The 144,179-nt window shown below is 42.0% G+C and overlaps 2 protein-coding genes and 1 pseudogene across 4 annotated transcripts; 2 read left to right on the top strand and 1 right to left on the bottom strand.

The window, feature by feature from the left end:
- The first annotated feature begins 12,951 nt into the window (after positions 1-12,951).
- Positions 12,952-56,212, top strand: LOC106560365 (desmoplakin). Of its 3 annotated transcripts, none has more exons than XM_014123215.2 (24): positions 12,952-13,332; positions 14,849-14,942; positions 16,481-16,614; positions 19,174-19,315; positions 20,625-20,750; positions 20,905-20,964; positions 21,608-21,775; positions 22,260-22,364; positions 24,186-24,407; positions 25,054-25,209; positions 26,731-26,885; positions 32,440-32,566; positions 32,788-32,974; positions 37,171-37,478; positions 37,606-37,784; positions 37,997-38,135; positions 38,366-38,559; positions 38,860-39,022; positions 39,112-39,195; positions 39,304-39,411; positions 39,718-39,816; positions 48,275-50,101; positions 51,222-51,419; positions 51,558-56,212. In XM_014123215.2, the coding sequence occupies exons 1-24, from the start codon at positions 13,142-13,144 to the stop codon at positions 54,801-54,803; spliced, it is 8,412 nt and encodes a 2,803-aa protein (XP_013978690.2). In that variant the 5' UTR covers positions 12,952-13,141; the 3' UTR covers positions 54,804-56,212. The 3 variants fall into 3 exon arrangements, with proteins under 3 accessions (XP_013978690.2, XP_013978691.2, XP_013978692.2); XM_014123216.2 differs by having other exon boundaries at positions 48,275-48,772; XM_014123217.2 differs by lacking the exon at positions 48,275-50,101.
- Positions 56,213-64,476: 8,264 nt separating this feature from the next.
- Positions 64,477-65,711, top strand: LOC123724537 (TBC1 domain family member 7-like; annotated as a pseudogene).
- Positions 65,712-66,290: 579 nt separating this feature from the next.
- LOC106560364 (phosphatase and actin regulator 1) lies at positions 66,291-85,709 on the bottom strand. The gene is made up of 13 exons (XM_014123214.2): positions 85,025-85,709; positions 80,006-80,170; positions 75,983-76,063; positions 75,652-75,777; positions 75,194-75,379; positions 74,283-74,556; positions 70,997-71,139; positions 70,082-70,238; positions 69,130-69,185; positions 68,953-69,014; positions 68,502-68,642; positions 68,125-68,201; positions 66,291-68,011 (listed from the first exon to the last, which is right to left on the bottom strand). Exons 1-13 carry the CDS (start codon positions 85,278-85,280, stop codon positions 67,996-67,998), a joined length of 1,740 nt encoding a protein of 579 aa, XP_013978689.1. The 5' UTR covers positions 85,281-85,709; the 3' UTR covers positions 66,291-67,995.
- Positions 85,710-144,179: the final 58,470 nt, after the last annotated feature.

Below are 144,179 nucleotides of genomic sequence, written 5' to 3' on the forward strand. Positions count from 1 at the left end.
AATTACAGTTATTTATTTGATATGCTTTGTGAATAAAGATACCAACAGACTGATTCATCTCTCTTGTGAAGTTTTAACTTGCCTTTTGCCTTTTAAAACAGGTTTGACAAAACTGTTGAAAAACTATTGTACTATCTCATAAAATACATACACTATATATACAAAAGTATGTGGACACTGCTTCAAATTAGTGGATTCGACTATTTCAGCCACACCCGTTGCTGATAAGTGTATAAAATAGAACACACAGCCATGCAATCTCCATAGACAAACATTGGCAGTAGAATGGCCTTACTGAAGAGCTCAGTGACTTTCAACGTGGCACCGATATAGCATGCCACCTTTCCAACAAGTCAGTTCGTCAAATTTCTTCCCTGCTAGAGCTGCCCCGGTCAACTGTAAGTGCTGTTATTGTGAAGTGGAAACGTCTAGGACAGGGGTAATCAAGTACTATTTCAGAAGGTCTGGTCACACACATTTCCTAGGTGTAACGTCTGCTTCCAACTCACACCCTCAAACACGTAGATCCCCTGAACACTGCTCACTTTCCAGCCCACTTTCCAGCTCACTCTCCAGATCCCAATCACCTGAATTCTAATCACCTGTTCACACACCTGTATGTCATTACCACACACTATTTAGTTCAAGTCTTTGCGCCCCATTACTGTGAGGTATTGTTTGGTTTGTGACAAACAGCTTTCAGAGTGCTATTTGTGCTGTGATTCACGCCTCCTGTGTATGATAGTTTGTGCCTCCCTCACTAACGATGCCTATCCCCTGCCTGTACTTTAGCCTATTGGATTTCCTGATATCTACCTATTGCCTGATCTCCCGGACTACATAACTAGCCTTCTCCCTGCCTGTACTATTGCCCTTCTGCCTGCCCCTGGACCCAGCTACCTGCCTCCTCCTGTGGTCCTTTACAATAAACACCTGCTGTGCCCTGCACTTGAAACCAGCTCTCTGTCTCCCCTCGTGTTCATTACACTAGGTGGCAAAGGTCTGGATGGATAATGTTATTTATCTGCGTAGTAACAAACACCCACCTCGCAACCCATGCAAACCAAGACTGTTCACACCCCTCTTGTAGGCGGAGAGCAAATTTTGCAGTTTTAAAGTTAATTTCCCGCAATTCTACGCAGTATTCCATGTCTTATATGTGTTTATATGATACCAGGGGTTGAAGCCCGAGTAAAATAAATAATAATAATAATTCTTTTTTGGGACCCACGGTCCGTATTGACCCTGTTCTGGGTCTGGGTGCGGTCTGCAGTCCTTCAATTGAGTATGGGGGGTCTAGGAGCAACAACGTGGTAGGCCACACAAGCTCACAGAACGGGACCACAGAGTGCTGAAGCGCGTAAGGTGTAAAACTCATCTGTGCTCAGTTGCAACACTCGCTGCTGAGTTCCAAACTGCCTCTGGAAACAACGTCAGCACAATAACTGTTAGTCGGGAGCTTCATGAAATGGGCAATGCCAAGCGTTGACTGGAGTGGTGTACAGCTCGCTGTCATTGGACTCTGGAGCAGTGGAAATGCGTTCTCTGGAGTGATGAATCACGCTTCACCATCTGGAAGTCCGACAGACAAATCTGGGTTTGGCGGATGCCAGGAGAACTCTACCTTCCCCAATGCATAGTGCCAACTGTAAAGTTTGGTGGAGGAGGAATAATGGTCTGGGGCTGTTTTTCATGGTTCGGGCTAGGCCCCTTAGTTCCAGTGAAGGTATATCTTAACGTTACAGCATAGAGTGACATTCTGTGCTTCCAACTTTGTGGCAACAGTTTGGGGAAGGCCCTTCCCTGTTCCAGCATGACAATGCCCCTGTGCACAAAGCGAGATCCATACAGAAATGGTTTGTCTAGATCGGTGTGGAAGAACTTGACTAGCCTGCACAGAGCCCTGACCTCAACCCCATCGAACACCTTTGAGATGAATTGTAACGCTGTCTGCGAGCCAGGCCAAATCGCCCAACATCAGTACACGACCTCACTATGGCTCTTGTGGCTGAATGGAAGCAAGTCCTCACAGCAATGTTCCAACATCTAGTGCAAAGCCTTCCCAGAAGAGTAGAGGCTGTTATAGCAGCAAAGAGGGGAACAGCTCCATACTTTTGGTCATGTAGTGTGCTTGTAATAAAAAAAAGAAGCTAAATTAGTGGGCGGAGCCACATCGGTTAGTGGGCGGAGCCACATCGGTTCTTACAGCAGGTAAAAGTGATGTCAGTGGCCTAGTTGGGCTCAGATGTCAGGTGACAGATATCTGATCCTGTTTTTCTTCTCCCCCTCTCCCCCTCCATCCACCCCCTTCCCCTGCTCTGTCTCACCCCCTGGGTGAGTATCCATGTCACACGGCTCACACAGGTACTCTATTGTCAGGCATTGCTCTCCCTCCGTCCCTCTCACCGCTTCCCATCACTGTGCCCCTGGTGACCTAACAAAGCGTTGCCTATCCACAGGATCATTTTCTAAATAAAACAAACCCCGCTGAAGGGAATCAGATAATCACAAAATGTCCCCTCAAGTATTGTGATTTGTGTTTATTTGTCATGCCAAGCGTCATTTGACTGAGACAACAAAGATGTGTTTGAGCTGCAAACAGAGAGTGACTGTGTCAGCCTCCCAGGTGTGACAGTGACAATCACCAATTTGGCCTCCTTCCCACACACTCACTATCTGAAAACATTGAAAGACAAGCTTCATCATCACAACCTACACTGGACAAAAATATAAACTCAACAAGTAAAGTGTTGGTCCCATGTTTCATGAGCTGAAATAAAAGATCCCAGAAATGTTCCATACGCACAAAAATCTTATTTCACTCAAATTATGTGCACAAATTTGCTTACATCCCTGTTAGTGAGCATTTCTACTTTGCCAAAAGAATCCATCCACCAGACATGTGTGGCATATCAAGAAGCTGATTAAAAAGCATGATCATTATACAGGTGCACCTTGTGCTGGGGACATTAAAAGGCCACTCTAAAATGTGCAGTTTTGTTACACTACACAATGCCACAGATGTCTCAAGTTTTGAGGGAGCATGCATTTTGCATCCTGACTTCAAGAATGTCCACCAGAGCTGTTGCCAGATAATTTAATGTTATTTTCTCTACCATAAACTGCCTCCAATGTCATTTTAGACAATTTGGCAGTACGTCCAACCGGCCTCACACCCGCAGACCACGTGTATGGCGTCGTGTGGGTGAGTGGTTTTCTGAAGTCAACATTGTGAACAGAGCACCCCATGGTGGCGGGGAGTTTATGGTATAGGCAGGCATAAGCTACGGACAATGAATACAATTGCATTTTGTAATTTGAATGCACAGAAATACCGTGCCGAAATCCTGAGGCCCATTGTGAGGCCCATTTTCTTTTAAGGTATCTGTGACGAACAGATTTATATCTGTATTTCCAGTCATGTGAAATCCATAGATTAGGGCCAAATTAATTAATTTCAATTGACTGTTTTGAACTGTAACTCAGTAAAGTCTTTGAAATTGTTGAGTTTATATTTTTGTTCAGTACATAATGTCCGCTGGGATAAAGAACTACCTCATCATCATCTTACTGTAGACTCAGATTCTTCCATAGAGATCTTAGCTACTTAATCTGAGAGAACAATTGTGTGTAAAGCAGAGGTGTGGACTCGAGTCACATGACTTGGACTCAAGTCAGACTCGAGTCACAAATATGATGACTTGCAACTTGACTTTGACTTTAACACCAATGACTCGTGACTTGACTTGGACTTGAGCCTTATGACTCGACCTGACTTGATACCCTCCCCAAGCCCAAATATTAAAAATGATGCTACTAAAAACAGTCAGCATCGCATCAACTCTTCATTTAATGGATTACAGTTTGAATCTGACAGCAGCCAATGAAATTGTGCCAGCTGAGAAAAAGTTGTGTGTGGCAGTGCAGAGGAACGTCGGGTGAATTCTGATGGAGCCCTTGGAAAGATGATACCCAAAATTATTATTTTCGGATATGAAGACGACGCTGTATCAACAAAAACCGGATTGCAACTTGCAAAACATGCGGGAAGAAAATTACTGACGGAGGCACAACAATTTCTAACTTTGTTCGACATTTGAAGATGCACAAAGAACGGTAAGTCGTGGCTAATATAGCCAACAGCTATATATTTTATTACCTTACTAGTGTATCATGTAGGCTAACGTAACGTTAAATCAATGAGCCTCCACACAGTCAGTCAGTGTGGGAATGTGATCATTGCACCCAAGATTGAGCTACAACTGGCTAGGAAGTTGGTAGTCTAAATCCTGCCTGATGTTACAGCTGTTCCTAAAACCATACGTTAGCCTACTGTAACCACACAGAGAGAGAGAGAGAGAGAGAGAGATAGAGAGAGAGAGTGTGTGTGTGTGTGTGTGTGTGTGTGTGTGTGTGTGTGTGTGTGTGTGTGTGTGTGTGTGTGTGTGTGTGTGTGTGTGTGTGTGTGTGTGTTAAGATTGAGCGATTGTGTACAGTCGTGGCCAAAAGTTTTCAGTGACACAAATATTAATTTTCACAAAGTCTGCTGCCTCAGTTTGTATGACGCCAATTTGCATGTACTCCAGAATGTTATGAAGAGTGATCAGATGAATTGCAATTAATTGCAAAGTCCCTCTTTGCCATGCAAATGAACTTAATCCCCAAAAAACATTTCCACTGCATTTCAGCCCTGCCACAAAAGGACCTGCTGACATCATGTCAGTGATTCTCTCGTTAACACAGGTGTGAGTGTTGACGAGGACAAGGCTGGAGATCCCTCTGTCATGCTGATTGAGTTTGAATAACAGACTGGAAGCTTCAACAGGAGGGTGGTGCTTGGAATCATTGTTCTTCCTCTGTCAACCATGGTTACCTGCAAGGAAACACGTACTGTCATCATTGCTTTGCACAAGGGCTTCACAGGCAAGGATATTACTGCCAGTAAGACTGCACCTAAATCAACCATTTATCAGATCATCAAGAACTTCAAGGGATCCCAAGAAAGTCCAGCAAGCACCGGGACCATCTCCTAAAGTTGATTCAGCTGCGGGATCGGGGAACCACCAGTACAGAGCTTGCTCAGGAATGGCAGCAGGCAGGTGTGAGTCCATCTGCACACACAGTGAGGCGAAGACTTTTGGAGGATGGCCTGGTGTCAAGAAGGGCAGCAAAGAAGCCACTTCTCTCCAGGAAAAACATCAGGGACAGACTGATAATCTGCAAAAGGTACAGGGATTGGACTGCTAAGGACTGGGGTAAAGTCATTTTCTCTGATGAATCCCCTTTCCGATTGTTTGGGGCATCTGGAAAAAAGCTTGTCTGGTGAAGACAAGGTGAGCGCTACCATCAGTCCTGTGTCAACAGTAAAGCATCCTGAGACCATTCATGTGTGGGGTTGCTTCTCAGGCAAGGGAGTGGGCTCACTCACAAGAATGGTACCAACACATCCTCCGAGAGCAACTTCTCCCAACCATCCAGGAACAGTTTGGTGACGAACAATGCCTTTTCCAGCATGATGGACCACCTTGCCATAAGGCAAAAGTGATAACTAAGTGGCTCGGGGAACAAAACATCGATATTTTGGGACCATGGCCAGGAAACTCCCCAGACCTTAATCCCATTGAGAATTTGTGGTCAATCCTCAAGAGGCGGGTGGACAAAAAAAAGACGAAAAAAAGACGAAACACGAATTCTGACAAACTCCAAGCATTGATTATGCAAGAATGGGCTGCCATCAGTCAGGATGTGGCCCAGAAGTTAATTGACAGCATGCCAGGGAAGATTGCAGAGGTCTTGAAAAAGAAGGGTCAACACCGCAAATATTTACTCTTCGGATCAACGTCATGTAATTGTCAATAAAAGCCTTTGACACTTATGAAATGCTTGTAATTATACTTCAGTATTCCATAGTAACATCTGACAAAAATGTCTAAAGACACTGAAGCAGCAAACTTTGTGTAAATTAATATTTGTGTCATTCTCAAAACCTTTGGCCACAACTGTACAAGCCTACATGGAAATATAACATTTATTTGGAAGGTAATAAATATATAGATATTTTTAAAAGCATTCATGATTTGCGTAAATGTAATATACTATCTATTACTCTTGTTAAAAATATGAAATGGTATAACATTTGGTGAAGAGCACATTATGACTTGTTTAGGACTCGAAACTCAAAGTTTAGGAGTTGAGACTTGACTTGATACTTGATGGGCTTAACTTGAGACTTGACTCAGACTTGCCTGTCTTGTCTTGGGACTTGACTTGGGACTTGAGTGCTAAGACTTAAGACTTACTTATGAATTGTAAAACAATGGCTTGGTCCCACCTCTGGTGTAAAGATCTCTCTTTCTTTCCTTTGTGAGAGAAGGACAAGCTGTGACCCGGTTCAAACACATAAGAGTGAGACCAAAGCTAACCGCTCTATGTTTGGCATGTTACTGATTTCCTGTAAGAGCCTTGAAGCCTGAATACCATTGTATCAGACAGACTGACACACCACTCATTACCCATATTCCTCATCATTATTGACACTCCTGTTATGTCTTTTACTGGCAGAGCAACTTTTCCTGTGTACATACAAACCCACGTACTCACACCTACCTCCACCTACTGTTGAAGTCTGAAGTTTACATACACCTTAGCCAAATACATTTAAACTCAGTTTTTCACAATTCCTGACATTTAATCCAAGTAAAAATGTGCTGTCTTAGGTCAGTTAGGATCACCACTTTATTTTAAGAATGTAAAATGGCAGAATAATAGTAGAGAGAATGATTTATTTCAGCTTTTATTTCTTTCATCACATTCCCAGTGGGTCAGAAGTTTACATACACTCAATTAGTATTTGGTAGCATTGCCTTTAAATTGTTTAACTTGGGTCAAACTTTTCAGGTAGCCTTCCACCAGCTTCCCACAATAAGTTGGGTGAATTTTGGCCCATTCCTCCTGACAGAGCTGGTGTAACTGAGTCAGGTTTGTAGGCCTCCTTTCTCGCACACGCTTTTTCAGTTCTGCCCACAAATTGTCTATAGGCTTGAGGTCAGGGCTTTGTGATGGCCACTCCAATACCTTGACTTTGTTGTCCTTAAGCCAATTTGCCACAACTTTGGAAGTATGCTTGGGGTCATTGTCCATTTGGAAGACCCATTTGCGACCAAGCTTTAACTTCCTGACTGATGTCTTGAGATGTTACTTCAATAAATCCATAATTTTCCTTTCTCATGATGCCATCTATTTTGTGAAGTGCACCAGTCCCTCCTGCAGCAAAGCACCCCCACAACATGATGCTGCCACCCCCGTGCTTCACGGTTGGGATGGTATTCTTCGGCTTGCAAGCCTCCCCCTTTTTCCTCCAAACATATTGATGGTCGTTATTGCCAAACAGTTCTATTTTTATTTCATCAGACCAGAGGACATTTCCCCAAAAAGTATGATATTTGTCCCCATGTGCAGTTGCAAACTGTAGTCTGTCTTTTTTCTGGCGGTTTTGGAGCAGTGGCTTCTTCCTTGCTAAGCGGCCTTTCAGGTTATGTCGATATAAGACTCGTTTTACTGTGGATATAGATACTTTTGTACCTGTTTCCTCCAGCATCTTCACAAGGTCCTTTGCTGTTGTTCTGGGATTGATTTGCACCTTTCACACCAAAGTATGTTCATCTCTAGGAGACAGAACACGTCTCCTTCCTGAGCGGTATGACGGCTGCGTGGTCCCATGGTGTTTATACTTGCGTACTATTGTTTGTACAGATGAACGTGGTACCATCAGGCGTTTGGAAATTGCTCCCAAGGATGAACCAGACTTGTGGAGAGGCACTGAGTTTGAAGGTAGGCCTTGAAATACATCCACAGGTACACCTCCAATTGACTCAAATTATGTAAATTAGCCTATCAGAAGCTTCAAAAGCCATGACATAATTTTCTGGAATTTTCCAAGCTGTTTAAAGGCACAGTCAACTTAGTGTATGGAAACTTCTGACCCACTGGAATTGTGAATGATAAGTGAAATAATCTGTCTGTAAACAATTGTTGGAAAAATTACTTGTGTCATGCACAAAGTAGATGTCCTAACCGACTTGCCAAAGCTATAGTTTGTTAACAAGAAATTTGTGGAGTGGTTGAAAAAAAGGAGTTTTAATGACTCCGACCTAAGTGTATGTAAACTTTTGACTTCAACTGTACCTGTACAAACACAGGCAATGATTGAAAAGAAAACATATAAGGTGACAGGAAATTGGCAGAGTTGTGACAGTTTGTTGACAGTTCAAAGACGGGGGTGGGGAGAGTCAAAGGGGCAATTGAAGGGGTTTCTACTCAGTGTTCTTCAGAAGAAAGTGTCTGATCACGCCTCCCAGAGTCAGCACAGAGAGGGGCAGAAAGAGAGGGAGAGTGTGATAAGGGGTTGGACGAAAGACAGGTAGAGAGAGAGAGTTAGGACAGGTGGAGAGATAGAGAGAGAGAGACAGTGGAAGTAATGTAGCGAGGTAGGACAGAGAGAGAGTGGGAATTGGCAGGCACTCTGTTCTCGATACCAGGGCTGGGTGTGGTGTGATAGGGGTTGGGTTTTGTGGTTTTTGGTGGAGTTTTAGGTGTGTCTGTGCTTCAACAGAGCCTCCCAGGGCTCACTCATCTCAGCTCACCTGATGAGGCACGATGAGACAGGTGTATGTGTTGGTGGTTGCCCCTCTATTGTGAGACTAGGGCGTAACCCCTAAGGCGTGGTCTTTTGGAAGTGTGATGAACGACCGGTTTTATCACACTACCATGGGAACAACTTCGAGAGATTTATATCAAAGAGTGTCACTATAAAAATGCTAATCACACAGTTTTTCTGGTCAACCCACATACACAAGGAGACTTATTAGATGCTCATTACAAGCCCTCATGTCTCATCCTGTCTGACGTCTGGAGATGAGTGAAGTGTGATGTGATGTGTGAACTGAGAGCCTATCCAATGCCACACCTGATTCAGCCCAAGTATACACACACTACAATCACACACACACACACACACACACACACACACACACACACACACACACACACACACACACACACACACACACACACACACACACACACACACACACACACACACACACACACACACACACATTGTCATTCAATTGGGATGCTGATGGTGATTCTTCTTTGTCCTGTCTCTCTGATTCTTACATCCATTCTCGTAAAGATGTCTCCATGTACAACTGGGTCAGACATCTGTGTTTACTGTATACAAATGCATTTTAGACCTTGTAAAATGTACATCCTATATAACCTACCTGAGCCACGCACACGTGAACATGTACATGTCTGCTATGCATCATCATAAAAGTGTCAAAGAAACATTTAAGCCCATGGAAGATTGTATTTTTATTAAAGACAAGAACACTGATGTGTTCCAACACACACTGATCTGTTTGCTTGTTTTCTATCGTGGTAGAATGAAGACCAGCTGTGGAATGTTGGTTTGGCAGAATGTGTGTGTGTGTGTGTGTGTGTGTGTGTGTGTGTGTGTGTGTGTGTGTGTGTGTGTGTGTGTGTGTGTGTGTGTGTGTGTGTGTGTGTGTGTCAGTGTGTGTGTGTGTGTTCATCTGTGTGCACACACAGGCAGGGACGTGTTTCAGAGAACAGAAATGCGCCAACAGGCATATAGCCTAGTGATTATAAGGGTGGGACTACATTGGTCTTCTATCTGAGAAAAACTCCAACTCCGAGTTTATTACTTTCATGAATCAATCCACCCATACTGCTGCTATTAAAAGTCTGAACATGTTGGGGGATGGAAGGGAGGAATGGGGTTGATAGAGAAGGGGTGGTTTGTAGGTTTGTCACGCTGCATTTCCATGACAACAAACTTAGGTGTACTAACCCTGGTCTCTGGCTTGGAGCAATAGGCCTAGCTCACACACCAAGGAGCAACATTCTGCACTTACATGTTTGAGCTAACAGAAAATACACAGTCTTTCAATAAATCAATCATGCACACACAAACACCCACTGTACCCTGACAGTCAATCATCACACACACACACACACACACACACACACACACACACACACACACACACACACACACACACACACACACACACACACACACACACACACACACTGTACCCTGACAGTCAATCATCATAAACACACACAGACTCTCTCACACACACACAAACACTGTCCCTTGACAGTCAATCATCACGCACGCACACACACAGAAAGAGCTGTGAGATTCCTCAGAGCCTGCTGAAATCGTAGGGGTAGAGTTGTTCTGGTTAATACAGTTTATAGGCCAAGTACAAACATAAAATCAAATCCCCCTTATTTATTTTTTATTTCCTTTAGACTTTTTCCCCTTACCCTACCATCCCTAACCTGACTGGACAACAATACTTCTACTGCTATTTACAGCTATTTTTGCTCACAGTTATGGTACCTGTAGTTAAATAATTATACATATAAATTCAGCAAAAAAAGAAACGCCCCTTTTTCAGGACCCTGTCGTTCAAAGATAATTCGTAAAAATCCAAATAACTTCACAGATCTTTATTTGAAAGGGTTTAAACACTGTTTCCCATGCTTGTTCAATGAACCATAAACAATTAATGAATGGTCGTTAAGACACTGACAGCTTACAGACGGTAGGCAATTAAGGTCACAGTTATGAAATCTTAGGACACTAAAGAGGCCTTTCTACTGACTCTGAAAAACACCAAAAGAAAGGTGCCCAGGGTCCCTGCTCATCTGCGTGAACGTGCCTTAGGCATGCTGCAAGGAGGCATGAGGACTGCAGATGTGGCCAGGGCAATAAATTGTAATGTCCGTACTGTGAGACGCCTAAGACAGCGCTACAGGGAGACAGGATGGACAGCTGATCGTCCTCGCAGTGGTAGACCACATGTAACAACACCTGCACAGGATGAGTACATCCGAAAATCACACCTGCGGGACAGGTACAGGATGGCAACAACAACTGCCCGAGTTACACCAGGAAAGCACAATCCCTCCATCAGTGCTCAGACTGTCCGCAATAGGCTGAGAGAGGCTGGACTGAGGGCTTGTAGGCCTGTTGTAAGGCAGGTCCTCACCAGACATCACCGGCAACAACGTCGCCTATGGGCACAAACCCACCGTTTCTGGACCAGACAGGACTGGCAAAAAGTGCTCTTCACTGACGAGTCGCGGTTTTGTCTCACCAGGGGTGATGGTCGGATTCGCGTTTATTGTCGATGAGCATTACACCGAGGCCTGTACTCTGGAGCAGGATCGATTTGGAGGTGGAGGGTCCGTCATGGTCTGGGGCGGTGTGTCACAGCATCATCGGACTGAGCTTGTTGTCATTGCAGGCAATCTCAACGCTGTGCGTTACAGGGAAGACATCCTCCTCCCTCATATGGTACCCTTCCTGCAGGCTCATCCTGACATGACCCTCCAGCATGACAATGCCACCAGCCATTCTGCTCGTTCTGTGCGTGTTCTGCCATGGCCAGCGAAGAGCCCGGATCTCAATCCCATTGAGCATGTCTGGGACCTGTTGGATCGGAGGGTGAGGGCTAAGACCATTCCCCCCAGAAGTGTCTGGGAACTTGTAGGTGCTTAAGTGGAAGAGTGGGGTAACATCTCACAGCAAGAACTGGCAAATCTGGTGCAGTCCATGAGGAGGAGATGCACTGCAGTACTTAATGCAGCTGGTGGCCACACCAGATACTGACTGTTTGTTCAGGGATACATTATTCAATTTCTGTTAGTCACATGTCTGTGGAACTTGTTCAGTTTATGTCTCAGTTGTTGAATCTTGTTATGTTCATACAAATATTTACACGTTAAGTTTGCTGAAAATAAATGCAGTTGACAGTGAGAGGACGTTTCTTTTTTTGCTGAGTTTATATTATACATTTCTTCAAGTGCTGGATTTTCACCCACAGCGGCCAATCCACCATTAATTCTGATCTTAACACCAACCCTCCGATGCCCAATGCTGTTCAGCCAAGGATGTTCAGTCTGTACAGAGTGTAAGATAGGCTATACCCTATGCTAAACAAGGTATTACTGCAACATTATCCTCCGAGCTGGAAACATTTGAGAGCAAGACACATTACTGTAAACCTTTTAGAAGAGCTCGTGCCTAGTGTTGAAGACCGATTGTCTTCATATTATCTTAATATTATCTTTAAAGACTACTGTAAGATGATAAGATGGATAAGATGGATAAGATGGAAATGATTATAATAACTCTTTATACAATGTGCTGAGCAGGGCCAGCTCCAGGCATAAGCTTCATAAGCTGAGGCTTAGGGCCCCCAAAAGGCTAGAGCCAGCCCTGGTGCTGACTGACACCAGTATGCTTCACTGGCAGTGGCATTATGCAATCCAAATTGTTTTTCCTGTGGACCGCATCCACTGTCTTGGATGAGGGATAGAATTTGTATATTGTTAGTGTGTAAAAATGTGTTGCTGTGAAAAGTATTGAAAAAAATATTGCAATGAATGCTATTGCAATTAATGCTGTAATAAATGCTATTGTAATTAATGCTGTGATGAATATCTCATAAGAGATTAACTGTCACAATTGTGTGCAACATACAGCACTTTTTAAGATGTTTATTAGCTTATCCAGGGGGCCTTTGCTGTTCAGACTCTTGCTGCATTCGGTCTGTCAATAGTGATCTAGGGGAAAGGAACAGTAAACATTTCAGTGTCGAGACTTCTTAAACTTGAGTGACACACTGAGACGCTGATAATAATAATTAGGCTGGTCACAAGAAACACAATAATAGCGTACCCTCTCACAGAGCACGACACACACACACACACACACACACACACACACACACACACACACACACACACACATTCTTCCCAAGTCTAGAAAGATGAGGGTGTGGGAACATGGAAAGAAAAAAGAATAATGGTAGGTGTGGTCTGTCGTGTTTAAACAAAACAGATTCTCTTCCGTGTTGTCGATCCAGTCTGCGCTCCTCGGCAGAAAGGTGCGAGGGGAGAGAATTAAAGCGTCTCCACCAACCGCTTCGCTTCGCAGCATCTCCGCTCAAAGCTACCGCGCTGCAGCCAGGATTTTTAAGTCTTCGTCCCACATTTTTTTTCCTCTTCCACGGAGTTTCATAACTTTTTGCATCCAAAGATGAGTTTACACACGTCCCAGAGAAACCGCAAATCCGGTTCTAGGCCCGACCTGAGTGGGGGAACTCAACTCTATGACCGGAGTGAAGTGCACGGTGGTAATGGATACGGACAGGAGTACATGGACGGCGCAGGATACAATACATACAGCTACTCAAAGACTTCAATGGGAGGTGGTGGAGGAGTACAGGGGTATGACGGTTTTTATTTATTCTAAAGGCCATTCATTGTGTTGTATTACACAACTGTTGTTCTCACTTGACCGAATACCTCGTTTAGTAGGCTAAATTCCTGCAGAGAGAAAATGCATTGTCCAAAGTGTTTAAATCTCCAATTGAAATCATCAAACACATATTTGATTTACATCTAGTTCATTAATAACTTGAAATCAAGATAATGGAATTATTGAGGGAAATGTATATATAGTTGTCTGTCTATTGACTGGGAGGAATATTTGTATTACCACAAAGCCTAGTAATACACACAGTAATTTTGTTCTGTGTGCAGTCCCATTTCATAATTTATTACCCTGCATTGAGAGGTATTTGTTTTGATGAACGAAGCAGACCGCCTGACTGCTAAAAACATGACACTAAATGCAAATAAAACGCAATAACGTTATTATTGCAGCCTACATTAGTTAACATGTCACGACATGCATATTATGACCACTGAGAACGTATTTGCATGCATCCAAATAGATATGTGGAGTTGTTTTCATTGCCTGGCTACCTAAACGCCTAGCTCTGGCCAAACGCTATGCCACGCCCACCGACGTTAGTTTATGTATGTAGTAAACATAGAACTGAAACTATCTGTCTTTGTGCCTCTCTGTCGACAAGCTGCTGGGAGACTTCAGCTTTAATTATAACTTGCATAGCAAACTGTGAGGCGTTCTTTAGACACCAGCTCTAACACGCTTTTACTCCATTCCTGAGACCTATGTAGGAATCTTAAACATTCTATAGAGTCTATACTAGTATAGAGGTCATAGTTGATGATTACAGTATGAATACCTGTAGAAAGGCTATTCATATGACAACAAACAAAGACCAACAGATCCTCTGGGAGCATGTAAAACCACGTGAAGTTTCAGTCGCTCTTTAGCAGTTACATTCTCTTTATATGTGAAGTGTTTAGTGTCTGCCACTCTGTGTTGTTGTGTTTGTAGGCTAAGGAAAAGCATGTCACTACTCTTGAAAACCACTTCCCAGGAAAAGCATGTCACTACTCTTGAAAACCACTTCCCAGGAAAAGCATGTCACTACTCTTGAAAACCACTTCCCAGGAAAAGCATGTCACTACTCTTGAAAACCACTTCCCAGGAAAAGCATGTCACTACTCTTGAAAACCACTTCCCAGGAAAAGCATGTCACTCTTGATTCATGTTTCCCCTTTGCCCATCCCTGCACATAGTCTATTCAATTAAGCCACATCGGAAGCATCCTTAGATAACTAAATACTTGCTAGTTGCTGCAATAAGACCACAATTCATAACAGGAAACCTCTGGGATCATTGACGTAAATCATTGATCAATGTTAAACATTTATTTAATGAAGAAGTCACATTAAGGTCAGAAGAAGGGCCAGTTGTTTATAGGGTTGTTGACGGTGATGAGGATGATGATTAGAATGTGCTATAGTGATGTTTATAGTAGGTTGATGATGATGATGATAATGGTGATGATGTCTTCCATGTCTCCTACAGCCAATCCACCGCCAGTGCCCTCCAACAGAAGGCCTACATCCTGCAGGGCCAATGTCAGGAGTACCTGAGGAAGGCAGAACACTGCCTACAGGCTGTAAGTCACTACCTATCATAGAGATATAGAATACGTGTTCTAGTCTGAGTCACTGCCTACCATAGAGATATAGAATACGTGTTCTAGTCTGAGTCACTGCCTACCCTAGAGATATAGAATACGTGTTCTAGTCTGAGTCACTGCCTACCATAGAGATATAGAATACGTGTTCTAGTCTGAGTCACTACCTACCATAGAGATATAGAATAAGTATTCTAGTCTGAGTCACTGCCTACCATAGAGATATAGAATACGTGTTCTAGTCTGAGTCACTGCCTACCATAGAGATATAGAATACGTGTTCTAGTCTGAGTCACTGCCTACCATAGAGATATAGAATACGTGTTCTAGTCTGAGTCACTGCCTACCATAGAGATATAGAATACGTGTTCTAGTCTGAGTCACTACCTACCATAGAGATATAGAATACGTGTTCTAGTCTGAGTCACTGCCTACCATAGAGATATAGAATACGTGTTCTAGTCTGAGTCACTGCCTACCATAGAGATATAGAATAAGTGTTCCATTCTGTGAGTCACTTCATGTCCTGTCTGCTTTGAGATGCCTGCTTTGGTCCTGTTTTAGTCTAAATACAGTTAGTCTGACAAGTACATGCAATCAGACAGTCTGACTAAGGTATGTACCGTACCTGACTGAGGTATGAAAGCTGAGATAGTACTGTACTAATCCTACAACCAATCACCCTTGACTTGCTTTAGTGGATTTGTTGTGTGTAAGTACAAGTAGTAGGAACATGAGGTTTCTTAAAAGTCAGATATAATGTGAGATGATCCATAACAGGTCATTATTATCTTTGGTAGACACTCACACGACGAATCCTCACACCTGGCATGTGAAATATGCTCTGTCAGATGCGACTCCAACCTTTCACTTTATGTTCTCAAATGAGCTTAAAACAGCTTTAGATATTTTTCTGTCAAACCAGGTTATCAGAATCATGTCTTTGTTTAAGTCCTCATAACCAGTGAGATTATATGTCTCCTCTGTCCCTGTTATGTTTGACATGTTCATGCAGGTATGGCTGACTCAACGCATGTGTGTGAGCACGAGCATGAGTGCATGCGCAAGCTTTTGATTAAATCTGCTTGGAATGAAAGTGTGTTTTTGATTATGAATGGAATGAAAGAAGGCAGTGTCAGCTTTTGTCAGGAACACAGTCTGCAGCAAACCCAGGGATTAACTTTAACCACACACCCAGGGAAAGTGCTAATTTGGCCGTGACCTGTCACATTATAGTACACTACTTATAGTACATTATAGTACACTACTTATAGTACATTATAGTACACTACTACACTCTGATAGAAGTAATAGAAGCTGTCTGGACAGAAAGGTGATTTATACATTATGGTCCTGTCGTTAACTGGGTTTGAACTGAAGGACTCACCTGACTGAACATAGTCGTCTACCGTATTCTCATTTGAGAAACCTAGAACAACAAGTCAAAGCTAGACTGAACATAACGTACAAATCCATAATGTGGATCTCTTCCTGACATTTCCCTGTTGATCCTACAGGGTGGCGACTCTGGGCGTTCCACAGTCGAGGCAGAGCGCTTCATGGCCATGGCCAAAGAGACTATAGAGCAGCTGAAGGCATGTGCTCGGGACCTGAGCCACATGGGCCAATCCAACGACAACGTGTTCCGAAGGTCAGTAGTCTCATGGTACCAAACCTCAACACCATATTCTTGTTTGAAACCTAAAAAGGCTGGAGTCAAGGTTAAGAGGTAAAATATACAGAGAAATGATCACTACTACAGCTTTTTATTTGTACAGATTATTCTCATTTCGGCCGATTTAGATTTAGGAAATCAATTTATTTTCTACATGTTTTGATGTTAGTACTTCTCAGTATTTGGTATTTAGACTTACCTTATCCAGGTGTGCAACGAGCTCTTTGGAAGTGGCTCCCTTATGCACACTGAATTAATCTAATTCAACCGCCAAAGAACCTTATGTTCTCAAATGAGCTTAAAACAGCTTTAGATATTTTTCTGTCAAACCAGGTTCATGAGTCCTCATAACCAGTGAGATTATATGTCTCCCACTTATTGGCCAACAGAAATAGGGTTTTCAGTACATTTATCTAAAGCAATCCCTTTCAATACAGTGTACCTTTTTTAATTTGAATTCCCGACAGATGTTCCCCAGCAAGAAAACCAAATAATGTCACTCAAATGGAAGGGGGAACTAACAGAGTCACTGACTACAACCAAAATGAAACAGGTGGGGTTTTAGCAGGGGTTCTGAATGAACACCCGCAAACTTTATTAAAACTCATATCAAAGTTAAAGACAGGAAGCAAACCAAAGAGTGGAGCAAAACAAAAACAGGGAAGATCAGATAAAGGATTGTCCTTCTAGAAATCAAATAGGGAGCTCCAACTCAAGACAACTGGAGTATTGGGCCAGCCACTCTGTAATATCACCCGGGCCAGCACAGGTGAAACACCTACCCACTAACGAGATGACAAACCAGCACAGGTGTAACATATACTGACTAACGAGGTGACACCAATCGGTGCGCCCCACATGCTAACGTCCAACCTCAAACTATAAATGGGAATACCAAAGCCTGTAACAAGACTCGCTAGAATATATGAAGAGAATTGGTTCTGAGTATTAGGATCAATGAAGAAAACCATCAAAATATGCATATTCGTCTCTGTTTAGTATATTTAAAAATACTCTGATCTTATAAATTATTAAGGGTCAGGAAAGTATTAATGAATTTACCTACTTCTTAAAAAAAAAACAGGTTTGGATAGCCTTTACGCACAATATATTGGGGAATCAAAAATGCAGAGGTTTGATTCATCCTGAAAGTTGCCATATTCAGTTGTTCAATTCATGAGTATTGGAAGGGGAGAAAAGTGTACAAAGTTTGTTGAACAATAGTCATATAAATCTCCCTTAATCACTGATCATGGAACTGTGATGACAAAGGTTCACTCGTTGTGAACCGTGCTCCAGGCTACAGGTTTAAACTTGCGTTCCATATTGATACCAAATTATTTCACAACAGTGTTTACAGAGGAACCAAATAAAGGTAGGCTAAATCAAACAATGTGGCCTAATGGAATGATACAGAATGTAGTGACTGAAGGGAACTAGCTGAAGGGAACTAACCCTAAATAAAGTTATAAGGCCATACAATTTAAATTCTGCTTAACGGCACAGCATGCCATACTTCACTGTGGGAAAGTGGTATAAATACCTGTTATGTTGATATGCTTTTCAGTTTGCAGTCTTATGACTGATTTCACATTTGTCTCCAGTGATCATAAGATAAAATAGATCTAAAACAATAGGCATTTATATTTACCATCCCCTTATGATCCAAATGGATTACTCATGTACCTAGCTCTTATCAATACAGTGAGCTCCAAAAGTATTGGGACAGTGACCAATTTTTTGTTGTTTTGGTCAATGTTGTTGTCCTTCCAATAGAACACCAGCTCTTTTGAAATGATACAACAACTATGAGTTTAAAGTGCAGAATCTCAGCTTTAATTTTAGGGTATGTTCATCCATATCGGGTGAACCGTTTAGAAATTACAGCACTTTTTGTACATAGTTCCCCCGCATTTTAGGGGACCAAAAGTTTTGGGACAAATTCACTTATGTCTATTGAGGTAGTAAAAAGTTAAGTATTTGGTCCCATATTCATAGCACGCAATGACTACATCAAGCTTGTGACTCCACAAATTATTTGGATTCATTTGCTATTTGTTTTGCTTGCGTTTCAGATAATTCTGTGCCGAATAGAAATTCATGCTAAATAATGTATTGTATCATTTTGGAGTCACTTTTATTGTTAATAAGAATAGTATATGTTTGTAAACACTTCTACATTAATGTGAATGCTACCATTGTTAGGGATAATCCTGAATGAATCGTGAATAATGAGGAAGTTACAGACGCACAAATATCATACCCCCAAGGCATGCTAACCTCTCACCCTTACAATAACAGGGGAGGTTTGGTGGGGTATAATATTTGTGCGTCTAACTTTCTCACTCATCATTATCAGCACTCCTACTTTGAGAATCTTTGTGGATAAGGGCCCAGTTCTGTGTTAATATCTTAGAAATCCCTTACCGACTTTCCCTTCGTCCTCCAAACGGTTAGGGTTATGTATAGGCGTTGTTTATCTCTCTCTCTCTCTCTGTCTCTCTCTGTCTCTGTCTCTCCCCCCTCCCTCCATAGTATTGAGCTGTTTAGGGACCAGTTAAAGGGAGTCCACATGGCCGTATACGGGACCATGCAGAGGCGGAGCAGGGGGAGTGGTGCATGGGAGGAAGCTGGGAGGAGCTTCAACGAGGCCATTGCCTGGATTGGACAGCAGAAGGTACAGAAAACCACACCCTACCCAGAGATACAGGACAGATGTGTAATGCTGTGTAGGAAGGCATATGCTATAGGATTGCATAATATTATTGCTGCCACCTGTACATATTCAAAATATATCATGATAACTGCATGTAGTTGTGAGTCAAAAGTGGTGTGGACAACTTCTTGCAAAACATTCCCAGTGCAGTCAAACAGTGATATTTAGAATATTTAGGTCATCATTGTGAGACACTTGACCCTTTCACCGTTTTGATCCTGAATGGCTGGGGTATGTAGGAGAGGCCAGTGTAGATAACACACTGACAATGACATTCTAATCTAGATCTGAATACACAGGAAATCCCACACCGCACTCACACACAAATACACGCATACACACACACACTGAGTAATTAAAATAACCATAGCCCTTCTCTGACAATTCCCACTAAGACATACTGTACTGTTATCACAACCGCCTGTGACGTACGTCATCCCTGCCTGCTGAACTATTGCACACCTTCCTCTGCCAGCTCCCGCAACACTCTGGAGAATGATGACTGGAGAATGAACAGAGAGGATAGAGCAGCTGGTGGGGAAGGTTATGACTGCAGCTTTGCCACTTATGTATTTACAGAAAATATCCAAATGTCATGTTAGAGGTTACCTGTTTAGAAATGTATGTCAATTGTTGTGCCAAGTTGAAAGCATTCTTCTTATTTGCACATGCAGTAATTAGAGTTTTTTTAAGTTGTAAAGAATGCTTTTGAGTCCATCTGCCACTGTCAGACATAAATCTCAATTAGGAGGGGTGGAGACCAGAGACACAGAAGGACAAAAACATTCTCACACACACCCACACTTGTATGCAACCACACTCCCCACAAACCGAAGTGAAAGTGAGACTATGTTATTGTGGTCTTCAGTGGATCAAACTCCCTGTCTGCTGGTGAACTCCTGACATACTGTTCTTCCTTGGTTGTTTTTTTGTGTGTATTACAGCTTTACAGGGGTTACCATTCAACGCCATACCTCATGTTTCTCTATCACCACCTAGTGGCAATATGCAGCATTGTCTTCACAATAGTAAAATCAAATCAAAGTTTGTTGGTCACGTACATAGTTTAGCAGGTGTTATAGCAGTGCAAAGAAATGCTTATGTTACAAATAAACATTGGGTCAAAACTGGGTATTCATGGACAGGTTGGTTGCTGTTGTGTGTATTCAATATGTCTCGCCTCTGTGCGTTGGTTGAGATGTGTTAATGTTGTGTGTGAGAAAGGGTTGATATGTGGTTATTACATGGTTGTGATATCTTTATGTTCCAGCGTCTCATAGAGACCTCTCCCTGGGGAGACGACTCTGCAGCCATCGAGCAGCAGCTGATCAGCCACAACAAGTTTCACAGCTCCATACAGAGAAGTGCAGAGGTGGACAAAGCCAAGGATGAACTGGTGTGTAGGAATATATATATATATATATATATATATATACAAACAAACAAACATATCGCAAACACAGTTACTTTCACACTCTCACACATTCTATTTCTGTGTGTGCGATTCTGAGTTTGTGTGATTCTAGCTCCGTGTGTGTCTTTCCCTACAGTTCAAGAAAGGAGACAAGGCCAACCAGCACGCTCTGGATCAGGAATGGGACACGCTGCAGGTGTGAGAGGGCTCTGGGGAAAACTCTCTCACACCCTGCATTACTTTATATTATGGTTGTTGTACCATATCTTATCTCTCTGTATGTTTGTGTTGTATTTAACATGTTGTTGTCCATCTGTCTGTCAGTTAGTCATGTCACAACCAGAGGTGTAGTGCTGCCAGAACGTGGAGGAGCGGCGTTCATTAACTGTTTTACATTTGAGAATGCACTGAGCTGGTAAAACTTTTGGGAAAATTCATTCAAATATATACCAATAACATTCCATGAAAAACGATGTATAGCAGCCTAGAGGTAGATGGTGGTTTCTTCCCTGACTTCTCTCTGGCAGTGGAGAGAATGATGCAGAACTATAAGTTACGTGTGTACCGCTAAGGCCCGTCGGAGGTTTGACCACTTAGGTTAATCAGAACGTGTGTCTGCCTTGATGTTCATAAAACTCCATGGATCCCCCTCGTGCGCAGTGGAACCCAGAATGATATGTGACCACTTGGTTATGGCAACACCGTTCTGCTGAGGACACCCAAACCAGAGTGGCCACCGCAAAGCCCCCAAGAATAGCACTACACCACTGGTAACAATGGATGTTTAACTTTATTGATTGTACCTAGCTATAGATGTCTCACCATGTTTTGTGTGTCAGAAAATGTCTCATGGCCGTAGCAACCAGCTGAGAGAGCTGCAGCAAATCATTGAGGAGATCAGCAGAGAAATCATGTGGGTGAATGAGAGAGAGGAGGAGGAGCTGGTGTTCGACTGGGGGGAGAAAAACATCGACCTCTACATTCCCAAGAAGCAGGAGAGCTACTCGGTAAGGACTGGGTCAAGGGTTAAAGGTCAAGGGTCAGAGGGGAAGTGTCACAGTGGGAGGGGGGAAAGGCTATTTGATTATTCCCATAGAGGCCATATAGGATGTCTGGTACCAAATGGCACCCAATTACCTATTTAGTGCACTACTTTTCACCAGGACTCTGGTCAATGTAGGGAATAGGGTGCCATTTGCGGTGCATACTAGCTGTAATAATTCCTGATTGTTACCAATCATTCCTGATGATTGGTAATGTTTGGTAATCTCTAGTCCCGTGACTGACTCATCTAGTTTATTGTGTATCTGCATGTCATTATGTCTTGTTCATCTGTTTTGCATGCTGTTCCCTAGAGAACTATAATGCCAAACCACTGGGAGTTGTGCAATGAAACCACAGATCATTCTTACAGTCCCAATGGGTCCCCAGGTCCTAACACTGTTTCTGTCTCTCCAGTTCTGCCCTAACTGTGTTGTTGTTCTCTGACAGAAACTGATGAGTACCCTGGAGGAGAAGGAGAAAGACCTGAATAAACTGAAGTTGAAAGTGGACAGCCTTCTGAAGAATCATCACCCTGCCTCTGACAAGATCGAGGTGAGAAGAATATCTATTTGATTATTAGCTGTTACAGTCGCAACATCTCCTCTTCCTGTGGCCCATGATATCTAGCAATATCTACTGTAGCTATATACACTGAACACAATTTTAAACGCAACATAAAACTCTTTCTAAGATTTTACTTAGTAATAGTTCATATAAGGAAATCAGTCAATTGAAATACATTTATTAGGCCCTAATCTATGGATTTCACATGACTGGGAATACAGATATGCACATGTTGGTCACAGATACCTTAATATAAAGGTAGGGACGTGGATCATAAAACCAGTCAGTATTTGGTGTGACCACCACTTGCCTCATGCAGTGCAATACATTGGCTTCACATAGAATTGATCAGGCTGTTGATTGTGGCCTGTGGAATGTTGTCCCACTCCTCTTCAATGGCTCTGTGAAGTTGCTGGATATTGGCAGGAACTGGAACACGCTATCATACACGTCGATCCAGAGCATCCTAAACATGCTCAATGGGAGATATATCTGGTGAGTATGCAGGCCATGGAAGAACTGGGACATTTTCAGCTTTCAGTAATTGTGTACAGATCTTTCGACATGGGGCCGTGCATCATCATGCTGCAACATGAAGTGATGGCGGTGGATGAATGGCACGACAATGGGCCTCAGGATCTCGTCACGGTATCTCTGTGCATTCAAATTGCCATCAATAGAATGCAATTGTGTTCATTGTCCATAGTTTATGCCTGCCCATACCATAACCCCACCGCTACCATGGGGCACTCTGTTCTCAACGTTGACATCAACCAACTGCTTGCCATCTGCCCGGTACAGTTGAAACCAGGATTCATCTGTGAAGAGCACACTTCTCCAGCATGCCAGTGGCCATCGAAGGTGAGAATTTGCCACTGAAGTCGGTTACGACGCCGAACTGCAGTCAGGTTAAGACCCTGGTGTGGACGACGAGCATGCAGATGAGCTTCCCTGAGACGGTTTCTGACAGTTTGTGCAGAAATTCTTCGGTTGTGCAAACCCACAGTTTCATCAGCTGTCCGAGTGGCTGGTCTCAGATGATCCCTCAGGTGAAGAAGCCAGATGTGGAGGTCCTGGGCTGGCGTGGTTACTTGTGGTTTTGAGGCCGGTTGGACGTACTGCCAAATTCTGTAAAACAACGTTGGAGGCTGCTTATGGTAGAGAAATTAACATTCCGTTCTCTGGCAACAGCTCTGGTGGACATTCCTGCAGTCAGCATGCCAATTGCACCCTCCCACAAATGTATTTACCTTTATTTAACTAGGCAAGTCAATTAAGAACAAATTCTTATTTTCAATGACGGCCTAGGAACAGTGGGTTAACTGCCTTGTTCAGGGGCAGAACGACAGATTTGTACCTTGTCAGCTCGGGGATTTGATCTTGCAACCTTTCGGTTACTAGTCCAAGGCTCTAACCACTAGGCTACACTGCCACCATCTGTGGCATTATATGTGACAAAACTGCACATTTTAGAGTGGCCTTTTATTGTCCCCAGCACAAGGTGCACCTGTGTAACGATCATGCTGCTTAATCAGCTTCTTGATATGCCACACCTTTCAGGTGCATGGATTATCTCGGTGAAGGGGAGATGCTAACTAACAGGGATGTAAACACATTTCTGCACAAAATGAGAGAAATAAGCTTTTTTGTGCATATGGGAAATTTCTGGGATCTTTTATTTCAGCTCATGACACATTACACCAACACTTTACATGATGGGAATATATTTTGGTTCAGTGTCATTTGTGATGGTTATCTTGATTCATTCATCATTTAACCCCTCTATCCTACTGTTTTTATTTCTTCCAGGCCTACATGGACACTCTGCAGACCCAGTGGAGCTGGCTCCTCCAGATCACCAAGTGTATTCATGTCCACCTGAAGGAGAATGCTGCATACAGCCAGTTCTTCAAGGAGGCCAATGAGACGTACAGCAAGCTGCAGAAGGAGCATGAGAACATCCGTAGGAAGTTCACCAGCGACAGGAACACACCTCTGGAAAACCTGCTGGAACTACTCAACAGCCTGGAGGTAAGACATGTATATCAGCACCATGGATGCTGTTCACCAAGGCACAAGTTGAGACCCAAATGCAGATACAGGAGGCAGATGGTTGGAGTTTTACAATGTTTATTAATCCAAAGGGGTAGGCAAGAGAATGGTCGTGGACAGGCAAAAAAGTTAGAAACAGATCCGAGTCCAGGAGGTACAAAGCGGCAGACAGGCTCGTGGTCAAGGCAGGCAGAATAGTCAGGCAGGCGGGTACAGTGTCCAGAAACAGGCAGGGTTCAAAACCGGGAGGACTAGAAAAAGGAGAATGCAAAAAGCAGGAGAATGGGAAAAACTCTGGTTGACTTGGAAACATACTAGACAAACTGGCACAGAGAGACAGGAAACACAGGGATAAATACACTGCGGAAAATAAGCGACAAACGGAGGAGGTGGAGACAATCACAAGGACAGGTGAAACAGATCAGTGCGTGACAGTTCAAGGCTATATCTCAAACAACAAATTCCCAATATAGTGCACTGCGTTTGACTGTAGTCACTCCAATGGAAAAAAACTGTGCACTACATAGGGAATAGGCAGTGATTTGTGAAGATACCAAAGTTCAATTGCTCCCTTGTCCTCTGAAATGGATATTAACCTCTGACCCCTAACCTCTGTGTCCAACAGATGGAGAAAGAGTGGATCTTGGAGAATAAGAGGCAGGTGCAGCACCTGGTCAACATGTCCAAAAGCATCGTGAGGCTGAGGCCACGTAACCCTGAGGAAGAGAAGAGCAGCAGTCCTGTTATGGTACAGGCCCTGTGTGACTTCAAACAGGACCAGGTCAGAGATGTATTTATTTAACCTTTATTTTATCATGGAGTCATACTGAGACCAAGGTCATTTACAGATGAGCCCTGAATTACATAAATTACAGAAAATACACACATCAATATAAATAGAAAATGCAAGCAGAAAGAACAACATGGTCATTAAAAACAAGCGCATTCGTCAGTAATAAGGTCCTAAATCAGCCTACTGAATTGTCCTAGAGGCACCAAAACATAAAATGTAAGAACATTTTGAAGATTGTTCCACCAATAAGGTGCAAGAAAGGTAAATCAGCTTTTAGTTAACTCAGTAGAGACCAAAGGAATTCCCAGAGTTAACCATTCCTGAGACTGGGTGTGGTAACTCATATGTCTAAAGTTTAGTTATGATGTTAGGTACAGTGGGACTTTTTGTAAAAGGGCTTTATAAATGAAAACATAGCAATGTATCAACCTACAAGACATCGAAGAGGGCCAACCAACTTTCTGGTAGAGAATGCAGTGATGAGTACTAAAATTGTCACCCGTAATAAGCGCAGTGCGCTATGATAAACTGCATCTAACGGCTTTAATGAGGTGGCATTTGCGTTCATATAGATGATGTCGCCATAGTCTAGGACCGACAGAAACGTTGACTGAATAATCTGCTTTCTACTATTTAGCGAGAGGCAGGACCTATTTCTGTAGAAGAAGCCCATTTTTTAAAATTACTCATCATTATGCTTTGTAAAAGACAGCTTTTCATTTATCAAGATGCCCAGATATTTGTAAGCAGGGACACAATCAATATGCACACCATCCAAAATACATGTGCGTAAATCATCAGCTTTACTTTTATGCGCGCTAGAGAACGACATATACCTAAGTTTTACCGGCATTCAATACTAATTTCAGGTCAATAAAGTGTTTCTGTAATACAATGAATGCAGACTTTCTTCAGATAGAGCCTGGTCAACCGTGGGGACAATAGCCTACACAATAGTATCATCGGCATACAAGTGCCGGTTACAATTTTTTACAGACAAGTTGAGATTGTTAATGTAAAAAGTACAGGACCCAGAATTGACCCCTGCGGGATACCTTTCGTAATATCCAGGAAACCTGATTCAACACCATCAGTAGATACAGTTTTATCTGTCAAGTCATTTTTCAACTAGTTACATGCAGCCTGGTCTAGGCCAATTGAGGAACGCCTCTGAATTAGAGGTGAGTGATCAACAGTATTGAAAGCCTTTGAAAGGTCAATGAAGAGGGCAGCACAATGTTGCCGTTTATCCATACAGTTAACCACATCATTTATAACTAGGGTTGCAGCAGAGATAGTGCTATGACCTGGTGTAAAACCCAACAGATGTACATTTAGAATACATTTGAAATATCATAAAGATCTTAGCTGAGAATTAATCAAGGATTATATTTTAGCTAGGCAAGAAAGTAGAAATAGGGCAATTTTTTATTATTTAGGTCACAAATAAGGGTCTCCTCTTCTCTTGTACACATTCTTGCCTAACATTGTATGTATTGTGCTCTACAGAAGGTAATTCTGAAGGGCAACGAGGGCATCCTGAAAGACAACTCCCAGCGTAGTAAGTGGCAGGTAACAGGACCAGGAGGACTGGACATGCTGGTGCCTTCTGTCTGTCTGCTGGTGCCACCACCCAATTCCCTGGGCATCAACCTGGCCAACAAGTAAGAACACTCGCATACACACACAGTACCAGTCAAAAATTCCACAAATGTACTTAACAAGGCACACCTCTTAATTGAAATGCATTCAAATCAAAATTGTATTTGTCACATACAAGGTTAGCAGATGTTAATGCGAGTGTAGCAAAATGCTCGTGCTTCTGGTTCCGACAGTGCAGTAATATGTAACAATTCCCCAACAACTACCTAATACATACAAATCTAAAAGGGGAATGAGAATATGTACTGTGGCAGACCAGGGGGTTTGGTCAAGACGTTTATACAGATCAGACACTGACAGAGTAGGATTAGCTCGGTTTCAAGGGTGTTTATTTAAATAATACATCTAAAAGGATAGGTCTCCCCCCTGAGACCCTCTCTGGGATACCGTCTTCTGGGCGCCGGGTCTTGCTGTATCCTGTCGGGATCAAAACTACACTCACTCCTGTTACCTCTGTAACCGTCCCCAACTATACAGGAGTCCTTTCTTCCCCCACTCTCCCTGTGCGCTGCCCTTCTGGCAGCTTTATGGGCCTTGCACAGCTGGTGAGCAATCAGCCCTTGATTACTCACCAACTCCCAATCAGCCCCAATTAGTCCTGGCCAGAGAACCCATCGAGACCTGGCACGTCCAGCAGATGGAGCCATCGCCTCGTGATGTATACACCGTCTGTCACCAGGCCTCGACGAGTCTCCCCGTTGGCTGACCTGCTGTACGCCACAGTACATATAAATATATGGATGAGCGATGGCCGAGCAGCATAGACAAGGTGCAATAGATGGTATAAAATACAGTGTATACATATGATATGAGTAATGTAAGATATGTAAACATTGTTAAAGTGGCATTATTTAAAGTGGCGTTTTTTAAAGTAACTAGTGATCCATTTGTTAAAGTGGCCAGTGATTGGGTCTCCATGTAAGCAGCAGCCTCTCTGAGTTAGTGATTGCTGTTTAGTAGTCTGATGGCCTTGAGATAGAAGCTGTTCTTCAGTCACTCAGTCCCAGCTTTGATGCACCTGTACTGACCTCGCTTCTGGATGGTAGCGATGTGAACAGACAGTGGCTCGGGTGGTTGTTGTCTTTTATCTTTTTTTGCCTTCCTGTGACATCGGGTGTTGTAGGTGTCAGGTAGTTTGCCCCCGGTGATGCGTTGTGCAGATCGCACCACCCTCTGGAAAGCTTTGCGGTTGAGGGCGGAGCAGTTGCCGTACCAGGCTGTGATACAGCCCGACAGGATGCTCTTGATTGTGGATCTGTAAAAGTTAGTCAGGGTTTTGGGTGACAAGCCAAATTATGCTCTGTTGCACCTTCTTCACCACACTGTCTGTGGGTGGACCATTTCAGTTTGTCATTGACGTGTACGCTGAGGAACTTTAAAACTTGCTCCCTCTGCTGTTTCCTGAAGTCCACGATAATCTCCTTTGTTTTGTTGACATTGAGTGAGAGGTTGTTTTCCTGACATCACACTCCGAGTGCCCTCACCTCCTCCCTGTAGGCTGTCTCGTCGTTGTTGGTAATCAAGCCCACTACTGTTGTGTTGTCTGTGATGATTGAGTTTGAGGCGTGTATGGTGACGAAGTCGTGGGTGAACAGGGAGTACAGGAGGGGGCTGAGCACACACCCTTGTGGGGCCCCAGTGTTGAGGGTCAGCAAGGTGGAGATGTTGTTTCCTACCTTCACCACCTGGGGCGGCCCGTCAGAAAGTCCAGGACCCAATTACACAGGGCAGGGTTGAGGCCCAGGGCCTCCAGCTTGATGATGAGCTTGGAGGGTACTATAGTGTTGAATGCTGAGCTGTAGTTAATGAACAGCATTCTTACATAGGTATTCCTCTTGTCCAGATGGGTTAAGGCAATTTGATGGTGATTGCATCATCTGTGGACCTGTTAGGGCGGTAAGAAAATTGAAGTGGGTCTAGGGTGGTCAGTAAGGTGGAGGTGATATGATCCTTGACGTAGTCTCTCAAAGCACTTCATGATGACAGAAGTGAGTGCTACGGGGTGGTAGTCATTTAGTTCAGTTAACTTTGCCTTCTTGGGTGAAGGAACAATGGTGGCCATCTTGAAGCATGTGGGGACAGCAGACTGGGATAGGGAGCGATTGAATATTTCCGTAAACACACCAGCCAGCTGGTCTGCGCATGCTCTGAGGATGCGGCTAGGGATGCCGTCTGGTGGATCCTTGCGAGGGTTAACACGTTTAAATGTTTGCTCACATCGGCCATGGAGAAGGAGGGGGGGGGGGCGCAGTTCTTGTTAGTGGGTCATGACGGTAGCACTGTATTATCCTCAAAGCGGGCAAAGAAGGTGTTTAGTTTGTCTGGAAGCGTGACGTCGGTGTCTGTGACGTGGCTGATTTTCTTTTTGCAGTCCGTGATTTCCTGTAGACCCTGCCACGTACATCTTGTGTCTGAGCTGTTGAATTGCGACTCCACTTTGTCCCTGTACCGGCATTTCAATTGTTTGATTGCTTTGTGGAGGGGATAACTACACTGTTTATATTCAGCCATATTCCCAGACTACTTTCCATGATTAAATGCGGTGGTTCGTGTTTTCAGTTTCACGCGAATGCCGCCATCCATCCATGGTTTCTGGTTAGGGTAGGTTTTAATAGTCACGGTGTGTACAACATCTCCAATTCACTTCCTTATAAATTCACTCAGAGTCTGGTCAATGTTATTCTCTGAGGCTGACCGGAACATATCCCAGTCTGTGTGATCAAAACAATCTTGAAACGTGGATTCTGATCGGTCAGACCAGTGTTGAATGGTTCTAGTCACTGGTACATCCTGTTTGAGTTTCTGCCTATAAGACGGTAGGAGCAAGATGGCGTTGTGGTCGGATTTGCCGAAGGGAGGGCGGGGGAGGTCTTTGTATGCATCGTGGAAGTTAGAGTAGCTGTGGTCGAGTGTACTACCCCCGCGCGTAGTGCAATCAATATGCTGATAGAATTTAGGTAGCCTTGTTCTCAAATTTGCTTTGTTAAATTCCCCAGCTACAATAAATGCAGCCTCTGGATATATGGTTAACATAGAGTACAGTGAAGTTACTTGAGGGCCATCTTGGTGTCTGCTTGAGGGGGAATGTACACAGCTGTGATGAATACTGACGAGAATTCTCTTGGAAGGTAATATGGCCAGCATTTGATTGTGAGGAATTCTAGGTCGGGTGAGCAGAAGGTCTTGAGTTCCTGTATGTTGTTATGATTACACCATGAGTCGTTAATCATGACGTATACACCCCCGACCTTCCTCTTCCCAGAGAGGTGTTTATCTCTGTCAGCGCGATGCATAGAGAAGCCCGGTGGCTGAACCGATTCTGACAACATATCCCAAGACAACCATGTTTCCATGAAACAGAGAATGTTACAATCTTTGTCTCTCTGGAAGGCAACTCTTGCTTGAATATTGTCTACCTTGCTGTCAAGAGACTGGACATTGGCGAGGAGTATACTCGGGAGTGGTGAGCGATATGCACTTCTATGGAGCCTGACCAGGAGGCCGCTCCGTCAACCCTTTCTGCGGCGCTGTTGTCTTGGGTCGGCTTCTGGGATTAGATCCATTGTCCTGGGTGGTGGTCCAAACAGAGGATCCGCTTTGGGAAAGTTGTATTCCTGGTTGTAATGTTGGTAAGCTGACGTTGCTCTTATATCCAATAGTTCTTCCCGGCTGTATGTAATAAGACTTAAGATTTCCTGGGGTAACAATGTAAGAAATAATACATAAAAAATGAAATACTGCATAGTTTAACCTCTCTAGGGTATGTGGGACGAAATTGTCCCACCTACTCAACAGCCAGTGGAATCCCGTGGCGCAATATTCAAATACCTTAGAAATGCTATTACTTCAATTTGTCAAACATATGACTATTTTACACCATTTTAAAGACAAGACTCTCGTTAATCTAACCACACTGTCCGATTTCAAAAAGGCTTTACAACGAAAGCAAAACATTAGATTATGTCAGCAGAGTACCCAGCCAGAAATAATCAGACACCCATTTTTCAAGCTAGCATATAATGTCACAAAAACCAAAACCACAGCTAAATGCAGCACTAACCTTTGATGATCTTCATCAGATGACAATCCTAGGACATTATGTTATACAATACATGCATGTTTTGTTCAATCAAGTTCATATTTATATCAAAAACCAGTTTTTTACATTAGCATGTGACGTTCAGAACGAGCATACCCACCGCAAACTTCCGGTGAATTTACAAAATTACTCACGATAAACGTTCACAAAAAACATAACAATTATTTAAAGAATTATAGATACAGAACTCCTTTATGCAATCGCGGTGTCCGATTTTAAAATAGCTTTTCGGCAAAAGCACATTTTGCAATATTCTGAGTAGATAGCTCGCCATCACGGGCTAGCTATTTTGACACCCACCAAGTTTGGCACTCACCAAACTCAGATTTACTATAAGAAAAATGTGATTACCTTTGCTGTTCTTCGTCAGAATGCACTCCCAGGACTTCTACTTCATCCACAAATGTTGTTTTGGTTCAAAATAATCCATAGTTATGTTCAAATATCCTCTGTTTTGTTCTTGCGTTCAAGACACTATCCGAAGGGTGACGCGCGGACGCGTATCGTGACAAAACATTTCTAAATATTCCATTACCGTACTTCGAAGCATGTCAACCTCTGTTTAAAATAATTTTTTATGCGATTTTTCTCGTAAAAAAGCAATAATATTCCGACCGGGAAACCCTGTTTTCGTTCAAAGACTCAAAGTTGAAAATGGCCTCTTCACGTGCACGCGCGCGCCTGTCTCATTGTTCTCAGATCGACCACTTACCAAATGCGCTACTGTTTTTCAGCCATGGGCTGCAAAGTCATCATTCAACATTCTGGCGCCCTCTGAGAGCCTATGGGAGCTGTAGGAAGTGTCACGTTACAGCAGAGATCCTCAGTTTTCAATAAAGAGAGTGTAGAAGGCCAAGAAATGGTCAGAGAGGGCACTTCCTGTACAGAATCTTCTCAGGTTTTTGCCTGCCATATGAGTTCTGTTATACTCACAGATACCATTCAAACAGTTTTAGAAACTTTAGGGTGTTTTCTATCCAAATAAAACAATTATATGCATATTCTAGTTTCTGGGCAGTAGTAATAACCAGATTAAATTGGGTACGTTTTTTATCCGGATGTGAAAATACTGCCCCCTACCCTAGAGAGGTTAACGACTCGAAGCGAGGTGACCATAACTGTCGGCGCCATCTTAACTTCATTCCAGGTGACTACCCCATGAAGCTGGTTGAGAGAATGCCAAGAGTGTGCAAAGCTGTCATCAAGGCAAAGGGTGGCTACTTTGAAGAATCTAAAATATATAATTTGTTTAACACTTTTGGTTAATACATGATTCAATATGTGTTATTTCATAGTTTTGATGTCTTCACTATTATTCTACATTGTTGAAAATAGTAAAAATAAAGAAAAACCCTGATTAGGTCTGTCCAAACTTTTGACTGGTACTGTACATGTATGCACGCACGCACGCACGCACACACAGACTAAATCCTTGTCCGTGTTGTGTGGTCCATCAGGAATGAACAGTACTATGAGGCCATCCTGTCTGTGTGGAACCAGCTCTACATCAACATCAAAAGTCTCATCTCATGGCAGTACTGTGTCCAGGACATCGCACGCATCAACTCCCTCACCATCACCATGGTAAGAACCTATCACCACCGTAACCATATCACGTCATCAATGTCACTACAGTTTCACTTACAAGGTCCACAACTGACTCAAATGTCAGTTTGACTTTATGGTGCAGCTGAGTCCATTATTACTACGATTACAAATGACCTGACTACAAAAAACTACATTCACTAAAACGAGGACACAAAAACAATGTCTGAATTTTTCTTAATATGTGTGTGTCCTCTCAGCTGTCCCATATGCGTCCTGAGGAGTACCGCAGCATCCTGAAGGGTCTGGAGACCCACTACTCAGAGTTCATACACTGTTGCCATGGCTCTGAGATGTTCAAGGACGAGGACAAGAGGAGCATCGAGAGCCAGTACACTGGAGCCCAGGCTCACTACGACCAACTGGTGGTCCAGCTACCTGCTTACAGTGAGTAGATATACAGTAGCGAGTCAGTACACTGGACCCCAGGCCTACTACGACCAACTGGTGGTCCAGCTACCTGCTTACAGTGAGTTGATATACAGTAGAGATATAGTAGATATACAGTATAAGGTCCATTAGAAGGATTACTTTATCCTATCCCAGGTATTCCTTAAAGAGGTGGGGTTTCAGGTGTCTCCGGAAGGTGGTGATTGACTCCGCTGTCCTGGCGTCGTGAGGGAGCTTGTTCCACCATTGGGGTGCAAGAGCAGCGAACAGTTTTGACTGGGCTGAGCGGGAACTGTGCTTCCGCAGAGGTTGGGGGGCCAGCAGGCCAGAGGTGGATGAACGCAGTGCCCTTGTTTGGGTGTAGGGACTGATCAGAGCCTGAAGGTATGGAGGTGCCGTTCCCCTCACAGCTCCGTAGGCAAGCACCATGGTCTTGTAGCAGATGCGAGCTTCAACTGGAAGCCAGTGGAGTGTGCGGAGGAGCGGGGTGACGTGAGAGAACTTGGGAAGATTGAACACCAGACGGCCTGCGGCATTCTGGATGAGTTGTAGGGGTTTAATGGCACAGGCAGGGAGCCCAGCCAACAGCGAGTTGCAGTAATCCAGACGGGAGATGACAAGTGCCTGGCTTAGGACCTACGCCGCTTCCTGTGTGAGGCAGGGTTGTACTCTGCGAATGTTGTAGAGCATGAACCTACAGGATCGGGTCACCGCTTTGATGTTAGCGGAGAACGACAGGGTGTTGTCCAGGGTCACGCCAAGGCTCTTAGCACTCTGGGAGGAGGACACAATGGAGTTGTCAACCGTGATGGCGAGATCATGGAACGGGCAGTCCTTCCCCGGGAGGAAGAGCAGCTCCGTCTTGCCGAGGTTCAGCTTGAGGTGGTGATCCGTCATCCACACTGATATGTCTGCCAGACATGCAGCGATGCGATTCGCCACCTGGTTATCAGAAGGGGGAAAGGAGAAGATTAATTGTGTGTCGTCTGCGTAGCAATGATAGGAGAGACCATGTGAGGATATGACAGAGCCAAGTGACTTGGTGTATAGTGAGAACAGGAGAGGGCCTAGAACTGAGCCCTGGGGGACACCAGTGGTGAGAGCACGTGGTGCGGAGACAGATTCTCGCCACGCCACCTGGTAGGAGCGACCTGTCAGGTAGGACGCAATCCAAGAGTGAGCCGCGCCGGAGATGCCCAACTCGGAGAGGGTGGAGGGGAGGATCTGATGGTTCACAGTATCAAAGGCAGCAGATATGTCTGGAAGGATGAGAGCAGAGGAGAGAGAGTTAGCTTTAGCAGTGCGGAGAGCCTCCGTGACACAGAGAAGAGCAGTCTCAGTTGAATGACCAGTCTTGAAACCTGACTGATTTGGATCAAGAAGGTCTTTCTGAGAGAGATAGCAAGAGAGCTGGCCAAGGACGGCACGCTCAAGAGTTTTGGAGAGAAAAGAAAGAAGGGATACTGGTCTGTAGTTGTTGACATCGGAGGGATCGAGTGTAGGTTTTTTGAGAAGGGGTGCAACTCTCGCTCTCTTGAAGACGGAAGGGACGTAGCCAGCGGTCTACCAGTTGGCTAGCTAGCAGTGGCTGCGTTGTTGACTTTGTTAGAAAATGTTGCTGGCTAGCTAACCTCGATAGTTTCTCTGTACTACACCTTTATCTTTGATACAAAGACAACTATGTAGCTAGCTAACATCACAAATCGTTCCATTGTAATGTATTACGTTTCTACAGTACTGCTAGTTGGTAAAGTAAGCTAGCTAGCAGTGGCTGTGGTGTTGACTTTGTTTGGAAAACGGCGTCGCTGCGAACGAATATAGCTGGCTAGCTAACCTCGATAGTTTTTCTAAACTACACCTTTATCTTTGATACGAAGACAGCAAAGACAACTATGTAGCTAGCTAACGTTACACTAATCAAATTGTTCCATTGTAATGTAATGAAATGTAATATTACCTGCGGAGCAAAGTACAGCACGACTATTTTAATGTTAATTTATCTACCATAAGCCACCTCCAATGTCGTTTTAGATAATTTGGCTGTACCTCCAACTGGCCTCACAACCACACACCACGTGTATGGTGTCGTGTGGGCAAGCGGTTTGCCGATGTCAACGCTGTAAACAGAGTGCAGATATACTATATAAGAGAGACCGTGAGAGTTGATATACAGTATCAGGTCCATTACAGTGAGTAGATATATAGTAGAGATATAGTAGATATACAGTATCAGGTCCATTAGTGAATAGATATATAGTAGATATACAGTATTGGGTCCATTAGTGAATAGATATACAGTAGAGAGATAGTAAATATACAGTCAGGTCCATTACAGTGAGTAGATATATAGTAGAGTACAGATATAGTAGATACAGTGTGTATGTGATATATATATATATATATATATATATATATAAGTACATGTAGATATAATGTATATATATAAAAGTATATATATATATATATATAGTATATATATATATATATATATATATATATATATATATATATATATATATTATAGTAGAGACAGTGAGAGTAGATATACAGTATCAGGTCCATTACAGAGAATACATATATAGTAGATATACAGTATCAGGTCCATTACAGTGAGTAGATACTGTAGATACAGTAGATATATAGTAGAGTACAGATATAGTAGAGATATAGTACATACAGTAGAGCGATAGTAGATATATAGGAGAGACAGTGAGAGTAGATATGGTAGATACATAGTTACAGTAGAGATACAGTATAACGATAGTATAGATACAGTTGAAGTCGGAAGTTTACATACACTTAGGTTGGAGTCATTTAAAACTTGTTTTTCAACCATTCCACAAATTTCTTGTTAACAAACTATAGTTTTGGCAAGTCGGTTAGGACATCTACTTTGTGCATGACACAAGTAATTTTTCCAACAATCGTTTACAGACACATTATTTCACTTATAATTCACTGTATCACAATTCCAGTGGGTCAGAAGTTTACATACACTAAGTTGACTGTGCCTTTAAACAGCTTGGGAAATTCCATAAAATGATGTCATGGCTTTAGAAGCTTCTGATAGGCTAATTTACATAATTTGAGTCAATTGGAGGTAACTGGATGTATAATGTGGATGTATTTCAAGGCCTACCTTCAAACTCAGTGCCTCTTTGCTTGCCATCATGGGAAAATCAAAAGAAATCAGCCAAGACCTCAGAAAAACAATTGTAGACCTCCACAAGTCTGGTTCATCCTTGGGAGCAATTTCCAAATGCCTGAAGGTACCACGTTCATCTGTACAAACAATAGTAGGAGGGAAAAGGGGGAGGCTTGCAGGCCGAAGAACACCATCCCAACCGTGAAGCACGGGGGTGGCAGCATCATGTGTTGGGGGTGCTTTGCTGCAGGAGGGACTGGTGCACTTCTCAAAATAGATGGCATCATGAGGAAGATAAATTATGTGGATATATTGAAGCAACATCTTAAGACATCAGTCAGGAAGTTAAAGCTTGGTCACAAATGTGCCTTCCAAATGGACATTGATCCCAAGCACACTTCCAAAGTTGTGGCAAAATGGCTTAAGGACAACAAAGCCCTGACCTCAATCCTATAGAAAATTGGTGGGCAGAACTGAAAAAGCGCGTGCGAGCAAGGAGGCCTACAAACCTGACTCAGTTACACCAGCTCTGTTAGGAGGAATGGGCCAAAATTCACCCAACTTACTGTGGGAAGCTTGTGGAAGGCTATCTGAAATGTTTGACCCAAGTTAAATAATGTAAAGGCAATGCTACCAAATACTAATTGAGTGTATGCAAACTACTGACCCACTGGGAAGGTGATGAAAGAAATAAAAGCTGAAATAAATAATTCTCTCTACTATTATTCTGACATTTCAAATTCTTAAAATGTTGGTGATTTTAACTGACCTAAAACAGGGATTTTTTTACTAGGATTAAATGTCAGGAATTGTGAAAAACTGAGTTTAAATGTATTTGGCTAAGGTGTATGTAAACTTCCGACTTCAACTGTATATAGTTGAGATACAGTATCAAGTCCATTACAGTGAGTAGAGCATCTTTCTCACTGTAGGGGACAGTATGCTCCTCTATTCTGCTGTGTCTCTGCACCTATGTACTCTGAGTGCATGTCAATAATCTGTTGTACCTTTACCATACAGCATATGACCTCTAACTCTATGTCCCTAGCTGCACAACAGACCGCCAACGAAGGGAGGATCAAGGCAGAGGAGGAGGCTAGGATACTGGTGGTCAATCAAGAGGAGGCAAAGAAGATAGAGGAGACCAAGATAGTGGAGGTTAAGCAACAGGATGTGAAAAAGGGGGTGGTTAAGAAGGTGAAGAAGAAAGTGGTGGTGACGTCACACAGCCTGACGGAGCTGCACACGCTCAGACAGCGCCTGGAGGAGGCGGAGGCGGGGCTTACCCAGCACATCCATATCTGTCTGGGAGAGGACGGAGCGCACGACTGTGGCCTGAGGATTAGCCAACTAGAGGTACACACACACACACATGGACGCACGCACACACGGATACAATATACTGTACAATCCTAGGAGTACTACTGTGTATGTAGGGTTAGGTTTGGGCATGTGTCTATTTGTGTGTGTGTTTTTTCCCCAGTCTGTACAGAGGGATGTGAACTCTATCCGTGAGGAGTACCAGCGTCTGAATGAGCATGTTCTGAAGGAACTAGAGGGCATGACTGACTCTGACAAGGCCACGTTCTTACGCAGCCAACTCAGCCTCATCAACGAGAGACTGGGCAGTCTGGACGGGTGCTCCGCCGCCTACCTACAGAGGTAAACATTATGCTGTGTGAGCATACACACAGCCTGAAAGGGTTCTCTGCAGAATACCCATATAACTACTCCATACACAGACAAACTCATCCATACACACACTCATTGCTCAAATTGAACTAATTTGTTCTGACGAATCCTCTCTCTCATTCTTTGCATCTCTTTCCCCGTCTCTTTCTCTTCTCGGTCCTACCTCCCTTTCCCACTCCAAGGCTGCGGGCTCTAAGGGCCCTCCTGGAGAGTGAGTCCAGGGCTGAGGACATCATTAAGGTCCACGAGGCCAGACTGACAGAGAAGGAGACCACATCCCTAGATCCTGCAGAGGTGGAGGACTACAGGTCCACTCTGAAGGTAACAGTTACTGTTTGAAACACAAGCCCCAACATTTTGGGAATGGGAGTGTCTGTCACAGCAATGATTAAGCTGTGTGTGGTGCTCCTAGGCTAAATGTTCCGTTGTGTGTAAATGCTTTGAAGTCAGTGAGTTTTGTGGTTATTACTATTCCCGGTATGTACTCTGTAAAGGCCAGTTAGCTTTGTGATTCAAATCTCAGATGTTCTGTTGTGTGTGTGTGTGTGTAGAGTATGAGGGCAGAGCTGGAGGGGAAGAGGGACATCCTGGTCTCCATGGAGACTGAGCTCGGGAAGGCGGTCCACTGGAACGGCCAGGTGGGCGGAACCTTCCACAGGTGTGACGTGGACCTGTCCAGATACAGTGAACAAGTCACCCAGCTGTCTGACCGCTGGAGACGCCTCCAGAGCCAGATAGACTTCAGGTATACAGACCTCTCTATATCTTATCTATGCACACCTTTTTGGTTCCATATCTCACTCAGACATTTATCTCAGTCTCTAGCTGTATCTGTTTTGTTGTCCCTCTGACTTCTGTATATAGAGTCCTGTTCTCCATACATATTCACCTTGTGATGTGCTGTACCTCCTTCCTTTACTTTGTGATGACTTCAAACATTTACTATTGATGACCATTTTTTTTTTTTTTATATATATATATATATATATATATATATATACCCAAAAATATTTTTTACCTGCATCTCTTGCTTTTCCTCTCTCAGACTGAGGGACCTAGAGGGGTACCAGGGGCGACTCCAGCAGTACACCACCACTAGCTCAGTCCTCAGTGAGTGGATCGGTACTACGCGTCAGAAACAGGACGCCCTGCAGGCCACCAAGATAGACAGCATCACAGCCCTAGACGAACACCTCAACCAGCAGAAGGTCAGTCAGTCGGTCAGTCAGACAAACAAACAGTATAATTGTTCAGGGCAATATAATCAACATATGGAGGTTTTTGTGTATTTGTCTAGGCTCTGAACTCTGAGATCAAGGTGAAGAGAGAGAGTGTTGAGAGTGTTCTGAGAGACACTGACGCCTGTGTGAACTCCATCAAGGTAAGGGCTTTCACATCGGCCCATGTATTACTATACCCGTCATAGTATAGTAATGTACTGCTTTTCCTGCATTCTATTCCTGTGAATTGAAGATATATTTGTTTTCAGGATTATGAGCTGGAGTTGGCTTCATACAGTGCTGGTCTAGAGACTCTACTGAACATCCCTATGAAGAGGACCATGCCACAGTCTCCTTCTACTCAGCTCACAGAGGAGGTAACAATCATAGCTCCACCAAGTCACTCAAACATATACTGTTTACTTATACAGGTACATACACTACATGTACATCTCTGTTACTGAGTGCCTTCAGTGTCAAGGTGAATCTAGCCTCATACATACAAACTCTGCTTTACCCCGGGTTAGAAACCCAGTAAACAGGTAGACCTGCGTCCCTAGTCCGGTGTATTCGGTGCCCAGTATGTTGTTACAACTGAGTTGATTGTGTGGTTAGGTAACTTTGTGTTACTGAGTAGTTGGTATGTTTCTGTTATTAACTGTGTGCTGTATGCCCTCTCCCAGGCTACTCTACTGCAGACCCGTTACATCGAGCTGCTCACTCTGTCTGGCGACTACTACAAATACCTGGGAGAACTACACAAGAACATGGAAGAGCTCAAGGTACTGAGAGGAACCACACTGACTGCCTGTAGAATCAATCTGTTCAGCTGTTTTTACAACGATGAGCTTTTAGACCTTCTGCATTATAATTTCAAGTTTATTTTCCATGATTTAATGAATACATTTGAAATCTTATTCAGCCTTATAACTGGTAAATCTAACATTGCATTATTATTATATTAAATCTAAAATATTAGTTATGTACTAAGGCATCTAAAGTGCTATTATTTTGGTTGTATATGCTCCTTAATATTTTGCTGTGCAACCTGCATGTAATAATAATGTTGTAATAATAGAAAACGGATCGTTTTTAGCCCAAACAGTTCCAAAGATTAATTCATTTACCCAAGTATACCTCCCCACCCGAAAACATGCAGAAAGTGTAAAAAGATTTAACGGAGGCCATTACCACTTCAGGAATAATTACTTTTTTAGCCCTTGCTAATGAATTGAAGTTGAAATTATTATTACATTCTAAAATATGTGAGAATGTGGACATCACCTGACTAAATAGATTGGATGCATGGCGATTTTTCTGTAGACTATGTGGCCGACGCAGGCACACATAATAAAACCATGAATAGCGGTAACATTAATCTCACCATTTGAATCTCACCATTGCTGTTTTTATCATGAGAAAGTGACCAAAAAACAGGTCATTTTTTTAATGGAAGGATTTGTATGGAAAGCCAAGTTGAAGCCAACATTAGGTTGTCGTCCTCATAATAACCACACCTGGTTTTACCGCAACGGAGTACTGCAACACCCTTCAATTGAAGCGGCGGGAAACAAACGAAAGTGGCCACATCTCACAAAAACGAATCAAAAATAAAATTACAGATAATTATAAGGGAACAGGAGAATTTATAAATTGGCTACAATAATTACAATAACTTTTCAAGCACCAAATTGAGGAAATGTCAGTTTTTCAAGGTAATCCTATTCTAGTACTTGAATTTCGGAACTCTAAATTCAAGTTCAAGTAGGCTACTTCAAGCCTCTTGTGTTGTTTACAATTGCAGGTCAAAATGTATTTTTCATGTCATTTCATTACCAGATCATATTGTCAATAAGCCCACTAGGCTATGTAATTTGTTGTCATTATATCCAGAATACTTAATAGGAATAGCTTTGGGGTTGCACAATAGTCTATCCTACACAATTGTGCACAGTAAACTCAGAGGCACAAAAACATATGAAAACATGAACTCAGTACCTTGATGCTTTCTCTGTTAAATCAAAGGAGACCCTGCTGTAAATCAAACAGACAACAACATATGATCAACATCAATTCACTAGGGATATTAGATCAAATGTGGATCCAGGCACAACTGTCTTTCCTGGCGTAACAAATTAGACAACAAAATATTCAAACACTTTTTTTCCAGCACTTGCCTGCACTATCAAAACAGCTGTTCGTCACTTGACAGACACCAAATGTGCATCCAACAAGTATTATGCATAATTATTGAAGAACCACATTCATAACATTATTGATTTAGGTGTTAAGTATCAAGGCAAGGCGACTCTTTCGGTTAGAAGAATTTGATTTTGCAATGCATACATTATTTTAGAAGCCCATGAAAAATGTTTTCACCCTGTAACATAAGGACACAAAATGTTATGGAGTTACACTGCATTTCTGAGATCTCTATACAAAAAAACATAAGAATCCTGGATCTAGCTGTCTTACAAGGTTCAAGTTCAATGTCTAATTTAACTGATTAATACTTAATATATTACGTACAGCTGAAGTCGGAAGTTTACATACACCTTAGCCAAATACATTTAAACTCAGTTTTTCACAATTCCTGACCTTTTTAATCCTAGTAAAAATTCCCTGTCTTATGTCAGTTAGGATCACCACTTTATTTTAAGAATGTGAAATGTCAGAATAATAGTAGAGAATGATTGATTTATTTCAGCTTTTATTTCTTTCATCACATTCCCAGTGGGTCAGAAGTTTACATACATTCAATTAGTATTTGGTAGCATTGCCTTTAAATTGTTTAACTTGGGTCAAATGTTTCAGATAGCCTTCTGCAAGCTTCCCACAATAAGTGGGAACAATGGCCCATTCCTCCTGACAGAGCTGGTATAACTGAGTCAGGTTTGTCGGCCCCTTTGCTCACACACGCTTTTTTCAGTTCTGCTCACAAATTTTCTATAGGCTTGAGGTCAGGGCTTTGTGATGGCCACTCCAATACCTTGACTTTGTTGTCCTTAAGCCATTTTGCCACAACTTTGGAAGTATGCTTTGGGTCATTTTACACTGCTGCTACTCTCTGTTGTTATCATCCATGCAAAATCACTTTAATAACTCTACCTACATGTACATATTACCTCAACTAACCGGTGCCCCTGCACATTGACTGTACCGGTACCCCCCCTGTATATAGTCTCACTATTGTTATTTTACTGCTGCTCTTTAATAATTTGTTACTTTTATTTCTTATTCTTATCCCAAAAAATGTAAACTGCATTGTTGGTTAGGGGCTTGTAAGTAAGCATTTACCTGTTGTATTCTGCACATGTGACTAATACAATTTTATTTGATTTAATAGGCTCTAGTGGGAACCAATTTGGAAAGATTTTGGGGTGGGAAAGGGCATACTTAGTCAGTTGCACAACTGAATGCATTCAACTGAAATGTGTCTTCCGCATTTAACCCAACCCCTCTTAATCAGAGCTGCGGGCAGCTGCCTTAATCGAAATGTTCAAAGATACTGAACAAAATATAAACGCAACATGCAACAACGTCAAAGATTTTACTGAGTTACAGTTCATATCAGAAAATCAGTCAATTGAAATAAATAAATTAGGCCCTAATCTATGGATTTCACATGACTGGGAATACAGATATGCATCTGTTGGTCACAGATACCTTTAAAAAAAGGTAGGGGCGTGGATCAGAAAACCAGTCAGTATCTGGTGTGACCACCATTTTCCCCGTGCTTCACGGTTGGGATGGTGTTCTTCGGCTTGCAAGCGTCTCCCTTTTCCCTCCAAACATAACGATGGTCATTATGGCCAAACAGTTCTATTTTTGTTTTATCAGACCAGAGGACTTTTCTCCAAAAAGTGATCTTTGTCCCCATGTGCTTTGCTGGGGAGGCAGGTAGCCTAGTGGTTAGAGCGTTGGACTAGTAACAGGAAGGTTGCAAGATCAAATCCCCGAGCTGACAAGGTAAAAACCTGTCGTTCTGCCCCTGAACAAGGCCATGAACCCACTGTTCCTAGGCCATCATTGAAAATGAGAATTTGTTATTAACTGACTTGCCTAGTTAAAGGTTAAAAAATACATGTGCAGTTGCAAACTGTAGTCCAGCTTTTTTATGGCGGTTTTGGAGCAGTGGCTTCTTCCTTGTGGAGCGGCCTTTCAGGTTATGTCGATAGAGGACTCGTTTTACTGTGGATATAGATACTTTTGTACCTGTTTCCTCCAGCATCTTCACAAGGTCCTTTGCTGTTGCCTGGGATTGATTTGCACTTTTCGCATCAAAGTACGTTCATCTCTAGGAGACAGAACGCGTCTCCTTCCTGAGCGGTATGACTGCTGCGGGGTCCCATGGTGTTTATACTTTCGTACTATTGTTTGTACAGATGAACGTGGTACCTTCAAACGTTTGGAAATTGCTCCCAAGGATGAACCAGACTTGTTGAGGTCTACAATTGTTTTTCTGAGGTCTTGGTTGATTTTCCCATGATGTCAAGCAAAGAGGCACTGAGTTTGTAGGTAGGCCTTGAAATACCTCCAATTGACTCAAATGATGTCAATTAGCCTATCAGAATCTTCTAAAGCCATGACATAATTTTCTGGAATTTTCCAAGCTGTTTAAAGGCACAGTCAACTTAGTGTATATAAACTTCTGACCCACTGGAATTGTGATACAGTGCATTATAAGTGAAATAATCTGTCTGTAAACAATTGTTGGAAAAATTACTTGTGTCATGCACAAAGTAGATGTCCTAACCGACTTTCCAAAACTATAGTTTGTTAACAAGAAATTTGTGGAGTGGTTGAAAAACGAGTTTTAATGACTCCAGCTCAAGTGTATGTAAACTTCCGACTTCAACTTTAACGACAACTTACACTGCCATAAATGCAAGGACAGAAAAGTAAATGTTTTATGTCACATGATTTTGGACAAATCCGTCAAGACACCAACCATGATAAAGGTTTAAATTAACTCGTATGTTTTCTTGAATATAGCTATGATCCCCCCCATATATCTTAATATAATGACAGAAATGTTTTTTGCATGTTATTATCAATAACTTAACAGCTGTAACAAGTTGTTCAGTGTAGGAAATCCTCACTGATACCCTAGTTTTATAGAAAGACCAAAGTACACAAAAAAATACACATTTCTTATATTTGTCCCAGACCTCAGACTTAGAACATCCAATTTTGTTATTTTCAGATAAAAAAAATGTTATTTAGAGAGCTAAAACCTGAAAAAAATTGAGAGAATCCTAAACCTGGAAAAACAAAACCAAGAAAATGGATGGCATGGATAAGAGCATTTGGCCAGTAACCAAAAGGTTGCTGGTTTGAATCCCCAAACCGACTAGGTGAAAACTCTGTCAATGTGCCCTTGAGCAAAGTCCTTAACCCTAATTGTTCCTTTGTCGCTCTGGATAAGAGCGTCTAATAAATGACTAAAATGTAAATTTGTGACAAAATGGAATTAGGCAAAAAATAACACAGATTTTTTAGGCCCTAACTACAGTGCATTTGGAAAGTATTCAGGCCCCTTGACCTTTTCCACATTTTCTTACGTTACAGCCTTGTTTTAAAATTGATTACATCGTTTTTTCCCCCTCATCAATCTACATACAATACTCCATGATGACAAAACAAAAAACGCTTTTTATTTTTTTGCTAATTTATATATTTTTTAATATCACATTTACATAAGTATTCAGACCCTTTACTCAGTACTTTGTTGAAGCACCTTTGGCAGCGATTACAGCTTCGAGTCTTCTTGGGTATGATGCTACAAGCTTGGCACACCTGTATTTGGGGAGTTTCTCCCATTCTTCTCTACAGATCCTCTCAAGCTCTGTCAGGTTGAATGGGGAGCGTCGCTGTTTTCAGGTCTCTCCAAAGATGCTAGATCGGATTCAGGTTCTGGCTGGGCCAATCAAGGACATTCAGAGACTTGTCCCAAAGCCACTTCTGTGCTGTTTTGGCTGTGTGCTTAGGGTCATTGTTCTGTTGGAAAGTGAACCTTCGCCCCAGTCTCAGGTCCTGAGCGCTCTTGAGCAGGTTTTCATCAATGATCTCTCTTTACTTTGCTCCGTTCATCTTTCCCTCGATCCTGACTAGTCTCTCAGTCTCTGCCGCTGAAAACATCCAAACAGCAAGATGCTGCCACCACCATGCTTCACTGTAGGGATGGTGCTAGGTTTCCTCCAGACGTGATGCTTGGCATTCAGGCCAAATATTTCAATCTTGGTTTCAACGAGACCAGAGAATCTTGTTCCTCATGGTCTGAGAGTCCTTTAGGTGCCTTTTGGCAAACTCCAAGCGGGCTGTCATGTACATTTTACTGAAGAGTGGCTTCTGTCTGGCCACTTAACCATAAAGGCCTGATTGATGGAGTGCTGCAGAGATGGTTGTCCTTCTGGAAGGTTATCCCATCTCCACAGAGGATTTCTGGAGCTCTGTCAGAGTGACCATCAGGTTCTTAGTCATCTCCCTGACCAAGGCCCTTCTTCCCCGATTGCTGAGTTTGGCCGGGCAGACAGCTCTATGAAGAGTCTTGGTGGTTCCAAACTCCTTCCATTTAAGAATGATGGAGGCCACTGTGTTCTTGGGTACCTTCAATGCTGCAGACATTTTTTGGTACCCTTCCCCAGATCTGTACCTCAACACAATCCTGTCTCGGAGCTCTACGGACAATTCCTTCGACCTCATGGCTTGGTTTTTGCTCTGACATGCACTATCAACTGTGGGACCGTATATAGACAGGTGTGTACCTTTCCAAATCATGTCCAATCAATTGAATTTACCACAGGTGGACTCTAATCAAGTTGTAGAACCATCTGAAGGATGATCAATGGAAACAGAATACACCTGAGCTTAATTTGAGTGTCATAACAAAGGGTCAGAATACTTATGTAAATAAGGTATTTCTGTTTTTCATTATGGGGTGTTGTGCGTAGATTGATGAAGAAAAAGGATTTTAGAATAAGGCTGTAACGTTACAAAATGTGGGAAAAGGGTCTGAATACTTTCTGAATGCACTATATGTAGAAAGCTTAATATTCCACAAATGACTTTGTAATTTTAATGACTGGTATTTCTATCAACTTTTTTGCTTTTCATAATAAACAAATACATTTACAGGGTTACCTATTCGTTTCTCAATCGATTAGAAAAATCCTAGTTTCTGATGCTCCTACATTTAATTGTGTGCTCCAAACTTATTTAAGTTGGGAATAGGGCTGTTATGGTGATCGTATTACCTCCACACCAGCGGTCACAAGCCATGTGACTGTTTAGTCGCGGTAGTTAGGCTTCTCCAAGCTCTGATGCTGCTGATGGTCATTAGTAGCCTACCAAACTTGCTAACTGCCTGGTACTCAGCACTCTATTGTCCCTCTAATCACTCTGACATCAATGCTAATGTATTTGAAAATCGAATCAAAAACTTCATGAGAGCCTATGAGCTCATGTTGCGCAACATTTCTATAGGTTATGAAATTGCATGAAAAATACAGAGTGATGGCCTCTATTAAAAAGAGGATGATCCCATCAGCTTTCAATAGGCTAGGCCTACTATATTTATTTCTCAACTTTCCTAATATTAAGCACATTGCTTCTCTTTACAACAGGAGTATAGCCTACCTGGCTGGCATGAAAATGAACCACGGGAAAAGTGTCCTCCATTCACTATTTAAGTGCATAGATTACATTTATTTTTTTCCCCTTTCCCTGATTCGAGACAGGTGCATGATAATGGTCCATTCTAAATCAAAATAAATTTCACACATATACTAAATAATATATGTAAAGACAAGAATAAATCCAGAAAAGGCTGATATTGTCGCCCATCAGATGATCACTTGTGAATGATATATTATCACTTGTGAATAATGCCCAGCTTGTGTGCAGTAAGGCCAGAAATGCATACCTTTTTTTTGTGCTACTATTTCAAATCATAGTCACACACCTCATGTAGCCTAGCCCATAGGCCTATATGGTTTGTATCACAACTAAAGTGGCCAAATAATTTCTATAAATTAAGTACATTAAATTGGCTTTACAACAGGTGTAGAGCCTAACTTGCATACATACGCAGAGCCTGAGTTTGAAGTTTGATCATTTTCCCCATGAAAATGCATCTTTATAATAAAAGCATTACATGCATAATCACATTTGTGGTCACATTTGAAAATTGTGTTTTCCCAGTAATGGAACATTTGCACTTACTGTATGCTGTAGGAGCATTGCTGCGCTTATAATGTGAAGAAATAGCCTAATAGTTTATCAACATTTTAAGCTAAAAGTTCTGACCTGTTGCGTCAGCCTCACTGCATAAAAAAGTTTTTTTTTTATGCTAGTGGTTGTATTAATTTGGAATCTACCTCATCCCACAACTGTCCCAGACTATGTTTGGAATATTTATTTCTCGCACAGAATAGGTCAACTTTCGTACTATGGGGGATAGTAGATTGACATAGGCTAGTGCTTTTGCTGTTCGTTAGGCTTACTCATCTTGTTGGTTGACGAAAAGTAAATGTGGACAGTTCGTCCAATATCTTTAATATGCACCTCTGAATTGAATAAGGACGCTCACAGTTGCATCCCCGATGTGTCTGTCTTCACTTATAGCCTGTGAGAAAGACCCGATCACGTGACGGGTAGCCATGTGAGTGAGAGGTGCTTCGAGCATACAGCCGGGAGAAGGGAATTATAATTATTATATTCATCCCAAGGGCACAACGGCCACTGGCCGCAAAAGGCATGGATTCTTTTAGGGTTACACAAAGGGGATGCCACCGGGAAATTCTAGGCATTATCAAGTGCTTGTCAAATTGTGAATGGGAGACTGATGAAGTGTGTACAGCCTGCAAAAAAACAAAGCAGAGCTCATGCCTTTCATGCAACTTTTTTCAAATCATCATTAGAGTTGCATCATGCAGCCTTAGAATGTATTAAAATTGAAAAATATTTAGCCCAATGTTTGGATCACAACTACAGTTACATAAATAACTCTAAATTAAGCGTGTATGATGTGCTTATGTTAATTTATCAGTCAATTACTGTGAGACTGGCAGTTACAGTATTTGCTTGACAATCACCAGCTGACTAAATTTCATGACCGCCACAGCCCTATTTTGGAGCACCAGTGCTACCAATGATTATTTTTTTTAATTTAGAGCCCTGCATGTACTTCCTCCACTTTACCTTACACCTGGACCCGAATCCTTCCTTCTCCTCCTCTAGATGCGTAACACCAGGATCGACCTGTTGGAGGAGGAGCTACGGCTCCTCAAAGAGGATATCAGGTACCGCAACACTAAGAACAGTTCTCTGGAGGAGGCGTTAGCTCGCTACCGGCTGGAGCTGTCCCAGTCGCAGGAGCAGCTCCACTCTGTGGAGGAGGTGAAGAGGAGCAAGGCCCTGCAGTGCAGCGTCACCCAGGACTCCCTTGCTTCCACACACAGCCAACTGAAGGAGCTGCAGGAGCAGGTGGCCCGCCTCACCTCCATCATCGAGGAGGAGAAGAGGAAGAGGATGCTGGCGGAGGAGCGCTACAGGGAGCAGCAGGAGGAGCACGAGCAGGTGCTGAGGAGGAGGCAGAAGGAGCTGGAGGAGGCCAACTGGGCAAAGATGGAGGTGGAGAAGAGTGTGGGGGACCGGGATAGGGAGGCGGAGAGGCTACGGAGGCAGCTGGAGGAGGAGGTGCGACGCTGCAAGGACCTGGAGCAGGAGCTGTCTAAGGTAAGGAGCCAGTGCAGTGTGGAGATCAGTAAACTAAAGCTCAGCTACGAGTCCCAGATCACCTTCTGCAGGACAGACATCCAGCACCTGTCTGCCCAGAGGGAGGAGGTGGACCAGGGCATCAGACTGCAGTGTGATAAGCTAGAGGCCGAGAGGAGAGACCAGGAGGACCAGCTCAGGAGGCTAAAGGTGTGTCTGAGCCAGGCCGAAGAGCAGAGGAGGAGGGCCGAGGAGGAGGCGCATGCTCAGAAATCTGTGGTCACAGAGGAGGTGCGGAGGAGGAGGGAGCTGGAGGCTCAGGTGGAGATGTTAGTTAGGGAGAGAGGGGAGGACAGTAATCAGTATAGAGAGGAGGTGTCAGAGCTCACAAAGGCCCTGAAGGAGAGGAGCGGCCAGCAGGTTCTCCTCACACACAGCCTGGAGGAGGAGCAGAGGAGGAGGAGAGCCCTGGAGGAGGAGAGGATCAGGCTTGAGCTGCTCCTGGGGGAGATTCAGGCCAAGCAGGCCTCCTACTCCCAGGCTGTCACCCGGGTGAGAGAGTTGGAGGAAGAGCAGGTTAGCATCAGTACAGAGTTTAAGAAGGAGAATGGTGAGAAGAATAAGGCAGAGCAGAGTGTAACCAGGTTACAGGGACAGGTCAGGGAGCTGCAGGCCACGGCTGATAGGCTAGAGGGGGAGGCAGAGGCCCTGAGGAGAACCAACCAGGAGGAGGTGACCAAGAGGAGGCACGTGGAGACAGAGCTCCAGAAAACCACCCTCACCATGCGGGAGTACACCAGCACCATCGCCACCCTACGCCGGAGCCAGGAGGAGGCCCAAACCACAGGGAGGAGGGGAGAGGAGGAGCACAGGAAGCTCCAAGTGGAGCTGGAGAGTAGGTTGAAGGAGTTCAAGGCCTCCACTGAGCGCCTGACGTCCCTGAGCTCGGAGCTGAAGTCTCTCCAACAGCAGCTCCTCCAAGAGCAGGCTAAAGTCCGTGAGGCAAACATGCGCAATGAAACACTCTACAAGACCATTGAGGAAAAGAGCCTGGCACTCAACGAGAACTCTGTAGAACGGGAGAGACTCCAGACCCTGACCCAGACACTGACCAAGGAGCGACTGCGGCTCGAGGAGGAGCTGAGGGGAGTGAAGCACGAGAGAGAGGAGTTGCTGAGAACCAGGCAGGGGGCTGATGATGAGCTGGTGTCCCAGAACACTGCTCTGGAGCTGCAGCTAAAGAGCAGCTTGAGAAGCAGCGTGGAGACCCAGATCCTCGTGGCAGAGCTCTCTTCAGAGAGGGAGAAACTCAGGATGGAGATAGATCAAGTCCAGAGGCAGGCCATGGAGGTACTTGTCTTGGACCTTTTAGAGGTTCATGTCGGACTGTTCTGTGTTTCTCTAAATCAAACTATACTCCTTCAGTAAGTCTTAGTGGAATAGGCTTTAGGCTGGCTGTGGACAATGCTTTCTCTTGCATGCTGAAATACCTCCTGTTGATACCTTTAATTGTTCTTTGTTTAGTTTTTTGCTCTAATTAGATTGTGAAACACATACAAGTTATTCTTCTATGATGGAATTTGCAATCGTTAGATAAAAATAAAAAAATCATGCAAATGCAATCTCTGCTTCCCCTTCTGCCTTCTCTCACAAAATTGCTGTCCCACCCACAACTATACTCTTAGAAAAAAGGTGTTATCTAGAACCTAAAATAGTTATTCGGCCCCCTTTGAAGAACCGTTTTTGATTCCATGTTGAACCTTTTTGGGTTCCATGTAGGACCCTTTTCACAGTCGGTTCTACATGGTACCCAAAAGAGTTATACGTGGAACCAAAAAGAGTTCTTCCTGAAACAAAAAGGGGTTTTCCTATGGGGACAGCCAAAGAACCCTTTTTTTTCTAAGAGTGTAGACGCTTCTTCTGTGATTGACTAATCAGCATGCTTTTTTTGCCATTGCTTGTTTTGTCTACAATGATCCACAGTGTCTACATCATCACTGGTCCTGTGGTGTCATCCTCAAGTCCTTGTCTAGTCTAGATATCAGTCCTAGTCTACTGTGTCTGCCTATTTCCTTTGTACATTCTAGAAACCTACAATGTACAAATGTGCCGTTAATTGCACTCACTCTTAATTGAATGTGAATTGTGTTGATGTATCCATGTTGAGGTTTAACTGGTAATCTCTTTACTCTTATCATTTTAATTGACAAATGATAAATGCTCATTGTTTATGTGTGGGTAAGTTATTGGAGCTGTGTTGTGTTTCTTCAATAACAAAGCATGCTGTCACATGTCATTCTTATTGTAAATGTCAAATCAAAATATTTTGACATTTTTAAACAAAATACTTAATTATTATTCTCAAACAAATTACTCAACTAATATTTTGCCCCTTTCTGTCTGTCTATATCTCCTCTCTCCCTCCCCATCTTTATCCCTCAACTCCTCTTCCCCATCTCTCCCCATCCAGACCTCCTCTCTGATCCAGTCTACCAAGACCCAGTACAGTGAGATGGTGGTGGAGAGAGATGCTCTTCTGCTAAAGCTGAAACAGACAGACCAGGACAGGGCCAGGTCCCAGAAGCTGGAGGAAGAACTAAACCGCATCAAACTCTCTCTGGAGTCCGAGTTACGCCTCAAACTACGTCTGCAGGAGGAGAACGAGAAGGTGTGTATTGTTGTTTTCACTTTGCCGTCTAGAAGCAACTTTAATGTATATATTTATTTTTAATTTGTCAAGTAAAATTCATTCATCCATCCATCCATTCCTTCCTTTATCCATTCCTTCATACATTCATCCATTCAGGTCAAGAATGACTTCCTGTACTGGAAGGGCCAGTACGAGTCCAAGGAGGGTGCGGTGAGGCAGTTCGACTCCGTGAAGGCGAAACTGGAGCGGGAGAGGAGCTCTCTTGAGACTGAGATTGAGCGGCTGATGAGAGAGCTGAGGGAGGGGGAGGACAGGTATAAGAGCAGGCTGCTGATCACGCAGACCCAGCTCTCTGAATTGACCTCTGTCAGAGACACCCTGGAGGCAGATTTGAGGAAACTCAGGAAGCAGCATGACGCCTGCGCCAAACACACCCAGACGGACGAGAACGGGAAGAAAGACCTGGACCCCGCCACACTGGTTTTCGACGGTGTCCGTAAGACAGTGACAGCCAAGCAGCTGCTAGACTGCGGGGTCATCGACAAGTCAACCTATGGCCAGTTGTTGAAGGGTCAGAAGACGGTCCGTGAGGTATCTGTGGACATCAAACTGAATCTGAAAGGGACCGGCATCATCGCTGGTGTTGCTGGAGACGGTCAGGATAAAATGACTCTCACAGAGGCCAAGAGAGCCAACATCCTCTCTAAAGACAGCGCCACCTTGCTGCTGGAGGCCCAAGCTGCCACAGGCCACATAGTGGATCCCAGAGCCAACGAGAAGATGTCGGTGGAGGAGGCAATTAAGAGAGGAGTGGTGGATGAGGAGGATAGAGAGAGGTTGCTGGCTGCAGAGGCTGCCTGTCTGGGGTACCGCGACCCCAATACTACCAAGCCCCTGTCAGCAGGCCAGGCTATGAGAAAGGGCCTGATCAATAGAGACACAGCTCTACGGATGCTGCAAGCCCAGGAGTCTGTTGGGGGCATCATAGACCCGGTCCTCAGTGTCTTCCTCCCTAAAGATGCAGCCATGGACCGGGACCTGATTGACGAGGACCTGTACAGGGCCTTAAACCAACGACCTGAGTGTTACCTGGACCCAGACACCCAGATGGGAATCAGCTACGTCTCCCTAAAGAGGAGATGCAAGTCCGAACCCACCACTGGTCTCCTGCTCCTCCCTGCCCCAGAGAAGCCCATTACGGTGAAGGGTCTCAGGGGAGAGGTGTCTATCAAGGATCTGATGGATGCTAACCTCTTGGAGAAATCGGACATGGACCAACTGAAGGATGGAAAACTGACCAGCCAGGACATCGAGGACCGGTTGAGGTCGTACCTCCAAGGCTCCACCTGCATCGCAGGGGTTTATGACGAGGCCAACCACAAGACCCTATCCATTTACCAGGCCATGAAGGAAGGGTTACTGAGGCCCGGCACAACCCTGGAGCTCCTCGAAGCCCAGGCTGCCTCGGGATTCATGATCGATCCCATCAACAACCTCTGTCTGACCGTGGCCGATGCCTACAAGAGCGGCCTCGCTGGGCCCGAGTTCAAAGACAAACTCCTGTCTGCAGAGAGGGCCGTCACCGGGTACAAAGTCCCAGGCACGGACAAGATCATCTCCTTGTTCCAAGCCATAGAGAAGGGGCTGATGGAGAAGGGACATGGGATCCGTCTACTAGAGGCTCAGATTGCCAGTGGTGGCATCATCGACCCCAGGCACAGCCACCGCATCGAGGTGGAGACTGCCTATAAGAAGGGCTACTTCGGCAAGGAGATGAACCAGATCCTGACAGACGAAGCAGACGTCTCCAAGGGCTTTTTCGATCCCAACAACCAGGACAACCTGACTTATCTCCAGCTAAAGAAACGCTGCATCATAGACCAGAAGACTGGCCTGGTTCTCCTGCCCATCAAGGACAAGAAGAAGGAGCCTCCACAGACAACGACACAGAAGAATACTCTGAGGAAGAGGAGGGTGGTGATCGTAGACCCAGACACCAATAAGGAGATGAGTGTGAAGGAAGCATACGACAAGGGGCTCATCGACTACGAGACCTTCCTGGAGCTGTCGCAGCAGGAGTGTGAGTGGGAGGAGATTACGATCACAGCCCAGGATGGATCCTCGCGATTGGTCATCATCGACAGGAAGACTGAGATCCAGTATGACATCAGAGAGCTGCTAGAGAAGAAGGTGATTGACCAATCAGTGTACGACCAGTACCGATCCCAGAAAATCACTCTCGCACAGTTTGCTAAAATCATCACCAGCAAGACCAACTCCACCAGATCCTCCTCCTCCTCAACATCCTCATCCAAAACCAGAGCATCAGCAACATCAGCATCCTCCCTGTCTTCACCAACCACCACCTCTCAGCGGATCACTTCCAACAAGGCTGAGAAGACGAGCTCCATCCTTGGTGGCTCCACCACTGGTAGCTCCACCATAAATGGTTCCAGCATTGGCAGCTCCTCTGGTGGCTCCCTTGGCAGTTCCATCACCTCCAGAACCACCACCATCAGCTCCTCTACCCAGCCCGATGGCCATCCCTCCCACAGCTCCCTGAAGAACAGCGCCAGCATCTCGGTCTCCCTGGCTGGCCCTGCTGAAGCTGTGGTCTTGGATGGGGAGCGAAGCCCTGTGGGCGCCATCTTTGACATGGAGGCCCTAGAGAAGATTTCCATCTCTGAGGCCCACAAACGTGGCCTGGTGGACAGCATCTCTGCCCAGAGACTACTGGAGGCCCAGGCTTGCACAGGAGGCATTGTAAACCCTTCCGATGGCAGGCGCCTGTCCATCCAGGAGGCCTCCCGCCAGGGGATCATCGAGAATGACATGGCTACCAGGCTGAAGCCTGCCCAGAAGGCCTACATTGGGTTTGAAGACATCAAGTGTAAACGCAAGATGTCCGCCGCCGAGGCCATGAGGGAGAAGTGGCTTCCCTATGAGGCGGGCCACCGCTTCCTGGAGTTCCAGTTTGTCACTGGAGGCCTGTATGACCCGGAGCTAGGCCACAGGAGAACCATCGAGGAAGCTCTCAAAGTGGGCTGGCTGGACGGGAGGGCAGCCCAGAAGCTCCAGGACATGAGGCACCACGCCAAGAACCTAACCTGTCCCAAGACAAAGCTGAAGATCTCTTATAAAGAAGCGTTGGATAACTGCTTGTTGGAGGAGAATACGGGAGTCAAGATGCTCCAGGCTGCCTCCACCTCCTCCAGAGGGATCAGTAGTCCGTACAACTTCTCTTCGGCTCCCGGGTCCACCTCGGGCTCCAGGACCGGGTCGAGGACGGGCTCGCGGAGAGGCAGCGTGGACCTGGGGTCGCCTAGCTCCTCCAGCCGATACAGCGTCATAAGCAGCTCCACATACAGCCGCACCTCCTTCAGTTCTAGCTCCATTTCATAGGGGAAAGAGGGAAAACGATTAATTAATTAATTAATTAACTTAGTTGTCTTACTCTTTGCATACTTTTAGTTTTTGTTTTTACATATTACCTTTTGCTTTACTTATGTAAGGAAAACCTGCTTATTGGTCAGTTAGAAATGTGCCTGTCCTAGATAGAGGTACCATCACATGTTGTTTGTTCTGTTTAAAGTGGTAAAAGATGGATAAGAATGGAAAAACACATTTGTAGGTGTTTGAATTGAAGTAAAATTTTAAGTAAAACTTTATGTATACTGAGCAAAAATATGAAACGCAACATGGAACAATTTCAAAGATTTTACTGAGTTACAGTGTATATACAAGGAAATCAGTCAATTTAAATAAATAAATTAGGTCCTAATCTATGGATTTCACATGACTGGGCAAGGGTGCAGCCATGGGTGGGCCTTGGAGGTCATAGGCCCACCCACTTGGCAGCCAGGCGCACCCACTGGGGAGCCAGGCCCTGCCAATCACAATGAGTTTTTAGTCCTCAGCAACCCCCCACACACACCCCCCTCAGACAATCCCGTAGGTCAAGAAGCCGAATGTGGAGGTCTTGGGCTGGCGTAGTTACACGTGGTCTGCGCTTGTGAAGCCGGTTGTACGTACTGCCAAATTCTCTAAAAACGACATTGGATGTAGCTTATTGTAGAGAAATTAACATTAAATTCTCTGGCAACAGCTCTGGCGGACATTTCTGCAGTCAGCATGCCAATTGCACGCTCCTTCAAAACTTGAGACATCTGTGGCATTGTGTTGTGTAACAAAACTGCACATTTTAAAGTGGCCTTTTATGGTCCCCAGCACAAGGTGCACCTGTGTAATGATCATGCTGTTTAATCAGCTTCTTGACATGCCACACCTGTCAGGTAGATGGATTATCTTGGCAAAGGAGAAATGCTCACTAACAGGGATGTAAACAAATGTGTGCACAAAATTTGAGAGAAACAAGCTTTTTGTGCGCAAGGAACAGTTCTGGGATTTTTTATTTTGTCTCATGAAATATGGGACCAACACTTTACATGTTACGTTTATATTTTTGTTCAGTGTAAATTGGCTTTGTTCTCTCAGACAGCATGATACGACCACTTCGTTGTCAGACATGTTTCCAAACTCCATAGTACTACAGTTTAAATTTGATTCATTTTGGTGACAATAATTAAAAAATGTAATGAATGTATAAAAGGTTGGATGTGTGTTTGTGTTTTGGAGAAGATTAATAGGTGTTATGTTTACTTTGAATTTGGAAGTACAGTAGTGTTTTTTGCATGGGATGTGAGGTGTCATAACATTGCTTAGTGTTTATACTGTTAGTGTAATATGGGGCTGTCTTCTTTTAACACATGGTAACAATTTTTCTATTTCTTAAAATAAAATGTTACATCATTGCACTTGTCTGTGTGAAATAGCCTATAAGGTTGTGATGATTTTGGTACGAATACATGAAAATACCACACTAAGCCGAAGATATGAGCATCATGACATGTATTCATAGTCATAAATATTGTGTGAAATAAATACAGAAATCGTTAATGATCGTTTAGAGTAGTGTCTAACTCATTCCATGGAGGGCCGAGTGTCTGCGGATTTTCGCTCCTCCCTTGTACTTGATTAATGAATTAAGGTCACTGATTAGTAAGGAACTCCCCTCATCTGGTTGTCTTAATTCAAAGGAAAGAACAAAAACCAGCAGACATTAGGCCTTCCATGGAATGAGTTTGACACCCCTGGTTTAGACTGTGCCAGATGGCTCTCACATAAAACCTAAATGTTCCTGGTCAGAGAGAAAGTTTTCAAAATCTGTTTTAGAGAATAAATAATAGTCAAATAATGAATCGTATAAATCGTCCAATTTTCAACTATACAAGTCTGTCAAACTTGAATTTCTGAATTCAACTCACTAGATTCTAGTGAGTTGGACTCAGACATTGGATTGCAGTAGACCAGGTATTCCCAAACGGGTACACGCAATGCCGTTGGGGGTACACCAAATAAAAAATGTGATTCACATTTAATTATTATTATTTAAAAAAACAAAAAAAACATTTTCAAACAGTCCATTTATATTTTCCAAAGGAGCTATACATTTGGGTGAGGTTTTTTCTCACCTGAGTAGCCTTGTTTCACTGCCAAAAATAAAATGAAACCATCTACTGTTCAGCAAAATAACAACACAATGTCAAATACAGGTAGCCTAGTCAAATAATTAACATCCAATCACATTAACTGTTACTCTCGTGGGAATTCCACCAACGGTCCGTATGTAGCCAAACGTACAGTGGCTTGCGAAAGTATTCAACCCCCTTGGCATTTTTCCTATTTTGTTGCCTAACAACCTGGAATTAAAATAGATTTTGGGGGGTTTGTATCATTTGATTTACACAACATGCCTACCACTGTGAAGATGCAAAATATTTTTTCTTGTGAAACAAACAAGAAATAACACAAAAAAACAGAAAACTTGAGCGTGCATAACTATTTACCCCCCCCAAAGTCAATACTTTGTAGAGCCACCTTTTGCAGCAATTACAGCTGCAAGTCTCTTGGGGGTACGTCTCTATAAGCTTGGCACATCTAGCCACAGGGATTTTTGACATTTCTTCAAGGCAAAACTGCTCCAGCTCCTTCAAGTTGGATGGGTTACGCTGGTGTACACCAATCTTTAAGTCATACCACAGATTCTCAATTGTATTGGATTAATAATGGATTTAATTGATTAGGCCATTCCAAGATATTTAAATGTTTCCCCTTAAACCACTTGAGTGTTGCTTTAGCAGTATGCTTAGGGTCATTGTCCTGCTAGAAGGTGAATCTCCATCCCAGTCCCAAATCTCTAGAAGACTGAATCAAGTTTCCCTCAAGAATTTCCCTGTATTTAGCAGCACCATCATTCCTTCAATTCTGACCAGTTTCCCAGTCCCTGTCGATGAAAAACATCCCCACAGCATGATGCTGCCACCACCATGCTTCACTGTGGGGATGTTGTTCTCGGGGTGATGAGAGGTGTTGGGTTTGTGCCAGACATTTTCTTTGATGGCCAAAAAGCTCATCTAGTCTCATCTGACCAGAGTACCTTTTTTCATACGTTTGGGGAGTCTCCCACATGCCTTTTGGCGAACCCAAAACGTGTTTGCTTATGTTTTTATTGAGTTAAGCAATGGCTTTTTTCTGGCCACTCTTCCGTAAAGCCCAGCTCTGTGGCATGTACGGCTTAAAGTGGGCTATGGACAGATACTCCAATCTCCGCTGTGGAGCTTTGCAGCTCCTTCAGGGTTATCTTTGGTCTCTTTGTTGCCTCTCTGATTAATGCCTAGTCCATGAGTTTTGGTGGGTGGCCCTCTCTTGGAAGGTTTGTTGTGGTGCCATATTATTTCCATTTTTAATCATGGATTTAATGGTGCTCTGTGGGATGTTCAAAGTTTCTGATATTTTTTTATAACCCAACCCTGAGCTGTACTTCACAACTTTGTCCCTGACCTGTTTGGAGAGCTCCTTGGTCTTCGTGGTGCCCCTTGCTTAGTGGTGCTGTAGACTCAGAGGCCTTTCTGAACAGGTGCATATATACTGAGATCATGTGACACTTAGATTGCACACAGGTGGACTTTATTTAACTAATTATGTGACTTCTGAAGGTAATTGGCTGCAGCAGATCTTATTTGGGGGCTTCACAGCGAAGGGGGTGAATACATATGCATGCAATTTCACCAATTTGAACTACACTGCTCAAAAAAATTAAGGGAACACTAAAATAACACATCCTAGATATGAATGAATGAAATAATCTTATTAAATACTTTTTTCTTTTCATAGTTGAATGTGCTGACAAGAAAATCACACAAAAATAATAAATGAAAATCCAATTTATCAACCCATGGAGGTCTGGATTTGGAGTCACACTCTGGCAGTGCTCCTCCTGCTCCTCCTTGCACAAAGGCGGAGGTACATCAGGAGATGTGGAGGAGGCCGTAGGAGGGCAACAACCCAGCAGCAGGACCGCTACCTCCGCCTTTGTGCAAGGAGGAGCAGGAGGAGCACTGCCAGAGCCCTGCAAAATGACCTCCAGCAGGCCACAAATGTGCATGTGTCTGCTCAAACGGTCAGAAACAGACTCCATGAGGGTGGTATGAGGGCCCGACGTCCACAGGTGGGGGTTTTGCTTACAGCCCAACACTGTGCAGGACGTTTGGCATTTGCCAGAGATCACCAAGATTGGCAAATTCGCCACTGGCGCCCTGTGCTCTTCACAGATGAAGCAGGTTCACACTGAGCACATGTGACAGACGTGACAGAGTCTGGAGACGCCGTGGAGAACATTCCGCTGCCTGCAACATCCTCCAGCATGACCGGTTTGGCGGTGGGTCAGTCATGGTGTGGGGTGGCATTTCTTTGGGGGGCCGCACAGCCCTCCATGTGCTCGCCAGAGGTAGCCTGACTGCCATTAGGTACCGAGATGAGATCCTCAGACCCCTTGTGAGACCATATGCTGGTGCGGTTGGCCCTGGGTTCCTCCTAATGCAAGACAATGCTAGACCTCATGTGGCTGGAGTGTGTCAGCAGTTCCTGCAAGAGGAAGGCATTGATGCTATGGACTGGCCCGCCCGTTCCCCAGACCTGAATCCAATTGAGCACATCTGGGACAACATGTCTCGCTCCATCCACCAACGCCACGTTGCACCACAGACTGTCCAGGAGTTGGCGGATGCTTTAGTCCAGGTCTGGGAGGAGATCCCTCAGGAGACCATCCGCCACCTCATCAGGAGCATGCCCAGGCATTGTAGGGAGGTCATACAGGCACGTGGAGGCCACACACACTACTGAGCCTCATTTTGACTTGTTTTAAGGACATTACATCAACGTTGGATCAGCCTGTAGTGTGGTTTTCCACTTTAATTTTGAGTGTGACTCCAAATCCAGACCTCCATGGGTTGATAAATTGGATTTCCATTGATTATTTTTGTATTATTTTGTTGTCAGCACATTCAACTATGTAAAGAAAAAAGTATTTAATAAGATTATTTCATTCATTCACTTCTAGGATGTGTTATTTTAGTGTTCCCTTTATTTTTTTGAGCAGTATATATTCAAGTCAGTCTGGCTACAGTGAAACAAGTGATTTTATGGATGCAAAATAAACGTTTTTTTAATGTTCAATACTTACGGCATGGGAAAGTTCTGCAGGAGAACTAGGCACCACCATCGCCTAATTTGCTGCATGTTTTCCTTTGAAAAAGAAAATCACACCATCGGATGGGGATCCCAAAAAATGTTATATCCACTAGTGATGAGAATTTCATAATTTATACACACCTCAGTAAAATCACACTGTGCTTCCATTGCAATATACAGAGGGTACTGTAAGTTAAGAAAGAGTAGGTTAAGTTTGATAGTTATGATAGCAACAATAATGGTAATAGTAAATATTAATAATAACAAGAAGTCACAGCATGTCACATCAGAATCCAGCTCTTCAGGAGTTTGATGTATGAATTGTGTATGTAGTGTAAAAACTGTAGGAAATAGGTCCCAAAAAGTGTCAAGAATAATAAACAAGAAAAAGTATGAGCAATAACAATAGTGTGCTTTGCATGCTGCAAGCACATAAATAATAACTTTTCATGTTATAACAGAAAATAGGACTGATATAATATACTGAATAGCCAGCATCTTGCCATCAAAACAAACACCCCACAGTTGTTTGAGAAACCTTGCTTTGGTAGGCCCTGTCATGACGTTGGCCTCTTTTGGTACAGGGAGGACAGTTGACCCCCTCCCTTTTGCACCACCACCCAACCTACCTTCCCCCCAATCCACCCTGTGTGTAAAGGGTTGTAAAAACTCAAAAATTCCAGGAGAGTCTCTGGCCACATGGCCCATAGAGAGACAAAGGAAATTCTTCCAACTCATAGAATTGGAGAACCGAGCGACATGTGTGTGCTGGAGAAGGTATGGAAGATTGGTGAAGAATCCAGCTACGAACTGATCCGCTTGGTACAATTTTGTGATACTCAGAAGAGACAATATAGCCATATTACCATAAAACTGTTTATATAATAGCCTCAGCTTGAGACTCGCATCATAATGGGTGTATAGAATGTATTAATAAGGATAAAGCTTTTATAATACATTGAGATGCTATTGTACTGATGTAATGTGATAGAATTGTATTTCTGTAACCAAGTCTAGCTCAGTCATAGGCACGCCCCAGGGACACATACAGGACCAGGCGTCATTTGACAAGCCTGTTCGATGGGCACTATAAAACACCCCCTGATTTACATTTCTTCAGACCAGGCCTCCACTCCATTGCGAGAAGTGGGCCAATAGGTTTGACCATCCAAGTACTCTACTGAAAGTGAACTATACCACGTGGTTAACTTTTAGACTATTGATACTGACAGAATAAGAACAAGTCTTTGATATTAATTATTAGTCTGCAGCTAAGTAAATTATATCATTGAACGCGAAGACCAACGAAACATCCATTCTACAACGACATTAATGAATGTCGCTTTGAAAGATCCATTCTAACTGAGAGAGAGACTCTCCATCAGAACTACTCTCCAACAAGAATCAGAACGACACACTGAGCGTAAATATATATTGATTGCAATTGTTCCCGAATGAGTGAGCCTTCAATTGTCAATTGTTAATATTAATGAACTCTGTGTGCCACAGCTGACCTTTTATGATCCATTGTTCAACAGGCCGACCTGCCTGTTTAGCCCACAAGGGCACATTCCTCTACCAATCCTTTGTGACGATAATTACTGTTTGTATGTTTTCTGTTAATTACTTAGTGTAGTAAATAAATGATTTTAAGACAATTGATGAATGGATGATTTTAGTAAAGACTGGGTTCGTGCAGATACAACAATTTACGACGTTTGGAATGAGACTGGACTCGAGGTAAAATACACCATTTAAACCAGAAGGCATACATTGAAGAAACACAGAAAATCAACGATCAATCGATTACATAACTGTACGTGTAAACCTAGGCTTACTGCTCAAGTTTATATTTATATTAATGTAGGTTAGGTTCGATTAAGATTCAAGGTTTACCTCAACTTGGGTGACCTTGAAGGAGACTGGAAGGGTTCGGTTAAACGTGTTTGACACCGCCCACATTGAGCCCGGCCCGACGTTTGACTCCGCCCACATTGAGCTGGCTGGCATGAAAATGAATCGCGGGAAACGTGTCCTCATTCGCTATTTAAGTGCATAGATGACATGTATTTTTTCCTGCTGCCCCTGTTTCGAGACAGGTGCATGATAATGGTCCATTCTAAATCAAAACAAATTTCATACATATATTATTTAGTATATGTAAAGACAAGATTAAATCAAGAATAGTGTGATGGGTGACAATATTAGCCTATCACTTGTGAATGGTATACTGTATTATCACTTGTGAAAGATGCCCAGCTTAAGGCAAGAAAACAGCGCATGCTTTTTTTGGCAACTTTTTAAAATCATAGTCGCACACCTCATGTAGCCTAGCCCATAGGCCTAAGGTTTGTATCACAACTAAAATGGCCAAATAACTTCTTAAATTGAAGCACAATAATCCGCATTACAAGGGATATTTTGCCTAACTGGCATACATACGCACCGCTCGAGTTTCAAGTTTGGGGAAGATCATTTTCACCATTAAAAAAAGCATCTTTATAATAAAAGCATTACATGCATAATCACATTTGTGTTGACTTTTGAGAATGGTGTTTTCCTGCTAATGGAACATTAGTGCTTATAGCCTACTGCGCTTATAATGTGAAGAAATAGCCTAATAGTTTAACATTTTAAGCTAAACGTTCTCATCTGTTGCATCAGGCTCATTGCTTAAAAAATAATTTTGTATGCTAGTGGTTGTATTCATTTGGGATCTATCGCATACCACAACTCTCCCAGACTATGTTTGGAATATTTATTTCTCGCACAGAATAGGTCAACTTTTGTAGTATAGGGGATAGTAGATTGACATAGGCTAGTGCTTTTGCTGTTTGTTAGGCCTCCTCATCTTGTTGGCTGACAAAAGTAAATGTGGACATTTCTTCGAATATCTTCAATATGCTCCTCGGAATTGGATAAGGACACACGCAGTTGCATCCCTAATGTGTCTGTCTTCACTTGTAGCCTGTGAGAAAGATTCGATCACGAGAGCCATGTGAGTGAGAGATGCGAGCATACAGGCGGGAGAAGGGAATTATAATTACTATATTCAGCCCAAGGGCACAACGGCCACTGGCCGCAAAAGGCATGGATATTTTTAGGGGGCATTACGGCCACACAAAGGGGATGCAGGCGGAAAATTTGAGGCATTATCAAGTGCTTGTCAAATTGGGAATAAGAGACTGAGGAAGTGTGTACAGCCTGCTCAAAAACCAAATCAGAGCTCATGCCTTTCATGCAAGTTTTTTCAAATCATTAGTCACGTCATGCAGTCTTAGAATGTATAAAAAAATCCAAACACATAGCCAAGTCTAGGTCCAAGAGGCTTCTAAACAGCTTCTACTCCCAAGCCATAAGACTCCTGAACATCTAGTCAAATGGCTACCTAGACTATTTGCATTGCCCCCCCCCCTTCTCCACACCACTGCCACTCTCTGTTGTCATCTATGCTTAGTCACTTTAATTAACTCTACCTACATACTACCTCAACTAACCGGTGCACCCGCACATTGACTTTGTACCGGCACCCCCCCGTATAAATGATTTTTTACTGCTGCTCTTTAAATACTTGTTACTTTTATCTCTTATTCTTATCCGTATTTTTTGAAACTGCACTGTTGGTTGGCGGCTCGTAAGTAAACATTTCACTGTAAGGTCTACACCTGTTGTATTCAGCGCATGTGACTAAAACAATTTGATTTGAACATTTGTATCACAACTACAGTTACATAAATAACTCTAAATTAAGCAGATACGACTACCTGTTTCTGTGTTAAACGCTCAACACAGAATAGCCGGACGTGCGCACTCCCTCAAATTGTTTGGAAAAATATCCTTTCTGTTTTATTCAGCTATGTTCAATTGTATTCTTCATACTATAAAATAGTGGCACAGAATTTTAAGCAAATCTTGTCTTCTAAATGAACTAGTATAGCCCATAGCCGTATGGCATAGCCAGATCAGGGCCAAACATTAGGACAACTCATAATATGCTGTTCGGTTCCTCTGAATAGACTACATTTTCTTCATATCATGGTTCTTTAGACCTGTCTAAGACCATACCCCTGGTAAGAGGAGAGAGAGAAGAAGAGACCTGATTTGGATATAGAGAGAACCTGGTGGGCTTTATTTTTTTGGTATTGAATTTGAATGATTTCCTGGTACTTTTGTATACTTTTTAGCCAGTAGATTTGAAAGTAGTGATTAAGAGCCAAAAGTGGCCCCCAAGAATGTCGTACTATGTCATATACTGTATGTGCAGATATGTGCACCACATCATTGCTCCTTTGCTCTGTGTGTACGTATGGCTAGCTGTCACTCAAAGGGCGAAGGGCTGAAGCTCATTGGCTAGAACTGGAATTGCTAGGGGGCTGGCCCACGTGGGGGAAAATGTAGGGAAATGGTGCCGTACAGCTTCCAGAAAACAAGGGATTTCAAGGCTAATTGAGGTAAAACAGTAATTCTGATAATAGATTATGCATGTATGAACTACACATTGGCACATTCAGCCCAAAGTGGGAGGTTTAAAAAATAGTTGCTAGTTGCCAAAGTTTCAAAGCATGTCTTTAACAGAACATACAAACATTTGGAGAGAGGTGAAAGGAAATCAGACCCTTGTCCTGAACGTATATCTTACCTCTACTTGGTCCTACTCAGAAACTTGATTTAACTTTATTCTTTGTTGTTAGTATAATCATTATGTTAGGTTACTTAAGTGTAAGACTGACAGGTGTGTCTCTGTGTGGGTTTCAAGAAGATGAGGACTTCCTTTCCATAGCTCGAGCCATGGAGGAGATCGTTATTGGCTGATCAAACACTTTGTCAACCAGTTTAACAACAAGTTTGGAGATTCCATACCCCATCTGTGTGTGTACACCATCTATCTTTCAACACATCTAACCCTGTGTCTTGACTCTCTCCCCTCTTTCTGTGGCCGGTTGGTTTAGCCCAAGAGTCTGGAGCACTATTTGAGTGTGGAGGAGCCTCGGCTACTGAACCATCTGAAGAATATAGGGGCCCTGGCCATCCTGCCATACAGCCTATGGTTCAGACGCTGCTTCGCTGGCTGCCCAAGTCTAGTCTGCAGAGGTTAGACACACTGATGCTTATTTCTCTCAACAACCCAGGCGTGAGAGTCGTGATCTTTGCATATGCAAATAAAATGTTGTCAAATGTCGCACTTTGCTGTTCTGTGAGTGGCATGGGTCTGAGGCGGTTAGAGAAGTAACGTACCATGTTAGCTATGACGCTTTCGTTAAATTCATTGCTGTTGTGATGTGTCTCTGGACTGAATGCTGGTCTCAGGGTGTGGGATAAGGTCATCAGGGGATCCTGTAAGATCCTGGTCTTTGTTTATGTGGAGATCTTTCTCAGCTACAAGATCAGGCTGATGTGAACCAGCTGGCCAGAGGGCGTGGTCAACTTCCTGTGCAATGTGAGTGATGTCATCCTCATGGGACAATCTGTTTTATTGGTCACAGTCTCAAACCTGCAGCCAACCAAAATGATTTACCTCCTTTCTCTACCAATCACATTGATTTGTTTTGTTTTCTCCTTCCTCTAGCAGGTGCACAAGAGAACACAGATGCCATAGTGACTAAAGCCATTGACCTGTGGCACCCCGATGCACTCTGTATAGAATCACAGACCTCCAGATCCCCAGCCAGACACTCTTGATGGAGGTCATTGACATTGGGATATGCTTGGACTCTCCCTCCCCTCAACTGGAGAACTCTGCCACTAACAAACATCCAATGAGTTTGGACTCAATGGATATAATGAATGATAGAATGACTGTACTAAGGACTGGTCCAAGGTAAAAAATTATATATATATATATATATATATATATATATATATATAGTTGGGGAAACTGGTTCCAGACCTGTGCTTAGAGAGGCTTACTGAGCAGACTGTGATTTTGGATCACAGCAGCAGTCCACTGTTTTTAATAGCCTGGTCCCAGATCCGTTTGTGTTGTCTTGCCAACTCCTCCAACCTACTCGGTTCAGTCTACTCCAAATTAAGTCCCTTTCCTTGAACATGTCCTGATGGAAGGAAGTTAGAGGTGGCTTTGCTTGGCATATGAATGTCTAGCAGAAGCACAGTTAAATCATGTATTTGTCAATAAACATACATTTAATGACAGAATGTTGAGTGCATTAAAACCACTCAAATATACTGTTCTACTTCTATTATGAAACAGTATGGTTTCATTTAGTAAAGGTGAGTTAAGTTCTCACTGTTGGTGATGCTACATATGTATGGAATAGAGACGGTTGAGGAAAGCAGTTTTGAATGTTGTTTTTTAATAAGTTTCCTTTAGATAAGAAACTGCATACATGATAGAAGACGAACAATAAGTTAACAATCATCACATGCAGTTTCCCTCTGTACAAAAAAGAAAAACATTTTAGTTTATTTTGTATTATGTACACATCTTATACAGTAATTCCCAAAGAATATCCTCTTTCTTTTGTTAGTATGGAGAGGCACAGGGAGACGGTCCTGGGTCGTGTTTAGTAAGCACTCCGTTGTAAAACTTTTCCCATGTTTTGTACCTTATGAACATGTCCCTGTACATACACGCATACCAAGATACACCACAAGTCAAAGGGTTCTCCGACTAAACGATCAACTGCATGTGTTTATTATAAAATAATTTAGAAATGTCTGTCTCCTGTGTATGAGCTAAAGCTTGTAGTGTACTTTCATTCACAGCCAAAGGGTTGTCTAATGTCGGTTCTCCACTATGAGGCTAAACAAGGCGGAACCATACAATTCCTGTTTTAAGAAATCTAAATTCCATTCCCTTCACAACTATTGACCATTAACTTGCCAGTCTATGGAGCACTCTGCTGAAACATTGTATAGACAACATACTTTATCAATTGTCATTAAAACAAAGTACATTTGGCAACGTTTTCATCCCTGTAAACAATGACAGGCACAGTGACACTATACAGAGGGTTGCAGAACTCTCAATAATAATGGCGATCTGGGTTGCATTCAAGATCACAACTCATAACAGCGTTTCAAAGTGTTATTGGTATTGAGCAGGCAGCTCTCTGAAATGTTCCCAGTAATTGTTCTCTTGAATGCAGCCCTGGAGGAAAGAAAAGTTCAATTATTGCTAGGTTCATATTTCTATACTGTATCAACATGAACAAAACATGGACAGGATGTGTTGTATTTCAACATTTAAGGGTATATATTCTGATCATATTCTCATACTACAGCTTCCAGAGTAGCACATGGTGTATACGGTATTGTAAGTAGTACTGCAACACACTTATTACAGCATCCTATTCTGCAGTCCTATCTGATTGAAAGGGCTTGATCCCTCTGTTTTGGAAACAGCAGCCCTTGGAGGAGAATCATTTTTCACAATCAGTTGTAGGAGGTCTCTGTATTTGTAATTTTTTTTGATACCCTGCCAAACTCAATCTCCCACAATCCCAAAGTCCCATTGGCACAGATATAGGAGCAGAGTTCCAAAACTGCTCCATGGAGTACCGTCAAAAACCAAAGTGCAATAAAGTAAACACATTAACCATCTTCATTATTAACAATTATAATAAAAGGCTATTAAAAAAAACAATACTTTTTAGTCCATATAATCTCAGTTGACAGAGAAGCCAGTCAGTCTAGTGCCTTCTGTCAGTCTCTCCATGTGTATGACGGTCCCTCTCCCCAACCTGACCACACTGTGACCTCTCTGTGACCACTGGACCAAAATACTGTTGTAGTTTGTCCAGTCTGCCCTTTCCATTCATTGGTAGCCATTTTGGGTCAACACTGGAGCCTGTAGAAGTGTCAGTCGCCCAGTTCTGTACACACTCCGCCAGGTTCAGATTAAGTTTACGGTCAGGTTCAGATCACGCTCTACTCTGGTTCTGGTCCAGTTCTGGTCTGGTTGTGTTCTGGAAGGGGAGGGGTACACAGAGGCAGCAGTTTTGAGGTCCAGCACTTGAGGTTGTTGAAAAAGATGGCATAAGAAGAACTATGGTCGATGAAACCTACAGGACAGAGATAGGGAGAGAGATAATTAGTTACTGTATACACTGCTTGTAGTATGGGCAAGTGTATCTGTGTTGTGTTGCAGAGTGTAGTATGGCTGTGACATACATACCTGGTTAGATGGCGACTACCCTCATGCACTTCCATCTCTGTGCTTTTAAATTCATTGAGTTCTTTACGAATAGCAGCCTACAAGGGACAAACAGAACCGGAGATCAGTCAGAAACAAACACAGTATACGCATGACTATAGTTGCAAAATTCCAGGAACTTTCAATAAATTCCCTGGTTTCCCAGCAATCCTGGTTGGAGATTTCTGGATTTCCTGCTTATTCCCTTCTTATTCTGGGAATCCTCCAACTGGGATTTCAGGAAAACCAGGGAATTTATTGAAAGTTCCTGTAATTTTTCAACCCTACGCATGACTGTGCATTTGTGTTTGATTGTATATGTGTGTGCGGTGTGCGCACCTGCATGTGAGTGTTATTACCTTATCTGCAGCTGTGAGTCTTGTCCACGGTTTGTCTGCCCTCCTGTCGTAGTCCTGGGCGTCGGCTACCTCTACATAGTCACTGAAGCGGGTCAGGATCTTAGCTTCCCTCAGCTCCTCCACTGTAGGCCTCTGACTCAACTGGGGACAGGAGAAAAGGGTTGTCAGAGAGTGTGTGTGTGTGGTGACTGAGGGTCTCGGGGGCAGTAGATATGGATTATTGTGTTAGTTGTTCTCAACCGTAAAACAATAAAGATGGCCTCGCAGGCAATCATCCAAACCGTTAGAGAAATAGACACGCACACCGCTTATGTTACACAATAGAGAATGAGATAACTTGATGTCATAACAGGTAATGCTTTTATATTTCTAATGATCTGCCATCTAATGGAAAGTGATACCCTATTCCCCTCTCTCACCCTTCCCCTCTCAACCTCCTCCCCCCTCTCACCTTTCTAGACAGGCGTTTCTTGAGCTCTCTCATCTCATCTAGCTCCTCCAGTTCATTGCGCGCTGAGAGAGGGAGAGACAGGTTAGAATAGAATAAAACAAAATACAAAAGTCACTATTGTCCATTTCGTGAAAAACTGGAAATGTGTATTCTGCCTATCTAGTCTGTTCTACTTACGTTTGAGTATGTTTCTCTGTTCCAGCTCCTCTGTAGTTGGCCGTTGACTTAACCTCCTGAGAAAATGAAGCTAAAGTCAGTCAGGACCGTTTCCTAACATCTTTTATTTTCTGATGTCAGACCAGTCTCCTCTGTGAGCCATGACTCCCTCAGATGTATTTACTTACCACCTCAACAGTCTGACACAGTGATTCACACAGCAACAAGAGGGAGGGAATGAGATGGAGGGAGGTGAGGGAGATGAAAAATTGAGAGAGGGGTGGAAGGAGAAGGAAAGGGGAAGCAGAGAGATGGAGAGGTAGGTAGGGAATTAGATACATGGAGAGAGGGAGGGCAGGAAGCGAGGGTGGAGGCAAGAAGCAGTGAGTGTAACAAATGAAAGTGTGAGGCGAAAGAAAGGAAGGAAACTGTTTGAATTCTTTATTCCTGTATTGCCACATTTATGTTCTGTACTCTGTGAAGGTAAAATCCCACTTGAAGCTGTCCGCCCTCTCACTGGCATATTCAAGATAATATGTCAGGCTCTCTCTTACTCTTCTTCGTCTCTCCCTCTCTCCTCATCGGTTTCCTTCCATCCTCCGTCCCTCTCCCTTTTCTCACTTCCTCGCATCTCATCTCTGTCTCGCTCTTCACCTCTCCCCCAGGTCACATCTCAATCAGGCCAGAGCAGGGTGTACAGGCGCTGACTAGGAGGGGAGCTGTGTGTGTGTGTGTGTGTGTGTGTGTGTGTGTGTGTGTGTGTGTGTGTGTGTGTGTGTGTGTGTGTGTGTGTGTGTGTGTGTGTGTGTGTGTGTGTGTGTGTGTGTGTGTGTGTGTGTGTGTGTGAGTGTGCGCGCATGCACCATGATAGCTATATACAATCTCTAAAAAAGCAGCTGTGTGTGTGTGTACATAGGAACTGAGTGCCCTCCTAGCCATTGCTATAGGGAGGGTGTATGTGTGTGCATCTCACCGTGTGAGCTTGGTGCCTATCTGCTGCCTGAACTCCAGTCTCTCCTGGTCTGACTGTCTGGGCAGGATATTCTTCTCCTCTAGCTCTCTCACAGACGGACGGTTACTGATCTTAATGGCCAAGGAGTCCTTCCTCAATACCTTCAGAGCCAGGGTACCTACACACAGACACAAACGTTATTGTCCATTAAATGTTTATAAAATTGAATTACTAACACCACCAGTAGCTAACTCATGCACTAGCAATTCAATTGTCACAACTTTTATCCTCCAGTGAGCGCTACAGGATGGGAGTGTGTTTACTGTTTCCAACCAACTCCTCTGTTTACATAACCAGATTACAGAGAGGAGAGAGGTGTGTGTGTGTGTATAAATGGTTCAGATTTTTTTTATTTTATTTAACCTTTATTTAACTAGGTAACTCAGTTGAGAACAAATTCTTATTTACAATGACAGCCTACCCTGGCCTAACCCGGACGACGCTGGGCCAGTTGTGCGCCACCCTATGGAACTCCCATAGGGCGGCCGGTTGTTACAGCCTGGAATCAAACCAGGGTCTGTAGTGACGCCTCTAGCACTGAGATGCAGTGCCTTAGATCGCTGCGCCACTTGGGAGCTTGAAATGGGCCTCAAATCAATAATTCACTGCTGAAAGGAACTACTGGAACAAGGTATCTGAGGACTAGCCATCATGTGTTTCATGACACACATTACTGTCACCTCGGTGCTTTGATTGGTCACAATCAGGGAGGCAAACCAATGGGATTCACAGCTCATAATGGAGGGGTCCAATGAAAGGAGAGCTCTTAAACTACACATCCCAGTAGCCATTGAAGCTGTTACCAGGAGGAATGGCCATTAAGCAGACACCAAACAGCCACTACGGCCCCAAACCTATGGATAAACAAACACTTACTTGAAAACAGTGTTTCATCGTCATCTTCATCCTCCTCGTCCCTGTACGACCCAGGTATGTCTTGGTAGTCTTCTTCGTTGGAGAGGTTCTCTTTGTTGTTATCACATGCTATCATCACCGTGGGAACCACATGGTGCAGGGAGCTGAGGTCAGGGAGAAAGGTCAAACGTTAGCGAGAGATGGTGAGCTTGTGTTTGTCCATCCATGCGTGTGTGTGGTGTTAGAAAGACGGGAGTAGTAAGGGAACGTCCACCATACGTTGTTATGAAAGGAGCTATGGAAGTCTGTGATTAACGTAAAACAGCCAAGCGTAAACGGCACCTCAAATCAACTGAGGAAACAAGACTGAAACACTGTACAAAAACGGCCTGACTCAACCAAAAGGGAGACAAACTGCAGACCAATCAGAAACTAGCCTCGAAGCAGCATCCCTGATTGGGTCTGGGAAACAGCACAGGAGCAGATAGGAAAACAAGCAGCAATCTCGTAACTGGAGCTCTCATACTGGAGAATAATTATCCCTGTTGTTTATACAAACTCAGTTTGAGTGTGCCTAAATGCCAACACATTTAGACAGATTCAGGCGGCAACCAAGTCAAAGAAATAAAGACTTTAGAAAGACTAGGATACCTATTATCATTTTGTGCTTGAGACCAAACCGAAAAATGAAAGGAAGGAGGAAAAAAAAAAAGTTAACCGGAAGCACATCTGACTGAAAGGAAATCAACCCCCTGACGGCCCACCAATCAGAGTGATGGACCATGGGGGGGCAATCTGGCACTGGCACATCAGTTATACCCTGACTACATCGCTCGCGTCGCGTGCACAAGCGCGAGCGTTGCAAAATAAATGTAGAAATCTATATTATTTCATTATTGCACCCACACTGCTCGTGCGCCCCAACGAGCGTCTGCGTTGCCAAGGGCTAAAATTAGTCAGTTCTATTTGTGATGCAGATCGCGCTGCAAGTCCTGCCTCTCCCATCTCCTCATTGGTTTATAGAAGCAGGTACCCACGTGCCATCTCCTCATTGGTTATACCCACGTGGGTGACTGAAAGATGAACAAGGTCGGTGGCGGTAATGCACCTAATTTATGAAAGTTGCCAATCGCAATATAAAGTCCAGAGAAGAAAAAGCCTGGAAGGAGGAGAAATGACTTGAAACGATTCGGTTGACCGTTTTATGTGTGGATTAATTGGTGGAGTAGAGAACCTTGTGCATTTCAGGGAAAATAACAACTATGTTTATATCACAGGACAAATTAGCTAGCAACAGCAAGCTAGCTAAATAGGACAAATTAGCTAGCAAGTGCAAGCTAGCTTGCTAAATTGCCATAAATGTTTAATGCTTTTTGACGTGTCCCCAAATTAATGTAATTGGTTCAGAGATTGTTTTGATATTTTAACCTGCGTGTCGTGATCGCGTTTGGTGTGGGGGGACGCGCGTAGCCGGGTTGTGTTATGTGTCATGCCCTGATATGTATCACCTGTCCTTTTATTGTCTCCACCCCCTCCAGGTGTCGCTGATTTTCCCCAGTGTATTTATCCCTGTGTTTTCTGTCTCTGTGCCAGTTTGTCTTGTATGTTTTTCCAAGTCAACCAGTGTTTTTCCTGTTCTCCTGCTTTTTGCTATTCTCCTTTTTCTAGTCCTCCCGGTTTTGACCCTTGCCTGTTTCTGGACTCTGTACCCGCCTGCCTGACCATTCTGCCTGTCTTGACCACGAGCCTGTCTGCCACTCTGTACCTCCTGGACTCTGATCTGGTTTTGACCTTTTGCCTGTCCATGACCATTCTCTTGCCTAACCCTTTAGATTAATAAACATTGTAAGACTCCAACCATCTGCCTCCTGTGTCGGCATCTGGGTCTCGCCTTGTCATGATACACTGAGTGTTTGGGTCAATCGCAAGGCGTTTTCCCCTTGTGTGATGAGTCTGTAGACTGATGGAGATGGTGTGTGTTTCTGGTGGTGCTCTAAATTGGTCTAAACTGGTTAGACACCAGCCCATGATACACATACACCCAGAGAGGTAAAGCCAAGGTAAGGCTCTGGGAACTAGTGCAGCTCTTTATCCAAAGCTGAAGTGAACAACAGCCAGAGGTTTAGATGAAATGGTCTCTGTACTGAGATGTGTATGACTGACCAGATGTTTCAAATGCTGCCTAGAGTATTGTGGTATTGGATTCCTAAATGACTAATTGATTGTGAGTGGATGGATGCCAATAGTAACCAATCACAGAAACCTTTTAACATTTACAATTTAGTTATTTAGCAGACACTTTTATCCAGAGTGACTTACAGGAGCAATTAGGGTGAAGCGCCTTGCTCAAGGGCACATTGACAGATTCGTCACCTAGTCGGCCTGGGGATTCGAACCGGCAACCTTTCGGTAACTGACCCATTCTATAACCTATGATAAAACTTCCGAGAGCTGACCTTTCGCCCATCTTTCACTGACATAGAGAGGCTCTTATTTCTACTCTGACACACAGGCACAAAGAGAGACCGAGACCTCCACGAAGACCTCCCAACAGCAAACTGTCCTCTCTAACGCCAGACTCTGTCTGCTAACAGTGCTCCTCTCTCCCATTGACCGGGCATCAATCTTATTCCCAATTTAACCCCACTAATTAGAATACGTTTTGTCAAATGATTAAGAAGCTATTTAACGACTCGATCCAACTACCCACAATCCATCACACCGCTGTAGAGTAGGCACAGGCCAGGGCCAATGGGAGTGGACTACAGGGCAGGCTGGATATACACTGAGTGTACAAAATATTGAGTTACATCCTCTTTTGCCTTCAATTTGTTGGAGCATGGACTCTACAAGGTGTCGAAAGCGTTCCACAGGGATGCTGGCCCATGTTGACTCCAATGCTTTCCATAGTTATGTCAAGTTGGATGGATGTCGTTTGGGTGGTGGACCATTCTTAATACACACAACTGTTAAGCGTGAAAAAACACAGCAGTGTTGCAGTTCTTTACCTAAACCGGTGCGCGACCCTCAATGGCACACACTCACAATCCATGTCTCAATTGTCTCAAGGCTTAAAAAGTATTCTTTAACCTGTCTCCTCCCCTTCATCTACACTGATTGAAGTGTATTTAACATCAATAAGGGATCATAGATTTCACCTGGATTCACCTGGTCAGTCTGTCATGGAAAGAGCAGGTGTTCCTAATGTTTTGTACACTCAGTGTATACAGTTATGAACCACCTCATCACCATTATTTTTCATGCACACACATGGAGGAAAGGACACACACTGCACTTTAGTCCTCACCTCTCGTATCGCTTCATGGTAAGGGCCAGGGTCTTGTTGAGTTCCTCGATGATGAGGCTGGGGGGGTGTAGGGGCACAGGAAGGGTCCCGTAGTGTAGGGAGTGGCCCCCAAGGGACCCCACATGGTGAGAGGGAGGGGGGCACTTCTGGAAGGTGAGGGCCGAGGGCTCCATGCTTACCCCCGCTCCCACAGGCACACAGATCATCAGCTTCTTAGGAGGCAGAGGAGGCGACAGCTTCATGGACATACAGGGCAGCTTCACTGGCATACCCTCTACAGAGGGAGGGAGGGAGAGAGAGACTTCACTAGTGTTTCACTATGTTGAAATAATAAAAAAAATACAGAAATATACTTAAGAAAAAAGAAGGAACAGCATGTCAGAAAACATCAATGCAATGAAGAATCCATAGAATCAAATCCCTTCTGGGAAAATTGGAACACACTAAACAAACATGAAGAGCTACCTATCTAAAATGGAGATAAACCACCTATCTAAAATGGAGATAAACCACTTCTCCAACATTCTTCGGCCATTTACCAAAGAACCCAAAACATATACGTGATTATTTACAAAATGTAGAATCTGTTATTAAAGACTACCACAACCCACTGGATCACCCAATTACATTGGATGAGCTACAGGACAAAATACAAACCCTCCGACCCAAAAAGGACTGGTGTTGATTGTATACTAAACGAAATGATAAAATATACAGACCACAAATTCTAATTGGCTATTCATAAACTCTTCAACATTATCTTCAGCTCTGGCATCTTCCCCAATATTTGGAGAGAGAGAAATAGATACATAGATCAGAGTCAGATATACCCACACAAGCGGCAAGCTGGTGGTCATAGAAAATAGAAAGCAAAGTAAAAGCAAATTACACAGAGGAGTACAGGGCTCTACCTGTGATGTGGTTGGGCAGTCTGTTGACGGGTTTGGGGGGTAGCGCTGGGGGTTGTTTGGGTTGTTTTATGTTGTGATGAGATGACTCTGCCCCGCCGCCGTCGCATGGATACACCATGACCTTCTTAGTGGGTGGAGCCTGGCTGGGATTCTGGGTGTGGTCTGACAACTGGAACTCTACTGTACCTGGGGACAGAATAAATCAATCAAGTGTCATGTTACAACAGGTTGAGAGGAGATTAACTAATGGGTGAGTTTGTTGGGACAGGGCCTGAGATGAGAGAATTGACCAATCAAATGTTATATTACAAAAAGGTGAATGGGAATGAAACAATGGATGAACGTGTTGGGAGGCGTGAGGTGTGAGAACAAAATTGACCAATCAGATATCATGTTACAGCACAGTGAGTGATGATGAACCAATGGGTGTGTGTGTTGATAGAAGGCCTGAGATGCACCTATGGCTGACCCTGCTCCATCCATCAGCTCAGCTCCATCACAATGTGATGGATCAGACCCTCCTAATGCTGGAGTCCTCCCATTCTCCATATTGACCTCCTCTCCTTTCGTTACTACCGTTCCGTCTGCAGAGAGGGGGGGAGAGATGGAAACAGATAACATGTTCCCAGTACATATCTGACCTGGATTCAATACAGGTGGATACTGTGATGCTGACTGTGTGACTTGATTTTGCCTAAAGGATGTTAGATTACACAACAACAACATTTTGCCATCAGGCTCTCTAACCTCCCTCTGCTGTCTTCTCCTCTATACCCTCTGATCTCTCACCTTTGTCGTAGATGTCCTTCAGCACTCCTCTCTTGATCAGCTCCTCTCTGCTCTGCCGGGTCGACATCTTCCTCTCCAGGACTGATGGGGCAGGATATGATATCGCAACAACATTAGGTGGCATTATACCTGACATTACTATATTCACTGTGGTCATAACTGGCCTGCAGAGCAGGCACAGGGTACTGATCTGATAAATGATGTAACACTGGTCACTGCCTGTCTGAATCATAACCCCATTATGGCCATGGTGCAGTGATAACATAAGGCTGGTATGGGGTAAGATAATATATATCTGTGTGTGTGTGTTGGTCACATTGCTGAACATGTGGTGTTCAGAGAAAAGCAGAATCTGCACCGACAGCTGGGGGAGCAGCATGAGATTAGAAAAACAGGGCAGCACCCCACTGGTGTGTTTATTTGTAGGCTGAAAGCAGCTAGAACGATGCAACCTAGGGCATAGACTCTCTATCCAAAATATATACGTTTCATACTGTAGATTTAACATGGACACATGGCTCAGGACTACCTTGCATAACAAACTTCATATTATATCATAAGGACGGTATAACATATCAGATATCTTACATAATTCCGGAACATTATTCAATTAAAGAGACAGTATTAGCTGAACTTCAGTAACAGCAAATATAGGGTCAGACTGAATCTGCAGGGAAACTTGCAACACTTTCACAAGAGTTCTCTGCATTTCTGATGAACAAGACTGATCATGTATAAATGTTCTAAAGCACTATTTGGTATTTTTCATTTCAGATCATTTATAAAAGGCCAAAGGGGACCTATGCTCTCAGTATCTACCAAGTCTTGCTGATGTCTAACGTGCACACACATCCTGTGGTATTTTTGGCCTTAGCCGCCTGGCTCTGAGGCATCATGGTACCTAACTGCTGATCCCCTGTTTACATAATATAACCATCATACAGTACAGCATCTAGCCACCCAGCTCTGTTACCCTACAGTACAGCACCTAGCCACCCAGCTCTGTTACCCCACAGTACAGCACCTAGCTGCCCAGCTCTGCTGCCCCATAGTACCTACAGTACAGCACCTAGCTGCCCAGCTCTCCTACCCCACAGTACCTACAGTACAGCACCTAGCTGCCCAGCTCTGCTGCCCCACAGTGCCTACAGTACAGCACCTAGCTGCCCAGCTCTGCTACCCCACAGTACCTACAGTACAGCACCTAGCTGCCCAGCTCTCCTACCCCACAGTACCTACAGTACAGCACCTAGCTGCCCAGCTCTGCTACCCCACAGTACCTACAGTACAGCACCTAGCCACCCAGCTCTGTTACCCCACAGTACAGCACCTAGCTGCCCAGCTCTGCTACCCCACAGTACCTACAGTACAGCACCTAGCTGCCCAGCTCTGCTACCCCACAGTACCTACAGTACAGCACCTAGCTGCCCAGCTCTGCTACCCCACAGTACCTACAGTACAGCACCTAGCTGCCCAGCTCTGCTGCCCCACAGTACCTACAGTACTGCAACTAGCTGCCCAGCTCTGCTGCCCCACAGTACCTACAGTACAGCACCTAGCTGCCCAGCTCTGCTGCCCCACAGTACCTACAGTACAGCACCTAGCTGCCCAGCTCTGCTGCCCCACAGTACCTACAGTACAGCACCTAGCTGCCCAGCTCTGCTACCCCACAGTACCTACAGTACAGCACCTAGCTGCCCAGCTCTGCTGCCCCACAGTGCCTACAGTACAGCACATAGCTGCCCAGCTCTGTTACCCCACAGTACAGCACCTAGCTGCCCAGCTCTGTTACCCCACAGTACAGCACCTAGCTGCCCAGCTCTGTTACCCCACAGTACAGCACCTAGCTGCCCAGCTCTGCTGCCCCACAGTACCTACAGTACAGCACCTAGCTGCCCAGCTCTGCTGCCCCACAGTGCCTACAGTACAGCACATAGCTGCCCAGCTCTGTTACCCCACAGTACAGCACCTAGCTGCCCAGCTCTGTTACCCCACAGTACAGCACCTAGCTGCCCAGCTCTGTTACCCCACAGTACAGCACCTAGCTGCCCAGCTCTGCTACCTCACAGTACCTACAGTACAGCACCTAGCTGCCCAGCTCTGCTACCCCACAGTACCTACAGTACAGCACCTAGCTACCCAGCTCTGTTACCCCACAGTACAGCACCTAGCTGCCCAGCTCTGCTACCCCACAGTACCTACAGTACAGCACCTAGCTGCCCAGCTCTGCTACCTCACAGTACCTACAGTACAGCACCTAGCTGCCCAGCTCTGCTGCCCCACAGTGCCTACAGTACAGCACCTAGCTGCCCAGCTCTGCTGCCCCACAGTGCCTACAGTACAGTGGAGAGTATGTGAGCAGAGTTGAGCGTTCGGAATCCCGCTCATCGTTCACAGAAAAAAAAAACGGCCACTCCAAATTCACTCCATTCATTAAAATCACCTTTTAACCAACACCCATCTATTTTTGTGACTACCTGGACCTACCATTTGGTTTTGAAGTATTGAAACCAAACCATATGATCTGAATGAAAAGTATTTTAATAAACAACATGAAAAGGTGACTGTAAGATGCGCTCATCGTTTCAAATAGGCTACATGTCGTATTAAACAGCATATAAACACTCTAAACAGGTCAGGAGCCAGATACGGTGCCTAAGAAGGAATTATTTAGGCAAATAATATCAAGGCTATAGCCTACAAAGAAATAAATTGTGAAGCATTTGCAACACACTAGGTTGGGGGAACATTAAGCGGACAGCATTTAAACAACATTTTGTTGTATTAAATCATTATAGTCTATAAATTGCACATATAGGCTGAAACGTAAAAATGAAACGAGAAATGCCTTATTAGGCTCAGTCTACAGTGTCTTTGAATTCACTTTTAGAAACATGAGTTTGGCCAGAGTCTGTGGCTTCAGCCTCATGTGATGGTGCCTGGAGAGCAGGCCAGCAGCGGAGAACATCCTCTCTGCGCTTGCAGAGCCACTGGATGCTAAACACCCTTCGGGCCACTCTTGCCAGGCAGGGCAGGGATGTGGAGTTGTTTTTTTAACTTTTCTATAGGTAGGCTTAAAAGGTTTTTAGGCAAAATAAAACCCTATCAAAACAGAAAGCTCTTTGAAAGAGGTAATATGTCAGGCCTATTGGGCCAAAATCAATAATAGCCTATTGTTTATATATATATATATATATATATATATATATATATATATATATATATATGTATATATATGTGTAAATAATAGAACTAAAATAATAGAACTAAAATTAGCTACACTTTTAAGAGATCTGATTTTTAGTTTATAAATACTTTGCTACAATGTCACACTTAGCTAGCTACACACCTTGTTCCTTTCTGTATGCATGTGCACCATCATACTTTTGAGATACGTGTATTTTCAGATTCCACAATGATTCTTTAGTTGTGGACACTACATCACCGCACTCCCTCTCCCTGTGTTTTATCAGTTTCTTTCTGAAAATATGTAGTGAACTCCATGACAGTAGCTAAAGCAAGGGGCTATAGCAGCACACAAGTAGACTACAAATGCATGCTGGGCCTGGCATGCCCTGAGTTCTTGAAGTGAGCGCTATTGGAGCGATACTGAAACGAAATTGGAGAGGCCGAGAAGGCCAACGCTCCAGCCTTTGGGAAACTCGCTCTGCGCTCCAGTCAAATTGGGCACACTCCGCACCTCGCTCACATACTCTGGTACAGTCTTCAACAATGATATAGTACATAGCTACCCAGCAATGCCCTCTTCCTCATAGCACCTACAGCCATACATACATCAACATGACATCATTACACTGTAAGGTTGTAGCTTTGCCTTGAGGACATAAGACTACAGCTACCGCAGGGTAGGGGGGAGTGCTTTGGTGGCAAACGGAGAGGTAGAATACAAGCGGTTAAGGCTAAGGGGTTAGATCTTAGGGTGTTAGACTAGGGTCAGGGGAGAGGTAGAAAGCAGGGCTTATGGTTCAGGGGTAAGGGTTGAAGGTTAGATAGGGGTCTTACCAGCAGATGTCTGCTTGAACTTCTCGCTCTTCTTCTTCCTCCATTTCCATGGTTTGAACAGACGCCCCAGGGTGGCAAACTTACTCCGCCTGCGAATGGGAGGGGTGTGTGTGCCAGGGACAAGCGAATCAGATCGCATCGCTGCCAGTCGCTCCACCTCCTCAACTGAGAGGATAGAAAAGAGGAGAGATGAAGAAGAGAGGAGAGATGAAGAAGAGAGGAGAGATAAAGGGAGAGGAAAGAAGAGATGAAGAAGAGAGGAAAGATGAAGGGGAGAAGAAGAGATGAAGGGGAGAGAAAACAGTCAATAACAATCCATAAAAGAGTAAAAGAATGAGATTCAAAGTATGTGGTCACATACACGTATTTAGCAGATGTTATTGCGGGTGTAGCGAAATGCTTGTGTTCTTAGCTCCAACAGTGCAGTAGTACCTAACAATTCACAACAATACACAAATCTAAAAGTAAAAGAATGGAATAAAGAAATATAACTATCAAGACGAGCAATGTCGGAGTGGCATTGACTAAAATACAGTAGAATAGAGTACAGTATATACACATGAGATGAGTAAAGCAGTATGTAAACATTATTAAAGTGACTAGTGTTCCAATATGAAAGTGGCCAGTGATTCAACGTATATAGGGCAGCAGCCTCTTAAGGTGCAGGGTTGAGTAACCGGATGGTAGCTGGCTCGTGATGGCTATTTAACAGTCTGATGGCCTTGAGATTGAAGAACAGCTTCTGTCTCGGTCCCAGCTTTGATGCACCTGTACTGACCTCTCCTTCTGGATGGTAGCGGGATGAACAGGCCGTGGCTTGGGTGGTTGATGTCCATTGATCTTTTTGGCCTTCCTATGACATCAGGTGCTGTAAGTGTCCTGGAGGGCTGGCAGTGTGCCCCGGTGATGAGTTGTGCAGACCGTACCACCCTCTGGAGAGCCCTGCGGTTGCGGGCGGTGCAGTTGCCGTACCAGGCGGTGACACAGACCAACAGGATGCTCTCAATTGTGCATCTGTAAAACTTTGAGGATCTTAGGGGCCAAGCCAAACTTCTTCAGCCTCCTGAGGTTGAAGAGGCGCTGTTGTGCCTTATTCACCACACTGTGTGGGTGGACCATTTCCGATCGTCGGTGATGTGTACGCCGAGGAACTTGAAGCTTTCCTCCTTCTCTACTGCGGTCCTGTCGATGTTACACAGCCCAGTTAGGGGCGTGCTCCCTCTGCTGTTTCCTGAAGTCCACGATCAGCTCTGTCATTTTGTTGATGTTGAGGGAGAGGTTATTTTCCTGCCACCACTCCGCCAGGGCCCTCACCTTCTCCCTGTAGGCTGTCTTGTCGTTGTTGGTAATCAGGCCTACTACTGTTGTGTCATCTGCAAAATTGATGATTGAGTTGGAGGCGTGCGTGGCCACGCAGTCATGGGTGAACAGGGTGTACAGGAGGGGGGTTGAGCGCGCACCCTTGTGGGGCCCCTGTGTTGAGGATCAGCAAAGTGGAGGTGTTTTTCCTACCTTCACCACCTGGGGGTGGCCCGTCAGGAAGTCCAGGACCCAGTTGCACAGGGCGAGGTTCAGACCCATGAGCTTAATGATGAGCATGGAGGGTACTATGGTGTTGAAGGCTGAGCTATAGTCAAGGAGCAATTGATCTGAATCCTTCTAATTAATACATAAGGAAGAAACCATGGTAATACAAATCCTTACACAAGGAAGGATGAAGATGGAAGGTTTACAGAGGGGAGTTAAAAATGTTTTTTAAATAAATTATCCACATGATACACAGCCCAGTTTGGTCTCTCTCTCGAAAGTATTCACCCCCTTGGCATTTTTCCTATTTTGTTGCCTTACAACCTGGAATTAAAAAAATGGATTTTTGGGGGGTTTGTATCATTTCATTTACACAACATGCCTACCACTTTGAAGATGCAAAATATTTTTTTTTATTGTGAAACAAACAAGAAATAAAAGTTGGATGGGTTTCACTGGTGTACAGCAATCTAAGTCATACCACAGATTCTCAACTGGATTGAGGTCTTGGCTTTGACTAGGCCATTCCAAGATATTTAAATGTTTCCCCTTAAACCACTCGAGTGTTGCTTTAGCAGTATGCTTAGGGTCATTGTCCTGCTGGAAGGTGAATCTCCGTCCCAGTCCCAAATCTCTGGAAGACTGAAATAGGTTTCCATCAAGAATTTCCTCGTATTTAGCACCATCCATCATTCCTTCAATTCTGACCAGTTTCCCAGTCCCTGGCAATGAAAAACATCCCCACAGCATGATGCTGCCACCACCATGCTTCACCGTGGGGATGAGTTTCTCAGGGTGATGAGAGGCGTTGGGTTTGCGCCAGACATTTTCTTTGATGGCCAAAAAGCTCAATTTTAGTCTCATCTGATCAGAGTACCTTCTTCCATATGTTTGGGGAGTTTCCCACATGCCTTTTGGCGAACCCCAAATGTGCTTGCTTATCTTTTATTTTAAGCAATGGCTTTTTTCTGGCCTCTCTTCCGTAAAGCCCAGCTCTGTGGCGTGTATGGCTTAAAGTGGTCCTATGGACAGATACTTTGTTGCCTCACTGATTAATGCCCTCCTTCCCTGGGCCGCCAGTTTTGGTGGGTGGTCCTCTCTTGGCGGGTTTGTTGTGGTGCCTTGCAGCTTCATTAAATAGTACCCGCAAAACACCCGTCTCAACGTCAACAGTGAAGAGGCGACTCCGGGATGCTGGCCTTCTAGGCAGAGTTGCAAAGATAAAGCCATCTCTCAGACTGGCCAATAAAAATAAAAGTTTAAGGTGGGCAAAAGAACAAAGACACTGGACAAAGGAACTCTGCCTAGACGGCCAGGATCTGAGTCGCCTCTTCACTGTTGACGTTGAGACTGGTATTTTGCGGGTACTATTTAATGAAGCTTCCAGTTGGGGACCTAGTGAGGCATCTGTTATTCAAACTAGACACTAATGTACTTGTCCTCTTGTTCAGTTGTGCACCGGGGCCTCCCAGTCCTCTTTCTATTCTGGTTAAAGCCAGTTTGTGCTGTTCTGTGAAGGGAGTAGTACACAGCGTTGTATGAGATCTTCAGTTTCTTGGCAATTTCTCGCATGGAATAGCCTTCATTTCTCAGAACAAGAATAGATTGACAAGTTTCAGAAGAAAGGTCTTTGATTCCGGCCATTTTTAGCATGTAATCGAAATCACAAATGCTGATGCTCCAGATAGTCAACTAGTCTAAAGAAGGCCAGTTTTATTGGTTCTTTAATCAGAACAACAGTTTTCAGCTGTGCTAACATAATTGCAAAAGGGTTTTCTAATGATCAATTAGCCTTTTAAAATGATCAACTTGGATTAGCTAACACAACGTGCCATTGGAACACAGTAGTGATTTTTGCTGATAATGGCCACTGTAGATATTCCATTAAAACCAGCCGTTTCCAGCTACAATAGTAATTTACAACATTAACAATGTCTACACTGTATTTCGGATCAATTTGATGTTAATTTAATGTTAAAAAAGTGTTTTTCTTCCAAAAACAAGGACATTTCTAAGTGACCCCAAACTGTTGAATGGTAGTGTATATCTCTCCCTGATATGCTCTCTCCTGATATGATATGCTCTGCCCTGTAAGAGAGATGTCAGACTGTTCTAAAGTAATTACACTGCTCTCCGTACTCCATTTTCTCAGAATTTTTCCATCTCCAAACTCCCCTCTCCTTCCCATAACACCAGTCTTCCTACCAGGCTGGACTGCTTGGAAAAAAGGCATGGTGCCCGGATCACAGGGACAGGGGGAAAAATATTCAAATTCAAATAAAAATACTAACTCAAACTCTTGCGTACACACACACACACACACACACACACACACACACACACACACACACACACACACACACACACACACACACACACACACACACACACACACACACACACACACACACACACACACACACACACCTCACCTTTTAGTCTGCACAGAGTAAGTGTGTGTGTGAGGGAGAGTGGGGGCGCAGGGGTCCAGATCAACTAGCCCATGTCAGCTAAAGTTTTTTAGCTAGGTTTTTTAGCCCATACATTTTGTTGTAATGTTTGAGTCACTCAAATATCACATGAATACACATTGGCGAAATGTAGAATTGCAAGAAAATGTGCTTTAAAATGGCAAACTTTTCTCTGCACCTCATGACAATATGTGTGAAATAAGCTTTAAAACCTACAACAACAAAAACTATCTGCCAAGAAGAGGTGTGTGAACAGTTTGTGCCATGAACAGTGCTTGTGCCTTTAGAAATAGACATGGTGTGGATGTGCAGTGGGGGCGCAGGACGTTCCCCAATGCTGGAAGGGGGGCCTGGGTGAAGTTTGGGAACCCCTTATGCCATTGCACCCTGACCTCACATCCCACCTCATCAGGAGAGAACAAAAAACAAACACATCCAACATTGTTGCATAATAAAATAGTAGTAACAACTTAAGTGCAAAGGAGAGGAGACAGACCTATCAACTGAATTAACTATGGAATGCATTTCAATTATTTATGCTTTTCATATGCACTTGTGATAGTAAATAGAACGGTACATCTCAGGCTTGTAGCCTGCTGGAGCCCGGGGCTGTTTGAACAACTCCATCACAACCACATAAAAAAAAAATATTATACTATTCCAATGCTATACTGCCTAGATAGATATTCAATAGCCTAATGCTTACAAAACACCATATACTAGTATATCCACAGAAATATTCTGACTCAGAGTAGTATCATTTGTTATTATGATTTGAAAAGTCCTCAGCAGCCTGTCCACAGAGAAAAACAGCCCGCCGTGGGGCAGGCAAAGGCAAGCCAAGGGAGCGGTCGCTTGGAGGAGTAGCGCTCAAAACAATCTCCTACTGGTTGAATCAACGTTGTTTCACGTAATTGCAATTCAATTAAGTGGAAACAACATGAAATAGACTTTGAAATGATGCCTGTGCCCAGTGGGCTCTTCCTGCGCTGTGAAAACCTCAACCCTCCTCTCCACTCACCTTCATGTGGGTCTGCGCCGCGGCAGTTGCTGCATATGTGCTTGATCTCCTTCCCAATCTGGCAGTGGATCATGAAAGGTATATTGTTATTGTTTGCCGCGGGTTGCTGCTGCTGTTGCTTCCCGCTACCGCTGCGATTCTTGGACGTCTTCCGAAGCAGGTAAAGCGCTATCCTCTTCGGCGGCTTCTCCTCGGTAACGGCTGGGAGTGGGGAGGGAGCGTCGTTCCGAGAACCAGACGCGTACCAGGAGCTCATAACGGCGTATGCAAGGAACCGCTATGGTTAGGCAAGCAGGGCTATGGCTGTGTGGGGTGGATCGGCTGATCCTGATTCGCTCTCAGATATGCAGTCAGGGGGGCTTTAAACGGTCTCTACACCTAATCTACTGTCTACTCCAATGCTGATGACCTCCGCAGACCTAAAATAACTGCCCGCCAATCCCTGGCTTTGTGCATGGGGGCCAACGACTTCAGAGTTAGGGCTACGTAAATTCGTCAGTCTTTGTATTATATGGATCTGTTCATGTCCACTTATTCGGAGGTTCTTCTCCATTTATTTAGGGGTCCAATCCCTGTTTATGTATCATTGTACGTCATAACATTTGAATCTGCCTCTCAACTGCATGGGCGGGGTTTACGGTTTCCAGTAGTTATCACAGACACAAAGTCTATATCGTAAAAATTATGAATTTAAGGTTAGGGTTATGCATAAGGTTAGAAGTGTGTTAATTCATGTTTAAGGTTAAGATTATGGTTAGGTTTAAAATCCAATTTTAAGAAGATAAATGGGAGGGGTTTATGATTTTGTGGTTGTGGTTGTGGTAAATATTGACGACCCCAAATCATCTCCACCCACTACTGAGATCTGACCTTGTTATTCTGTAGCTACAGCCAGCCTACACAATATTCAAGATGAATATCATATCACTATAACCACCAAAAGCCCTGATATGAAATGAAATCTTAACAACAGTGGAGGCATACCTATAAGGTCATAAACATATAGCCTATAGACCACTCAAACTCAACTCTGGACCTCCAAGCCAGTTCCACTGCATTTTCCCATTGTTCCTCCCTAATCAGGGACGGGTTTAGGTGGATGTAATTAATGATCAATTACAACAGAAGACAAGCAGGCTCCGGGCCTCGTAGGGTAAGAGTTGAATCAAATCAAATACCCCTGCTATACGCCTAACACTCAATGCACAGACCCATATTCACAATACCGGCATAGCGGCCTGAACTGCCAAATGGCAGATTTTAACACACACACACTAAATTGCTTTATTAGCCCACTAGGGAGCAAGAAATACAATACTGCCAAGCTAATGAGACTAAATTGTGAAAAACTCCAGCCACCCTAGCCATAGACTGTTCTCGCTGCTATCGCACAGCAAGCGGTACCAGAGCGCCAAGTCTAGGTCCAAGAGGCTTCTAAACAGCTTCTACTCCCGAGCCATAAGACTCCTGAACATCTAATCAAATGACTACCCAGACTATTTGCATTGCCTATTTGCATCTCAATCCCCTCCTACAGGCCTGACGCCTTCACAGCATGCAACACTGTTATCCCTGCTGGACGCTTACAGTAGAATGGGGATTATCACTGCTCAGTGTGTGTGTGTGTGTGTGTGAGAGAGAGAGTGAATGTGACAATGTATGATTCATCCTTCAGTCACCCTCTATCTTCTCCTCTATATAAGTTCACACTGGAGATGGAGAGAAAAGGACAGTGTTTGAGACAGACAGACAGACAGACAGACAGACAGACAGACAGACAGACAGACAGACAGACAGACAGACAGACAGACAGACAGACAGACAGACAGACAGACAGACAGACAGACAGACAGACAGACAGACAGACAGACAGACAGACAGACAGACAGACAGACAGACAGACAGACAGACAGACAGACAGACAGTTAGACAGACAGACAGTTAGAGAGAAAGAGTGTAGGGAAAAAACAAATTCTGCAGAAATATCATGTATGATTCATCCTTCAATCATTCTCTCTATTCCTTTCTTACAGAGAAGATGGAGAGCGAAGAGGAGAGGAAGAGGATGGTGCAACATGGATGATATAGCTAAGGCCATTTGCAGGTAATAATTGCAACGTATAAGTCCAATACATATCACCATACAGGAAAATATTGTTCAATCTGATTTACACACCATAGTATCAAGTGACACTGTAGCCCTGGTTGATGCTAGACCAGGGATAGGCCACTCCAGTCATGTGGTGCCTGATGTCACACTTTTCCCCAGCCCCAGCTAACACACCTGACTCAATAATCACCTAATCATGATCTTCAGTTTACAATGTAATTAGTTTAATCAGCTGTGTTTGCTAGAGATGGGGAAAGGAGTTTCCCATCCTTGTGCTAGAGGTTTATTTATCATGAGAGCGATAGGTGGACCAGGATTAGTTTATTTATGCAGCGCTACTGCCCCCTGCTGACAGATATAGAAATCACTTATTGGAGCAGTAGTTTCCTGTTATCAACAGCAGGTAGCGATAGCTAATATGAGCTTGAAGTTACAATCACAGTAGTGGCTCATTCTGCAGTACAGAAGTAGCAATACATTGACAATACAGCTTCTCTAACACACATGACTATGCAAACGAGCACATACACATATACTTAATCGCTCTCTCTCATTTCAATTTAAGGGGCTTTATTGGCATGGGAAACATATGTTTCAATAAAAAATTAACAGTAAAAATTATACCAACAAAAGTTCCAAAATTATAACTCTCTCTCTCTCTCCTCTCTCTCTCTCTCTCTCTCTCTCTCTCTCTCTCTCTCTCTCTCTCTCTCTCTCTCTCTCTCAAACCATGTTAATATTGCCAAAGCAACAATGTATACATTGTAATTAAATAATATAAAATGGCAGTAAATAATAATACAAAATTAAATCTAAATATGGAAAATGAAACTATAACTAATTTATAACTAAATAACGGTCATCTTCACCATTACATCAGTACTACAACTACTATCATCATTACCACTACTACTATCATTACCATTATCATTCCAAATAGTAGTGGTATGGGTGGTAAACAACAACAATAATAGTAATAACAATAATAGTAATAATAAGTAAGTTACTGCTTACTATGCAGATGTTATTATTCAGTGTCCCTCAGGCTATGGCAGGCAAATACATATTTGGCTGCAAGAGGAGCCATTGCTCCTTCGCCCATGAGTATTTTTACTTTTTCCTCTGGGTTTAATAAGTTAAAATTGTGAATAAATGTAGTCATTTCTGTGAATAATGAATCTCTTTGTGAGGAATATTTATCACAGTAAAGGAGAAAGTGCATCTCTGTCTCTACCTCCCCTGTCGTGCAGTGACCACATACACGCTCCTCTTTGGGTAGCCATGTCTTTTTATGTCTGCCGGTTTCTATTGCCAATCGGTGGTCACTCAGCCTGTACTTGGTAAGGATCTGTCTCTGCTTCGTATTTCTGACAGAGTAGAGATAATCAGCCAATTCATATTCTCTGTTTAGGGTCAGATAGCAATTTAGTCGACTTTGGGATTTTGTTTCGTTTTTCCAATGTTGTAAATATGAGTCCTTTGATTGGTTCATGATTTTGTTTATTGGAATTCTTTCTTTTGAAGCAGTGCTGGTGTCAGCTTGGTTGGTGAGGTCCAACACCAGCTGACTGAGAGGACTTGTTTCTGGGCTCAGCTCTTGGGTTTGAAGTGCTTTAAATTGCAGACTTAAATTTGGACTTGAATTTAGATGTAGCCAAAATTTTTATGATCTTTTCTGTATTTTCATTACAGAAATTCTGACAGAATTCTGCATGTAGGGCTTCAATTGGATGTTTGTCCCACATTTTAAAGTCCAGTTTATTGAGTGGCCCCCAAACCTCACTTCCGTAAAGAGCTATTGGTAGGATTACATTGTCAAATATTTTGGTCCAAATTCTAATTGGGATGTTGATTTTGAAATATTTCATTTTAATTGCATACAATGCTCTGCGGGCGTTTTCTTTGAGTGCATTCACTGCCATATTAAAGTTTCCCGATGCAGATATGGTCAGACCAAGGTAGGTGTAATTTTTAGTGTGTTCAATGATGTTGTTGTTCAGGGTGAATTTATATTTGTGTTTCTGACATCAGTTTTTTTTTTGGAAAATCATGATTTTTGTTTTTTGGAATTTACTGCCAGGGCCCAATTATGGCAATATTGCTCTAGAATATTAATGTTCTGTTGAAGACCTTCTTTGGTTGGTGATAGAAGTACCAAGTCATCAGCATATAGCAGGTATTCCACCTCTGTGTCAAATAGTGTGAGTCCTGGGGCTGGAGAATGGTCCAACATGTCTGCTAATTCATTTATATTAATGTTGAAAAGATTTGGACTCAAACTGCAGCCTTGTCTCACACCTCGACGTTGTGAAAAGAATTCTGTTCTTTGGTTTTTGATTTTTATTGCACACTTGTTTTCTGTGTACATACTTTTTATTAAGTCATACACCTTACCACCAAGCCCACTTTGTAGAATTTTGTAGAATAGCCCTTCGTGCCAAATAGAATCAAATGCTTTTTTAAAGTCAATAAAGCAAGCAAAGATTTTGCCCTCTTTTTTTTGGTGGACGTGTTTATTAATTAGTGTTTGTAAGGTGTATATATGGTCAGTAGTGCGATGGTTAGGGAGAAAGCCAATTTGACATTTACTTATTAAATTTTTTTCTTGAAGAAAGGTTTGAATTCAAAATGCTACAGAAAACCTTTCCCAAGTTACTGTTTACACAAATTCCCCTGTAATTATTGGGGTCTGATTTGTCTCCACTTTTGTGGATAGGGGAGATGAGCCCCTGGTTCCAGACATCAGGGAAGCAGCCAGAAGTTAAAACCATGTTGAACAATTTAAGCACAGCATTTTGCAACTCAGGTGTGCTGTTTTTCAGCATTTCATTTCTGATGTTGTCTAGACCACAAGCCTTCTTTGATTTAATAGATTTGAGCTTTTCATTTAGTTCTTGTTGGGTTATTGGGTAATCTAATGGATTTTGGTTGTTTTTAATGACTGATTCAAGGATGTTCAATTTTTCTTTAATTTCTAATTGGTTCTTTTGTAAGTCTTTTTGTGAGATGTTTTTGTATAGATTATCAAAATAAGTTTTCCAAATTCCTACATCTTGTATGGCTAATTCTTGTGGCTTTGTTGTGCTTAAATTGTTCCACATGTCCCAGAACTGATTTTGGTCAATTGCGTTTTCAATGTCATCAAGTGTCTTGTTGGTATAATTCAATTTCTTGCGTTTCAGTGTTTGTTTATACTGTTTCAGAGTTTCAAAGTATTCATAGCGTAGCTCTGGGTTGTTTTGCTGCTTATGTTTTTTGTTTGACATTTGTCTAAGGTGTTTTCTAATTGTTTTACATTCATTATCAAACCATTTGTCAGAAACATTTAGTTTTTTGTTTCTGATGTTGCATTTCTTTGGTTTTCGCAAATTTGCTTTTCGATGCTGCTTTTTGGAATATGCAGTTGATATTTTGAGTAGCCGAATTGACACCATCTTTATTGTTTTGGTATTGTGAGTTATTGAAAAACTGTATAGAGTTCATCATTTCATTTGAGTTCAATGTTTCAATGAATCTCTCTGCACTGTCTGGAGCCCATCTGTACGATTGGTTTATGTTGTAGAGTTTATTGGGCTGTTTTTTGAATGGGTATTGCCGGTTAATTTCTTCAGAAACACGTTGATCTGACCGTGATCTGACAAAGTTGTCTGTGGTCTGACAGTGAATGCACTAATGGAGTAGGGGTCAATGTCAGTGATGGCATAATAGACTACACTTGTCCCAAGAGCTGAGCAGTAAGTAAACCGATCTAAAGAGTCCCCTCTGATTCTACCATTAAGCATGTACAGGCCTAAGGCTCGACAGAGATTCACTAACTCCTTCCCATTTTTGTTCAGTATTTGGTCAGGACTGTTTCTATTATTTATAATAGGGCTACTGTACAAGGAGGGGTGACCACATATGTGGTGGTTACCTCCCGCATCAGTGTAGTCAGGCTCAGAACCTGTTCTTGCAATGAAATCTCCACAAAGAAGCACTTTACCCTCTGTCTGAAATGTAATGATTTCTGTATGGAGATTGTCAAAAAACTGATCATCATAATATGGTGAATCTGAAGGAGGAGCATAAGCTGCAACATATGTATACATCATTGTCACAGTAGATTGTACCTTTGTTAAGTTTTAGCCAAATGTGACTGGTACCTTTTTTCATTTCATTCAGTGCTAAGTCCGGCTTATGCCAAATGATGATTCCACCTGAGTCTCAGCCCCGTTTAACATTTTTATGTTTGATTGATGGTAGTAAACTTTCTCGATAGCCTGAGGGACACTGAGTATCTATGTCTCCACGACACCATGTTTCCAGTAGGATTATGATGTCCTGTCCCTTGATGTTTTTAATTAATTCTGGATTTGTTGTTTTAGAACCAAAAATGTGAAGATTACAGGCCCTGGATATTCCAAGAGCTGATTGTTAATGATCTCATTTATAATAAGTGATATTCACTGGTTTGAGTAAAGTACATTGAAAAAACCCCAAATAATAATAATAATAAATATATAATAATAAATATATAATAATAAATATAATAAATATATTATATTTATAATATAATATATTATATTATATTATAATATAATATATTTTTGGTATATATATATATATATATATATATATATATATATATATATATATATATATATATATATATATATATCACACACATACATATACACACACATATATACATATATACACTCCCTCTCTGTCTCTGTCTCTTTCCCTCTCTGTCTCTGTCTCTTTCCCTCTCTGTCTCTGTCTCTTTCCCTCTCTGTCCCTCTCTGTCTCTTTCCCTCTGTCCCTCTGTCCCTCTCTGTCTCTTTCCCTCTCTGTCCCTCTCTGTCTCTTTCCCTCTCTGTCTCTGTCCCTCTCTGTCTCTGTCCCTCTCTGTCTCTGTCCCTCTCTGTCTCTGTCCCTCTCTGTCTCTGTCCCTCTCTGTCTCTGTCTCTCTCTGTCTCCCTCTCCCTCTCTGTCTCCCTCTCCCTCTCTGTCTCTGTCCCTCTCTCTCTCTCCCTCTCCATCTCCCTCTCCGTCTCTCCCTCCCTCTCCCTCTCCGTCTCTCCCTCCCTCTCCCTCTCCGTCTCTCCCTCCCTCTCCGTCTCTCCCTCCCTCTCCGTCTCTCCCTCCCTCCATCTCTCCGTCTCTCCCTTCCTCTCCGTCTCTCCCTCCCTCTCCGTCTCTCCCTCCCTCCGTCTCTCCCTCTCCGTCTCTCCCTCTCCGTCTCTCCCTCTCCGTCTCTCCGTCTCTCCCTCTCCGTCTCTCCGTCTCCAACCCAGTCATGGTGCTGAGTGTAGCATTCAAAGGTACACAGCCAGCCAGTCAGTCAGTCAGTCAGGGAGGAGAGAGGAGGGTAATCAGACTGTAGATTGTAGAAGCGCACTATAGATTATAGAAGCAGACTGTAGATTGTAGATTGTAGAAGCGGACTGTAGATTATAGAAGCAGACTGTGGATTGTTGAAGCAGACTGTAGATTATAGAAGCAGACAGTAGATTAGAAGAATACTGTAGATTGTAGAAGCAGACTGTAGATTGTAGAAGCAGACCATAGATTAGAAGCAGATTGTTGTTTAGAAGCAGACTGTAGATTGTAGAAGCAAACTGTAGATTGTAGAAGCAGACTGTAGATTGTAGAAGCAGACTGTAGATTGTAGAAGCAGACTGTAGATTGTAGAAGCAGACTGTAGATTGTAGAAGCAGACTGTAGATTGTAGAAGCAGACTGTAGATTAGAAGCAGACTGTAGATTAGAAGCAGACTGTAGATTAGAATCAGACTGTAGATTAGAAGCAGACTGCAGATTGTAGAAGCAGACTGTAGAAGCAGACTGTAGATTGTAGAAGCAGACTGTGGAAGCAGAAGCCTTTAGCCCAGCAACCAGACCAATCTGCAGCGCTCAATACAGCTGGGTTGGGGCTATATGATATCATCATCATCTTCACCTCCATTTCTCTTCCGTCTCCATCGATGGCTCTAGATAACATCACTGTGTGTGTAGTGCAAGTAGGTTGCATAGTGAAACACACATCACTTGTTAGTAGTGCAAGGACAGCTCATGGGAAGTAAACTCTACTGCTAGAGTAGAAAGTGGTAGAGAAGGATAGTGATTTTGCTTATAACAGATCTCTGTCATTTTAAGATTACAAGATCTGCAAAATACACATTTCATTTGCTCCAAATATTTGCTGACTGGTTATGAACGTGTTATTATAAATTAGACATAGATGAGACAAGGAAATTGACCTCAGGACACAACATACAGTAACGTTCTTGTAAGTCTTTTAAAATGACAACCCACATGAAACAGTCAATACAATGCGCTCATCCATCATGTCAATTCCATCTTACGAATGCCTGAGAGTTATCTGTCTGGTTTAAGCGTAAGCCTTCTCCCTCCTGTAGGTGTGTTTAACCTCTATTGGGCTACCTGAATTACTAATGAAATCTCAAGTGGGAGGTCTATCTTTTTCCAATTTTCATGGATGTATTTCAGGATAATGTTTTGTGGATAGACACACATCTGATGCAATTACGGATGATTTTATTTCTGGGTTTCCGAGAAGATTTCAAGCTGATGCAACAATCTGCGAGACAACGCACCATAATTGGGGTGAGTTTAGTGAAAGGGACATGAGATTGAACGCATTGGGATGAACAGCTTAGAAGTTGACTGTATTTATGACATGGGAATCAATAGGAATCGATAGAAAGTGAATGTAATGTTTCATTTAGCCTACCTAATAACTTAATGAACATAGGACATAACAAGATCTCACACACACACACACACACACACACACACACACACACACACACACACACACACACACACACACACACACACACACACACACACACACACACACACACACACACAAATGTTGGTTATATTGATTTATTTCTGTACTGTTTATGTCCTCTAGTCTCTGTTCGGCTACGCTCTCTAACTCAGTGTGGCTTCTCTCAAGTGACAGGCACACCTGTGGCATGAAGGAGGAGGGGGTGTTGTGCTGGACCGAGTGTGTATGCAGTGCGTGTGGCTAATTATGTGTGTGTGTGCGTGTGTGTGGCTAATGGTGTGTGTGTGTGTGTGTGTAGCCCCAGACGTGACAGACACACTCAGGCAAGAGGTCTATTTGCTTCCAGCAGCTCACAGAGCAGGACCCTGCCAACCCCTCTGCCCCACTGAGCTACTCATCTGTGCTTTTGTGTGTGTGTGCGTGTGAGTGAGTGTGTGTGTGAAAGTATATGTGTGTGTGTGTGCTGTATCCTTGCTGCTCCTCTCAGCTCTCTTCTCTGTGTGTCGTGTCTCGTTAGTGCTGGCTGTGCCGAGTGATGAGTCATTGCAGTTCTTTCCTCCCTGACCATAGTAAGGGTCAAGACAGAGAGACAAGCCTCATACACACTGCTGCCTCAGAACAGCTTTCCTCATACTGAACATAATCTATTAGATATGTGCCTCTCGCTATAACCACTCACACAAACACACACAGTACAGCTGTCCTTCAGTTTGGATAGTAATGTCTTGAAAACCCCAAACCCACTGTATTCTCAGTTCATATATCTAACATGCTGATAATAAACCATTAGCACAGTCACTGTGTGCTGATCCCAGAATAATGACAGCACAGTAGTAGACAGGTTACAGTACTGTTTAGGAACAATGTGTAGCTCTGTCTGTTTGATACTGTACTGTTTAGTTGGTCATTCTCTGATGACTCCAGGAACAATGTGTAGCTCTGTCTGTGTTTGATACAGTACTGTATGTCTGGCATGGCTCAGGGCCTGTATGATGTGTAGTAAGCACAGAGAGACTGGGGAGATTGCATGAGGAATGCTGTTAGCTAATTACAGACTGCTGTATTGCATTCCTTTCGCTCAATAGGTACTACAAATACACAGAAGAGGGGAGGAGAAAAGGAGTGTAAAATAATATTCTGTGCTATTCCTCTGATCTCAACTCTGATTCTGGAGAACACGACAGGAAAGAAGAGAATTGTTACAAAAGATTAGTCATCAAAATAAGAGAAGGAGGTAGGAGGAGGTAGAGAATGAGAGTAGTGAGATTTAGAAAAGGGAAAAGGAAGGGAGAGAGGACGCAAACGTGACAAGCAGACTAAAGTGTTTTTCGTGTGTGAGAGGAGAGAGAGAGAGAGAGAAAGAGCGATCGAGAGAGAGTGAGATACATCTAGATAGAGAGCGATCGAGAGAGATACATCTAGAGAGAAAAATACATGTAGACAGAGAGAGAGAGAGATACATCTAGGTAGAGAGATACATCTAGACAAAGAGAGAGAAAAATACATCTAGACAGAGAGAGAGAGAATACATATAGACAGAGAGAGAGAGAGATACATCTAGGCAGAGAGAGAGAGATACATCTAGGCAGAGAGAGAGAGATACATCTAGGCAGAGAGAGAGAGATACATCTAGACAGAGAGAGAGAGATACATCTAGACACAGAGAGAGAGAGATACATCTAGACAGAGAGAGAGAGATACATCTAGACACGAGAGAGAGAAAAATACATCTAGACAGAGAGAGAGAGAGATACATCTAGACACAGCGAGAGAGAGATACATCTAGACACAGAGAGAGAGAGATACATCTAGACAGAGGAGAGAGAGAGAGAGATACATCTAGACAGAGAGAGAGAGATACATCTAGACAGAGAGAGAGAGATACATCTAGACACAGCGAGAGAGAGATACATCTAGACACAGAGAGAGAGAGATACATCTAGACAGAGAGAGAGAGAGATACATCTAGACAGAGAGAGAGAGATACATCTAGACAGAGAGAGAGAGATACATCTAGACAGAGAGAGAGATACATCTAGACAGAGAGAGAGAGATACATCTAGACAGAGAGAGAGAGAGATACATCTAGACAGAGAGAGAGAGATACATCTAGACAGAGAGAGAGAGATACATCTAGACAGAGAGAGAGAGAGATACATCTAGACGAGAGAGAGAGAGATACATCTAGACAGAGAGAGAGAGAGAGATACATCTAGACAGAGAGAGAGAGATACATCTAGACAGAGAGAGAGAGATACATCTAGACAGAGAGAGAGAGAGATACATCTAGACAGAGAGAGAGAGATACATCTAGACAGAGAGAGAGAGAGATACATCTAGACAGAGAGAGAGAGATACATCTAGACAGAGAGAGAGAGAGATACATCTAGACAGAGAGAGAGAGATACATCTAGACAGAGAGAGAGAGAGATACATCTAGACAGAGAGAGAGAGATACATCTAGACAGAGAGAGAGAGATACATCTAGACAGAGAGAGAGATACATCTAGACAGAGAGAGAGAGAGATACATCTAGACAGAGAGAGAGAGATACATCTAGACAGAGAGAGAGAGATACATCTAGACAGAGAGAGAGAGATACATCTAGACGAGAGAGAGAGAGATACATCTAGACACAGAGAGAGAGAGATACATCTAGACAGAGAGAGAGAGATACATCTAGACAGAGAGAGAGAGATACATCTAGGCAGAGAGAGAGAGATACATCTAGGCACAGAGAGAGAGATACATCTAGACAGGAGAGAGAGATACATCTAGACAGAGAGAGAGACACATCTAGACACAGCGAGAGAGAGACACATCTAGACACAGCGAGAGAGAGACACATCTAGACACAGAGAGAGAGAGACACATCTAGACAGAGAGAGAGAGACACATCTAGACACAGAGAGAGAGAGACACATCTAGACACAGAGAGAGAGAGATACATCTAGACAGAGAGAGAGAGAGATACATCTAGACAGAGAGAGAGAGAGATACATCTAGACAAGAGAGAGAGAGATACATCTAGACAGAGAGAGAGAGATACATCTAGACAGAGAGAGAGAGAGATACATCTAGACAGAGAGAGAGAGAGATACATCTAGACAGAGAGAGAGAGATACATCTAGACAGAGAGAGAGAGAGATACATCTAGACAGAGAGAGAGAGAGATACATCTAGACAGAGAGAGAGAGAGATACATCTAGACAGAGAGAGAGAGAGATACATCTAGACAGAGAGAGAGAGAGATACATCTAGACAGAGAGAGAGAGATACATCTAGACAGAGAGAGAGAGATACATCTAGACAGAGAGAGAGAGAGATACATCTAGACAGAGAGAGAGAGAGATACATCTAGACAGAGAGAGAGAGAGAGATACATCTAGACGAGAGAGAGAGAGATACATCTAGACGAGAGAGAGAGAGATACATCTAGACAGAGAGAGAGAGATACATCTAGACAGAGAGAGAGAGATACATCTAGACAGAGAGAGAGAGAGATACATCTAGACAGAGAGAGAGAGATACATCTAGACAGAGAGAGAGAGATACATCTAGACAGAGAGAGAGAGATACATCTAGACAGGAGAGAGAGAGAGATACATCTAGACAGAGAGAGAGAGAGATACATCTAGACAGAGAGAGAGAGAGATACATCTAGACAGAGAGAGAGAGAGATACATCTAGACAGAGAGAGAGAGATACATCTAGACAGAGAGAGAGAGAGATACATCTAGACAGAGAGAGAGAGAGATACATCTAGACAGAGAGAGAGAGATACATCTAGAACAGAGAGAGAGAGATACATCTGAGACAGAGAGAGAGAGAGATACATCTAGACAGAGAGAGAGAGATACATCTAGACAGAGAGAGAGAGAGATACATCTAGACAGAAGAGAGAGAGATACATCTAGACAGAGAGAGAGAGATACATCTGAACAGAGAGAGAGACACATCTAGACGAGAGAGAGAGATACATCTGAGACAGAGAGAGAGAGATACATCTAGACAGAGAGAGAGAGAGATACATCTAGACGAGAGAGAGAGAGATACATCTAGACAAGAGAGAGAGAGATACATCTAGACAGAGAGAGAGAGAGATACATCTAGACAGAGAGAGAGAGAGATACATCTAGACAGAGAGAGAGAGATACATCTAGACGAGAGAGAGAGAGATACATCTAGACAGAGAGAGAGAGATACATCTAGACAGAGAGAGAGAGATACATCTAGACAGAGAGAGAGAGATACATCTAGACACAGAGAGAGAGATACATCTAGACACAGAGAGAGAGATACATCTAGACACAGAGAGAGAGATACATCTAGACGAGAGAGAGAGAGATACATCTAGACAGAGAGAGAGAGATACATCTAGACACAGAGAGAGAGATACATCTAGACACAGAGAGAGAGATACATCTAGACAGAGAGAGAGAATACATCTAGACAGAGAGAGAGATACATCTGAGACACAGAGAGAGAGATACATCTAGACACAGAGAGAGAGAGATACATCTAGACAGAGAGAGAGAGAGATACATCTAGACAGAGAGAGAGAGATACATCTGAGACAGAGAGAGAGAGACACATCTAGACAGAGAGAGAGAGACACATCTAGACAGAGAGAGAGAGAGACATCTAGACAACAGAGAGAGATACATCAGAGACAGAGAGAGAGAGATACATCTAGACAGAGAGAGAGAGATACATCTAGACAGAGAGAGAGAGAGATACATCTAGACAGAGAGAGAGAGAGATACATCTAGACGAGAGAGAGAGAGATACATCTAGACAGAGAGAGAGAGAGATACATCTAGACAAGAGAGAGAGAGAGATACATCTAGACAGAGAGAGAGAGATACATCTAGACAGAGAGAGAGAGAGATACATCTAGACAAGAGAGAGAGAGAGATACATCTAGACAGAGAGAGAGAGAGATACATCTAGACAGAGAGAGAGAGATACATCTAGACAGAGAGAGAGAGAGATACATCTAGACAGAGAGAGAGAGAGAGATACATCTAGACAGAGAGAGAGAGATACATCTAGACAGAGAGAGAGAGAGATACATCTAGACAGAGAGAGAGAGATACATCTAGACAGAGAGAGAGAGAGATACATCTAGACAGAGAGAGAGAGATACATCTAGACACAGAGAGAGAGATACATCTAGACAGAGAGAGAGATACATCTAGACACAGAGAGAGAGATACATCTAGACACAGAGAGAGAGATACATCTAGACAGAGAGAGAGAGAGAGATACATCTAGACAGAGAGAGAGAGAGATACATCTAGACAGAGAGAGAGAGATACATCTAGACAGAGAGAGAGAGAGATACATCTAGACAGAGAGAGAGAGATACATCTAGACAGAGAGAGAGAGAGATACATCTAGACAGAGAGAGAGAGAGAGATACATCTAGGCAGAGAGAGAGATACATCTAGACAGAGAGAGAGAGATACATCTAGACAGAGAGAGAGAGAGATACATCTAGACAGAGAGAGAGAGATACATCTAGACAGAGAGAGAGAGATACATCTAGACAGAGAGAGAGAGAGATACATCTAGACAGAGAGAGAGAGATACATCTAGACACAGAGAGAGAGAGATACATCTAGACAGAGAGAGAGAGAGATACATCTAGACAGAGAGAGAGAGAGATACATCTAGACAGAGAGAGAGAGATACATCTAGACAGAGAGAGAGAGAGATACATCTAGACAGAGAGAGAGAGAGATACATCTAGACAGAGAGAGAGAGAGATACATCTAGACAGAGAGAGAGAGATACATCTAGACAAGAGAGAGAGATACATCTAGACAAGAGAGAGAGAGATACATCTAGACGAGAGAGAGAGATACATCTGAGACAAGAGAGAGAGAGATACATCTAGACAAGAGAGAGAGAGATACATCTAGACAGAGAGAGAGAGATACATCTAGACAGAGAGAGAGAGAGATACATCTAGACAGAGAGAGAGAGAGATACATCTAGACAGAGAGAGAGAGATACATCTAGACAGAGAGAGAGAGATACATCTAGACAGAGAGAGAGAGAGATACATCTAGACAGAGAGAGAGAGATACATCTAGACAGAGAGAGAGAGAGATACATCTAGACAGAGAGAGAGAGAGATACATCTAGACGAGAGAGAGAGAGATACATCTAGACAGAGAGAGAGAGAGATACATCTAGACGAGAGAGAGAGAGATACATCTGAGACAGAGAGAGAGAGATACATCTAGACAGAGAGAGAGAGATACATCTAGACAGAGAGAGATACATCTAGACAGAGAGAGAGATACATCTAGACAGAGAGAGAGAGAGATACATCTAGACAGAGAGAGAGAGATACATCTAGGCAGAGAGAGAGAGATACATCTAGGCAGAGAGAGAGACACATCTAGACAGAGAGAGAGAGATACATCTAGACGAGAGAGAGAGATACATCTAGACAGAGAGAGAGATACATCTAGACAGAGAGAGAGAGAGATACATCTAGACAGAGAGAGAGAGAGAGATACATCTAGACAGAGAGAGAGAGAGATACATCTAGACAGAGAGAGAGAGATACATCTAGACAGAGAGAGAGAGAGATACATCTAGACAGAGAGAGAGAGATACATCTAGACAGAGAGAGAGAGATACATCTAGACAGAGAGAGAGAGATACATCTAGACAGAGAGAGAGAGAGAGATACATCTAGACAGAGAGAGAGAGAGATACATCTAGACAGAGAGAGAGAGAGAGATACATCTAGACAGAGAGAGAGAGATACATCTAGACAGAGAGAGAGAGATACATCTAGACAGAGAGAGAGAGATACATCTAGACAGAGAGAGAGAGAGATACATCTAGACAGAGAGAGAGAGATACATCTAGACAGAGAGAGAGAGAGATACATCTAGACAGAGAGAGAGAGATACATCTAGACAGAGAGAGAGAGATACATCTAGACAGAGAGAGAGAGAGATACATCTAGACAGAGAGAGAGAGAGAGATACATCTAGACAGAGAGAGAGAGATACATCTAGACACAGAGAGAGAGAGATACATCTAGACAGAGAGAGAGAGATACATCTAGACAGAGAGAGAGAGATACATCTAGACAGAGAGAGAGAGAGATACATCTAGACAGAGAGAGAGAGAGATACATCTAGACAGAGAGAGAGAGATACATCTAGACAGAGAGAGAGATACATCTAGACAGAGAGAGAGAGAGATACATCTAGACAGAGAGAGAGAGAGATACATCTAGACAGAGAGAGAGAGAGATACATCTAGACAGAGAGAGAGATACATCTAGACAGAGAGAGAGAGAGATACATCTAGACAGAGAGAGAGAGATACATCTAGACAGAGAGAGAGAGATACATCTAGACAGAGAGAGAGAGAGATACATCTAGACAAGAGAGAGAGAGATACATCTAGACAGAGAGAGAGAGATACATCTAGACAGAGAGAGAGAGATACATCTAGACGAGAGAGAGAGAGATACATCTAGACAGAGAGAGAGAGAGATACATCTAGACAGAGAGAGAGAGATACATCTAGACAGAGAGAGAGAGATACATCTAGACAGAGAGAGAGAGAGATACATCTAGACAGAGAGAGAGAGAGATACATCTAGACAGAGAGAGAGAGATACATCTAGACAGAGAGAGAGAGAGATACATCTAGACAGAGAGAGAGAGAGATACATCTAGACAGAGAGAGAGAGATACATCTGAGACAGAGAGAGAGAGATACATCTAGACAGAGAGAGAGAGAGATACATCTAGACAGAGAGAGAGAGATACATCTAGACAGAGAGAGAGAGAGATACATCTAGACAGAGAGAGAGATACATCTAGACACAGAGAGAGAGATACATCTAGACAGAGAGAGAGAGATACATCTGGACAGAGAGAGAGAGATACATCTAGACAGAGAGAGAGAGAGATACATCTAGACAGAGAGAGAGAGATACATCTAGACAGAGAGAGAGAGAGATACATCTAGACAGAGAGAGAGAGATACATCTAGACAAGAGAGAGAGAGAGATACATCTAGACAGAGAGAGAGAGAGATACATCTAGACAGAGAGAGAGAGAGAGATACATCTAGACAGAGAGAGAGAGATACATCTAGACAGAGAGAGAGAGATACATCTAGACAGAGAGAGAGAGATACATCTAGACAGAGAGAGAGAGATACATCTAGACAGAGAGAGAGAGAGATACATCTAGACACAGAGAGAGAGAGACACATCTAGACAGAGAGAGAGAGACACATCTAGACAAGAGAGAGAGAGAGATACATCTAGACAGAGAGAGAGAGAGATACATCTAGACAGAGAGAGAGAGATACATCTAGACAGAGAGAGAGAGATACATCTAGACAGGAGAGAGAGAGAGAGATACATCTAGACAGAGAGAGAGAGAGATACATCTAGACAGAGAGAGAGAGAGAGATACATCTAGACAGAGAGAGAGAGATACATCTAGACACAGAGAGAGAGAGATACATCTAGACAGAGAGAGAGAGATACATCTAGACAGAGAGAGAGAGAGATACATCTAGACAGAGAGAGAGAGACACATCTAGACACAGAGAGAGAGAGACACATCTAGACAGAGAGAGAGAGAGACACATCTAGACAGAGAGAGAGAGATACATCTAGACAGAGAGAGAGAGAGAGATACATCTAGACAGAGAGAGAGAGAGAGAGATACATCTAGACAGAGAGAGAGAGATACATCTAGACAGAGAGAGAGAGATACATCTAGACAGAGAGAGAGAGATACATCTAGACAGAGAGAGAGAGAGATACATCTAGACAGAGAGAGAGAGATACATCTAGACAGAGAGAGATACATCAGACAAGAGAGAGAGATACATCTAGACAGAGAGAGAGAGAGATACATCTAGACAGAGAGAGAGAGAGATACATCTAGACAGAGAGAGAGAGATACATCTAGACAGAGAGAGAGAGATACATCTAGACAGAGAGAGAGAGATACATCTAGACAGAGAGAGAGAGAGATACATCTAGACAGCGAGAGAGAGAGAGAGATACATCTAGACAAGAGAGAGAGAGAGATACATCTAGACAGAGAGAGAGAGATACATCTAGACAGAGAGAGAGAGATACATCTAGACAGAGAGAGAGAGAGATACATCTAGACAGAGAGAGAGAGAGATACATCTAGACAGAGAGAGAGAGACATCTAGACAGAGAGAGAGATACATCTAGACAGAGAGAGAGAGATACATCTAGACAGAGAGAGAGAGAGATACATCTAGACAGAGAGAGAGAGATACATCTAGACAGAGAGAGAGAGAGATACATCTAGACAGAGAGAGAGAGAGATACATCTAGACAGAGAGAGAGAGAGATACATCTAGACGAGAGAGAGAGAGATACATCTAGACAAGAGAGAGAGAGATACATCTAGACGAGAGAGAGAGAGATACATCTAGACAGAGAGAGAGATACATCTAGACAGAGAGAGAGAGAGATACATCTAGACAGAGAGAGAGAGATACATCTAGACAGAGAGAGAGAGATACATCTAGACAGAGAGAGAGAGATACATCTAGACAGAGAGAGAGAGATACATCTAGACAGAGAGAGAGAGATACATCTAGACAGAGAGAGAGAGAGATACATCTAGACAGAGAGAGAGAGAGATACATCTAGACAGAGAGAGAGAGAGATACATCTAGACGAGAGAGAGAGAGATACATCTAGACAGAGAGAGAGAGAGATACATCTAGACAGAGAGAGAGAGAGATACATCTAGACAGAGAGAGAGAGAGATACATCTAGACAGAGAGAGAGAGATACATCTAGACAGAGAGAGAGATACATCTAGACAGAGAGAGAGAGATACATCTAGACGAGAGAGAGAGAGATACATCTAGACAGAGAGAGAGAGAGATACATCTAGACAGAGAGAGAGAGATACATCTAGACAGAGAGAGAGAGATACATCTAGACAGAGAGAGAGAGATACATCTAGACACAGAGAGAGAGAGACACATCTAGACACAGCGAGAGAGAGACACATCTAGACAGAGAGAGAGAGAGATACATCTAGACAGGAGAGAGAGAGACACATCTAGACAGAGAGAGAGAGAGATACATCTAGACAGAGAGAGAGAGATACATCTAGACAGAGAGAGAGAGATACATCTAGACAGAGAGAGAGAGATACATCTAGACGAGAGAGAGAGATACATCTAGACAGAGAGAGAGAGAGATACATCTAGACAGAGAGAGAGAGATACATCTAGACAGAGAGAGAGAGATACATCTAGACAGAGAGAGAGAGAGATACATCTAGACAGAGAGAGAGAGATACATCTAGACAGAGAGAGAGAGATACATCTAGACAGAGAGAGAGAGATACATCTAGACAGAGAGAGAGAGATACATCTAGACGAGAGAGAGAGAGATACATCTAGACAGAGAGAGAGAGAGATACATCTAGACAGAGAGAGAGATACATCTAGACAGAGAGAGAGAGATACATCTAGACAGAGAGAGAGAGAGATACATCTAGACAGAGAGAGAGAGATACATCTAGACAGAGAGAGAGAGATACATCTAGACAGAGAGAGAGAGATACATCTAGACAGAGAGAGAGAGAGATACATCTAGACAGAGAGAGAGAGATACATCTAGACAGAGAGAGAGAGATACATCTAGACAGAGAGAGAGAGAGATACATCTAGACAGAGAGAGAGAGATACATCTAGACAGAGAGAGAGAGATACATCTAGACAGAGAGAGAGAGAAACATCTAGACAGAGAGAAACATCTAGACAGAGAGAGAGAGAAACATCTAGACAGAGAGAGAGATACATCTAGACAGAGAGAGAGAGATACATCTAGACAGAGAGAGAGAGAGATACATCTAGACAGAGAGAGAGAGAGATACATCTAGACAGAGAGAGAGAGATACATCTAGACAGAGAGAGAGAGATACATCTAGACAGAGAGAGAGAGAGATACATCTAGACAGAGAGAGAGAGACACATCTAGACACAGAGAGAGAGAGACACATCTAGACAGAGAGAGAGAGAGACACATCTAGACAGAGAGAGAGAGAATACATCTAGACAGAGAGAGAGATACATCTAGACAGAGAGAGAGAGATACATCTAGACAGAGAGAGAGAGATACATCTAGACAGAGAGAGAGATACATCTAGACAGAGAGAGAGAGATACATCTAGACGAGAGAGAGAGAGATACATCTAGACAGAGAGAGAGAGAGATACATCTAGACAGAGAGAGAGAGATACATCTAGACAGAGAGAGAGAGAGATACATCTAGACAGAGAGAGAGAGATACATCTAGACAGAGAGAGAGAGATACATCTAGACAGAGAGAGAGAGATACATCTAGACAGAGAGAGAGAGAGATACATCTAGACAGAGAGAGAGAGATACATCTAGACAGAGAGAGAGATACATCTAGACAGAGAGAGAGATACATCTAGACAGAGAGAGAGAGATACATCTAGACAGAGAGAGAGAGATACATCTAGACACAGAGAGAGAGAGATACATCTAGACAGAGAGAGAGAGAGATACATCTAGACAGAGAGAGAGAGATACATCTAGACAGAGAGAGAGAGAGATACATCTAGACAGAGAGAGAGAGATACATCTAGACAGAGAGAGAGAGAGATACATCTAGACAGAGAGAGAGAGAGATACATCTAGACAGAGAGAGAGAGAGATACATCTAGACAGAGAGAGAGAGATACATCTAGACAGAGAGAGAGAGATACATCTAGACAGAGAGAGAGAGATACATCTAGACAGAGAGAGAGAGATACATCTAGACAGAGAGAGAGAGATACATCTAGACAGAGAGAGAGAGAGATACATCTAGACAGAGAGAGAGAGAGATACATCTAGACAGAGAGAGAGAGATACATCTAGACAGAGAGAGAGAGAGATACATCTAGACAGAGAGAGAGAGAGATACATCTAGACAGAGAGAGAGAGAGATACATCTAGACAGAGAGAGAGAGAATACATCTAGACAGAGAGAGAGAGATACATCTAGACAGAGAGAGAGATACATCTAGACAGAGAGAGAGAGATACATCTAGACAGAGAGAGAGAGATACATCTAGACAGAGAGAGAGAGATACATCTAGACAGAGAGAGAGAGATACATCTAGACAGAGAGAGAGAGACACATCTAGACAGAGAGAGAGAGACACATCTAGACAGAGAGAGAGAGATACATCTAGACAGAGAGAGAAGAGATACATCTAGACAGAGAGAGAGAGATACATCTAGACAGAGAGAGAGAGATACATCTAGACAGAGAGAGAGAGATACATCTAGACAGAGAGAGAGATACATCTAGACAGAGAGAGAGAGATACATCTAGACGAGAGAGAGAGAGATACATCTAGACAGAGAGAGAGAGATACATCTAGACAGAGAGAGAGAGAGATACATCTAGACAGAGAGAGAGATACATCTAGACAGAGAGAGAGAGATACATCTAGACAGAGAGAGAGAGATACATCTAGACAGAGAGAGAGAGATACATCTAGACAGAGAGAGAGAGATACATCTAGACAGAGAGAGAGAGAGATACATCTAGACAGAGAGAGAGAGATACATCTAGACAGAGAGAGAGAGATACATCTAGACAGAGAGAGAGAGATACATCTAGACAGAGAGAGAGAGAGATACATCTAGACAGAGAGAGAGAGAGATACATCTAGACAGAGAGAGAGAGATACATCTAGACAGAGAGAGAGATACATCTAGACAGAGAGAGAGAGATACATCTAGACAGAGAGAGAGAAGATACATCTAGACAGAGAGAGAGAGATACATCTAGACAGAGAGAGAGAGAGATACATCTAGACAGAGAGAGAGAGATACATCTAGACAGAGAGAGAGAGAGATACATCTAGACAGAGAGAGAGAGAGATACATCTAGACAGAGAGAGAGAGAGATACATCTAGACAGAGAGAGAGAGATACATCTAGACAGAGAGAGAGAGATACATCTAGACAGAGAGAGAGAGATACATCTAGACAGAGAGAGAGAGATACATCTAGACAGAGAGAGAGAGAGATACATCTAGACAGAGAGAGAGAGATACATCTAGACAGAGAGAGAGACACATCTAGACGAGAGAGATACATCTAGACAGAGAGAGAGAGATACATCTAGACAGAGAGAGAGAGAGATACATCTAGACAGAGAGAGAAGAGATACATCTAGACAGAGAGAGAGAGATACATCTAGACAGAGAGAGAGAGAGATACATCTAGACAGAGAGAGAGAGAGATACATCTAGACGAGAGAGAGAGAGATACATCTAGACAGAGAGAGAGAGATACATCTAGACAGAGAGAGAGAGATACATCTAGACAGAGAGAGAGAGAGATACATCTAGACAGAGAGAGAAGATACATCTAGACAGAGAGAGAGAGATACATCTAGACAGAGAGAGAAGAGATACATCTAGACAGAGAGAGAGAGATACATCTAGACAGAGAGAGAGAGAGACACATCTAGACAGAGAGAGAGAGAGATACATCTAGACAGAGAGAGAGAGATACATCTAGACAGAGAGAGAGAGATACATCTAGACGAGAGAGAGAGAGATACATCTAGACAGAGAGAGAGAGAGATACATCTAGACAGAGAGAGAGAGAGATACATCTAGACAGAGAGAGAGAGATACATCTAGACAGAGAGAGAGAGATACATCTAGACAGAGAGAGAGAGAGATACATCTAGACAGAGAGAGATACATCTAGACAGAGAGAGAGATACATCTAGACAGAGAGAGAGAGAATACATCTAGACAGAGAGAGAGAGAGATACATCTAGACAGAGAGAGAGATACATCTAGACAGAGAGAGAGATACATCTAGACAGAGAGAGAGAGAGATACATCTAGACAGAGAGAGAGAGATACATCTAGACAGAGAGAGAAGGAGATACATCTAGACAGAGAGAGAGAGAGATACATCTAGACAGAGAGAGAGGAGATACATCTAGACAGAGAGAGAGAGAGATACATCTAGACGAGAGAGAGAGATACATCTAGACAGAGAGAGAGGAGATACATCTAGACAGAGAGAGAGAGATACATCTAGACAGAGAGAGAGAAGATACATCTAGACAGAGAGAGAGAGAGATACATCTAGACAGAGAGAGAGAGAGATACATCTAGACAGAGAGAGAGAGATACATCTAGACAGAGAGAGAGAGATACATCTAGACAGAGAGAGAGAGAGATACATCTAGACAGAGAGAGAGAGAGATACATCTAGACAGAGAGAGAGAGATACATCTAGACAGGAGAGAGAGAGATACATCTAGACACAGAGAGAGAGAGATACATCTAGACAGAGAGAGAGAGATACATCTAGACAGAGAGAGAGAGAGATACATCTAGACAGAGAGAGAGAGATACATCTAGACAGAGAGAGAGAGAGATACATCTAGACAGAGAGAGAGAAGATACATCTAGACAGAGAGAGAGAGAGATACATCTAGACAGAGAGAGAGAGATACATCTAGACAGAGAGAGAGAGATACATCTAGACAGAGAGAGAGAGATACATCTAGACAGAGAGAGAGAGAGATACATCTAGACAGAGAGAGAGGAATACATCTAGACAGAGAGAGAGAGAGATACATCTAGACGAGAGAGAGAGAGATACATCTAGACAGAGAGAGAGAGATACATCTAGACAGAGAGAGAGAGAGATACATCTAGACAGAGAGAGAGAGAGATACATCTAGACGAGAGAGAGAGATACATCTAGACAGAGAGAGAGAATACATCTAGACAGAGAGAGAGAGATACATCTAGACAGAGAGAGAGAGAGATACATCTAGACAGAGAGAGAGAGATACATCTAGACGAGAGAGAGAGATACATCTAGACAGAGAGAGAGAGATACATCTAGACAGAGAGAGAGAGAGATACATCTAGACGAGAGAGAGAGAGATACATCTAGACAGAGAGAGAGAGAGATACATCTAGACAGAGAGAGAGAGATACATCTAGACAGAGAGAGAGATACATCTAGACAGAGAGAGAGAGATACATCTAGACAGAGAGAGAGAGATACATCTAGACAGAGAGAGAGAGATACATCTAGACAGAGAGAGAGAGAGATACATCTAGACAGAGAGAGAGAGATACATCTAGACAGAGAGAGAGAGAGATACATCTAGACAGAGAGAGAGAGATACATCTAGAACAGAGAGAGATCGAGAGAACACATCTAGACAGAGAGAGAGAGAGAGATACATCTAGACAGAGAGAGAGAGATACATCTAGACAGAGAGAGAGATACATCTAGACAGAGAGAGAGAGATACATCTAGACAGAGAGAGAGAGATACATCTAGACAGAGAGAGAGAGAGATACATCTAGACAGAGAGAGAGAGAGATACATCTAGACAGAGAGAGAGAGATACATCTAGACAGAGAGAGAGAGATACATCTAGACAGAGAGAGAGAGAGATACATCTAGACAGAGAGAGAGAGAGATACATCTAGACAGAGAGAGAGAGAGATACATCTAGACAGAGAGAGAGAGATACATCTAGACAGAGAGAGAGAGATACATCTAGACAGAGAGAGAGAGAGATACATCTAGACAGAGAGAGAGAGATACATCTAGACAGAGAGAGAGAGATACATCTAGACAGAGAGAGAGAGATACATCTAGACAGAGAGAGAGAGATACATCTAGACAGAGAGAGAGAGATACATCTAGACAGAGAGAGAGAGAGATACATCTAGACAGAGAGAGAGATACATCTAGACAGAGAGAGAGAGATACATCTAGACACAGAGAGAGAGAGATACATCTAGACAGAGAGAGAGAGATACATCTAGACAGAGAGAGAGAGATACATCTAGACAGAGAGAGAGAGAGATACATCTAGACAGAGAGAGAGGAGATACATCTAGACAGAGAGAGAGAGATACATCTAGACAGAGAGAGAGATACATCTAGACAGAGAGAGAGAGATACATCTAGACAGAGAGAGAGAGATACATCTAGACAGAGAGAGAGAGAGATACATCTAGACAGAGAGAGAGAGAGATACATCTAGACAGAGAGAGAGAGATACATCTAGACAGAGAGAGAGAGAGATACATCTAGACAGAGAGAGAGAGAGATACATCTAGACAGAGAGAGAGAGAGATACATCTAGACAGAGAGAGAGAGAGATACATCTAGACAGAGAGAGAGATACATCTAGACAGAGAGAGAGAGAGATACATCTAGACAGAGAGAGAGAGAGATACATCTAGACAGAGAGAGAGAAGATACATCTAGACAGAGAGAGAGAAGATACATCTAGACAGAGAGAGAGAGAGATACATCTAGACAGAGAGAGAGAGATACATCTAGACAGAGAGAGAGAGATACATCTAGACAGAGAGAGAGAGATACATCTAGACAGAGAGAGAGAGAGATACATCTAGACAGAGAGAGAGAGATACATCTAGACAGAGAGAGAGAGAGATACATCTAGACACAGAGAGAGAGATACATCTAGACAGAGAGAGAGAGATACATCTAGACAGAGAGAGAGAGATACATCTAGACAGAGAGAGAGATACATCTAGACAGAGAGAGAGAGATACATCTAGACAGAGAGAGAGAGATACATCTAGACAGAGAGAGAGAGATACATCTAGACAGAGAGAGAGAGATACATCTAGACAGAGAGAGAGAGAGATACATCTAGACAGAGAGAGAGAGGAGATACATCTAGACGAGAGAGAGAGAGATACATCTAGACAGAGAGAGAGAGAGATACATCTAGACAGAGAGAGAGAGATACATCTAGACAGAGAGAAGAGATACATCTAGACGAGAGAGAGAGAGATACATCTAGACAGAGAGAGAGAGAGATACATCTAGACAGAGAGAGGGAGAGATACATCTAGACAGAGAGAGAGAGATACATCTAGACAGAGAGAGAGAGAGATACATCTAGACAGAGAGAGAGAGAGATACATCTAGACAGAGAGAGAGAGATACATCTAGACAGAGAGAGAGAGATACATCTAGACAGAGAGAGAAGAGATACATCTAGACAGAGAGAGGGAGATACATCTAGACAGAGAGAGAGAGAGATACATCTAGACAGAGAGAGAGATACATCTAGACAGAGAGAAGAGAGATACATCTAGACACAGAGAGAGAAGATACATCTAGACAGAGAGAGAGAGAGATACATCTAGACAGAGAGAGAGAGAGATACATCTAGACAGAGAGAGAGATACATCTAGACAGAGAGAGAGAAAATACATCTAGACAGAGAGAGAAAGATACATCTAGACAGAGAGAGAGAAGATACATCTAGACAGAGAGAGAGAGATACATCTAGACAGAGAGAGAGAGAATACATCTAGACAGAGAGAGAGAGATACATCTAGACACAGAGAGAGAAAGATACATCTAGACAGAGAGAGAGAAATACATCTAGACAGAGAGAGAGAATACATCTAGACAGAGAGAGAGAAGATACATCTAGACAGAGAGAGAGAGAGATACATCTAGACAGAGAGAGAGAGAGATACATCTAGACAGAGAGAGAGAGATACATCTAGACAGAGAGAGGAGAGAGATACATCTAGACAGAGAGAGAGAGATACATCTAGACAGAGAGAGAGAAGATACATCTAGACAGAGAGAGAGAGAAATACATCTAGACAGAGAGAGAGAGATACATCTAGACAGAGAGAGAGAGAGATACATCTAGACAGAGAGAGAGAGAGATACATCTAGACAGAGAGAGAGAGAGATACATCTAGACAGAGAGAGAGAGATACATCTAGACAGAGAGAGAGAGAGATACATCTAGACAGAGAGAGAGGAGATACATCTAGACAGAGAGAGAGAGAGATACATCTAGACAGAGAGAGAGGAGATACATCTAGACAGAGAGAGAGAAAGATACATCTAGACAGAGAGAGAAAAATACATCTAGACAGAGAGAGAGAAGATACATCTAGACAGAGAGAGAGAGATACATCTAGACAGAGAGAGAGAAAGATACATCTAGACAGAGAGAGAGAGAGATACATCTAGACAGAGAGAGAGAGAGATACATCTAGACAGAGAGAGAGAGATACATCTAGACAGAGAGAGAAGATACATCTAGACAGAGAGAGAGAGAGATACATCTAGACAGAGAGAGAGAAGATACATCTAGACAGAGAGAGAGAAATACATCTAGACAGAGAGAGAGGAGATACATCTAGACAGAGAGAGAGAGAAATACATCTAGACAGAGAGAGAGATACATCTAGACAGAGAGAGAAAGATACATCTAGACAGAGAGAGAAAGATACATCTAGACAGAGAGAGAGAAGATACATCTAGACAGAGAGAGAGAGAGATACATCTAGACAGAGAGAGAGAAGATACATCTAGACAGAGAGAGAGAAGATACATCTAGACAGAGAGAGAGGAGATACATCTAGAACAGAGAGAGAGAGATACATCTAGACAGAGAGAGAGAGAGATACATCTAGACAGAGAGAGAGAGAGAAATACATCTAGACAGAGAGAGAGAGAGATACATCTAGACAGAGAGAGAGAAGATACATCTAGACAGAGAGAGAGAGATACATCTAGACAGAGAGAGAGAGATACATCTAGACAGAGAGAGAAGATACATCTAGACAGAGAGAGAAGATACATCTAGACAGAGAGAGAAAGATACATCTAGACAGAGAGAGAGAAGATACATCTAGACAGAGAGAGAGAGAGATACATCTAGACAGAGAGAGAGAGATACATCTAGACAGAGAGAGAGAGAGATACATCTAGACAGAGAGAGAGATACATCTAGACAGAGAGAGAGAAGATACATCTAGACAGAGAGAGAAAGATACATCTAGACAGAGAGAGAGAAGATACATCTAGACAGAGAGAGAGAGAGATACATCTAGACAGAGAGAGAGATACATCTAGACAGAGAGAGAGAAAGATACATCTAGACAGAGAGAGAAAAATACATCTAGACAGAGAGAGAGAAGATACATCTAGACAGAGAGAGAGAGATACATCTAGACAGAGAGAGAGAAGATACATCTAGACAGAGAGAGAAAGATACATCTAGACAGAGAGAGAGAGATACATCTAGACAGAGAGAGAGAGAGATACATCTAGACAGAGAGAGAGAAAGATACATCTAGACAGAGAGAGAGAAGATACATCTAGACAGAGAGAGAGAGAAAATACATCTAGACAGAGAGAGAGAGATACATCTAGACAGAGAGAGAGAAAGATACATCTAGACACAGAGAGAGAGATACATCTAGACAGAGAGAGAAAGATACATCTAGACAGAGAGAGAGAAAAATACATCTAGACAGAGAGAGAGAAAGATACATCTAGACAGAGAGAGAAAGATACATCTAGACAGAGAGAGAGAAGATACATCTAGACAGAGAGAGAGAGAATACATCTAGACAGAGAGAGAGAAAATACATCTAGACAGAGAGAGAGAGAGATACATCTAGACGAGAGAGAGAGAGATACATCTAGACAGAGAGAGAGAGATACATCTAGACAGAGAGAGAGAGAGATACATCTAGACAGAGAGAGAGATACATCTAGACAGAGAGAGAGAGAGATACATCTAGACAGAGAGAGAGAGATACATCTAGACAGAGAGAGAGAAAGATACATCTAGACAGAGAGAGAGAGAAAATACATCTGGACAGAGAGAGAAAGATACATCTAGACAGAGAGAGAGAGAGATACATCTAGACAGAGAGAGAAGATACATCTAGACAGAGAGAGAAAGATACATCTAGACAGAGAGAGAGAGAATACATCTAGACAGAGAGAAATACATCTAGACAGAGAGAGAGAGAATACATCTAGACAGAGAGAGAGAAAGATACATCTAGACAGAGAGAGAAAGATACATCTAGAAAGAGAGAGATACATCTAGACAGAGAGAGAAAGATACATCTAGACAGAGAGAGAGAGAAAAATACATCTAGACAGAGAGAGAGAACAATACATCTAGACAGAGAGAGAAAAATACATCTAGACAGAGAGAGAGAGAAATACATCTAGACAGAGAGAGAAAGATACATCTAGACAGAGAGAGAGAAAATACATCTAGACAGAGAGAGAGAAAGATACATCTAGACAGAGAGAGAGAAAAATACATCTAGACAGAGAGAGAAAAATACATCTAGACAGAGAGAGAGAAGATACATCTAGACAGAGAGAGAGAACATACATCTAGACAGAGAGAGAGAGAAAAATACATCTAGACAGAGAGAGAGAAAAATACATCTAGACAGAGAGAGAAGAAATACATCTAGACAGAGAGAGAGAAAGATACATCTAGACAGAGAGAGAGATACATCTAGACAGAGAGAGAGAAAATACATCTAGACAGAGAGAGAGAAAAATACATCTAGACAGAGAGAGAGAGATCATCTAGACAGAGAGAGAGAGATACATCTAGACAGAGAGAGAGAGATACATCTAGACAGAGAGAGAAGATACATCTAGACACAGAGAGAGAAAGATACATCTAGACAGAGAGAGAGAAAGATACATCTAGACAGAGAGAGAGATACATCGAGACAGAGAGAGAGAAAAATACATCTAGACACAGAGAGAGAAAGATACATCTACACAGAGAGAGAGAAAGATACATCTAGACAGAGAGAGAGAAAGATACATCTAGACGAGAGAGAGAGATACATGGAGACAGAGAGAGAGAAAAATACATCTAGACACAGAGAGAGAAAGATACATCTACACAGAGAGAGAGAGATACATCTAGACAGAGAGAGAGAAAATACATCTAGACAGAGAGAGAGAAAGATACATCTAGACAGAGAGAGAGAGAGAAAATACAACTAGACACAGAGAGAGAGAAAATACATCTAGACAGAGAGAGAGAAAAATACATCTAGACAGAGAGAGAGAGAAAAATACATCTAGACAGAGAGAGAGAAAAATACATCTAGACAGAGAGAGAGAGATAAATACATCTAGACAGAGAGAGAGAGAAAAATACATCTAGACAGAGAGAGAGAAAATACATCTAGACAGAGAGAGATACATCTATATAGAGATATACATCTAGACAGAGAGAGAAAAAATACATCTAGACAGAGAGAGAAAATACATCTAGACAGAGAGAGAAAAATACATCTAGAAAGAGAGAGACAGAGAGAGAAAAAATACATCTAGACAGAGAGAGAGAGAAAATACATCTAGACAGAGAGAGAGAAAAATACATCTAGACAGAGAGAGAAAAAATACATCTAGACAGAGAGAGAGAAAAATACATCTAGACAGAGAGAGAGAAAAATACATCTAGACAGAGAGAGAGAAAATACATCTAGACAGAGAGAGAGAAAAATACATCTAGACAGAGAGAGAGAAAAATACATCTAGACAGAGAGAGAGAAAATACATCTAGACAGAGAGAGAGACAAAATACATCTAGACAGAGAGAGAGAGAAAAATACATCTAGACAGAGAGAGAAAAATACATCTAGACAGAGAGAGAAAAATACATCTAGACAGAGAGAGAAAAATACATCTAGACAGAGAGAGAGAAAGATACATCTAGACAGAGAGAGAGATACATCGAGACAGAGAGAGAGAAAAATACATCTAGACACAGAGAGAGAAAAATACATCTAGACAGAGAGAGAGAAAAATACATCTAGACAGAGAGAGAGAAAAAATACATCTAGACAGAGAGAGAGAAGAAATACATCTAGACAGAGAGAGAGAAAGATACATCTAGACAGAGAGAGAGAAAAATACATCTAGACAGAGAGAGAAAAAATACATCTAGACAGAGAGAGAGAAAAATACATCTAGACAGAGAGAGAGAGAAAATACATCTAGACAGAGAGAGAGAAAAATACATCTAGACAGAGAGAGAGAAAATACATCTAGACAGAGAGAGATCCAGATAGAGAGATACATCTAGACAGAGAGAGAGAAAGATACATCTAGACAGAGAGAGAAAAATACATCTAGACACAGAGAGAAAAATACATCTAGAAAGAGAGACATACATCTAGACAGAGAGAGAAAAAACATCTAGACAGAGAGAGAGAAAAATACATCTAGACAGAGAGAGAGAAAAATACATCTAGACAGAGAGAGAAAAATACATCTAGACAGAGAGAGAGAAAATACATCTAGACAGAGAGAGAAAAAAATACATCCAGACAGAGAGAGAGAGAAAATACATCTAGACAGAGAGAGAGAAAAATACATCTAGACAGAGAGAGAGAAAAAATACATCTAGACAGAGAGAGAAAAATACATCTAGACAGAGAGAGAAAAATACATCTAGACAGAGAGAGAGATACATCTAGACAGAGAGAGAAAAAACATCTAGACAGAGAGAGAGAGAGAAAACACATCTAGACAGAGAGAGAGAAAAATACATCTAGACAGAGAGAGAGAAAAATACATCTAGACAGAGAGAGAGAAAAGATACATCTAGACAGAGAGAGAGAGAAAATACATCTAGACAGAGAGAGAGAAAAATACATCTAGGCAGAGAGAGAGAGAAAATACATCTAGACAAGAGAGAGAGAGATACATCTAGACAGAGAGAGAGAGATACATCTAGACAGAGAGAGAGAGATACATCTAGACAGAGAGAGAGATACATCTAGACAGAGAGAGAGAGAGATACATCTAGACAGAGAGAGAGAAAAATACATCTAGACAGAGAGAGAGAAAAAATACATCTAGACAGAGAGAGAGAGAAAAATACATCTAGACAGAGAGAGAAAAATACATCTAGACAGAGAGAGAGAGAAAATACATCTAGACAGAGAGAAGAGAAAAATACATCTAGACAGAGAGAGAAAAAATACATCTAGACAGAGAGAGAGAGAAAATACATCTAGACAGAGAGAGAGAGAAAATACATCTAGACAGAGAGAGAGAAAATACATCTAGACAGAGAGAGATACTCTAGAAGAGAATACATCTAGACAGAGAGAAAGAAATACATCTAGACAGAGAGAGAAAAATACATCTAGAAAGAGAGACATACATCTAGACAGAGAGAGAAAAAAACATCTAGACAGAGAGAGAGAGAGAAAAACACATGTAGACAGAGAGAGAGAACAATACATCTAGACAGAGAGAGAAAAATACATCTAGACAGAGAGAGAGAAAAATACATCTAGACAGAGAGAGAAAAAATACATCTAGACAGAGAGAGAGAGAAAATACATCTAGACAGAGAGAGAGAAAAATACATCTAGGCAGAGAGAGAGAAAAATACATCTAGACAGAGAGAGAAAAATACATCTAGACAGAGAGAGAGAAAAATACATCTAGACAGAGAGAGAGACAAAATACATCAAGACAGAGAGAGAGAAATACATCTAGACAGAGAGAGAGAAAATACATCTAGACAGAGAGAGAAAAATACATCTAGACAGAGAGAGAGAAAGATACATCTAGACAGAGAGAGAGATACATCGAGACAGAGAGACAGAAAAATACATCTAGACAGAGAGAGAGAAAAATACATCTAGACAGAGAGAGAGAGATTCATCTAGACAGAGAGAGAGAGATACATCTAGATAGAGAGAGAGAGATACATCTATATCGAGAGAAAAAATACATCTAGACAGAGAGAGAAAAATACATCAAGACAGAGAGAGAGAAAGATACATCTAGACAGAGAGAGAGATACATCGAGACAGAGAGACAGAAAAATACATCTAGACACAGAGAGAGAAAAATACATCTAGACAGAGAGAGAGAAAATACATCTAGACAGAGAGAGAGAAAGATACATCTAGACAGAGAGAGAGATACATCGAGACAGAGAGAGAGAAAAATACATCTAGACAGAGAGAGAGAAAATACATCTAGACAGAGAGAGAGAAAATACATCTAGACAGAGAGAGAGAGAAAATACATCTAGACAGAGAGAGAGAAAAATACATCTAGACAGAGAGAGAGAAAATACATCTAGACAGAGAGAGAGAAAAATACATCTAGACAGAGAGAGAAAAAATACATCTAGACAGAGAGAGAGAGAAAATACATCTAGACAGAGAGAGAGAAAATACATCTAGACAGAGAGAGAGAAAAATACATCTAGACAGAGAGAGAGAGAAAGATACATCTAGACAGAGAGAGAAAAATACATCTAGACAGAGAGAGAGAAAAATACATCTAGACAGAGAGAGAAAAATACATCTAGACAGAGAGAAAAAATACATCTAGACAGAGAGAGAGAAAAATACATCTAGACAGAGAGAGAGAAAAATACATCTAGACAGAGAGAGAGAAAAATACATCTAGACAGAGAGAGAAAAATACATCTAGACAGAGAGAGAGAAAAATACATCTAGACAGAGAGAGAGAAAAATACATCTAGACAGAGAGAGAGATACATCTAGACAGAGAGAGAAAAATACATCTAGACAGAGAGAGAAAAATACATCTAGACAGAGAGAGAAAAATACATCTAGACAGAGAGAGAGAAAGATACATCTAGACAGAGAGAGAGATACATCGAGACAGAGAGACAGAAAAATACATCTAAACAGAGAGAGAGAAAAATACATCTAGACAGAGAGAGAGAAAAATACATCTAGACAGAGAGAGAGAAAGATACATCTAGACAGAGAGAGAGATACATCGAGACAGAGAGACAGAAAAATACATCTAGACACAGAGAGAGAAAAATACATCTACACAGAGAGAGCGAAAGATACATCTAGACAGAGAGAGAGAAAAATACACCTAGACAGAGAGAGAGAAAAATACATGTAGACAGAGAGAGAGAAAAATACAACTAGACACAGAGAGAGAGAAAAATACATCTAGACAGAGAGAGAGAAAAATACATCTAGACAGAGAGAGAGAGAAAAATACATCTAGACAGAGAGAGAGAGAAAAATACATCTAGACAGAGAGAGAGAGATAAATACATCTAGACAGAGAGAGAGAAAAATACATCTAGACAGAGAGAGAGAAAATACATCTAGACAGAGAGAGATCCTAGATAGAGATATACATCTAGACAGAGAGAGAAAAAATACATCTAGACAGAGAGAGAAAATTACATCTAGACAGAGAGAGAAAAATACATCTAGAAAGAGAGCAGAGAGAGAAAAAAACATCTAGACAGAGAGAGAGAGAGAAAAACACATGTAGACAGAGAGAGAGAACAATACATCTAGACAGAGAGAGAAAAATACATCTAGACAGAGAGAGAGAAAAATACATCTAGACAGAGAGAGAACAAAATACATCCAGACAGAGAGAGAGAGAAAATACATCCAGACAGAGAGAGAGAAAAATACATCTAGGCAGAGAGAGAGAGAAAAATACATCTAGACAGAGAGAGAAAAATACATCTAGACAGAGAGAGAGAAAAATACATCTAGACAGAGAGAGAGACAACAATACACCTAGACAGAGAGAGAGAGAAAAATACATCTAGACAGAGAGAGAAAAATACATCTAGACAGAGAGAGAGAGAAAAATACATCTAGACAGAGAGAGACAAATACATCTAGACAGAGAGAGAGAAAGATACATCTAGACAGAGAGAGAGATACATCGAGACAGAGAGACAGAAAAATACATCTAGACACAGAGAGAGAAAAATACATCTAGACAGAGAGAGAGAAAAATACATCTAGACAGAGAGAGAGAAAAAAATACATGTAGACAGAGAGAGAGAGAGAAAAATACATATAGACACCGAGAGAAAAATACATCTAGACAGAGAGAGAGAAAAATACATCTAGACAGAGAGAGAGAAAAAAATACATCTAGACAGAGAGAGAGAAAAAAATACATCTAGACAGAGAGAGAGAGATAAATACATCTAGACAGAGAGAGAGAGAAAAATACATCTAGACAGAGAGAGAGAAAAATACATCTAGACAGAGAGAGAAATACATCTAGACAGAGAGAGAAAAAAATACATCTAGACAGAGAGAGAAAATTACATCTAGACACAGAGAGAAAAATACATCTAGAAAGAGAGACATACATCTAGACAGAGAGAGAAAAAAACATCTAGACAGAGAGAGAGAGAAAAAAACACATGTAGACAGAGAGAGAGAACAATACATCTAGACAGAGAGAGAAAAATACATCTAGACAGAGAGAGAGAAAAATACATCTAGACAGAGAGAGAACAAAATACATCCAGACAGAGAGAGAGAGAAAAATACATCCAGACAGAGAGAGAGAAAAATACATCTAGGCAGAGAGAGAGAGAAAAATACATCTAGACAGAGAGAGAAAAATACATCTAGACAGAGAGAGAAAAATACATCTAGAAAGAGAGAGATACATCTAGACAGAGAGAGAAAAAACATCTAGACAGAGAGAGAGAGAGAAAAACACATGTAGACAGAGAGAGAGAACAATACATCTAGACAGAGAGAGAGAAAAATACATCTAGACAGAGAGAGAAAAAAATACATCTAGACAGAGAGAGAGAAAAATACATCTAGACAGAGAGAGAGAAAAATACATCTAGGCAGAGAGAGAGAGAAAAATACATCTAGACAAAGAGAGAGAGATTCATCTAGACAGAGAGAGAGAGATACATCTAGATAGAGAGAGAGAGATACATCTAGACAGAGAGAGAGATACATCTAGACAGAGAGAGAGAGAGATACATCTAGACAGAGAGAGAGAAAAATACACCTAGACAGAGAGAGAGAAAAAAATACATGTAGACAGAGAGAGAGAGAGAAAAATACATCTAGACACAGAGAGAAAAATACATCTAGACAGAGAGAGAGAAAAATACATCTAGACAGAGAGAGAGAAAAAAATACATCTAGACAGAGAGAGAGAAAAAAATACATCTAGACAGAGAGAGAGAGATAAATACATCTAGACAGAGAGAGAGAGAAAAATACATCTAGACAGAGAGAGAGAAAATACATCTAGACAGAGAGAGATACATCTAGATAGAGATATACATCTAGACAGAGAGAGAAAAAAATACATCTAGACACAGAGAGAAAAATACATCTAGAAAGAGAGACATACATCTAGACAGAGAGAGAAAAAAACATCTAGACAGAGAGAGAGAGAGAAAAACACATGTAGACAGAGAGAGAGAACAATACATCTAGACAGAGAGAGAAAAATACATCTAGACAGAGAGAGAGAAAAATACATCTAGACAGAGAGAGAAAAAAATACATCCAGACAGAGAGAGAGAGAAAATACATCCAGACAGAGAGAGAGAAAAATACATCTAGGCAGAGAGAGAGAAAAATACATCTAGACAGAGAGAGAAAAATACATCTAGACAGAGAGAGAGAAAAATACATCTAGACAGAGAGAGAGACAACAATACACCAAGACAGAGAGAGAGAGAAAAATACATCTAGACAGAGAGAGAGAAAAATACATCTAGACAGAGAGAGACAAATACATCTAGACAGAGAGAGAGAAAGATACATCTAGACAGAGAGAGAGATACATCGAGACAGAGAGACAGAAAAATACATCTAGACAGAGAGAGAGAAAAATACATCTAGACAGAGAGAGAGAGATTCATCTAGACAGAGAGAGAGAGATACATCTAGATAGAGAGAGAGAGATACATCTATATCGAGAGAAAAAATACATCTAGACAGAGAGAGAAAAATACATCAAGACAGAGAGAGAGAAAGATACATCTAGACAGAGAGAGAGATACATCGAGACAGAGAGACAGAAAAATACATCTAGACACAGAGAGAGAAAAATACATCTACACAGAGAGAGCGAAAAATACATCTAGACAGAGAGAGAGAAAGATACATCTAGACAGAGAGAGAGATACATGGAGACAGAGAGACAGAAAAATACATCTAGACACAGAGAGAGAAAAATACATCTACACAGAGAGAGAGAAAAATACATCTAGACAGAGAGAGAGAGAGAAAAATACAACTAGACACAGAGAGAGAAAAATACATCTAGACAGAGAGAGAGAAAAGTACATCTAGACAGAGAGAGAAAAAAATACATCTAGACAGAGAGAGAGAGAAAATACATCTAGACAGAGAGAGAGAGAAAATACATCTAGACAGAGAGAGAGAAAAATACATCTAGACAGAGAGAGAGAAAAATACATCTAGACAGAGAGAGATAAGAGAGATATACATCTAGACAGAGAGAGAAAGATACATCTAGACAGAGAGAGAAAATTACATCTAGACAGAGAGAGAAAAATACATCTAGAAAGAGAGAGAAATACATCTAGACAGAGAGAGAAAAAACATCTAGACAGAGAGAGAGAGAAAAACACATCTAGACAGAGAGAGAGAAAAATACATCTAGACGAGAGAGAGAAAATACATCTAGACAGAGAGAGAGAAAATACATCTAGACAGAGAGAGACAAAATACATCTAGACGAGAGAGAGAGAAAAATACATCTAGACAGAGAGAGAAAAATACATCTAGACAGAGAGAGAGAAAAATACATCTAGACAGAGAGAGAAAAATACATCTAGACAGAGAGAGAGAAAAATACATCTAGACAGAGAGAGAGACAACAATACACCTAGACAGAGAGAGAGAGAAAAATACATCTAGACAGAGAGAGAAAAATACATCTAGACAGAGAGAGAGAGAAAAATACATCTAGACAGAGAGAGACAAATACATCTAGACAGAGAGAGAGAAAGATACATCTAGACAGAGAGAGAGATACATCGAGACAGAGAGACAGAAAAATACATCTAGACACAGAGAGAGAACAATACACCAAGACAGAGAGAGAGAGAAAAATACATCTAGACAGAGAGAGAGAAAAATACATCTAGACAGAGAGAGACAAATACATCTAGACAGAGAGAGAGAAAGATACATCTAGACAGAGAGAGATATACATCGAGACAGAGAGACAGAAAAATACATCTAGACAGAGAGAGAGAAAAATACATCTAGACAGAGAGAGAGATACATCTAGACAGAGAGAGAGAGATACATCTAGATAGAGAGAGAGAGATACATAAAGAGAGAAAAATACATCTAGACAGAGAGAGAAAAATACATCAAGACAGAGAGAGAGAAAGATACATCTAGACAGAGAGAGAGATACATCGAGACAGAGAGACAGAAAAATACATCTAGACACAGAGAGAGAAAAATACATCTACACAGAGAGAGCGAAAAATACATCTAGACAGAGAGAGAGAAAGATACATCTAGACAGAGAGAGAGATACATGGAGACAGAGAGACAGAAAAATACATCTAGACACAGAGAGAGAAAAATACATCTACACAGAGAGAGCGAAAGATACATCTAGACAGAGAGAGAGAAAAATACACCTAGACAGAGAGAGAAAAAAATACATGTAGACAGAGAGAGAGAGAGAAAAATACAACTAGACACAGAGAGAGAAAAATACATCTAGACAGAGAGAGAGAAAAATACATCTAGACAGAGAGAGAGAAAAAAATACATCTAGACAGAGAGAGAGAGAAAAATACATCTAGACAGAGAGAGAGAGAAAATACATCTAGACAGAGAGAGAGAGAAAAATACATCTAGACAGAGAGAGAGAAAATACATCTAGACAGAGAGAGATACATCTAGATAGAGATATACATCTAGACAGAGAGAGAAAAAAATACATCTAGACAGAGAGAGAAAATTACATCTAGACAGAGAGAGAAAAATACATCTAGAAAGAGAGAGATACATCTAGACAGAGAGAGAAAAAAACATCTAGACAGAGAGAGAGAGAGAAAACACATGTAGACAGAGAGAGAGAACAATACATCTAGACAGAGAGAGAAAAATACATCTAGACAGAGAGAGAAAAAATACATCTAGACAGAGAGAGAGAAAAAATACATCTAGACAGAGAGAGAGAAAAATACATCTAGACAGAGAGAGAGAAAATACATCTAGGCAGAGAGAGAGAAAAATACATCTAGACAGAGAGAGAAAAATACATCTAGACAGAGAGAGAGAAAAATACATCTAGACAGAGAGAGAGAAAAATACATCTAGACAGAGAGAGAGAAAAATACATCTAGACAGAGAGAGAAAAAATACATCTAGACAGAGAGAGAGAAAAATACATCTAGACAGAGAGAGAAAAATACATCTAGACAGAGAGAGAGAAAATACATCTAGACAGAGAGAGAGAATACATCGAGACAGAGAGAGAGAAAAATACATCTAGACAGAGAGAGAGAAAATACATCTAGACAGAGAGAGAGAAAAATACATCTAGACAGAGAGAGAGAAAAATACATCTAGACAGAGAGAGAGAAAAAATACATCTAGACAGAGAGAGAGAAAAATACATCTAGACAGAGAGAGAAAAAATACATCTAGACAGAGAGAGAGAAAAATACATCCAGACAGAGAGAGAGAAAAATACATCTAGACAGAGAGAGAAAAATACATCTAGACAGAGAGAGAAAAATACATCTAGACAGCGAGAGAGAAAGATACATCTAGACAGAGAGAGAGATACATCGAGACAGAGAGACAGAAAAATACATCTAGACACAGAGAGAGAAAAATACATCTACACAGAGAGAGCGAAAAATACATCTAGACAGAGAGAGAGAAAGATACATCTAGACAGAGAGAGAGATACATGGAGACAGAGAGACAGAAAAATACATCTAGACACAGAGAGAGAAAAATACATCTACACAGAGAGAGCGAAAAATACATCTAGAAAGAGAGAGAGAACAATACATCTAGACAGAGAGAGAAAAATACATCTAGACAGAGAGAGAGAAAAATACATCTAGACAGAGAGAGAACAAAATACATCCAGACAGAGAGAGAGAGAAAAATACATCCAGACAGAGAGAGAGAAAAATACATCTAGGCAGAGAGAGAGAGAAAAATACATCTAGACAGAGAGAGAAATACATCTAGACAGAGAGAGAGAAAAATACATCTAGACAGAGAGAGAGACAACAATACACCTAGACAGAGAGAGAGAGAAAAATACATCTAGACAGAGAGAGAAAAATACATCTAGACAGAGAGAGAGAGAAAAATACATCTAGACAGAGAGAGAAAAATACATCTAGACAGAGAGAGAGAAAGATACATCTAGACAGAGAGAGAGATACATCGAGACAGAGAGACAGAAAAATACATCTAGACACAGAGAGAGAAAAATACATCTAGACAGAGAGAGAGAAAAATACATCTAGACAGAGAGAGAGAAAAATACATCTAGACAGAGAGAGAAAAAAATACATCTAGACAGAGAGAGAGAAAAATACATCTAGACAGAGAGAGAACAAAATACATCTAGACAGAGAGAGAGAGAAAAATACATCCAGACAGAGAGAGAGAAAAATACATCTAGACAGAGAGAGAGAAAAATACATCTAGACAGAGAGAGAAAAATACATCTAGACAGAGAGAGAGAAAAATACATCTAGACAGAGAGAGAGAGAAAATATATCTAGATATAGAGAGAGAGATACATCTATACAGAGAGAAAAAATTCATCTAGACAGAGAGAGAGAGAAAAATACATCTAGACAGAGAGAGAAAAATACATCAAGACAGAGAGAGAGAAAGATACATCTAGACAGAGAGAGAGATACATCGAGACAGAGAGACAGAAAAATACATCTAGACACAGAGAGAGAAAAATACATCTACACAGAGAGAGCGAAAAATACATCTAGACAGAGAGAGAGAAAGATACATCTAGACAGAGAGAGAGATACATGGAGACAGAGAGACAGAAAAATACATCTAGACACAGAGAGAGAAAAATACATCTACACAGAGAGAGCGAAAGATACATCTAGACAGAGAGAGAGAAAAATACATCTAGACAGAGAGAGAAAAATACATCTAGACAGAGAGAGAGAAAAATACATCTAGACAGAGAGAGAGAAAAATACATCTAGACAGAGAGAGAGAGAAAAATACATCTAGACAGAGAGAGAGAAAATACATCTAGACAGAGAGAGAAAATACATCTAGACAGAGAGAGAAAAAAATACATCTAGACAGAGAGAGAGAGAAAATACATCTAGACAGAGAGAGAGAAAAATACATCTAGGCAGAGAGAGAGAGAAAAATACATCTAGACAGAGAGAGAAATACATCTAGACAGAGAGAGAGAAAATACATCTAGACAGAGAGAGAGAAAAATACATCTAGACAGAGAGAGAGAGAAAATACATCTAGACAGAGAGAGAAAAATACATCTAGACAGAGAGAGAAAAAAATACATCTAGACAGAGAGAGAAAAATACATCTAGACAGAGAGAGAGAAGATACATCTAGACAGAGAGAGAGATACATCGAGACAGAGAGAGAGAAAAATACATCTAGACACAGAGAGAGAAAAATACATCTAGACAGAGAGAGAGAAAATACATCTAGACAGAGAGAGAGAAAATACATCTAGACAGAGAGAGAGAAAATACATCTAGACAGAGAGAGAGAAAAATACATCTGGACAGAGAGAGAGAAAAATACATCTAGACAGAGAGAGAGAAAAATACATCTAGACAGAGAGAGAAAGATACATCTAGACAGAGAGAGAGAAAAATACATCTAGACAGAGAGAGAAAAATACATCTAGACAGAGAGAGAGAAAAATACATCTAGACAGAGAGAGAGAAAAATACATCTAGACAGAGAGAGAGAGAAAAATACATCCAGACAGAGAGAGAGAAAATACATCTAGACAGAGAGAGAGAAAAATACATCTAGACAGAGAGAGAAAAATACATCTAGACAGAGAGAGAGAAAGATACATCTAGACAGAGAGAGAGATACATCGAGACAGAGAGACAGAAAAATACATCTAGACACAGAGAGAGAAAAATACATCTACACAGAGAGAGCGAAAAATACATCTAGACAGAGAGAGAGAAAGATACATCTAGACAGAGAGAGAGATACATGGAGACAGAGAGACAGAAAAATACATCTAGACACAGAGAGAGAAAAATACATCTAGACAGAGAGAGAGAAAATACATCTAGACAGAGAGAGAGAAAAATACATCTAGACAGAGAGAGAAAAATACATCTAGACAGAGAGAGAGAAAAATACATCTAGACAGAGAGAGAGAGAAAATACATCTAGACAGAGAGAGAGAGAAAAATACATCTAGACAGAGAGAGAGAAAATACATCTAGACAGAGAGAGAGAAAAATACATCTAGACAGAGAGAGAGAAAATACATCTAGACAGAGAGAGAAAAATACATCTAGACAGAGAGAGAGAAAAAATACATCTAGACAGAGAGAGAGAAAAATACATCTAGACAGAGAGAGAAAAATACATCTAGACAGAGAGAGAAAATACATCTAGACAGAGAGAGAAAAATACATCTAGACAGAGAGAGAGAAAATACATCTAGACAGAGAGAGAGAGAAAATACATCTAGACAGAGAGAGAGAAAAATACATCTAGACAGAGAGAGAGAAAAATACATCTAGACAGAGAGAGAGAAAAATACATCTAGACAGAGAGAGAAAAATACATCTAGACAGAGAGAGAGAAAAAATACATCTAGACAGAGAGAGAGAGAAAATACATCTAGACAGAGAGAGAGAAAAATACATCTAGACAGAGAGAGAGAAAAATACATCTAGACAGAGAGAGAGAAAAATACATCTAGACAGAGAGAGAGAAAAATACATCTAGACAGAGAGAGGAAAATACATCTAGACAGAGAGAGAAAAATACATCTAGACAGAGAGAGAGAGAAAATACATCTAGACAGAGAGAGAGAGAAAATACATCTAGACAGAGAGAGGAAAAATACATCTAGACAGAGAGAGAGAAAAATACATCTAGACAGAGAGAGAAAAATACATCTAGACAGAGAGAGAGAAAGATACATCTAGACAGAGAGAGAGAATACATCGAGACAGAGAGAGAGAAAAATACATCTAGACACAAGAGAGAGAAAATACATCTAGACAGAGAGAGAGGAAAAATACATCTAGACAGAGAGAGAGAAAGATACATCTAGACAGAGAGAGAGATACATCGAGACAGAGAGAGAAAAAATACATCTAGACAGAGAGAGAGAAAAATACATCTAGACAGAGAGAGAGAAAAATACATCTAGACAGAGAGAGAGAAAAATACATCTAGACAGAGAGAGAGAAAATACATCTAGACAGAGAGAGAGAGAAAAATACATCTAGACAGAGAGAGAGAAAATACATCTAGACAGAGAGAGAGATACATCGAGACAGAGAGACAGAAAAATACATCTAGACACAGAGAGAGAAAAATACATCTAGACAGAGAGAGAGAAAAATACATCTAGACAGAGAGAGAGAAAAAATACATCTAGACAGAGAGAGAGAAAAATACATCTAGACAGAGAGAGAGAGAAATACATCTAGACAGAGAGAGAGAAAATACATCTAGACAGAGAGAGAAAAAAATACATCCAGACAGAGAGAGAGAAAAATACATCTAGACAGAGAGAGAGAAAAATACATCTAGACAGAGAGAGAGAAAAATACATCTAGACAGAGAGAGAGAAAATACATCTAGACAGAGAGAGAGAGAAAATACATCTAGACAGAGAGAGAAAAATACATCCAGACAGAGAGAGAAAAATACATCTAGACAGAGAGAGAGAAAAATACATCTAGACAGAGAGAGAAAAATACATCTAGACAGAGAGAGAGAAAGATACATCTAGACAGAGAGAGAGATACATCGAGACAGAGAGACAGAAAAATACATCTAGACACAGAGAGAGAAAAATACATCTAGACAGAGAGAGAAAAATACATCTAGACGAGAGAGAGAGAAAGATACATCTAGACAGAGAGAGAGATACATCGAGACAGAGAGACAGAAAAATACATCTAGACACAGAGAGAGAAAAATACATCTAGACAGAGAGAGAAAAATACATCTAGACAGAGAGAGAGACAATACATCTAGACAGAGAGAGAAAAATACATCTAGACAGAGAGAGAGAAAAATACATCTAGACAGAGAGAGAACAAAATACATCTAGACGAGAGAGAGAGAGAAAATACATCCAGACAGAGAGAGAGAAAAATACATCTAGACAGAGAGAGAGAAAAATACATCTAGACAGAGAGAGAAAAATACATCTAGACAGAGAGAGAGAAAAATACATCTAGACAGAGAGAGAGAGAAAAATACATCTAGACAGAGAGAGAGAGAAAAATACATCTAGACAGAGAGAGAAAATACATCTAGACAGAGAGAGAGAAAAATACATCTAGACAGAGAGAGACAAATACATCTAGACAGAGAGAGAGAAAGATACATCTAGACAGAGAGAGAGATACATCGAGACAGAGAGACAGAAAAATACATCTAGACACAGAGAGAGAAAAATACATCTAGACAGAGAGAGAGAAAAATACATCTAGACAGAGAGAGAGAAAAATACATCTAGACAGAGAGAGAGAAAAAAATACATCTAGACAGAGAGAGAGAAAAATACATCTGGACAGAGAGAGAACAAAATACATCCAGACAGAGAGAGAGAGAAAAATACATCCAGACAGAGAGAGAGAAAAATACATCTAGACAGAGAGAGAGAAAAATACATCTAGACAGAGAGAGAAAAATGCATCTAGACAGAGAGAGAGAAAAATACATCTAGACAGAGAGAGAGAGAACAATACACCTAGACAGAGAGAGAGAGAAAAATACATCTAGACAGAGAGAGAAAAATACATCTAGACAGAGAGAGAGAGAAAAATACATCTAGACAGAGAGAGACAAATACATCTAGACAGAGAGAGAGAAAGATACATCTAGACAGAGAGAGAGATACATCGAGACAGACAGACAGAAAAATACATCTAGACACAGAGAGAGAAAAATACATCTACACAGAGAGAGCGAAAAATACATCTAGAAAGAGAGAGAGAAAGATACATCTAGACAGAGAGAGAGATACATGGAGACAGAGAGACAGAAAAATACATCTAGACACAGAGAGAGAAAAATACATCTACAAAGAGAGAGCGAAAAATACATCTAGACAGAGAGAGAGAAAAATACATCTAGACAGAGAGAGAAAAAATACATGTAGACAGAGAGAGAGAGAAAAATACATCTAGACACAGAGAGAGAAAAATACATCTAGACAGAGAGAGAGAAAAATACATCTAGACAGAGAGAGAGAAAAATACATCTAGACAGAGAGAGAGAAAAATACATCTAGACAGAGAGAGAGAGAAAATACATTTAGACAGAGAAAGAGAGAAAAATACATCTAGACAGAGAGAGAGAAAATACATCTAGACAGAGAGAGATACATCTAGATAGAGATATACATCTAGACAGAGAGAGAGAAAAATACATCTAGACAGAGAGAGAAAAATACATCTAGACAGAGAGAGAAAAATACATCTAGACGAGAGAGAGATACATCTAGACAGAGAGAGAAAAAACATCTAGACAGAGAGAGAGAGAAAAATACATCTAGACAGAGAGAGAGAAAAATACATCTAGACAGAGAGAGAAAAATACATCTAGACAGAGAGAGAGAAAAATACATCTAGACAGAGAGAGAAAAAAATACATCTAGACAGAGAGAGAGAGAAAAATACATCTAGACAGAGAGAGAGAAAAATACATCTAGACAGAGAGAGAGAAAAATACATCTAGACAGAGAGAGAAAATACATCTAGACAGAGAGAGAGAAAAATACATCTAGACAGAGAGAGAGAAAATACATCGAGACAGAGAGAGAGAAAAATACATCTAGACAGAGAGAGAGAAAATACATCTAGACAGAGAGAGAGAAAAATACATCTAGACAGAGAGAGAGAAAAATACATCTAGACAGAGAGAGAACAAAATACATCTAGACAGAGAGAGAGAGAAAAATACATCTAGACAGAGAGAGAGAAAAATACATCTAGACAGAGAGAGAGAGAAAATACATCTAGACAGAGAGAGAAAAATACATCTAGACAGAGAGAGAGAGAAAACACATCTAGACAGAGAGAGAGACAAATACATCTAGACAGAGAGAGAAAAAATACATCTAGACAGAGAGAGAGAAAAATACATCTAGACAGAGAGAGACAAAATACATCTAGACAGAGAGAGAGAAAAATACATCCAGACAGAGAGAGAGAAAAATACATCTAGGCAGAGAGAGAGAGAAAAATACATCTAGACAGAGAGAGAAAAATACATCTAGACAGAGAGAGAGAAAAATACATCTAGACAGAGAGAGAGAAAGATACATCTAGACAGAGAGAGAGATACATCGAGACAGAGAGACAGAAAAATACATCTAGACACAGAGAGAGAAAAATACATCTACACAGAGAGAGAGAAAAATACATCTAGACAGAGAGAGAGAAAAATACATCTAGACAGAGAGAGAGAAAAATACATCTAGACAGAGAGAGAGAAAAATACATCTAGACAGAGAGAGAGAGAAAAATACATCTAGACAGAGAGAGAGAAAAATACATCTAGACAGAGAGAGAGAAAAAAATACATCTAGACAGAGAGAGAGAGAAAAATACATCTAGACAGAGAGAGAGAGAAAATACATCTAGACAGAGAGAGAGAGAAAAATACATCTAGACAGAGAGAGAGAAAATACATCTAGACAGAGAGAGATACATCTAGATAGAGATATACATCTAGACAGAGAGAGAAAAAAATACATCTAGACAGAGAGAGAAAATTACATCTAGACAGAGAGAGAAAAATACATCTAGAAAGAGAGAGATACATCTAGACAGAGAGAGAAAAAAACATCTAGACAGAGAGAGAGAGAGAAAAACACATGTAGACAGAGAGAGAGAACAATACATCTAGACAGAGAGAGAAAAATACATCTAGACAGAGAGAGAGAAAAATACATCTAGACAGAGAGAGAGAGAAAAATACATCCAGACAGAGAGAGAGAGAAAAATACATCCAGACAGAGAGAGAGAAAAATACATCTAGGCAGAGAGAGAGAGAAAAATACATCTAGACAGAGAGAGAAAAATATATCTAGACAGAGACAGAGAAAAATACATCTAGACAGAGAGAGAGATACATCGAGACAGAGAGACAGAAAAATACATCTAGACACAGAGAGAGAAAAATACATCTAGACAGAGAGAGAGAAAAATACATCTAGACAGAGAGAGAGAAAAATACATCTAGACAGAGAGAGAACAAAATACATCCAGACAGAGAGAGAGAGAAAAATACATCCAGACAGAGAGAGAGAAAAATACATCTAGGCAGAGAGAGAGAGAAAAATACATCTAGACAGAGAGAGAAAAAAACATCTAGACAGAGAGAGAGAGAGAGAAAAACACATGTAGTCAGAGAGAGAGAACAATACATCTAGACAGAGAGAGAAAAATACATCTAGACAGAGAGAGAGAAAAATACATCTAGACAGAGAGAGAACAAAATACATCCAGACAGAGAGAGAGAGAAAAATACATCCAGACAGAGAGAGAGAAAAATACATCTAGACAGAGAGAGAGAAAAATACATCTAGACAGAGAGAGAGATACATCGAGACAGAGAGACAGAAAAATACATCTAGACACAGAGAGAGAAAAATACATCTAGACAGAGAGAGAGAAAAATACATCTAGACAGAGAGAGAGAAAAAATACATCTAGACAGAGAGAGAGAAAAAAATACATCTAGACAGAGAGAGAGAAAAATACATCTGGACAGAGAGAGAACAAAATACATCCAGACAGAGAGAGAGAAAAATACATCCAGACAGAGAGAGAGAAAAATACATCTAGACAGAGAGAGAGAAAAATACATCTAGACAGAGAGAGAAAAATACATCAAGACAGCGAGAGAGAAAGATACATCTAGACAGAGAGAGAGATACATCGAGACAGAGAGACAGAAAAATACATCTAGACACAGAGAGAGAAAAATACATCTACACAGAGAGAGCGAAAAATACATCTAGACAGAGAGAGAGAAAGATACATCTAGACAGAGAGAGAGATACATGGAGACAGAGAGACAGAAAAATACATCTAGACACAGAGAGAGAAAAATACATCTACACAGAGAGAGCGAAAAATACATCTAGAAAGAGAGAGAGAACAATACATCTAGACAGAGAGAGAAAAATACATCTAGACAGAGAGAGAGAAAAATACATCTAGACAGAGAGAGAACAAAATACATCCAGACAGAGAGAGAGAGAAAAATACATCCAGACAGAGAGAGAGAAAAATACATCTAGACAGAGAGAGAGAAAAATACATCTAGACAGAGAGAGAAAAATGCATCTAGACAGAGAGAGAGAAAAATAAATCTAGACAGAGAGAGAGAGAACAATACACCTAGACAGAGAGAGAGAGAAAAATACATCTAGACAGAGAGAAAAATACATCTAGACAGAGAGAGAGAGAAAAATACATCTAGACAGAGAGAGACAAATACATCTAGACAGAGAGAGAGAAAGATACATCTAGACAGAGAGAGAGATACATCGAGACAGAGAGACAGAAAAATACATCTAGACACAGAGAGAGAAAAATACATCTAGACAGAGAGAGAGAAAAATACATCTAGACAGAGAGAGAGAAAAAATACATCTAGACAGAGAGAGAGAAAAAAATACATCTAGACAGAGAGTGAGAAAAATACATCTGGACAGAGAGAGAACAAAATACATCCAGACAGAGAGAGAGAGAAAAATACATCCAGACAGAGAGAGAGAAAAATACATCTAGACAGAGAGAGAGAAAAATACATCTAGACAGAGAGAGAAAAATGCATCTAGACAGAGAGAGAGAAAAATACATCTAGACAGAGAGAGAGAGAACAATACACCTAGACAGAGAGAGAGAGAAAAATACATCTAGACAGAGAGAAAAATACATCTAGACAGAGAGAGAGAGAAAAATACATCTAGACAGAGAGAGACAAATACATCTAGACAGAGAGAGAGAAAGATACATCTAGACAGAGAGAGAGATACATCGAGACAGACAGACAGAAAAATACATCTAGACACAGAGAGAGAAAAATACATCTACACAGAGAGAGCGAAAAATACATCTAGAAAGAGAGAGAGAAAGATACATCTAGACAGAGAGAGAGATACATGGAGACAGAGAGAGAAAAAAAATACATCTAGACAGAGAGAGAGAAAAATACATCTACAAAGAGAGAGCGAAAAATACATCTAGACAGAGAGAGAGAAAAATACATCTAGACAGAGAGAGAGAAAAAAATACATCTAGACAGAGAGAGAGAGAGAAAAATACATCTAGACACAGAGAGAGAAAAATACATCTAGACAGAGAGAGAGAAAAATACATCTAGACAGAGAGAGAGAAAAATACATCTAGACAGAGAGAGAGAAAAATACATCTAGACAGAGAGAGAGAGAAAATACATCTAGACAGAGAGAGAGAGAAAAATACATCTAGACAGAGAGAGAGAAAATACATCTAGACAGAGAGAGATACATCTAGATAGAGATATACATCTAGACAGAGAGAGAAAAAAATACATCTAGACAGAGAGAGAAAATTACATCTAGACAGAGAGAGAAAAATACATCTAGAAAGAGAGAGATACATCTAGACAGAGAGAGAAAAAAACATCTAGACAGAGAGAGAGAGAGAGAAAAACACATGTAGTCAGAGAGAGAGAACAATACATCTAGACAGAGAGAGAAAAATACATCTAGACAGAGAGAGAGAAAAATACATCTAGACAGAGAGAGAACAAAATACATCCAGACAGAGAGAGAGAGAAAAATACATCCAGACAGAGAGAGAGAAAAATACATCTAGGCAGAGAGAGAGAGAAAAATACATCTAGACAGAGAGAGAAAAATACATCTAGACAGAGAGAGAGAAAATACATCTAGACAGAGAGAGAACAAAATACATCCAGACAGAGAGAGAGAGAAAAATACATCCAGACAGAGAGAGAGAAAAATACATCTAGACAGAGAGAGAGAAAAATAAATCTAGACAGAGAGAGAGAGAACAATACACCTAGACAGAGAGAGAGAGAAAAATACATCTAGACAGAGAGAAAAATACATCTAGACAGAGAGAGAGAGAAAATACATCTAGACGAGAGAGAGAAAAATACATCTAGACAGAGAGAGAGAAAATACATCTAGACAGAGAGAGAGATACATCTAGACAGAGAGAGAGAGAATACATCTAGACAGAGAGAAAAATATAATCTAGACAGAGAGAGAGAGAAAATACATCTAGACAGAGAGAGCAAAAATACATCTAGACAGAGAGAGAGAAAGATACATCTAGACAGAGAGAGAGAATACATCTAGACAGAGAGACAGAAAAATACATCTAGACACAGAGAGAGAAAAATACATCTAGACAGAGAGAGAGAAAAATACATGTAGACAGAGAGAGAGAAAAATACATCTAGACAGAGAGAGAGAAAAATACATCTAGACAGAGAGAGAGAAAAATACATCTAGACAGAGAGAGAAAAATACATCTAGACAGAGAGAGATAAAAATACATCTAGACAGAGCCAGAGAAAAAAATACATCTAGACAGAGAGAGAGAGAAAAATACATCTAGACAGAGAGAGAGAAAAATACATCTAGACAGAGAGAGATAAAAATACATCTAGACAGAGAGAGAGAAAAAATACATCTAAGACAGAGAGAGAGAAAATACATCTAGACACAGAGAGAGAAAAAATACATCTAGACAGAGAGAGAGAAAAAAATACGTCTAGACAGAGAGAGTGAGAAAAATACATCTAGACAGAGAGAGAAAAATACATCTAGACAGACAGAGAGAGAAAAATACATCTAGACAGAGAGAGAGAAAATACATCTAGACAGAGAGAGAGATACATCTAGGTAGAGATATACATCTAGACAGAGAGAGAGAAAAATAGATCTAGACAGAGAGAGAAAAATACATCTAGACAGAGAGAAAAATACATCTAGAAAGAGAGATATACATCTAGACAGAGAGAGAAAAATACATCTAGACAGAGAGAGAAAATACATCAAGACAGAGAGAGAGAAAAATACATCTAATCAGAGAGAGAGAGAAAAATACATCTAGAAAGAGAGATGGAGAAAAATACATCTAGACAGAGAGAGAGAAAAATACATCTAGACAGAGAGAGAAAAAAATACATCTAGACAGAGAGAGAGAGAGAAAAACACATGTAGACAGAGAGAGAGAACAATACATCTAGACAGAGAGAGAAAAATACATCTAGACAGAGAGAGAGAAAAATACATCTACACAGAGAGAGAAAAAAATACATCTAGACAGAGAGAGAGAAAAGAATACATCTAGACAGAGAGAGTGAGAGATACATCTAGACAGAGAGAAAAAATATATCTAGACAGAGAGAGAGAAAAATACATCTAGACACAGAGAGAGAAAAATACATCTAGACAGAGAGAGAGAAAAATACATCTAGACAGAGAGAGAGAAAAATACATCTCGACAGAGAGAGAAAAATACACCTAGACAGAGCGAGAGAAAAAAATACATCTAGACAGAGAGAGAGAGAAAAATACATCTAGACAGAGAGAGAGAGAAAAAAACATCTAGACACAGAGAGAAAAATACATCTAGACAGAGAGAGAGAAAAATACATCTAGACAGAGAGAGAAAAATACATCTATACAGAGAGAAAAAATATATATAGACAGAGAGAGAGAAAAATACATCCAGACAGAGAGAGAGAAAAATACATCTAGACAGAGAGAGAGAAAAATACATCTAGACAGAGAGAGAGAGAAAATACATCTAGACAGAGAGAAAAAAATATATCTAGACAGAGAGAGAGAGAAAAATACATCTAGACAGAGAGAGAAAAATACATCTAGACAGAGAGAGAGAAAATACATCTAGACAGAGATAAAGATACATCTAGACAGAGAGCGAGAGATTCATCTAGACAGAGAGAAAAAATATATCTAGACAGAGAGAGAGAGAAAAATACATCTAGACAGAGAGACAAAAATACATCTAGACAGAGAGAGAGAAAGATACATCTAGACAGAGAGAGAGATACATCGAGACAGAGAGACAGAAAAATACATCGAGACACAGAGAGAGAAAAATACATCTAGACAGAGAGAGAGAAAAAATACATGTAGACAGAGAGAGAGAGAAAAATACATCTAGACAGAGAGAGAGAAAAATACATCTAGACAGAGAGAGAAAAATACATCTAGACAGAGAGAGAAAAAATACATCTAGACAGAGCCAGAGAAAAAAATACATCTAGACAGAGAGAGAGAGAAAAATACATCTAGACAGAGAGAGAGAAATACATCTCGACAGAGAGAAAAAATATATCTAGACAGAGAGAGAGAGAAAAATACATCTAGACAGAGAGAGAGAAAAATACATCTAGACAGAGAGAGATAAAAATACATCTAGACAGAGAGAGAGAAAAAAATACATCTACAAAGAGAGAGAGAGAGAAAAATACATCTAGACACAGCGAGAGAAAAATACATCTAGACAGAGAGAGAGAAAAATACATCTAGACAGAGAGAGAGAAAAATACATCTAGACAGAGAGAGAGAGAAAAATACATCTAGACAGAGAGAGAAAAAAAATACATCTAGACAGAGAGAGAGAGAAAAATACATCTAGACAGAGAGAGAGAGAAAAATACATCTAGAAAGAGAGAGAGAAAAAAAGACATCTAGACAGAGAGAGAGAAAAATATACATCTAGACAGAGAGAGAGAGAAAAAAATACATCTAGACAGAGAGAGAGAAAAATACATCTAGACAGAGAGAGAGATACATCTAGACAGAGAGAAAAATACATCTAACAGAGAGAGAAAAATACATCTAGACAGAGAGAGAGAATAATACATCTAGATTGAGAGAGAGATACATCTAGATAAAGAGATACATCTAGACAGAGAGAGAGAAAAATACATCTAGACAGAGAGAGATACATCTACACAGAGAGAGAAAAAATACATCTAGACAGAGAGAGAGAAAAAAATACATCTAGACAGAGAGAGAGAAAAATACATCTAGACAGAGAGAGAAAACTACATCTAGACAGAGAGAGATAAAAATACATCTAGACCGAGAGAGAGATACATCTAGACAGAGAGAGAGAAAAATACATCTAGACAGACTGAGAGAGAAAAATACATCTAGACACAGAGAGAGAAAAATACATCTAGACAGAGAGAGAGATACATCTAGACAGAGAGAGAGACATATATCTAGACAGAGAGAGAGATACATCTAGACAGAGAGAGAGAGATACATCTAGACAGAGAGAGAGAGTGAAAGTGTGTGCGAGTGTGACTCTTGTAATCTTCTGATCCATTTTGATCATTACGGGGATCGTCAATCTCTCATTATGTCATACAGTAAATTAAACATTCCGTTCGCATCAGATCCTGTTGATCATACTGCCATCACATTGATCCCTGTGGCTGTGGAGTGTTTGACCCTGCACTGACCTTGTAATATGTGTGTGCGTTTGCAAATGGTGCAGTCAGAGTGGTCAGGAGGTATTGATCAGTGCAGCTCATGTGATGACTGTAAGTGAGTCAGACTCCTGTGCTACCCAGTAGGTCTGTCTGTGCCAACACCAAGATCAATAGTGGCACCAATGGGTTGCCTCTGTTGCCAGACACAACAGTTATGTCAGCTACCTCTCTTCCAGAGCAAGCTCTTCCATTAAACAGGAAGAAACAGTATCCTTTACACATCATCATCATACACCAGAACAAACATTGACTCATATCAAGCTTTATTGGTCAGAGATGTCAGTACTTCATTTCCACAGGGCATTTGGTCTGGCTTTTGATCCAGAACAAATACTCCATGTTCATCTCCTCCATGTCATAAATCAGGCCAAGGAGATTCATCTTCTTACTGACTAACATGTTGGGGCTCATTTAGGCTCTAAGATGAGCGCATGGTGCAAGGCACAGTACATAGGTTATAGTTCTCACTGCAGAGCGAGACAGCGATATAGAGAGAGATATATATATAGAGAGAACTAGAACTGTCTGTTTGAAGTGCAAAACAGGCTCACTCTCTTTCTCTCTCCCCCCTCCTTTACTTAATAAAAAGCTGAAATAAAGGTGCTGACAATGATATGGCAGGATGACAGACCAGGAAGTGATCACTAAGTCATGAAGAGGACATGGACAGGACACACACACACTCACAACTTAGCTCAGTGTTGCTGAGTAAAACCTCATAACATGTTCTCTCATGCCACCTTATTTACTGCAGACTATAAATCGGTTGAAGATTAAGTGTTTAGGGTCTAATTGGCTCAGTATCAGGGACATGGTCCTTTCCTCCTCTCCTCCTGTTGTATTCTTCTGATTCGTTGCCAGTGTTAACACTCCTCTTCCTTAGCAGACACAGGGGCTAAAGGAGGGAAATTATGAAAAAGAAAAAGGCAGAACAGATCTGAGAACGAGCTGAGTTGTTCTGTAGCCTCAATAGTATCCCCAGTGGATAATGCATTGTGTACTACATTTACATTTACATTTAAGTCATTTAGCAGACGCTCTTATCCAGAGCGACTTACAAATTGGTGCATTCACCTTATGATATCCAGTGGAACAACCACTTTACAATAGTGCATCTAAATATTTTAAGGGGGGGGTTAGAAGGATTACTTTATCCTATCCTAGGTATTCCTTAAAGAGGTGGGGTTTCAGGTGTCTCCGGAAGGTGGTGATTGACTCCGCTGTCCTGGCGTCGTGAGGGAGCTTGTTCCACCATTGGGGTGCCAGAGCAGCGAACAGTTTTGACTGGGCTGAGCGGGAACTGTGCTTCCTCAGAGGTAGGGGGGCCAGCAGGCCAGAGGTGGATGAACGCAGTGCCCTTGTTTGGGTGTAGGGCCTGATCAGAGCCTGAAGGTATGGAGGTGCCGTTCCCTTCACAGCTCCGTAGGCAATCACCATGGTCTTGTAGCGGAATTAACTAACTAGGCATGTCTACCACTATTCAAAGAAACAAATACATGCACCAATGCAAATTCCATCTTCGTAACATCTTTATAACATTGCAAAAATCAGAAATCTTATGTTTTTATATACATATATATGCAGAAAAAGTAATCCATGCTTTTGTCACATTAAGATTAGATTAGTGTAATGCTCTACTCTCCAGCTACCTGGATAAGGCACTATATAAACTTCAGCTAGTGCAAAATACAGCTGCTAGAAACTAAACTAGAAACCCCAAAATGTGATCATATTTCTCCATTGCTAGAATCTCTACACTGGCTTCCTGTTAAGGCTATGGCTGATTTCACGGTTTTACTGTTAACCTAGAAAGCATGACATGGACTTGCTCTTATTTCTCTCTCTGATTTGGTCCTGCCGTACATACCTACACGTACGCTACGGTCACAAGATGCAGGCCTCCTTATTGTTCCTAGAATTTCTAGGCAAACAGCTGGAAGCAAGGCTTTCTCCTACAGAGTTCTATGGAATGGTCTGCCGATCCATGTGAAACCTTTAAGTTCTTAATGAAGACTCGTCTCTTCAGTAGGTTCTATGATTGAGTGTAGTCAGGCCCAGGGGTGTGAAGGTGAACGGCAAGGCACTGAAGTGACTCACCACCCTTGCTGTCTGCCTCTGACTCTAATACGGGGGCTGAGTCACTGGCTTGCTCATGTTCTCCCATGCCATCCCTATGAGGGTACATCACATTATCCCAGGCTTTTTCACTATAATCAATTTGAGTGTGTTGAGTGACTGACGTAATCTTCCAGTCCGGTTTTGCACCCCGTCGGACTCGTGCGGTGGGAATCTTTGTGGGCTATACTCAGCCTTGTCTCAGGACCTGGTCATTTCCCTTTGGCGAAGTGGGTGGGGTTATACACTGAGTGTACAAAACATTAAGAATACCTTTCTAATATTGCGTTGAACCCCCTTTTACCCTCAGAACAGCCTCAAATTGTCAGGGCATGGACTCTACAAGGTGTCGAAAACGTTCCACAGGTATACTGGCCAATGTTGACTCCAATGCTTCCCACAGTTGTCAAGTTGGCTGAATGTCCTTTGGGTGGTGGACCATTCTTGATAAACACGGGAAACTGTTGAGCGTGAAAGACCCAGCAGCACTGCAGTTCTTGACACAAACCAGTATGCCTGGCACCTACTACCATATCCTGTTCAAAAGCACTTAAATCTTTTGTCTTGCCCATTCACCCGCCGAATGTCACACAAACAATCCATGTCTCAATTGTTTTAAGGCTTACAAATCCTTCTTTAACCTGTCTCATCCCGTTCATTTACACTGATTGAAGTCGTTTTAACAAGTGACATCAACAAGAGATCATAGCTTTCACCTGGATTCACCTGGTCAGTCTATGTCATGGAAAGAGTTCATAATGTTTTGTACACCCCCTTTGTCTCAGTCCCAGTATCTATGCTGCTGTGGGGCTAGGGTCTGTCCTATCTGGTGTCCTGTGTGATCTTAAAAATTACCCTTCTAATGCTCCTGTCTCTCTGTCTCGCTCTGTCTCTTTCTCTTCCTCTGTATGTCTATTTTCCCAGAGGACCTGAGCCCTAGGACCATGCCTCAGGACTACCTGGCCTGATGACTCCTAGCTATCCCTGTCCCCAGTCCACCCGGTTGTGCTGCCAATCTCTCTCTCTCTCTCTCTCTCTCTCTCTCTCTCTCTCTCTCTCTCTCTCTCTCTCTCTCTCGGCCATGAAAAGCCAACTGACATTTACTCCTGAGGTGTTATACTATTGCACCCTATACAACCACTGTGGGTATTATCTGACCCTGCTGGTCATCTATTGGCCTTCCCTGTGGCTCAGTTGGTAGAGCATGGTGTTTGCAACACCAGGGTTCTGGGTTCGATTCTCACGGGGGGCCAGTAGGGGGGGAAAAAAATGTATGAAATAAAATGTATGTATTTATTACTGTAAGGCACTCTGGATAAGAGCGTCTGCTAAATGTAAAATCTATGAATGTTTAAACGTCTCGAACAGCATTGATTTCTCTGTGGGGTTTTAGGCTGGCGATCTGTATAGCACTTTGTGACAACTGCTGTTGTTAAATGGGCTTTAGAAAATACGTGATTGATTGGTTGAAATGCACGCACACATGGTTTATCTTTCTTTTTCTTTCACTCTGCTTTTCATTCGTCGTGTTGACTCCACCACCCCAGACAATCAGTAACAGCTGACTGTGTGATGCTGCTTGAAGTAACAATAGAGATGAATGGAGCAGGGAGAAAATGGAACATCAAAATCTCCTCTCTCTCTCTCTTTCTTCACTGGCCTCTCTCTCCCTCTCTCTTCACTGGCCTCTCTCTTCCTCTCTCTTCACTGGCCTCTCTTTCTTTCTTCACTGGCCTCTCTCTCTTTTTCTTCACTGGCCTCTCTTTCTTCATTGGCCTCTCTCTCTCTTCACTGCCCTCTCTCTCTCTATCTTCACTGGCCTCCCGCTCTCTCTTCACTGGCCCCCCTCTCTCTCTCTCAATTCAATTTCAATTTAAGGGATTTATTGGCATGGGAAACATATGTGTACATTGCCAAAGCAAGTCTCTCTCTCTTCACTGGCCTCACTCTCTCTCTCTAAGCTGACTTCTCTCTCTCTCTTCACTGGGTTCTCTCTTTCTCTTCACTGGCTTCTCTCTTTCTCTTCACTGGCTTCTCTCTTTCTCTTCACTGGCCCCTCTCTCTCTTCACTGGCTTCTCTCTTTCTCTTCACTGGCTTCTCTCTTTCTCTTCACTGGCCTCTCTCTCTCTCTTCACTGGCCTCTCTCTCTCTCTTCACTGGCCTCTCTCTCTTCACTGGCCTCTCTCTCTCTTCACTGGCCTCTCTCTCTCCCTTCACTGGCCTCTCTCTCTCTTCACTGGCCTCTCTCTCTCTCTTCACTGGCTTCTCTCTCTCTTCACTGGCCCCTCTCTTTCTCTCTTTTCACTGGCCTCTCTCTCTCTCTCTTCACTGGCCTCTCTCTCTCTACTGGCCTCTCTCTCTTCACTGGCCTCTCTCTCTCCTGGCCTCTCTCTCTCTCTCTCTCTCTCTCTCTCTCTCTCTCTCTCTCTCTCTCTCTCTCTCTCTCTCTCTCTCTCTCTCTCTCTCTCTCTCTTTACTGGTCTCTCTCTCTCTTTACTGGACTCTCTCTCTCTTCACTGGCCTCTCTCTCTCTCTTCACTGGCCTCTCTCTTTCTTCACTGGCCTCTCTCTCCCTCTTCACTGGCCCCTCTCTCTCTCAAATTCAAATTCAAATGCAAGCTGCTTTATTGGCATGAAAAACATTGTGTCAATATTGCCAAAGCAACAATGCATATGTAACGGTCATCGTACGTAGTGGACCAAGGCGCAGCGGGTTGAGTGCTCATAGTGACTTTATTGAACACATAACAAACAAAACAAGAAAACGATCGAACAAACAGGATTGCAGGCTAAACACACAGCTATGCAACAACAACTTCCCACAAAGGGACATGTGAAAACAGGCTACCTACGTATGACTCTCAATCAGCAACAACAATGTACAGCTGTTCCTGATTGAGAGCCATACCAGGCCAACAAAGAAATACACAACATAGACAGAACATAGAAATACGAAATAAAGAACATAACCCCCCAAAAAACGTAATACTCTAACCAAACACCCCTCTACATAAACACATATACTAACAAACCCCGAACCACATAAAACAAATACCCCCCCTGCCATGTCCTGACCAAACTACAATAACAAATAACCCCTTTACTGGTCAGAACGTGACAGTATACAATATACATTGTAATACAATTATAAACAATAACAAATAATAATATAAAATGGCAGTAAATAATAATACAAAATTAAATATAAAAATAATAACAATAAAATAATAGTAAAATAATAGTAGAATGTAACGTAATAAATATAAAAATATAAATATGGAAAATGAATCTAAAACTAACTTATAACTAAATAACGGTCATCTTCACCATTACATCAGTACTACAACTACTATCGTCATTACTAGTACTACTACCACCACCATCACTAAACTGCTATCATTAACATTACCACCCATACCACTACTATTTGGAATGATAAACAACAACAATAATAATAGTAATAACAATAATAGTAATAATAAGTAAGTTACTGCTTACTATGCAGATGTTATTATTCAGTGTCCCTCAGGCTATGGCAGGCAAATACATATTTGGCTGCAAGAGGAGCCATTGCTCCTTCGCCCATGAGTATTTTTAGTTTTTCTTCTGGGTTTAATAAGTTAAAATTGTGAA

The sequence above is a fragment of the Salmo salar genome, chromosome ssa10 (genome assembly GCF_905237065.1).
Source record: "Salmo salar chromosome ssa10, Ssal_v3.1, whole genome shotgun sequence".
Taxonomy (NCBI): Eukaryota; Metazoa; Chordata; class Actinopteri; order Salmoniformes; family Salmonidae; genus Salmo; species Salmo salar.

Excerpts from the sequence above, each read along its gene's own strand:
- LOC106560365 (XM_014123215.2), top strand. The coding sequence starts at position 13,142 with ATGAGTTTACACACGTCCCAGAGAAACCGCAAATCCGGTTCTAGGCCC. Across the intron at positions 20,751-20,904 it reads ACAAAGCCAAGGATGAACTG|TTCAAGAAAGGAGACAAGGC; the intron begins GTGTGTAGGAAT and ends CTTTCCCTACAG. Across the intron at positions 20,965-21,607 it reads AGGAATGGGACACGCTGCAG|AAAATGTCTCATGGCCGTAG; the intron begins GTGTGAGAGGGC and ends TTTGTGTGTCAG.
- LOC106560364 (XM_014123214.2), bottom strand. The coding sequence starts at position 85,280 with ATGAGCTCCTGGTACGCGTCTGGTTCTCGGAACGACGCTCCCTCCCCA. Across the intron at positions 75,380-75,651 it reads TGGAGCAGGGTCAGCCATAG|GTACAGTAGAGTTCCAGTTG; the intron begins GTGCATCTCAGG and ends TTCTGTCCCCAG. Across the intron at positions 68,643-68,952 it reads AGAAACGCCTGTCTAGAAAG|TTGAGTCAGAGGCCTACAGT; the intron begins GTGAGAGGGGGG and ends TCCTGTCCCCAG.